Genomic DNA, 109268 nt, shown 5'->3' with positions numbered 1-109268 from the left:
GATGGGATCTCAGATGTGAATTGAACCGAAACCCGGGGGTATTCCTACAGCAGAGCCCAGCTGGTTCATAGACCTGGTGAGATGAAACTGCCTTGAAATGTGCTTTACAAATGCTCTTGAAATAGCAAGGAGAGCTACTTTCCCCTACTAGTCTTTCCTTAAAGGCAGGACCTCAAAGGGCCATCCCCTGAGGCTGCAACTGTGAAAAGTCCCCCTTCCACTGAGAAATTATGTCCTGATTCTGCTCTCATGAAACAATCACTTTCATCAGCTTTGCAACGTTGATACCAACAAATGCTAAATACCCATTTTCCTAGACTGGTTTTTCTGTCTCTGGCTGTACTGCTGGCCTTAAATATTACTATCTTGGAAACAGGTAGTATGTTATGGACTTCACTTGTGAAGCATCTGAGATTGGCAGTTGAAAAATGAGAAAAATGGGGAAGATTTGGCTACATAATACAACAGAAGATATTTTTTATTGCCATGGTTTTAATGGAATTGCAGTAGGATTTTTATATGAGTCTCTGAAAGTCTATGACTTCAAATAACTCTGAACCTACAGATTTGTACTCTTATCTTGTTCTTGTTTAAATAGATGTTACCGTCATCTGCTTGATATATTAGCTGTCCCAGCACACAGTCAGGAGGAATATACTTCCTTGGAGATCGTATGCGTTGCTAGAGCTCCTCAAAACATAAAATCACAGAATGGTTTGGGTTGGAAGGCACCTTAAAGATCCAACCCCCTACCACGGGCAGGGACACCTTCCACTAGAGCAGGTTGCTCCAAGCCCTGTCCAACCTGGCCTTGAACACTGCCAGGGATGGGGCAGCCACAGCTTCTCTGGGCACCCTGTGCCAGCGCCTCAGCACCCTCATAGTGAAGAACTTCTTCCTAATACCTAATCCAAATCCCCCCTCTGTCAGGTTAAAGCCATTCCCCCTTGTGCTGTCACTATGTGCCCTTGTGCCCTTTCTTATAGGCCCCCCTTAAGCACTGGAAGCTGCTCTAAGGTCCCTCCAGAGCCTTCTCTTCTCCAGGCTGAACAACCTCCTGTCTCATTACAGGACCGCTGCACAGAGCAGCCACGGGCTCCAGCAGGCCGGGGGTCCTACAGTGTCGCTGCTCACTGGTGTATCGGCAGTGCCAGTGGGGAAGAGTCCGGCATTTGCCCATTATCTGTGCCGGGCACAGGAGGCTATTCATCACACCGCCGAGCCCTGCCAATAAAGCTTTCTCTCAGCAGAGGGAGTTGTTTCTCAAGGTAATAAGATAGCATTATCTGATTGCATTTTTGTCAGGTATCTCCTATTTATTACCTTACCTGTAATCTAATTTATAATGTATTTCCCTGATATTTTCTGTATTTCTCCCCTGTATTTTTTAATAACTTCCACTGAAAACCTGATCTACAAAAAAAGACAAGGTTTTTAATCAGCTTTGAATGATAACACCTCCCCAGGTGCTGTTATCTGGAAAAGCTCTCCTAGCATGGAGAGAGGTCTGGTGGGAAAAGCTCAGCACCCTCTGCAAACGTGTCAGGGCAACACTGTGTTACACAGCTGAGGGTGCTTCATCCCAGCCAGGAAACATTTTCTGCTTGTGACAAGATGATCTGTTTGGCCAGAAATCCATTCCTGCTCCAAAAGGGTTGGAGGGAGGTACATGAGAGGCAGCAACCAGGCCATGCCAATAGCTGGGGTGGGCACCAGGTGAGAAGGGAGCTACAAGCCATGTGAAAAGCCACTGCTGATGTGCCTCAGCTGCTAAGGGTTGCTCAGATGCTTCTCCTTAGCTTTCAGCAGAAAGCATGAAGCAACAGTTTGGGGAAGAGACCAACACCTGCATCCAGCTACAGGTCACCCCTAGGCTGGGCAGAGATGTGTCATGGTGGCAGAGCTGAGCACGGTGGTCCTTCCACCCCGAGCACAGGGCTGAGGAGGGTTCATTGAGGTGACAAGTGATGCACATTGTGGGAAGAAGTGGCATTTTCAGGCTGGTGTGGGTTTCACATGCGATGTGGGGCTGATGGCTCACCAGGGCATGAGGGCTTTCCTTCCCCTTCCTACCCAGTGAGTTCTGCTCCTGCTTGGTTGTGCTGCTGCAGTTGTTGTAAAACAAAGTTCAACCTAAGCCTGCCTGCTGGACCTGGAATTCATCATTCTGGTAAAGGCATTTCAAAGTCAGATGCCCTTAAAACAGAAAGAAATGCCCCTTTTTGTGGATGCTAATGAAATTTTTATCTGGGCATCTTTGTGTGGATGTTGGGCCTGAGAGGCATGGATTATGTTAGGGGAGAAGGGCTTACTGAGCCCTGGAAATAAATCAGAGGAGGACAGAGGATGAAGATCGCAAGTGATAAATTAGCAAGTGACAGAAAACAACTACAGGAAATAATAAAACCAGGAGGAGTGTGTGGGAAATGCATAGGAGAGGTTGTTTACAACATGTGCATCGGACTTTCCAGCATTTGACATCTTATCTCCTTTTCATTCCATATGTTACTTTATGCATGGATTCCTGTTTTTATGGGGTTTGTTCTATACTTCTTGTGCTAACATGAATGACTCACATCTGCTCCAATACTTAATTTATTCTCTAATGTCTTCTGCAAGGGGTTGCTCAGCTTGTGCAATACTTGTCAGTAGCGGGATCGGAAGAACAGCGAGTGAGGCAGGTGAGTGGGGACAGCTCAGTGAGGCAGCTCTTTCCTGGAGTCTCACTCTTGGGTTTGTTTTATTTTCCTCTCATAGAAATGTCTGTAATTCCCGCTTGGGCTGCCCTGTGAGGACAGGCTCGCTGTGCCGGGGCTGTGTGCGGAGCCAGCAGGGATTACCTCACAGGACAGGGATGATGGCTGAGGGCTATTCCCACAGGACTACAGCCCGGCACCGAGCTGTTGCCAGCATACCAACAGCATGATGATTATGATTTTATTTTTTAAGTGCTCTTGATAGCTCCGGAGACTCACATCTTCTCTTCCAAATCCAGTAATTAAATTCCACCTACCTGAATTCCCCCTGCTGCTTCAATTGGATAAATTAATCTTCCCATCATGTCTAAGCCTCCTCTGTGTGTTGTTGAGCAGTGGCCTCCCCTCGCCCCGGGATGGGGCCGGGGACCGGGACCGACTTCGCAGCGGCGCGGGGGAGAAGTGGCCTGGACCCAGGCACGGTGTGGAGGGGGATGAAGAGACGGGTGTACGCGGTTAGCCCCCTGCACACCGAGGCGCTTCGTGTCCCCGGGCGGCTGCTTCCAGCGGGCAGGGCAGCGGCGCGGCCCCGCACCTCCGCCGGCGGGGGGCCGGCACTGCTCGGCTCCCTGCGCGCAGCACCTACCCTCGGCGAGCGGCTCCAGCCCCCCTCCTCCCGGCGCCTCCTTCTCCTCCTCCTCTTCCTCCTCCCCTCCCCTGCAGAGCATGCACAGCCCGGGACTCGCATCGCCGGCTCCGAGGCGGGCAGGCGAGACCCCGCTCCCAGCTTAGCCCCGCTCCTGGGAGACTCCCACCGCCCTTCATCCCCCTCCTTAACCGGACTTTTCCCCCCTGCTCCCGAGGATGATGAGGCGGCCGACGCGGCGGCTGGCGCTGTCTCTGCTGGGGGTGCTCTGGCTCGCCGCCCTCCTCCTCTTCTTCTTCGGGGCGAGGAGGAAGTTGGAGGCGGCGGGAGCCGAGGAGCGCACGCCGGAGGTAAGGAAGGGGCCGGGGCCATCCCGGTGGGATGCAGCCGCGGGCAGGACGCGCCGCAGCTGCCCGGGGAAGAAGTTGCCGGCGGTTTTCGGGACCCCCACCCCACCGCGCTCCCCTTAAAGTTTTGCACCGGCTCTGTGCCCGGGGGGGTCGGGCCCTTTTCTTACCCCGCTCCCGGTCGCGGTGCCCTCTCCTCCGCACAGCCTCGGGCAGCGACAACCCCATCCGCTCCCCTTCCTACCCCTCGGCCCCTGTTCACCGGGGGCCGCAGCCGTCGGAGCTCCCCGAGCAGCGGGGACCGGTCCTCTGCCCCGCCGGGAACTCTGAGCACCCCTCGCTTTGGGCCTTGGGTCCCTGGAGGGGGGGAGATCGGCGCGTGTTTTGTGTCCCCCATGGGGGACAGGCGAGTGCTTTCCCCCGTGGGTCACGCAGTGTTTCCGAGCCCTCCCCTACACAAGAAGGGCTCTATACTGTCCCCTGTCCCGGAGAGGGGAGCAGATGGAGAATGTTCGGGTGGCCCGTGGCAGAGCTTCAGGGCAGGAAGAGTGTTGCCCTGTGAGTCTCAGCCTAGGTGGAAGAAAGAGTGCGTTTGCCATCGCGTTGTTTGTGTGTCATGTTTGAGTCCCGGGAGTGCCAGCATGGGAGGGATGCGAAGAGCATCCCACTCGACACAGAGTGAAACGGAGGAGTTTCGCTGCCCAACCGCTGCGAAAAGCAGGGGAGCTGCAAGTAGCTTCTCCGGAACAAGGTCCCGTGTCCTCTCTAACGAGCTTAAACCGAGGGTTAACTTTCCAGAAGACAGGGTTAGATGCTGCTCTTAGTTAAGCTGTTGTAAATCTTGAAAAAGTTAATCGGGGTTAAAGGCCAGGTCATGAAAGTCTGCCGAGATTAAGGGTTAGATGATCTCCAGAGGTGTCTTCCAACCCTAATCATTCTGTGATTCAGTGTTATCGTAGCAGAGGTATTGCACTGTGAACCCTCAGCCCTTTTTTGCACCAGTGACACCCAGCTGAGCCTTTGGCCTGTGACATAAGGCAACAATATGTGTTGGTCAGGTCTTTGGAGAGCCTCCTATATGTGTCACCTCTGCAACTGAATTAATGGCCTGATTGGGGGGGGGTGGGGGGGGAAGGAGTCAGAGCTCATAAAGCTTGCTTTGATTTTTTCATCCTGAGGAATTATTGGTTTTCCATGTTTCTTAACTAAAAATGATGGAGGAGGTATTTCTCAGGCTTTCAGAAACCTTTCAATCCTAGCAGAGGGGAATGAATCTATGCAATTTCAGGCCCGAAAATAAATAATTATAGATGCATTTATTTATTTATTTAGTCAGGGGAAGGCAATAAGTCACTGGAAATGGGGTTGTTAAACAAGTGCTTTCTTAACCATAATGATGCTTCGGTGTTAGTAGGTTTCTGCCAGGACTGTGCCCTTAAAAATTGCAGAATAAGAGCTGCCCTGTTTGATGTGAGCTCCTGTGCTCTCCTTGAAATGAACCTTGCTTCTCCCTTCGCACCAGCTGCAGCTAAATTGCTGCCCATTTTAACTGCCCCCTTCTGTGTAAGGCTCCCCTGCTAGGGTCCGGGCTGGGCTCCCACAGCTTGCAAAGCAAACTTCTCCCATCATGCAGGCTCAGGCCCTCAAGTTTCAAAGCTGCAATTGCCAAGTTGCCATAACTCCAGCAATTTGACTGCAAAAATTGCCTCTCCTTCATTTCCTCTGAATTTTCCATCAAAACAGTTGTGTCCCCTTGAGATCCATAGAGTGCAGGCTCTTTTTCTTCTTCTTTTTAATGCATTACATTTTTTGGCTTTGGAAATTGCTTTTGAGCAGTGTGAGTTAAGGCCAGGTTGGACGGGGCTTTGAGCAACCTGGTCTAATGGAAAGTGTCCCTGCCTGTGGCAGGGGGTTGGAACTGAATGAGCTTTAAGGTCCATTCCAACCCAAACCATTCTATGATTCTATGAATTATAAGCTGGTTGTGAGTGTGGGGACGTGGTGTCGCTTCAGTTAACCCCTCTGGATGGGTGCAGAGCTGCTGTGGGTACCAGAGGCTGGGATGCTGCAGTCCAGAGAGGAGCCTGGCGATGCATCCCAGCAGGACTGGCTGCCAGAGGTGAAAACTTGAGCAGTTAGAGTTTGTCCTCCCAAATTCCTTGAGAAACAAGGGGAGGTAGTCGGTTGCTAGCAGCAGGGCAAACTTTGTAATGCAGCTACGGTGGAGAAATGGAACCAATCCACATCAACTTTCCTGGCAGTGTTTTCTGATGCGTTTCTTTCTACTGCATCCCCCCCCCCCCCCCTTTCTGCCTTCTCTCTGTCAAGCTTTATTTCTGCAGCCATATGCATACCATATATCATGCCTCATGTGGATTTAACCTTTAGACCCTCCTAGTTAGGCTCCAGCTGGTAATGCCTTCTCCTGCCCGCACTGTGGCCCGGCAGGGCTCACAGCACGTGTCCGATGCTGGAAAGCCACGGTACCCGAGCTCATGCTGGTGGCTTGCCAAGGGCTGGTGGCAGAGCTGCTGCACCCTTGGCTGTGCAGAGGGGTTGCCCATCCACCACTGTTATTTTGGCCTGTGCCTTCCCCCCCTCCCCTTGCCCTTTATCCCAAATTCTGTGCCAACTTTCCAAAGTAAGTTTTGGGATGCTTTTTCCTATAACTGGAGAAGTCTGTGTTGGGGTTGGCAAGGTCTCTGAAGAGCAGGTCCTTGGTGTGAGGGGTCCACTGTGGTCTTTGAGTCCTGCCTACCCCTGAAGCATGCTGTGGCTTGGTCTCTCATGCCCTGGCAGAGGTGGGTGTCTGGAGCAGGTCTGACAGCAGTAGCTGAGCTCTCCTAAGCTGCTCATGCACGCAGAGGTAGGCGCAGATGTCTGCTGTAATTAAACTGGCTTCACCTCCTTCCCCTTCTTTCATGTTTTTCCCCTCTAATCCATGTCTGTGGATCTCCCACTGCTACCCAGTGGCTGGCAGGCCCAGAGGACCCCCTTCTTGCCAGCCCTTGCTCCCGTCAATCCCTGTCTTCCCCTTTCCCTCCTCTTCCCCACCATCCCTGCTGCTGCCATATGTGCTGGGGCAGCCGGAGCAGGCTGAGGCTCAATTTTAGGGTGTGTAATTCCCTCCTGGCATGGGGTGTAGTAACCTTGCAGGGCTGGTAGGGCATGGAAGCAAATCATTGCTCCATTTAGCGCTGTGAGGTTGTTCCAGGGATAACTTCCCCAGTCCCTCCAGTGCTGTTATTGCTGCTGTCACTTGAGTTTGGCTGTCTTTATTTTCCCTTTTCCAAAGGGCAGATCAAGTCCTATTAGAGCAGAAACAAAACCTGCCCTTGCCCTTTCCCTGTCCTTTATAAAGTCCTATAAATTGGCAGAGAAGAGGAGCTGTAGCAGCGTGCCTGCCTCTGCCAGGGTGCATTGCCCTCATGGCTGGCTGGGTGCCTGGTTAGCAGCCATGGGCTCAGCCTGCAGGAAAGCCGGGTCTGATGGATGAGGGTGTAAGGTCCATGGGGCTAGTTGGGGCTACGGATCAGCTGGGGCTCATCCATGCCTCCTGCCCTCCCTGCCTTTTGGCGGAGGGTTTTGAGATACTTTGCAAGCTTTAATTATTTCCAGGCTGTCTCTCTGCCCTGCAGTTTTCCAGCTGGATAAACTGGGACCAGGAGAGGTTAATTGAACTTTGTATCCTTCAGTTTCTCCTTAACTCCAGAGGAATTGGAGTAACTCAACCCTCTTGGAAAATCAGGCTGTCAGTGACCCACCTGAAGTCACACAGAGAGGCGGCATTGGGGCTTAGCATGTGCTCCGGTAATCTGGGTTTATGGTATCACAATACCACCCGGCATCTCCCCTGCCTCCCTCTGATCCGTCCCTTTGCTTTGCTTTGACAAAGAGGGGGGAATGGGACATCTAAATTAATAACTTAATTGCATTAAGAAATAATGAGAGGAACTGATACGTGGGATTAATTACAAGCAAATTCCCAAATTGATTTGTGAGGAGTATGTGTGGCTGGCTCTACTGCGATGCTTTGCTTGTGTGCTGGCTCCCAGCTCATGCTGGAGTAGGTGACAGCCCCTTGGTCATCTCCTCTCCTCCACCTGGTGAACCCATGTCAGACCCAAGTGGGGAGCTGGCTCTACAGCAGTGAGGGGCTGGCAGGGGGTCTGGGCTCTGGTGCTTGGGGCCAGCAGTGCGTGCAGGAGGGGTAGGAAGATGTTTTCTGTTGGGTTTGGGGTTTTTATTTCTCTTCATTTCTATGACTGGCTGAACCCAGGACACTGAAGCACAGCTGACAGCCTCTGGAGGGAAAGCAGGACCATCGTGGGCTGGATTGCAGGAGAAAAGCTATGGAGGAAAAGTTCCTTTTATTAAAGGAAGTGACCCGATATGCTTGACTCGTATGAGTGTTTGCAATGCAACAGCTCCTTTCCGAGTGTGTTCAAACGCAGCTGGGGATGGCTCTTGGGAGATGATGGGAGGCTCAGCACCCTCACTGCCTGCTCAGAGTGCTCCGAGGTGCTCAGCATCCTGCAGGATTGGTCCTTGATGCAGAGGGACGCTTGCCAGCTTTGCACTTGTGTGCTTCGCACCAGCCTGCGCTTCCTTCTGCATCATTGCCAACTAGAAAGCCTCGGCACCTGGAGCTCAGCTGACAGTCTCCAGATATTAAATTTCTGACAGTTTTATAGCAGCAGAGCCACTTAACAGATTAAAATAACTGTGTATCCTGCACAAATTCATATCTTGACAATTAAGGGATTGAAGTGGCAAAGCTGTCAGGAACAAAAGGCAGAATGTTTAATTCTGAGAAGGCTCCTGTTGGCTGGGGGCTTGAGTAGGTCCAGGGAGGGAGAGAAGAGGAAACTTCTGTCATGCTCTGCTGGTGAAAGCCCATCCTGAAACCTCTAGGAGCTAACCCAGGCTTTCTAGGATGCCCAAAGCTTTGCTGATGCAGGAGGAGGGGGTGGAATCCAGTTGCTCTCTCCTGCTGGTGTATTTAGTGATGGACGTGGAAACAGAAAACCATGTCCAAGCCATCCTTCTCTATGTGACCAGACAGGACAGGTCTGCTGCATCAATTGGTGCCATTTCTCAAGCACTTGCATTCCTCCTCATGGGCTTGGGAAGAGGTTTACCCATGTCCTCTTGGAGCAGGAACGACGTGAGAAGCCCTGCCAAAGTCAGCACCTAGTCGCCTCGCTGCTAAACCAGCAGTGGCCGGTGAGCAGCCTGCCTTGTCCATCTTCTTTGATTAATCTACCCACTCTACATCAAGGTGATCTCTGAGATACCTGTTACAATAAACAGTCGATGAAAACCCTGTTAATTTTTCACTGGTAATTACAACGAACGAGTTTTGCTCCTGTTACATTCTGATAGAGCTCCGTGTTGCAGCTGTGACTGATGGGGGCATAAATATTGATTGAACAAGACCTGTTTGCTTTGCATTGGGATGTCCAGGTGCCTTTCCTAGCTTGGTGCTTTAAAAAAATTATCAGAGAAGGAGGTAGAGAATGCAGGGATTCTACTTCTTTGCTGGTAAGATGTTAAATAAGTTTCTATACAACTGGTATGTGTCTTGTTGACAAGAGGTGTCGAGCAACAGAAGAAGACAGATACTTTTTATTCTCCTCTGAAAGGATAGAAAGAGCTGATAGAGTCCTGCTGCTGTGCTCCAAAGAGGTGTTGAAGATGGTGATGCTTCTGGGATGAGCTGGGCTCAGGAGTGTTGTGGTCTCTCTTCTCCTGGCAAGATCCCTGTGCCCTGCGGGCAGGATCACCCTGGGCTGCAGCATCCCCTGCCCGCTGGTGTGGTGTGGCACTGTCCCCACAGTTGGTGTCAGGGGAGCCCTTATTCCTGCAGCTGAGTTTTTGGGAGCACTCAGCTCTGGCTTATGGCCCTGAGTCCTTGGTGACACTTAGGGGTGGGCTTGACAAGGAAAGTCCTGCTTTCGAGCTGGGAGGTCTCTGAAACCAACTCTTTGTCTGGATGCCGAGGTATAATAGACACAGCGTGTATGTTGTAAGCGCCTCCACACTTGCAAAAGATGTTGACTCTCAGGGAAGATGGTTTTTTCCTATTTATCCTTTTGCTACCTCAGATGTGCACAGAAGTGGATTATTTACTCAAAATAAGCAGTTTTCTCCTCGCTCTTCCTTTCTTTGGTAAGAGAACATCATCCTGATTTATTTTGATGTGCTCATGGCCCTGGGCCTGTCTTGGCTGTGTTTACTTCCTCTTGCTCTGCTGAGACATCTCTTGACCGTGGCTCTGCAGCATGATCCGTGCCTCTCCATGGGCAGGGGTGCTTGGCACACAGGATGGCTCCAGGGTAAGAGCTATAAATGGGAGTACTGTGTAGGTCTGTGGAGCATTTTATGGTAGTGGGACTGGAGTTTTTCTTTCTCTTCTGAAGCTGAGAGGTTGACCAGAAGTGCAGAGACCAGGGCAGGGCATGCAGGGCATGCTCTGCTGTGGTTTAGGAGGAACGAACTGGGCGAGCACAGGCACTGGAACAGCAGCACTGGGAGAGGCAGCCTTGCAAATAGCATCGTCTTATAAGCCCATGTAAGCGCTACTGTCCCTGAGTTTGAACCGAGATGCCGTGAGCCAAGTGTTGGGTCAGTGGATGTGTGTGTCCAATGCGTGCAGCCCATGGGGTGCCAGTTTGCTACTTCTGGGTGTGTTTGCCTGTGCTCTAGGCTCTTTGCCAGTGGAAAAAGCAAGCTTGGGAGAAGCTGTGGGAATGCAAAAGCAACCTACTGCGGGTGGGAAAGACAGACATGGTTATAACTGTTCTCTTCTGTGAGGGCAGCCCAGCATTTGGTGCAATAAAACCAATTACAGGGAGTGTATCTGCAGAGAAAGCAAAAGTAGAATCTGTTTAAGAAAGACGTTCGTGTGAAGGGGTAATTATGTGTAGCCTAACGACAAAGGGTGCAGCGGATTGACTATTAATTGGAGTAGTGTAAGCGGGAGATTGCTGGTGTTAGCTGTGTGTTTCTTGCTGGCTTCCTCCTGTTAAAGAAGGAAGGGGTGAGGAGCAGATGATATGGGGGGGTTTTGCTCTCAATCCACTTTCCCGTGCAATGAAAAAGCCATTTCCCCCCTCCTTTCTCTCACAGTGAATTGTTCAAATTTTGCCGGCGACACTTAAGCACAGTTGCTTACTAAGCTGCAATTAAATTGATTTCCCACCCTCTTTCCCCTTTCTGGTTCCAAAATCTCAGCAGGAGTCAGTGTTACAGGAAGAGTGAGCCAAGGAGGAAATCTTGGGCCCCATCTTCTGCTTGTCTTCATCAGTATTGTTCCATTCTTCCCATGTATTTCCATAGGAGCAGGGGAAGGTGGGCTGCCTAGATATAGGCTTTCCCATATAGCCACTGCTGTGCAGCCCGAAGTTGGGCTGGATTGGTCTATAGGGTACCAGGGAAGTCGCCTGCTGTGGGATGGGTGTTGGGTGTCCTGGGGGGGCAGTGGCACGGGGATGCTGGGAGGAGGATGAGGATGATGATTTCTTACTCTTAATGTATGCCTTCAGGAAAATGATCAGTAGTGAGAGGTTCAGCAAGAGTTCACCGCTTTGATTGTGGGGGCGGCATTAGTAGTACTAATAGTTTGCCTTCAATCCTGCTGTTTGGAAGCTCCTTACGAGCCTCAGTTAACCCTTACTGCAGCCCTGAGGGAGGGAAGGAGGGAGGTGAAGGGACAATGTGCTGATTTCACTTCTCTGGGGGGCACACGCTGTGTTGGGGACTCTCCCCAGCCAGAAGGGATGCAGAGGCCTTGGTGGTGGCATTGGTGGGGCAGGAGGGGGGCCTTATGGCCCCTGCCAAACCATGTCTTGCCCCATATAGGCAGAAATTAGCGATGATTTACTGCAAAGCAGCTCGAGCTCCGGCTTTGTGATATTCTTTAGAGGAGCAAGTGAGCTAATGATTGCATCTCGTCTCGGAAAGGACTGCAGGAAGTGCAGTGCCAGAAGAGAATTGATTTAGAAGCAAAACAGGTTCATTTTCCGATTGGGCTGAAAGACAAGGGAAAGATGGATTATTATTTTTCTTCTTTTTTTCTTTAATTTTATTTTTTCACCCTCCATCTCAAGTGTGACTGAGGGTTTTAGCCTTTCCCTCCTTGGTTTTCTACTGAAAGTGCCAACAATAAACCTGATTGGAAAGCGATACGAGGAGAACAGGGTTCGTGCGGTGCAAAACCAAACAAGCTATGAAATCACCTCCTATTCTCTAAACGTTATTCTCGAAGCCAAGGAAATTGAGACAGATTATTCTTTTTATTTTGAAGCCACTGAAGGAATAAGTCCAAAGGATGTAATTTGGCCCAAGCAAGGAGAGCAAGGCTGCTTTGTCCTGGTGTTTTAAATAGCTTTGCCTGCATTTAGACACACACCATTTCCTCCTCAAGGACCACTGTCGGCATCCGCCAGTTACAAGCACACCTCATAACACATTATGGAGGTACACAGCTTGCAAATAAGACATGAATATGTTCAGTGGTGAGGACCTTGGCTGCAGCCCCCCCCCCCCCCCACCCAGGCTGAGGGAAGTTGATGCACATCTTTCCTTTCTTATGCATTGAAATTTCAGTGGCTCGTTTCGGGGAAGATGGAGAAAAGATGGGAGGGAGGAGTTTCAGGTGTGAGCAGGCTCATTTTCAATTGCTTGGGTCAGTTCTTTTTGTTAAACATTGATTTTCATTGATTTATTTATTTTTAAAAAGCTTTTTTCCTCCGAGTGAGGCCAATCTGCTCTACCCAATGGGTTGATTTTGGGGTCCTTCAGGATGGAATAATAGCCTCTAATATATTTTGGCATCTGCCTCAGGGGATGTTTGGGATGCAGCCCCTTTACACTTTGATCTCTTCCATCTGAAATGTGAAACTTGGGGTCTGCTTGGGGAAGGTGGGTGGTTTTTCCCGTGGGAAGACATACTGGGACTACTGGAGCTGGTTTTGGGAGCTGGGAGGGAAGCTGTCATGTCACACGGTCCTGCCTTTTGGCAACAGCAGAGCTATATGGGGAGGGACTGGGGAAGAGCCGTGGCATTTATAATGCTCATTGCATTTTCCTGGCGTGATAATATGGTGTCATTTGGAGAGAGAGAGGCTCAAACGTGTTAACCAGCCATCTGCTCCTGCCACTGGGATCAAAACGGATGAATATCCGTATAATGCTCAGAGTTAAACTGTGTACAACACATAGGCTGCACATGGTGGGCTCCTTGTGGTATTGCAAGAGCCCCCTCATCCCGCAGGGAGATCTCTGGTTAGATCTCTTAAGAACAGAAAGGACCAACCACCGGTAAGCCCTTGGGGATGGGTGCTCATCCCCGCAGTGCCCCAGTGGTCTTGTCTGCTGACCATGGTGTGTGAGCAGCCAGTTTTTGGGGTGGAGGAGACAACAAATGTTGCCTGGGGACAGTCAGCACCAGCTCTCCCTGCTGCATTATCATGGCATGGAGCGAGGGAGGGAGGGAGGGATGGATGGATGGATGGCAAGCCAGCTTGCTGTGGTGGTGCGATGGTACATGTCTCAGGAAGCCTTTGGTGGTGTTTCTGCTGTGGGATTGAAATTTTGGGAAACAAGGAGGAAAATCAATTTGCCTTTTTTCTTTAAGTTTTGACTTTGTTTACCATGTAATTGACTACCCACAAAAATACTGTTCTGGGTGTTTGAAGACCAGGACTGAGATTTTGAAGTGGAGTGTGCTGCTGTACCCATCACCACTTTAGTTTAGTCCCTTGAAATGGGTGTAGTTTGAATCCTTACCAGTGTGGTGATGTACAGGAGCACCCACCCAGCATGTTGCATGGCCTCTGCTCCCTCTTAAAGCGACTATTTGTTTCATTCCTTACTGCTCCCTCCTGACCCCAGAGCCCATGGATGGAAGACAATGTTATGCATATACAGACATCTCTGTATCTGCATATACAGACATCTTGATGCTTGAGCAGACAAGGGCTTTTCACACAGTAATAATTGTATTTGCACAGCTCCTGGATAAATAAGGATGGAAGTACGTCCCCCTCGCAGAGGTGATGTGTGAAGAGTTTGGTCAGAGCTAGAAATGGTGAGAAGAGCAAGCCTGCAGACAGCCTGATATCTGCTGAGAATTCAGCTGCTGCAGTCTAAGGAAGCATTAGGTATTTGTGCAAAATTAGCTTTGCAAAGGCTTCTCGCTTTGCCTGGTTTGGTGGCATTCTTGGAGGTAAAAGCCCATTAGAGAGGCTATCATCTGCCCCATTTGCCAGTCCCAGACCTTAGAGAAGGAAGGATGTCTCAAAACAGAGGTCACCAGGAGATTTTTGAGTGAAATATCTGAAATTTTAAATCAGATTTGCAAGTGGTAAAACCAGAATTGGTGACATGGGTTAGTGGTGGACTTGGCAGTGCTGGGGTAACAGTTGGACTTTATGAACTTAAAGGTCTTTTCCAACCTAGTTGATTCTATGATGAGAAAAGCATTAAGTTGGCTGGTGATGTGGCCTGTGTTACTGTGCGCAGAAATGGATGTGTGCCCTCAACAGGGACCTCCTGGATGCATCTGTGTGCTTGAGAAACATGATGTTTCCAAAATCCAATATAAAATATAAACACAGTCTACCTTGCAAAGTGAGAGTGAGCTTCAGCAGGCACCTGAATGCCGGGGAGGGTCATTTATATGTTGTTGTTCACTTGAGGCACCGCAAAGCTTGGGGAAGTGTGAACGCCTTCCCTTCCGGAGGCAGTATCAATGAAGGAAAGGCACCTCCAATATGGTCTTTGCCAGCAGAAGCTCTGCTTGCATGCGTGGAGCAGGAGGAAAATGCATTGGCACTTGAGGGCACCTGCTGCTGCAAGATGAGGTGCCATCAACTTTCCCCAACAGGTACAAGTGATATTCTGTAAAACAGGATTTCTTTGCTCTCAGTGCTTTGGAGATCAGGTCCTGCTGCCAGTGTCATGGCCAAATCCTGGCTGTATAAATGGAATGCAGCCTAGAAATTAAGAACATCTCTGCTCTTTAACCAAATCCGTTCACCTCTGCAGTTTGACCAGTGTTGTACTTAGACCATGGTTGTAGAGCTGAGGCAGAAGCTGGTATAGAGGCACTTGCAGTAGGTGGAGTAGAGCAGTGGTTTGCCTGTGCTATAGCTGGAAACAAACTCATTAAATAAAGTGTAATTTGCACCTTTTAATCTCAGTGCTGCCTGCTGGCAGGCACCTGTATTTGGGATAAAAGCTTATTCTGCTTCAATTAATTTTATATCAATGTAAGCTGAATAATTGAAGGTGTGAATGAAAGGCCAGGTATGTTTTTCCCTTCTCTTTGTGCTGAGATAACCCGGGAGGTGGGAGCACCTGGCAATGCGGGTGTTAGTCCAGCTAAAACCTGCCTGCACCATCTCACAGTCAGAAAGTTCTGAGTTTCTAGATGTAAATATCAACTGGGATTAACTGGTGTTTGATGCATGTCTCCTGGTATTAACACTGGCTTGGGCATTAGCACCAGCTGTGCATATGACCTTGGGCAAACTGGCATCTCTCTTTCTGAATGCAGGCTTGATCTCAAGATGTTCTCCCCTTCTTCAGGCAAACTAGCAGCCATTACTGTACCCAAAAGATAAAGCAGACAAACTCCTGGTTTTTTAACTTATTTCCAAAACTGTGTTTCAAGTCCATAGGCCAGGAGTGTCTGTATTTCACAGGCATTTCATTACAGTAGGCTGCAATAGATAGCTGGCCATTTCTGCATCAAAATCACGGGGAACTTTTCAGAATGATATTAATCCAACAAAAAAGTGAAAACTTTTAAAGTGTAAAAGCTGGGGATCTTTTTCCTTTGAGAATGGACCAATGCTTGACCTAAAAAGTATGTTGCATCTCTAGTTCTTGGGCACAGCTAAACTTGTGCTGTGATCAGGATTTCTTTTCCTCCCCCAGTAATCCTTTCCCAGTGCATCCAGCACAGGTACTGGAGATTAATTTGCTGAAGGTCTTAATATTTGCTCCATGTTACAGGGACCCAAACTCCGCATGAGGCCAGCTTTCACGCAAGGAGGCTTTAAAGCCACCCAGTTCATCCCAGCACATGCTTAAGGGCTTTTGCCTTGTGGGATTTAGTTTTGAGAGAACACACTGGGAAGCCAGCACTCACTTTTCAGTAAGTGAGGCTTATTTCAGGTGCCGCAAGAAGCACAGTGAAGTTTGATAACCCAGCAGCGTGGTTTAGTGCCTTCCCTCATGCTGCCTGGCTGTGCTCTTGCAAGGAGCCACAGTGCGATTACAAGGGCTGTTAAATGCCCTTAATATTCACGCTGTTAGAGGGAGCATTACTCCTGCAGGCTCTGCTGTCTGCTGCTGTTTGCAATAGCATCGCACTGATGATTAAATCACCAGTGCCGCATTGAATAGCATGTGAAATCTCTCCAGCCAGGAGATGCAGAGTTAAATCCCTCCCTTCTGCCCGCTTCCTTTTTTTTGCTGTCTTAATGGCATTTTTTAAGCAAACAAAACACAGAGGGAATGGTTCAGAGCCATGAAATGGAATGGGAAAGGAGCCCCTTGCAGAGAGTTGGAGAGAACAGGGCACGGGCACTGTGAGGGAATGGGACTGGGGGGGGTCAGGGCAGGTATCATGTGTGTGATGCGGCTTCTCCTCATTCCTTTTTCAGGTGTGGGTGGGAAAAGCAGCAAACTGTGTAATATATGTATATAAACTGATACATACTTGATAGCGCAGCACATGGGGGAGTAGCAGGGGGTGCTATGGCAGTGGGGTGGGGGAGGCTTTTGGAGCTGAAGCCAGCAGCTGCTTATTGTGAGAGAGCCCCATTCCATCCTAATTTCTTCTGGGTGCTTGGGGGAAGCTGTTCCCTGTTGCTTTTTTAATCTATGGATCAGTCGGTGTTAGGAATGTCTTTGCCATTGTCCTGCCTCCCAGGTTTTCTTGGCTGGCACTGGGATGCAGACATTTCCCCATCAAAGCCTTGCCTCTCACGTGCATCCTTAGCCATTGAAGAGGGGGGCTTCAGCCTACCAGGTGTTTTAGGGAGAGGAAACAAAAGCAGTTTCTTCTTACCCTGCTTCACTCATTGGGCTGTTCCCCATCTCTCTCTGTCCCACAAGGCTGTGTCCTCTCATTCCTGCCTGCTTCCCCACCCAACTCCAGGTATCGCAAGTGGGTGGCTTGTCTCCGAGTTGTCCCACTGCTTCTCATTAGGCCCCAAAATGTGTGGTGCACACCTGGCCATGAAGACGTGGATTTAGCTCATGGGTCAGGGGCTTTGAAGGGCCCATAGGTATCTGGGAGAGGGGTTGCAGAGCCAAACATCCTCATCTGTGTGGAAATGCTGGGAGCTTTTCCAAGGCCAGTTCCCAGAGGCACCACAGCCCCTCTGTTCTGTGCCAGTATTGCCAGGGAGAAGGCTGGCATCTCCACATGACTCATTTCCATGGCTTGCTTTCACAGGGTCTTGGTAAGAGGAGTCCTGACGGGGTGGCCATTAACGAACCTGTTGTTTAATTGCTCCCCCGTCAGTTTCAGTTAGAGTGAGCAGCGCAGTGGGGACGCCTGGCTGAGCACCTGCGGGAGGCTTTGCTCAGGCTTCGCCAAGCCTCCATTGATTTGAGCTTGTCACGCTGCTCATTAGGAGCAGGAGAGTGTAGGTCCTTAGCAGAAATGCTCCGACTTGATCCTGGTGGAGCAGGTTTCTCCACTGCCTGGTCTTGGCCAAATCTCAGCCTCAAACCTCCATGAGCGCACAATAGGGCATCTGTCCGTCTGTCCTACTGCCCCATCCTCATGGATTTGCTGCAGTCAGAGAGAGTGAAAAGAATTGTGCTGGTGGTGCTCTTAGTTCGTGGGGTGATTTTCTGCCCTCTCTGTCCTTCCCTCTTCTCCTGCCAGTCCCTGTTGCGTGTTGGGCTGGATGCATCCCTTTTTCACGCAGTTCATGCCAGAGCTGCGCTGATCGAGGCAGTAAATCAGCTTGCCAGTGCTGTGGAGATAAATGATGGTTCTAATGTCATGAGACGGAGCAAATAAAAATGGGGGTTAAAAAAAAAGGGAAAACTGGGATTAAAATAGTGTACTCAACAACAGATAGGCTATGAAACGAAATATCTACCTTGACCAAGGCCCCTCAACACAACAGCATGGTCCTAGTGATGACTCAAGGTACTGCAGTGAGACCTGCTGGGAAAGAGAAAGAGGGTTCCCATGTGTGCAGAGCTGCACTGGCACCCCACCTTCCCCCCTTGCTGGCTGACAGCAGCTAATGGATGGTGGAGATAAGGATGAAAGCTGGTATCCGCAGCGTAGGCTGAATAGAGGGCACCAAATGGAGCTAAATCATAGGCCAATTTACAATTTTGCTGTCTACAGCTGCGGGGAAGGCTTGAGCTGAGGTACTATTGTTTGAATGTCTCTGCAGCTCTCAAGGTTGCAACCTCTCAATTTGCTACCTGCCTTAGCTGCATTTCCTTTTTTTTCCCCCAATTTTAAAGCGCTTTCCTTCTGATAGCCCCCAAGGCTTAAGTCTTCTACTGATTTCAGCAGGCAGCAGCAGTTTCTGGGTGCTTGGGCTGCCCAGACCCTGTCCCTCACCCCTGGCCCACGCTTTGGGGATGGATAAGGGTGTTAGGAGCTGAGTTGGTGGCATCTCCACCAGTAGGTAATTATCCACTTGGAGCCGAATAGAGCCTGACTGCTCCCAATGGGCTGAAAACCAGATGTCTGGTGGCAGTGATTTAAGCTGCTGTCATCTGGAGACAAACTGGTGATAATGATTCTCTTTTTATAGATGGGGACTTTTGAGACATGGGAAGATTTAATGGGGGATGCTTTGTAAATTTAGCAACTTAGCTAAGTTTAGCGAAATCTTAGCCAAATTAACTAAAAATGAGCTCGATTCAGCTAAATTACCAGAGAATTGTTATTCTTGTTGGTGAAAAAGCAGAAACCTGAGGGGAAAGTGAAGAGTTAGTTACACTGATGAAGTTGTAATAGTGGTCGGTAGTTCAGGAGTCTGCCCTCCCTTTGAGTCTGAGGCTGAGTTTTGGGTATCTATCTTGCTGGGATGGGTCCTGGGTTAGAAGAAATGCAGGTGGATGGTGGAAAGTTATCTGCAGGGTTTGATGGCTGGCAGCAGGAGGATTTGGCACCTGTGTGGCCGTCTCCAGCCTCAGAGGAGGAAAAAGAGAGGGCAAAAATACAGTCTTGTGACTCGGGATGGTGTCTTGCTGGCAAAAAATGGGGGAAGAGCATTACTTGTTCAGGGAGTTGTATGTAGTTAACCAGCATGGGGAGGTTTGCATCTACCTGGCTGGTGTTGGTGGTGAGGCGTCTGGTCACATGGATTGGGAATGATTTGTTTCCTGAGGCTAGGTATGGAGAAAAAACAATGCTGTTGTAGTCCTGTGCCCTTGGAAGTGAAATGTGAGGAAGGAGAGATGAAGAAAAACCTGTGTGGCTGAAGGAGGAGGTGAAAGAGGATAAGGTGAAATTCAATTCTGCAAGCCTGGCTGCTGGCCAGGAGGCTGTGGTGAACTTCTGCCGTGTGCCTCGGGATCTGTCATGACCAGGAGCACTTAGGAACTATTTTTCCTACAGCAGAACTACATCATTGTGGAGATGTTAAGCTACCAGAGACAAGATGGATCGTTGCAGATGTACAAAGGACTTGGATGTATATTTTTCCCTTTATCCCAATTTATGTTTGAGGTAGTTGTAAGCTCCATGGAAGATTATTCCTGGGAGAGGATCTGGTGATGTGCTAGTGGCTTTCTGCCTTTTGCCTTGGTCCCAGTGGACAAACCAAGGGGTGTCATTGTTACTGGCCAGCAGTGGTGAAGCCAGTCCATGGGGTCACCATCTTCCTCCTCTGCTGAGGAAAGCTAGGGAGCTGAATATCCCCTGTGGATCAGGAGTGACTGGAGATGTGGTTTTCTGGACCTGGCTCTTATCTGCCCATCTATTTTCAGCCCTCTGAATGTTGTATTTGAGTGGTACCAATGAAATCAGAGGCAGGCAGGCTGATGCCAGGCGAAGCCATGTGGCAACATCCCTGCCTGCAGCAGGGCGCTGGGGACCACAAAATGGGACTCAAGGCTAACCCCAGAGCCTGCACCCCTGGGAGGGGAGAAGGGGATGCGGAACTGGTTCAGTGAGCAATGCAAGGTTTGCCCAGCATCCCCACCTTGCTTCTGGGGCAGGAATCATTGTGGTGCTTTTAGGAAAATGGTCTTGTAAGAAATATCCTTGTGGAGGCAGAAATGGGAATAACCTCTCAGTTTGCAGGCTGTGCTGATAAACTTTTGTTTTCAGGAGTGAGAAACAGGTCATGCAGTCTTTTTGCTTTCTCCAAAAAACCCCAACAACCCCTAAACCTACCCCCTGCCTTTAATACAGTGGTTAGGGCAAGGAAGAAATATCCTGTTTGTTTGCTTGGTTTTCATTGCATTTATTAAGTGTTTTACTGAGAAACATTCACCTTGGCCTGCCCCAAAGCACTCAATTTTAGTTAATGAATTTACTTCTCTCTGCAAACCCTCCATGGACAGCAGTCCCCCTGCCTGCAGGGCAGACACCAGCACTGCAGCTTTCTCAGCGTCCCCAGGAATGAGCCCAGGCTGTGTTTTGCCATTAGGAGTGTTCTTTTGTGGGTGTAGCAGTCGCTTGAAGGGACAAGGATGCTGATGGACGATGGCATGTTGTTTCAGTTCAATAGCTCCTGTGTTGGGCATAGGGCTCAGTGTCATATCCTAACCTCAACCTTGTTTTTCCCACTCTCTGTGGCTTCATTGGGAACACAATACAGTTGGGGCATCTCTCAGGACGGAACATCACCCTTTTAGGTTTGGGGGTAATAACGAGCCACGGGGTGAAATAGCAGTTTCTTTTAAAGCTGCTTTCTCTACAAAAGTCCCCTTGAATTTAATGAAGACTTAGAAAGTTGTTCCTGAAATTTTTACACTGGCATATAGATATCCATAAAAGAGCCCTCCTGTAAACGGAATAGAAAGGAAACCATTCATTTTAGCGTCTGTGCCTTTATGGATTGATTTTTACAGAATCCTATTAGTTTCACTGCCAGTAAATGGCAGGAGGACTCTATTTCAAACCAGACAATGTCAAGGTATAGAGGTGGGCATTAAATATCGTCCTACCTGTTGCTGTTCAGCTTTTGTCTGAGCAGAATATAATTGCAGAGACCAGGAATGCCAAGTCGATCTCCTTCTAGCTCTTTGGTTAGTACAATCATTAGGAACCAGGGTAATGTAAGGGGCTGGCATTACACTGTTTCAACAGCCCATTAAATAGAATCTGATCATTCTTGTACAATCCTTTCTTACAAGCAAAGAAGTAATCTCTTGTAGCCATTCCTTGGTGCCTGCTTTTGAGAAAACCATGATTTGTAAACCTCTTCCCAAATAAACAAGTTGCATAGAATGAAAACCCCCTATAAACCACAGGGTGCTACTCTTCCGTATATTGCAGATGATTTCTGGATTTGTTTTGCCTCCCCCCTGCTAGGTGGAGGACGGAACATCCTCTCCCTGCCCAGGGAACTGCTGCCAGCCTGGCTCTACCTAAAGTTGACACTTTACCTTTGCATGGTGTTGGAGCGGCTGACAGCCAGATGGTTTCATAAACAGGCACGTCCCCTTGGGCCGAGGGTAGCTCACCTTCCAGTGTCATTACCAGTCTCTCAGATTATTACAGATGAAAACATGATATTAATGGAAATTCCACTTTTCCCCCTCCCTATTTAAGCTCCCTGCGTTGTGCCTCTCACTCAGTTTTGGCAGTGCAGTGCTTTGATTTTTGTTGGTAGGCGGTTTTACTTTTCGATATCAATTCCAGCTACATTTGGTTTGCAGAATGTGGGGACTTTGCAATTAAAACCAAAACCGAGCCACGCTCATTGAAGCAGGGCAAGGGAAGCAACACTTTCAGTATTTCTGGATGTTCTAAGGGTTGCTCTACAGCCTGGGGAAGAGTGGGTAAATGTGATGCTTCAGATTGGATGTGACTATTCTGGGAACCAAGGGGATGATTTAGGGGGCACCTGCAGTGACCAGAGTGTCTTGGGGTGCAGGGTGGCTTCACACCCCCCCTCCTGGAGGAGACCAACTGATGCCACATGGTATCACCTCCTCTTCCCCATGGTCCTGCTGCAAGTGTACATTACAGACATATTGAAACGGACATCAGCAGCCTTGGTGGCTGCGATAGGAATGCAGAGCCCATTGTGAGCAACAGGCATCGCTCATAAGCCTATTCATAAAACATTTGCAAACCACTAACCACAACCCTCTTACTAACTGCTTGTACTTGTCCCTTCCACCTGGGCTGTGCCTTTTGTGGCCTGGCAGCCCTAAGCATACACTTCTCTTTTCCATTCCCGTAAAGCCGATGCTGGGATAAGTGCAAAGATGATAGGCTGACAAAGATAAGGAATATATTGGATCTGTTTCAATTAGTTTGCCATGGCAAAGATTTAATCTTCCTCTCCATGACTTCCAGCAGCACAGGCAGAAAAGAGAAGGCACTTGGGACTCAAGACAGAGAGGAGTGTGACATGGTGAGTGGGGGACACTGCTTAGCTGTGGGCATGTCAGTTTCCTGCTTGGGAAAAGTGAATCTGTGGTGCTTTACTGGACTCTTTAGAAAAGGCAAAATAATACGAAAGTCATATATATATATGTCTGGATGTTCTTCTATATATAGTTTTTGTGTAGCTGAGAGGGAAGAGGTTGTTGCCAAGATCAGCAGTGTAGCCTCAGACACTGCATGTTATTTAGGGAGCTGATGCTGCTGGTTTTCAGCCTCCTGATCACAGACACAGATTTGCCTTAAAGCCATTTCTCCCGTTTCACCTCTGTGGGCCGCCCTGCGTTGAGGCTGACCTCATTGCAGTGGAAACTCTGAGGATGTCAGGCCAGAAAGGGAAAAGGACTTTTTTGAGAAGTGGGGTGGAGAGAAAAGGAGAGGGATGTTAATAAAAGAGCCTGGGTCTGAGCTTATCCTCTCCCTGGCTCTTATCCTATTGCTTGCATCCTTCGTCCACTGCATCCTGCAGGCTGTGGAAGGACAGAGCCATTGGTGTGGGCAGTGATGCCCAACCGATAGCCCTGCTGTTCCCCCAGCCATGGCAGGCACCTGCCAGCACAGCCTTGCAGTGAGAGTTTTCCTGCCTCAGTGTTCGGGAATAGTTTCTGTGATCATAGGAGCACATGGCTCTCTTATTCCTGGTCATCCTCAGGCTTTCCTGCTGGTCTGAGCAAGGAGCTCCCCTTTTCTTCCCAGTGACTGGTAAAAGCCTTGGTGAGCCAGATCAGTTCTGAGCTCCCAAAAGTAGTGCAGGAACTTTGAGCTTGCCCTTTTGCCGTGTGTGATTGATGAGGCTGAGAGCAGAGGCCAGGAGATGCATTTGGGATGGGTTGGTGCCAGGGCACCTTAAAATTGCAGTGCTTGGCTCCTGGCAGTAACAAGATCTGGCCGTAACATCTGTAACCTACATTTCAGCCTGTCCCAAGATTTTTAAGTCTATTTGGAACTGTGCTTTTTTTTAAGCTTGAATTGGACTGTGCCCAAAGAGCTGCCACATACACTTGCAGCTCTGGGTGGGCAAATGGCTTACAGCACATTCCCATCAGGTTTACATCCCATGGAGAGTTTCTGGGCAAAGCAGTCACTGTCTCTGCACTTCAGCTGCTCCATCAGGACATGGAGAAGGGATGAGGAGCCCTGAATGAAGCTGTGCTATGCCCTGGGGGCACAGGGCAGCAGCAGGGGGGAGCTCCCTGCACCAGCCCCACTGCTCTGTGCTTCCCTAGGGGGGGAAATACAGCTCAGGAGCATGGCAAAACCTCACTTTGACACCTGCTTCACCCACTCCAAGAGTTAAAAAGCAGCTTGGGAGCTCCCTATGTAATAAAAACTAAGCACAAAGCAGGACTAAAATCCCATTTCGTTTGCCCTTTAATTATTTAATTTATTTTCTATATTTAACGTGCTTGCTCCTCATGAGTCAACTGAGGTTTTCTGTAATATCTTTTTTGCTCAAATATTCATCTGTGTTGGCGGAGGGAATATTTTAAAATGAGCCTCGCAGAGCTTGCCCTAGGTGCCCTAGTGTTTCTTCTGGCTTCTCCTGCTACCGAGCCAGTTACTCGCTTCCCATTTCCCATGTGTTTTCCCTGCTGCTTCCAAATACAGATAAAATGTTAGATCAAAACACAAAGAAGAATTCTAATTTATTCCTCATGTTCACCATTTGTGTCTCAGAAAGTAACTGGCTTGTGGGCTTAGCCTGATGCTGGTGGAAGAGCCCTGCTCCAGTTAGTGCTGGCTGCCCATTCCCATTTGGAATTGCTGGTGCCAGAGTGAGGGATAAGTCTCAGTGAGCCTGCCAGGGCTCAGCTGTAACAGTGGAAAAAGGTCTTTTTAGCACTCTGGACTCGTCATACTTAAGTATAATGAGGTTTCTGCTGCTTGTTGTTCTGTAGTCACATCTTGTAGGTCAGTTGTGTTGCTGGTGAGCCGTGGGTGGTCAAGGGGTGAGGGTAAAAAGGGTGAATCCCCAGCAAATCCTGCCTGCTGGTTGCTCCCTGCCATCTTGGAGAGGTGGAAATGGTGCGGAGCAGGATGATCGAGGCTTTGGGGTGGCTTCTCTGCAAGAAGTAGGCTTGGGCTGCTTAGCCTGGGTAGGAGGAGCAGGGCTGTGTTGGAGGTCTGGAAGATCATTAATGGCAGAGAGAGGGTGGATAGGAAACACCTCCCATCTCTTCCTGGATAAAAGCTGGGATCATCAGAGGAAGCTGGCAGGGGCAGGTTCAGCGTGGATGGATACGAGGTGCTTGTGGTGCTGCCGACAACAGCATCTTCTGGGTGCTGAAAGCCTGTGTGGGTTCGGCAGTGACTGGACAGATACATAGAAAAGAGGTCTGTGCAGATGTTAAACAAGAAGATGGGAGTGTGGTGGCATCAGCAGGGTGCTCAGAAGAGGTGTTCCCCAGGTCTTTGCTGTCAAGACTCCCATCAAAGATAGAGTATTTAGACAGACGTGACCCCACACCACTGCCTTTCTGAGCAGCCCTTCTGTGCATGGCTGTCACCCTGCTCCCCAGGGGCCAGATCTCTTGCTCCATGCCCCCAGTGCATCCTTGGGGCAGCTCTTGCAGTTGGGCTTGGAGGCTCTTTGCAGTGTGTAAACGAGCAGGAAGGACATGGTGTGCATGCCTATATACACATATACACTGATATGTCTAATTTTCCACATCCCTGTAAGGAAACTGGGCTGTGGAAAAGTGGGGCTGGGTGTGGGAATGAGAAGCTCAGCAGGGAGGGAGCCGTGGGCACACTGATCATTTCCACCTAGGATGCAGAGGGAAGTATGCTGTGGGGCCAGATGAGGACTAAAACCCTCACCCCCTCTGCTGCTCTGCTGTGTTGCGCTGTGCTGGCCATCACTTGGGACATAGTAACCCTGGACAGGCTCTGCCATGCACTGTGCCTGCCCTGCCTGCACTGTGCCGTGCCTGGTGCTGCTTCCTGGGCAGAGAGCCCAGGAGCAGGTCAGAATTTGACAGAGAGGAGGAAGCCTTTTAAAATAACTTGTTTCCTTTAGCATCACTAGACATATATTTTTCTTCCCTTTCTTTCTCTCTGCTCCTCCGAACACCACATTGCTCAGCTCAGCAGCTTTAGGGCTGGGTGGTACAACAGGGTGCAACCACACTGGCTGTGCCTGGCTAGGATAGGACCCGCTGCTGATGCAGGGAGCTGGGCAGGCATTACTGGTGCCAATCCAAGGCAGGGAGCAGGGTGCATGGGTGCCACCAGTGCTGCCGTGCATCCTCCTCTGAAGCATTAAGTGGTGTTAGAGACAGCTTACAGGGACCGTAGCACAGTGCAGACCATTAGTCTTGCTGAGCGCGGCTGTGATCATACTTAGTGCTGCTTTCCTGTCTCTCGCTGCTGAACCTTAGAGCACTTCACAACGATTAGTTCAGCATGAGACTCTTAAGTGAGCATTATTGCCCCTGTTTTAGAGCAGACATAAAGGTCACTGGCAGTCCAAGAGCACAAACTCTGCCATACAGGCGTTCACCAGCCTCGCTGTTGCAAGCCACCGGTACCTCCTGCTGACTGCCTTTTGTCTCAGCACTTATTTAGGTCCATTTCATTGCCCTTGAGATGTCGTTCCTTCCAGAAAAGAGGGGGGATGCATTCAGACGCTCAGCTGTACCTGGTAGTTTGGGATTAAAACTCTTTGCCTGCGTAGGAGAAAGTCTCGGCTTGTGTAACCAGTTATTTCTGGTGCGTCTCTCCAAGCATCTGCGTCGATGTGGGCAGCAGCAGCATATGCTGCCGGCTGCAGAGGGACTGGTCCCGTTGCCATCTGTGTGCAGGCTTGCTGGGGCTGCAACAGGAATTGCAGCTTGGGCTCTGCATCCATGCCTATCCCAGGCCTGTGCATGAGGCAGTGGCAGGTCATCCAGCTCAGAACTGGGAGCCTGCGGTGGTGTGTCCGGAGCTCTTTGCATCTCATGGGAGTTTTTTTCTCCTTTGGGCTTCAGCAAAGGCAGGAAGAGTCTGAAAATGCTCAGCTTGTGCTCTGGAGGTACCTTTACAAGCAGTAAATCAAATATAAAAGCAATTGGCTGGGTTTTTTTAGAGCCATCAGGACCGGTGCTGGTTGAGATGCTCAAGCCTGCCTGCCCTGCTGCTGGTAGGACCTCTGCACTGCCTGCCGTGGTTTTGGGAATGTAATTGCTGCTCCTTGGCAGGTCTTCTCCATCCACAGGGTTTCTGCTCCCCAGCCTTCCTTCCATGAGGTATTGTGGCTTCTTCTTGCTCTAGTGTGCCTGTCAAAGCCTGAACATGCACCCAAGCCCTTTGTATCACCATCTTCTCCCCTTCATAGGCATGCTGTGGCTAGTGCCGAGAGCTCAGGGAGCAAGGGGAGGTAGAGGCATGTCTGTAGCTGAGAGGAGAGAGTTGCTGAGGGATGTAGGAGAAGGTGAGGATGGAAAAAGACCCAAGAGGAGAAATGAGCCAGTGAACACCCAACATTAAGGTAAACAGCATCGCCAACGTGGGGCTTGACTCATGCTTTCAGGACCATCCAAACAAAATGGGATTGTTTCATCCCCAGTTATGCAGACCCCTTCAGGGGTGGTGTGAGAGACTTCCCACCAGTGGTGGGGAGCTTCCCTGCTGCTTCCACTCTCCACTTTCCCTGGCTTCCAACAGGAAGCCTGGCTGGAGACATGGCTCCTCTGCAAGGTGTGTTCCTTTCCCCTGTAGCTGTGTGCCATCGAATGCTCTATGGGTAGAGAAACTACATTAGCCCGATCTCAGCCATGCCTCTCCTTTCCTCTCCTGCCTGGATGGAGTTTAACAGCATTTCATTTCCATCTGGCTGGGAAGACCAGCTCCTCATTTCTTTGCAGCTACTGTCAGCAGCAACCGTGACCTTGTTTGTATTATCCCGCACCTGATCCCACCTAATCCTTAATGCAGTGCTGCTGGTGACGGGAGCGTGTTGCTGCGGGAGCAAGGGGCATCAAAGTGTGGGACAAGCTGTGGCCCAGAGGGGTATGGGGCTGCCTAAAAACGGGCACAGCCTCTGCTCTCCTCTCCTTGTGCCATGTGGGGTACTTCCTCTCTCCCTCCATGGCTTTCTGAGAGCAGGGACCTTTCCCTTCAGTAGATCTTGCACAGCTTCTGGTGAAGCTAACGTGTCCACCCAGCACAATATGCTCTTCATTGAAGAGAGCATTGGGCTCTTTCAGTGCTGACTCTCTGGGTTTGGAGGTTCTTGAGCTATTGCCTATCAGCTTGTTTCTGGTGGATGGGTGGACAAGCCTCGTGTGGTGATGCCTTCATGATGCTATGGCCAAGAATGGAGCAAGTGTTGACTTGCCACACAACTGTGCTGTGAGAAGCTGTACCATGCCCATAGCTACCACCTCCCTCCAAGTCCGATGCTGCCAAACATCAAGAGCCAACAGGTTTTGGGGTGTGATGTGTTGAGGTACGTGGCAAGGCTTGCTGCCTCCAGACATGGGTTAGCCATGGTGTGTGGAGTCATGGTGGAGCTGAGTGGGAGCTTGCCAGGAGCTGCTAGCCTTGCTCATGGTGGAGGAAACTTCTTCCTGCATCAGCTAAGGGGTCCTGTCCAAGCAGGAGCTGCCCATCAAGACTTCCATGCTATGTTTTCCTGACTGATGACTCCAAAAGCGCTCTTTTGCTTATTGCAGTAGAACATGTGGGTATGTGTAAGAGAGAACCGGTGCCAAACGCAGATTTTATTTCTTCTTCCAATAACAACAACAAAGCTCAGTGCCTGGTGGCTGGTTTCCATCCAGATCGACATGCTTTTGGGAGGCGTTTTGAGTTTACTGCATCAGGTGGCTTAGCAGCGGGATTGTGTTTTATTTTGAGTGTGGGGGTGTTCTATGCTTTTGGTCTGGGGTTTTTTGGTTCTAGAGATGTATAGAAATATTGATCAGATGTTGTCAATGTGTCAGGGAAAGGGGGAAGGGAAGGTTGTCCTGTATCTCTGGGCTGCGACATAGCAGTGCTTTATGAGCCAGCATCCTCCTGGGTGTGAGAGCTCCAGCGATGGGCCCTTGGTGGTAATACTACTGTCCTCCGAATTACAGATGTTGTTTGCTACAAGCCCAATTACAGCTTTGCTTGCTTTTTGGTTGTGTTTTGTTCCTTCCCCTTCTGTTTTCATTTTGCATCTCTGATCTTAGCAGCAATGTGGGAAGCTGAGCTCCTGCCTTCACATGGGCACAGCTGGAGGGGTTGTGAGGTGTGTATCTCCATGCTCATTTGCCTGCTTTGCTTTTTGGGAAGCATAATGCTGCTTATGGCTGCCCCTCAAGGGAAGCAGGTGGCTCTGCAGTGGCAGAAGGGGGTCTTTGCTTCAGAAGAAGCTGTGATTCTTTCCCAGCACCATCTCTTCTCTCCCAGTGGGGATGACTTTGAGGGCAAATTTACCCTCAAATATTGCTCAGGCTTTGATATGAGCTTTGCCTCATGTCATCCTCAGGCTCACCCTAGTGCATGGACTGGGCATGTCTCATAGAATCGTAGAATGATTTGGGTTGGAAAGGACCTTAAGATCATCTAATTCCAACCCCCCTGCCATGGGCAAGGACAACACATGCTAAACCATGTCCCCCAAGACATGCCCTGGCTTCCATGCCCAGTCACAGCTCTGCTCAGGGTTTGCTCATGCAAGCAACAGTGCTGTGCTGCTGGAAGGCAACCAGACCCTGGAGACGTGCCAGGCCATACCAGCTATTCCCTGCCGCTGGTCTCCTCCATTCCCATCTCCAGCTATGCCTCCAGCATCGCAAAGCACAGCACTTTCTCAAGGCTCCCACAGCACCAGTGCTTGCAGGACCCACAGCCCTTCCTCAACAGGCTTGTTTATTTTCTAACTCACTGTGCTACCCTGCATTTCTCACTAGCCAGGGTTGGGTTTTTTATTCCTATTGTTGAGCTGAGATAGGAGAAGGTTGGGCTGACACATACACTCTAAATTATGCTGCTGTATCTTCGGTGCTGTCAGTCATGTTGCTCCCAGGCCCGGGAACTTGCAGACACTCCAGCAGCAGGTACCTAAGGATCAAAGGTTTAGATCAGTTTTTGCTGTCACAAATGTTTTATATCTAATTTCTCCTTGAGGAGAGTTGCTGGGGGAGGATGGGCTGGCAGCTGGGTAGGACATGCACCCTGGAGCATCGTTGCTGTGATCTGAGCTTCACCTCCCTCAGCCTGTGTGTTGAGGACCAGCTCTGGGTTACAGAAACGCCTGTCTCTCTGCAAGATGTGTGAGATGAGGAGGCAGGTCACCAGTGCTTGTTGATGGTGGTGCTGGCCCTGCAGTGCATCGCTGCATGGTGTGCATACACCAAGAAAGTTCTCCAAGAGGGCTTGGGGCATTTTGGTCAGCCACTAGCAAGGGTTTTCCTCTGCTCTTCCCATTCTGCGAAGAGTGAGAGTTGGGAAGAGAAAAAAAGCCCTTGTGCTGGAGCTGCTCAGTGCAAGTGGTGCTCCCTGGAAAGCCTTCCACCAAATGGGAGCCTTGTGAGTTGATTGTAGAAGCAGGAACACCAAGGCATGGCTGAGGCGTTTTCAGAGCTGGAAATTGAGTGCAGGGATAGGGAATTTTGACTGATGGCATTTCTTGTCCTTGCTGAACTCTGTCCTTGGAGCAGGTTGTGCCTAGGTATCCACTCGGTAAAGCTCTGCTCCTCAAAACCAGTTAGCTGACAGAAGGAAGGGGAAAGGCAGTCCGGTGGCTTCCCAAAACCAGCTAAAGTCATGCACATAACTGCCTTGTGTATTTGCAGTTATTTTATTTTGCTTGAATATCGATTTATTTAATCTCTGTTTTTTCCTCCCACCCTCCCATTAGAATAAACCAAGGTAAAATAAAGGCTGAGCTCCCTTGGAGGCACTTTTCCTTTCACATTAATATGCTGCTGTTATCCATTGCCCCTCGTTGCTGCTCGGTTTGGAAAGGTGGCTGCTCGGGGAAGGATAGTAGCATTAGTTTCTAAAGCTGTGTAAAGATTCCCATGGAAGCAATTACCAGATGGATTACCCCGGGCTTTGCTGCTGTGAGAAGGCTGTGTCAGGTCGAGGATGCTGAGTGTATTAACAGCAAGATCCCTTCCTTGCTTTGGAGGTGTGGTTCGGATTAGCTGCCTGTTTTATAAAGGGCTGGGTTCAGAGCAGGACCTTGACTGCTGGCTTCTTTACACTCCCCTCCTTGCTCTCCTTTCCCCGTGATACGCTCCATCCCGGGCAGTTTTTTGGCACATGGGACCTGCAGCTCCATAGGGAAGGGGGAGACCTTCCCTGACCGCTGAGATGCTCAATCTCTGTGGTTTAGTAGGAGTCTGGGCTTTTACTTTGGCTTCCTTTACAGAAGGACAAGTGAAGCTCAGCTGGAGACCAAGTGCAGCTATGGGCTTCTAAGTACTAAATCATCTGCTGCTTCTGCTGAAGCCCGGGAAGGCTGGTGTGACCTTCATGGCTGGGAAGCAGCTCATGTCTGTCCTGAAATGGCACAGAAGGAAAGCAAAACACACCGTCTGTCCATGCAGGAGCCCCCTTTTGCCATTCTATTTGCTGTCTATGAGTGTAGGCTGTACCAAATGTGTTTGACCTCTGGCGGTTCTGGATTAAGCGGAACCTGGCTGGTGTGGAGGGGACATGGGACCCCCTCCGGCAGGGGCAAAGGCACTTAGGGGCAATGGCATCAGCAAAGGACGGAGAGGGCCTGGGGGAGCTGCAGGTGTCCCACCACTGATGGGAGTGGTGGTGGGGACACTGGTGGGTACTGTTGCCATCAACCCAGAGGGCTCACTGTGGAGCAGAGCTGCTGCCAGACCAGATGTTTTCCACCTTTTTTGTGTTTTAAACCTGAAATCTTTCAAAAAAACCTATTTCAGTGGAAGCAGAGGCTATCTTATAGACCCTTAAACCCTATTTGATCTTGTTTGCTGCCCAGAACTGCCATTTGCAGACCCATTAGAAGAGTTCACAGATGCCAACAAGCTTGGGCTGGCTTTGCTCATCCTTTCTTGTGGGGCTGAGGGGAGGATGGAGACCTCAGACTTTTTTGATGGAGGCTTGGGAAGACCAATGCAGCCTGAAGTCCTCTCCATCCTCCTGCTTGGCACCCAGCACAGATAGAGCTGGTCTTCTCTTTTGTCCAGTCAGCAGCTTGGTTTGTGCTGACCTCCTAAATATTCAGCTCATTATATGGTGTAACGTATAAATAAAACAGAAGCAGGCAGCAGTATTCTCCAGGAGGGTATAATCGGCTTCCTTTCCTTTTTAATTGTACAGGATTTGTCTTCATGTGTCAGGCTACCCTACTGGCTAATTTATCATTTTAAAGAATTAAGTCTGTGTTCTTTACACAGCAAGGTGCTGCTGTACACACCTGCTTTTGGGGTCTAAGAAGCAAAAGCATCCTTCCAAGTGGGAACACAGGGAATTCTGTAGCTGGATGTTGTTTCTAGAGGTCAGTGACCTGGATCCTGCACTACTGTCCATCGTCACAGGGAGGCACAAGGTTCCTCAGCATGATGGAGATCACCATGGGAATTCCTTGGGATACAGCTGGGGTGTGCAATAATTTCCAGCAGCATTCATTGTCTCTTCCTCAATAGAGACAGGACAGTGGCCTGTGCTACAGGGGATAGGAGCATCATCCATGTGTGAAGCACAGGCCCAGGCTGCCTGTGGGAGGTGAGGGTATATTTTAACCTGGCACAGGAGCAGCAAGCACTCGCTGATAAGCATGGCGTGAACACCGAGCTGACTTGCTTTCTCCTAAGGGAAGCCCTGGAAACAACATTTGGCTTTTCATCAAAGCAATGAATCTGTCATCTTCTACTCCTTGCAACTTGGAGTCCCCTGCTCCTGATTTGCAAATAAATTCCCCATTTTGGTGGCTGTCCTGGCCATCTGTTTTGCAATTAAATCTTTGGTCCCTTTATTGGAAAAAGCATTAATAATTCTTTGGTGGCTTTTCATGCCGTTGTATTTAGCTGGAGATTTTTAGCAGATTTAAGCCTGTGGAGGGTGTTTCAGACTGTGTATATTGTCTACTGCAGATACAGACAAGAAGACACACAAAGAGCTGTGATGGACTTGACGATGGCCCAGCTGCCCTAGCCCTCGGTCAGCTCCTTGCACTGAATCAGTGGCCAACAGCCAGTGCTGGTGCTAGCTGAGTGTAGGAACAATATGAGGAAGACACTGAACAGCCTTCTCCAGAGCCTGGATGGGGATGTTTCCATCCAGGCAGTGTTTGCAGATGTAGTTCTTGAAGGTTGTCATCTTCTAGTTACTGAAGGCCAAGTCTTCTTCTATGGCCACTTTCCAGCCTTTATCAGTCCTACTACCTGATACAGTAGGTGTCTTGATTTCATAAACATGTGCATGCACCACAGGAGAAATCCAGACAATTCCCCCACAGGAGTGGGCATTAGAGATGGGGTTGGAGGGAGACAGGTAAAGGAAACTGGCAGTGGGCAGGAAGGGCAACAAAGGTGGTAATAGCATGACCTTGGCCTCAGGGACAAGGGAGAAAGTGGGAAGGACCTTATTCAGATGTCCTCAGGGACTTGAGTTCCCCATGAAGCTAGCAGAGGAGAAGGCAATGCTCCATACTTTGGAGATGGAACAGCATGCCTGTGATGTGCGTGAGCAGGGAAAGGTCAGTGCAGCAAAAAGCCTAATGGTGAATGCTCAGAGCTTCTCCAGGGACCTCGGGGCTTTGCTGGAGAAGTGCTTTGCTTTAATAAGGTATCCATATTAATATTTTATTTAGGGTTTTTTTGTGTTTATTTTTCCCTTTCTTCCCCCAGCAAGTGGGGTCAGAGCAGACTCAGATTTGCAGGTCTTCCTTGAGAGGCAGTAAATCACCTCTAAGCAGAGGGAGATGCCAGTCCTCCCTGGAGCAGGGTGGTATCTTGGCAGACATGGATCTGCTATGCTTCCTTGTGGGGTCCTGGAGGAGATGCCACAAAGGTGCACCTCAATGTTATGCCCAGGTACCAGTCAGGAGGGAGGGGAGTTTCACAGCCCTCAAATAAGAGAACTGGAACTGAAATCCCAATGGATCAGAAAATTAGTTAAGGGTGGATGATAGCCATGGCCCAAAGGTACCTCCATTTCCCATGTGTGGTTGGTATCAGCACAAAGCTGGAGAGGACTGCGCTGAGCCCAAGCAGCACTTAAGGAAGTACTTTACTTCGAGCATTTGAACAGGGATTTCTGTGGGTTCCTCTGAATGCCTGGAGTTGCTTAAGTTTGTATTTAAGTGCTTGATTGGCTTGGGGGCTATGCAGTTTGGAGAAGGGGGATAAGAGAAAGGACCCTTCCAGGGTCTGTGCTGGTTTGCTGCTGAGTGGTACCTGATGCACTGGAGGATGTGCTGCAGGATGAGCATGAAGCTTGTTCTCCAGAGGCCCGCAGCCTGATTTTGGCACCGTTGTATGCCTTTCAGACCGGGCAAAGAGCATGGCCATGGTGCTCTCTGTCTGTCTCTCCATTGTATCTTGGGGATGAGGCCTTTGGGATTAGCGGCAGTGTGCGCACAGGGCTAAGCCAAACTGCTAGGCTCTGGTGTTGGGAAAACTACGCCAAAGCTCAACTCCAGGATCTCATACCTCAGTGCTCCATCTGGGTTGTTCAGGGAGACAGGGAAGAGGACTGAGACAGCATGATGCTGCCCTGCTTCTTTCCTCTCTGGGACTGCTGGCCCTCTCAGTGCATGTGATGGCATCAGGGATGAGCCCAACCCTGTTTGAAGTATTATAATCCTTTCAGCTGGCATTAGTGCCTCGGCCGGTAACAGCTCTATAATTGAACCTCCTGCTTGCAGGGGCTCCGCGCTTCAGTGAGACATTTAAATCTCATTTGTATAATGCCTGGTTGCAATTCCTGCTGAAAGATTGCCCTCCGCCTCCAGTGCCCCAGAGCTGTGCTGAACACGCACACGTGCTCCAACCCTCGCAGGCAGAGGAGCGACCGAGCATGGCCCGGCAGCAACATGTTGCACAGCATCTGAGTTTCTAGAGTTTCTGCTTGTTTATTGGAGCTTTTGCTTGGCTGATGTATTTCTTTATTTCTCCCTCTCCTCCTTTTCTTAATGCCTAAATCCCAGGGAAGGCAGGATGGAGGCATTGGTCAGATTTGGCCATGTATTACATAGCGATGAGATTTTTCTTCTCAGTGCTGACCTGATTCACCTCTGTCTAATGGCAACACCCAGCATTCTCAAAAGGAAAATAGCTTTTATTTTAGCAAAGGCTTAAGTTTTCTATTTTGAAACAGTGCCATGAAAGAAGAAAGTGAATCAAAGCCTGCCTGTGGCCTGCGCCACCCGCTCCGTTTCTTCTTGGGCAGCTGGAGGCTGGCCCTGGGTACCAGTGTGACCTGCCCAGCGGGTACAGACAGGAGGGACAGAGCATCCCATGGTGACACTGTGGGCCCGCAGCAGCAGCCGGCTGGGTTGCTCATTCCTCCTTCCCGCTCCAGCGATCCCTGCTGTACTGTAATCACACAATTATTATGCCATTAAAATGTCATATTTGCAAAAATCCACATAAACAAGGCATTAGCAGTTGCCAGAAAATTGTAGTTTTACTGCTAATGACCCGCTTTCCCCCCGCAGCACCACTCCTTGGGTTTTTTTAATATTATTTTTTCCCTTTTTTTCTTGTTTCTGAGCTGTGATTTAAGAGGCAGATGATGAATTACATCTTTACACCGAGAGGCTTTCAATCTTTAATGTACAGTTGCAGTGAAAAGCTGCTTCCGTGCTTGCTTCAGGGGTTTGCTGTTTGCCCTTTGCCAGTGAGGTGGCAGGTAGTTTGTTGGGGTGCCTTTAGCAAGTGGTTTTAGTGAGCTGGTGGATAAGCTCTTGGCTATGTGCTGGCACGAGATGGAAAATCCTCTCCTCAATGAGTTTTGTCTATGTCTTTTTGCCTGGGGGATCTCTCCCGTTGACCCCCCCAGGGATTCCCTCAATGCAGGGTGGTGCTTGTTGGCCAAGGGTGGATGACTACCACTGGATATTATTTTCCACTCTTTCCTGCAGACTCATTGAGTCTCAAACTCTCTTAAGCATTGACTGCATTTCCCATAATTAATACGAGCCATTAAACTGCAATGTTGAAAGAGAAATTACCTAATTCCAAGGGAAAAAAAAAATGAAAATTTATTACTAGTACATGAGTGAAAATGAATATGAAACATGGAGAAAGGAGCCCTGTAGAAGATAAATAGGAAGGCAAGTGGAGTATTGACTTGATCCTTTTCTAGTGCAGGGTAATTTGGCTTCTAAAGTGAGTTAGATCATAATAAATTAAATTTAGATTTCTGCACATCAGTTAAATAACTCCCAAGACAGAATTCTGGTGTGAGGAAGAGGTGATAATACATGGTGGAAATATTATAATGAAGATTGTACCCAGTAACCCGCGACCTGTCTTGGGTGAGTGAAGGGGATTCCTCCTTACACTTTAACTGGTATTCCCTATCCCTGATCAGGCACCAAGAAACAGGGGAGTCCCTGTGTGCAGGTTGGTCTCCTGCCTCCCACCATTGGCATACGTGGGGAGCTTTTCATCTGAGGATGCTGCCTCACTTTCCCTCACTGTTTTCTGCAGTGAGGTTGGGGAGTGTATGTGTGAGCATCCTGCTCTGATTTCAGTTAGCCTTGTAAGGAAGTTTATATTGGAAAGCTGGAGAACGCCCAGAAGATTTAGGAGATGTGGATTGAAAGCAGATGACCAAACCCAGATATCTACTTCTGGCTGAGAAAGTTAACCCAATCTCTGAGCTTGTTTTGTGGCCAGATAGTGGTTAAAATAACTCTTTAATCTCCAATCTCTCAAGAGCATCTGTTCACTCTTGATACGTATTTAGCTACCTGATATTTAGGAACCATCCTACTGATAGCTTTCTCAACTCAAAAAGGTGAGCCTTAGTGAATCAAGGCAGGCTGACATCTTTCAGGTGGATGTTTCATAGGGGTATTAGTTATTCACTGCGGTATGAACCAAGAATGCAACCCTTGGATGCAAGGTATATCCAGGGCAGGATGAGAAGCAAATGCCATGGAATGAGGCACTGATAAATTCCATGTATCCAGTTACCACTGGGACCCCCCTGTAAGAGGATGATGGTAGTGGGATTAGATAGATGCTGGGGAAATGTTGTCCCAGCCCTTGAAGCATGTGGCAGGACCCTCCAATGTGCCAACCCCATGCTTCTGCTGGCCTGGCCAGAGCCTTGCTGCCCTTGCAGCATATGCAGAAGTTCCAGTTTTCCTGAAGCCATGACTGCCCATGGGAATCTGCCAGCCATCAGACACTTACCTGGCTCTAGCTGATCCAAGTCTATAGGGTTTAACTGACATTTAAAAAACCATAAAAACATATATACACATCCAACACCCCAAAGTGCCTTGTGGCCACTTTAAAAACCCGTTTCTCTCCTTATTAAGTTTGGTAAAACCAACTTTTCTGCACAGCATTAAAATTTAGGGACTGCAACTCCGTGGCGGTTGTTTTAACAGCGCCCGGCCTCCTGGGTCATCATGAAGACTTACAAATGCCAGGCTGCCGGTGCCTGGGTGATGCAACCGGCTCACTTTCCTCTCATCTTTTACTGCTGCAGTAAATCTCCTTTTGCAAGATGCCTTAGAAAAAGCATAAAGAATATTTATCACTCTGTGTACGTTGGTCCTCCTGAAAGCCCGCAGGCGGGTTACATCCATCCTCCTCGTAAACCTCTTACAGTGATCTTACTGGTTTCATAACTTTCTCCCAGCCTTGAATAACTTTCTCCCACTCCAAAATAACTTTCTCCAGGTACAGCTGGTGGCTTGGGGGTTTCTTCTGGTCTTCCCTGCACTGGGTTGAAGTGCTGGCATAGCTCCTGAGAAGACCATGGGGCCACAGCACGGGGGGATGAATACAACCCTGTATCTGGAAACCCCAGCATTACCGGGCTCTGTTGGATATTCGGGGGTGCTTGTGTTGCTGTGACCCAGGGCGGTGTGGGGTATCATGTGGCTGGAGGTGCCTGGCTTGGTCCTGCTGTGTTTCACTTGCAGGAGCTGGTCCTCCCTCCTCCCCTTCCTGTGACTAGAGAAAACATGCTGCCAGATGCGAGTAAAATCAATTACAGGATAAAAATCACCCATTTCAAAAGCTTCATTTTGCTATATTAGCAGGGAAAATCAGTTTTGAGATGGTGTGAACTGAGAGGGGGGGTAAAGAAAGAAAAGAAGAAGAAAAGATCAATTATTGGATAAGATCACAATTTTCTTTAGGGCTGAGATGTCTGTAAATGTTCGCATCTCTCTGTGTTACAGGTAGGCTGAGATCAAAGAGGTTGTGCTGCTGTAACGATGAGATCTTATCAGTGCTGCATTGTGCTTGCTGGCTGCCAAGGAATGCTTAAACCCCCTGACAACATCATGCTGCTGAGGGATGCTTAAACCTCCTGATGGCACCAAGCCGCCAAGGGATGCTTAAATCCCCTGACGGCTGTCGGAGCTGTTGGGTAACTCCAAATGCAGCTCCTCCATCGTTTTTGAGGTGGGGGACCACATGGGCACATGCTTGCCTGCTCTTCTCCCTGCAGTAGGGCTGAAGTCCTTGGTGGGAGACTTCTTGTAGCAAAGATCAACCAAAATTGGGCTGGGAGGATGATGGTCCCCTTCTTTCAAGGTCCCACTGCTGGAGCGAGCCCTAGGGCAGCGTATGGATGTGGAAACATGGGATTATGCTTGATGAAACTGCTCCTGTCTGATGCTCATTCCTGCCTGAATGGTTACAGGGGCGATGGGGGTGTAAAATACCTTTGTTTTGTGGCTGGAGAGAGATCAAAACCCTAACAAGGCCTTTGCGCTTTATATTTTTTGAGACTGTGCTGTTTCTCTGGATCCACCAGGGACCTGAATTTGGTTTCCAATTAGTCATTTTAAATTCAAACCGGCAGGCTCTCTTTGACGTGCTGTTTCAAGACCTAAGGAAAAATCAAACCCTGAAGACCTAATGAAGCTCCTTGTTAGCCTGCTGTTGTGATGCTTGCCCCTGCCGCAGGGCTGACAGACCTTCGTTGGGGCTTGGGAGGACCTCTGGAGCGGGGTCAAGTGTCCTCCGGTCTCTCCTCTCTCTAATGGGGCTGACTTTGTGCATGCAGGCCTCAGACGTGGACTGGGAGGACCTTTGGGATCAGTTTGAAGAGCGGAGGTACCTGAGCGCCCGGAGGTGGAAGGGCGGCGAGGACCCCTACCGGCTCCATGCCTTTAACCAGCGGGAAAGCGAGAGGATCCCCAGTGACCGTGCCGTCCGCGACACCCGCCATCACAGGTTCTGCCTCTCCCCTGCTTTCTCCTGATCTTCCTCATGAAACTTCATCGTATGGGTGCATAGATTCATTCATCTTCAGGGATGTGGTTTTGGGATGCTAGGTGGGCCCTTCACCCATGCCTAGTGAATGCACTTGGGATTGGTGCCGCCTGGGTTGTGTTTTTAGGATTGAATCTTTCACTGTGCTTGAATTCTTGGCATGTCTGGAAGCCCTAAACCTATTCATTAAAAACTGTATAAATTATTCCAGGACCACAGGAAAAGAAATGAAAAGCCTTTATTTGTTGTTCCTTCGTAAAAGTAATGGGTATGTGAGAACACATCTCCACAATAGGCAAAGTCTTAACTGGTGCTGCACACTCTTGCTCTGCAGATGATGCAACAGGACAGTGCAAGGAAGGTAAAATAACTGTTGAGCACTCGTTTTGCTTTGCAGAGAAAGGAGGTAATGTGGGAAATAAGGAATTATTGCTGATTGAGGGGGAGAGGAAGGTAAGAACTTGTTAGGTTACTAGCCACTCGAGCACCATCAGCATCAAAAATATCCTTTGGCACCCAAAGGAGCTCTTGGGAGAGGCCAAGAGGATTGAGCTAAGGGTTGCTTTAAGCACTCTCTTGCTGCTGTCAGCATGGGAAGGGGGCGGGTGGGAGTTGTGGTGCACCCTTGCTTGCTGTGAGTGCAAGTGTAGCCTCTCTTCGACCACCTCCCCAAACTCATTGGGGATGACAAAATCATCATGCCCTTTGCAGCTGCAGGTTGTTGATGGTCATTGGGGTTAATTGTTAGTTTGCTGGATAGAGTGATGCTGGAGTGTCCCGCTGGAAAATACTCCTAGGGTTCCCTTAATGCAGTTTTCCTCCTTGTTCTCCGAGGGTATAATGTATGCCTAACCCCCATTAGTGATCCCCAGCCCACAGCTGGTGCTTCCCAAGGAGCTGTGCCTGGCATTACATCCCAGCCTGCTGGCAGCAGATGTCCTCATGGGAGGACATGCCTCCTCATGGGAGCCCTTTGGGGGGACATCCTGCTCTGGTGGGAGCTCTGTGCCAGACCCAGCCATGGCACCTTGCTCCCAGGTCGGAGCAACTCAGCTCCCGGCATCTGACCTGACTCTGCATTTCCCTTATTGCAGTCCAAAAGCAGCACTTAGGCTGAAGTGCTGAAGCAGCACCAGATCTCCATCCCTATAGCAAGCCATGTGCTTATTTATTTATTTATTCTTTTAGCTCCTCTTCGTAGTAAGGACCAGATGCTCCTTTCTCCAGAGAGGAGCTGTCAGCCCTGATGGACGCCAGTTATAGCTGAGCAGAGTGCGAGTGTGCTATTCCTGGAGAGAATTAATGCCAGGGATATTAACCACCTGCCCTATTAAAAGGGAAGATTGACTCAGCTGCCCCCTCACTGTATCCCTTCTGAGAGGTGGCAGCAACCTTGTTCCTGGGCGGGCGGATGTGGCACAGAGTGCTCCTGCAAAAGAAAAGTTCTCATTAAGGAGGAAGCAAGGGCACAGCATGAGGGAGGGGCTGGGGCTAATTGCATTTGCTCCCAACTTCCTTAACCCGGTAATTGGATTCTGATTTATTGAATATGTCTGAAGAATGCTGCGGATGGCGCACCATTAGCCGAGCATTAGAGTGGCCACAGAGGAAATGGGGCTGTTGGGAGATCTGAGGGAGGCAGGCGCTGATGGGGAGGATGAAGCAGGGAGAAGGGTCTGGAAACAGTGGTCACAGGGGAGAGGAAGGTGCAGAGCTAAGCCCTCTCTTGAAAGATAATGCTTGCTCAGGGCAGAGGTGTCCCAGGAGGTGCTGCAGATGATGCTCAGGCATTACCGTGCAACCTGGGAGCTGGATGGGAAAGCAGGAATGGGCATGGCCTGCTCGTGGAGCAGGGAGAAATTGCTGATGGCTGTGCAAGAACATGTGAAGACAGTCCAGCATGGGGCTGACTAGGAGAGATCCCTCCTGTGAAGGGAGAGCAGAGTACTGTGGACCAGGCTATCATGAGAGATATGGGAAACCCCAGAGCTGCATGACCTGCTGGAGAGTGTGCTTAGAGACTTGGGTTCAATGGCAAACCTGGCTCGTCTGCTTTGTGTGAGCCAGGCTGGAAGTGGTCAGGCTTGCTTGTTTGAGAGTTAACCCACAGAGCAGGACCTCAGTTCTGCTCCAGATGACCCTGGGGGAATGTACATCCTAGCACAGTCCCCACACCAAGGGGCACCACCGTGCCAGAAGCCGTACTGATGGGCACCACCGTGCTGAGGTGCTCATGCCCAGCTCACATGAGGGGTTAGGAGACTTTGGAGGGGGTCTCACCTAACTCTTCAGTTACCATGGGCAAGCAGGTTCTCCTTCAGCCTCCCAGCCAGATGTTGTTGCTTGAAGCAGCTTGCTCAGTGTGTTTGCTCTCCATCTTTTATCCCCCCTGTATGACATGTGGCAGCACCAAGACTCACAGACCTGCAGACGATGATAATGCCCCGAAACCAGCAACTCATAATCTTGACCCAGGGGCTGGGATGTGGGAATGCTGCTCCTTACAGCTTCTCTGTGAGATGTTTTTCACCAGGATGGTTGCAGAAGATTTCCTGGAGTTTTCTTTGCTAATCAAGCCGAGCATCTGGACTTGCCAACCATATCTGAATATACAAAATCTGGCAAGGGCTGAGCAGCAAGCTCCTTGCCAGAAGGCCATGGAGAGGGCAAATACTTTCAGTGAGGTGGGATGTGGCACTGACAGCCAGTTGCTTAGCAATGTTTGCTGGATTCATTTTGGTTTTAGATTGCAGCCAGCAGAATAGTTTCAGATAGAGAGGAATTGCAGTGCTCTAAGGAATCTGAGCTGGAGAAACCGTGGTGGTTCTCTTTGCCTGCCTCTGGCCAGCGCAGGGCTGCAAGCTTGTACTTGGTTTGTGGATGATTTCAGCCACGGAAACGTCATGGCTTCTGCGGACTACATAGTGTTCCTTGTCCTGGGAGAGCTCACAGCTCATGGTGATCTGCCTGCGTTTCACTGGCATTAACTGCATTCGTGGGTGCACGTTGACTAAGCCCCTGGACCATTCAAAGGAATGCCTTTTCTCCTTGTATGGTTATGTGGTGGAATATCGTATCCCCACCAAGAGTCAAGGTTAACAAATCTAGGTGACACACCCACATCACATGCCGCCAGCTGATGCTGCTGGAGTGGATGGCTGGTCCCTCTCCTCCATGGTAGCCACATGCCTTTGGGATTACCTCATCACCACATCCCAACTACTGCAACTCCCACCAGCAAACCGCAGGACCAAAGCGTCAGGGTGAGTCAGTGCCAGGCATGCTCACAGCGGGACAGGAGCTGAGGTTTCCAGTACTGCTCAGTGGCTTGGAAACCCGACAGGGAGGATGCGTCGCCCCCAGCCAGGAGGTTTTGTCATGATGGCTCCTGGGCTTTTTCCATCTGTGGCAGACAGCTCCCGCGGAGCTCCGGTATTCGCCATCAGTTGCTCCATATGCTGCCTACTCTGACCTCCGCCTCCCAAATGGGTATAATAGATATGCAGATGCTAACGAGGCTGCCAGGTTAGGCTGGGACCATGAGTTGTGGCCAGCACCAACCTGAGCTGGGTTTTGTGCTCACTGATGGGGCAAAGCAGAGATGTGAAATTGGGGACAAGGAGAGTAGATGAGAGGGTAGTTGCTGGAGGAGAGGTAAGAGCTGTGAGCAGACCCCACTAGCTATTGCAAAGCATGTCAGCTAGCCTCAAGCATCCCCACTGCCTGTTTTCCTCTATTCATCTTGCTTTTTTTCTCCGCAGTACCAACACGAGTTTAGTAGTGCTCTCTCAAGAGCTAGTAGAGCAATAAGGCCAGGGATGGAGCCCTCTCAAATTCTGGCATAAGGCAATAATCATCTGAATTTCTGAAGCTTCCTCCCTCCCCGAGTCTCAAGTGCTTTACAAGAGGCCCTACCTACCCAGTTAAGCTTGAATTTTACAGCTGCTTGAGGGGTATGTGTCTAAGAGACAGAAAACAGCTGCTAAAATCCAATTATGATTGAAATGTGAGGCTGGCAGGGATACTGGCAGGTATGAATATCAGGCATTGCACTGTCTGCTGAAGATGAGCATCCTGGCAGTCCAGGACCTGGATCACACTAACTTGTGCCCTCCAGAAAAGCTCTGCCCTTATAATCTGTCCTATTCCCTTTGTGGGGAACAACACACACTTTAAGATTTCTTCAGGTTTCTTCACTTAAACCCCTATACAGTGCCAGCTGGAGTGTGTCTGTTGTAGAGGAGAGCTGTCCAGGGCTGGTTGCTCTGCTCATAGGGACTGTTCGTGGTGGGATGGGAAGACGTGATGCTTGTGATGTTCCTCTAGGACAGAGAGCTGCTGTCTTGCATTCTCAAGGTTCATACATGTCAGGATTTCAGTCTTGGAGCAGAACCACTACAGGCTGCAGTGTTATTTTGACCCATTAATTGCAGCGTGCATCCCAAGGATGAAGAGGCTGCACCTTCAGCTTTATGTTGGAGCACCTCTAGTTGGGGTGTTCAAAAATACCTGGCTGTGCTGTGCATGGGGATGACCGGGAGGAACGTCTGCCAGGTGTGGTACCTGTATATGGCCACAGACATGTGAGGCTGACTGCTCACCTCTGCCTCTACGCACCTTCCCTGTGTCCCATGCAAATGCGTTTGGTGTGCAGCACGTGTAAGTGTGTGTAGTTATCCATGTGCGGATTGCTTGAGGGCAGCTGTATTGCAGGCAGGTTTTGAAGTGGCTCTGTTTTTGGCTGAGTTGATGATTGCATCCCAGGAGTGGCAAGCAGTCAAGTGCGCTGAGGATATCGTAATATCTTCTTGGAAGTGAAGAGTTGAAGGGGAGAAAAGTAGATTTTGACAGCATTGCCTTTGGCTTAGCATGTTTACGATCCCCTTGGACTTTTCTCACTGCCTTGTCTTCCATCAACTTTCTTGCCCACTAGACCAAAACCACTTTGAGATGAATTGAGGTGAACACTGGGTCTCAGCAGCTAGAAATGCATTTTGTACCCCACATAGGGATTTAGGCATCTTATCTTTCTTGCCTGGTTTCTTGAGCCCCCAAAGGAGGAACTTAATGGAGGACATGTGTGGAAAAGCCCATCTTATTCCACAGACAGGACAAAGGTGGGGCTCTGCTCTGCCATCCTTGGCGGTACCTGAAAATTAGACCTGCAAAAGCAAGTAGGTACCTAGCACAGGTGGCCAAACACACCTCGAATTTGAGGGAAGGTTTGCTGGAATGTTACCCAGATGGACCTTGAACAGCTGAGAGCAGAAACAAATCTAGAGGTGTTCCTGGTTTATGGTTGCCTTTTCCTTTGCTGCCTCCGTCCGTTTCTCACTGTGGCCTCTGGGTTGTAGCTGAGCTACTCCAGTTCCTTGCATAATGCAGACTAAGTCCTGAGGGATTCAGCTATTTTTAAAATTTGCTTATTCAGGCTGTGTCTTGTGAGTTGCTGACTTGTAGACTAGAGCAAGAAATGGTGTGGGTATGGGTGTGTGTGCACATGGTGCCCCTGTGCCTGATGCTACTGGTTGCATCTTCTTGGGGCAGAGGGGTGGTGGGACAGCAGGGAGCAGGGAATGTCTGAGCAGAGGTATCTTGAGTGCAGTGGGGTGGGTGGACCTCTGTCCATGAGAATGAATGGAGCGATACAGTCTAAGATGTAAAGGAGGGAGCCAGTTGAGGAGGATGGGGCAGAGAGAAGGCTCAAATGCTCCCACATCTCTGGACTCAGCATTGGTGAAAGCTGGAGATGTCCTCATGCACCCACATGTGCGTGCGGCTGGCTTTGCTCTGTCCTGCACCCTCTTGTGTTGGCTAGGATTCCCTATGTGGGTGCTTACGTCTAAGAAGTGCATGACGCCCTAGCGAGATCAGGCTGGCAGCACCTTGTGTTGGTTGGAGGTGGCTGGATACAATGGGCTACTGGTCTCTTCTTGCTTTTGGGGTTTGTTGTTAGCTGCTCTGTGACTGCCAGCAATACCCCAAAGAGTTTTTCTGTCCCTTGATCTGTTATTCCAGCTGTTGCCACTGTTCTCCGGGCAGAGCCAGGGCATTTGTGATTTCATTACAAAGTAAGATTTATCACATTTGGGCAAAGTCCTGTATGTGTGAAGGCTGTCCCTGGCTCTCTTGCCCGCAGAACATATGCTGAGGCTGAATTAGCTGGGTAAGGGAAGATCTGGGATCCCCATGCCTCTCGTCTTGGTTTCCTTATTTCTAGAGACCGGCAAGAGCACAGCATGACCCTGCAGGAGAGCAGCTAATGGTGGAAAACACATTTGAGATGAAAGTAGGAAATTAGGAAATGGCATGATTGCTTTTGTCTCTTGGACACCAGACCCCATGAGGTTAACGCTCTACATTGTGTTTTTCCATCACTTCCTTAGGCTGAGATCTCTGGATGAAGATATGAGAACTGTCCATCAAGTAGAGCAGGGGCTGTGTGTCTTGGGGATAAACTAGGACTGCCTGTATTGACCAAGGTTTTGTTTCTGCCTTTGATTAGCTGGCTTTTGTGGCCTGTGAAACTTTCACAGGCTGGGCAATGTTTAAAGAGAGAGAATAGCTCATGCCTCTGCTGTGCAACCTGGTAACCCTTTGACAGTGATAGAAATAGCTAGCACAGGTTGGTGATGTGAAGGAAAGTATCTTATGTTCTGTTTCTTCTATTAATGCAGTTGGGCAGCTGAAAGTCAGCAAGAGACACAGCTTTGGGCAGCCAGCTTGCTCTCCACACTATTGACAACCACTGATCAACTACTTAAGATCCAGCCATACCATCTATATAAAAGGGGATTGTCATGTGATGCTAGGATTTATTTTCTTTCTCTAGGGAACTGTCATTATTATTTCTTCTCATCATAGTTATCCCGTTTCCAAGCTCTCCAGCCTTCCAGGAATTCAGACCTTTCTTATACAGGTTGGTTACCAGTACAGTCAGTTCCCTTAGCTGGGAAAATTTGCTGTCTGCTAACAAAAGACCTAGTATGGAGCTCCCCTTATCAAAACCCAGTATCTATTGTTTGTGCTGGAGTTTATACCTGCTGTCACTCACAGTTTGGGCTTACGTGTTGCTGCAGAGCTGAGGCTTTTGAATGAACTGAAGCATGAAGCCCAAAGCACAATTTGGAGAATGTAAACTGGGAAGGTCCCATCTGGCCAAGGACTTAAAAGGGTGAGGTGTAGTTTGAGTAAGGGTGTGCACTGTGTCCCCCAGACTACTACACACTGGTTATTTTGGCCTCCCAGCCCCTGTCAGGCAGCTGTACCAGCACCTCATGGTTCTGATGCCCAGTCCGTTGCCCATTGCTGCTGGGCCAACACTGGCTTTTGTGTGCCTGTTGGGTAAACCTGACCCACCTGTGACTACAGGAGGGCCAAAATCTGAGTCTTTCACTCAAAAGAGCTCAGTTCTGTTCTTTGTAGATTCAGCCCATCTGGAGTGCTCACTACACACAGTAGCATTTTGCACTTGGTCCTCTGAGTGAGTTTGAATTTGAAATGCCAAGGAGGTTTAAGCAACAGGTATGTGATCAAAACCCAGAGAGATTGTTTTCAGGTAGCACAGAGAACAAGGAGTATTGAGATCTGCAGTTGTTGGCAGCTAAGCAAGGAAAGCAAGACAGCTATTAATCAGAAATAGGCACTTCATAGAATCATAGAATAATTCAAGTTGGAAGAGACCACAGGAGGTCTCTGATTCAGCTTCCTGCTTGAAACAGGGTCAGCTATGATATCAGCCCAGGTTTCTCTCACTGCAGAAACCATTGAGCCCTCTGGGGCTCCTGCCTCTCAGGTTTGGCCCTGCATTTTGTAAGAGCTGACATAATTTACAAACCTTGATTGCAGCGCACGTAGTTCATAGCTCTTCTCCCCCAGCTGCCTGTGTTTGTGTAACAAGCTTTGAAGTTGCTCTAGTCTTGTGTTACCCATCTCTCTTATCTTGCAGACACTATGGGCCTAATTGTGCACTCACTTATAGCGAGTGCATCTAAATGAGAGCAGGGGTTAGTGCACATCGAAGCATGCTTGCTAAAGCCTCCCATCCCTGCCACTTGCCATCTTTTCCAGGACTGATTGTTATGTCAGTAGTAGATCTGTGTATTGCTGTGTGGTCACCCTGATGGAAGACTGCTGAGGTGACTGGAGATCTTCATCCATGTGCTTCACAAGCAAGGATCTGTGCTGCTATTTGGGTGATGCTGATGTGTTTGGTTATCTCAGGTCATAGGGTGATGGCCAGACCATCACACTGAGATCCGCTTGTCCTGAAGAGCCTGTTCTTCCCTCCTCAGATGGACAGGTCTTCTGTCACAGTCCATGTTGGCTCTGCAGGTGCTTGTCCTGGGATTTAGCGTGTTCCCTGGGCCTCCCTGGGGAGGAGAGAGACTTCCAAGTGCCAAGATCCCAACCCAACCCCCAATTTTGCTCTAATGTCTGAGGCAGCCTGTGATGCTGCTCTGCCCTCTAAGCCCTGCTTAATCACTCCCTGGAGCTGGCGGTGGTGGGTCAGGTCAGTCAACATCGCCTCCTTTGCGGAGACAGAGATTGTTACCACCAGGGTAACTGCAACAAAGTCAAAGGACTGCCACACTGTTGGATTTGGAGGTCCTATGTCTTCCCCACCCTGGCAGCAGAGTGGCTCTGCTCAGCTTTTTACTCCAGAGCTCAACTGATCCTGGGTTGCAAATTGTGCCCTGGAGTCACAGGCTCTGGATGCTCATGGTCACCGAGGGGACAGCATCTGAAGAGCCATGTGTCACTGCAGTTTTGTATCTCGAGGGGCTGCCCAGAGAAAAGGCAGCATGAGGGGGTTTAATTAGAAATGGTACTGAAGTGATACTGAGGCAGGCAGAGGTGGGTGTTTCTTCAGGAGCAGGGTTGGTTGTGTGGGTGATGTAGGGAATGGCAAATGTGAGAGTGCTTATTCTGCAGCAGTGGATTTTTGGTGCTATTCCTCCTCCCTGCTTTTCTTGAGTGATGAGGGTGAAGGCAACTCTTGGGAAGGAGTTGAGGAGTGAGCTAGACCACATGAGGAGCTGATGGAAATGTACAGGCGGGTGATTTGAATGCAGAAGGATGTGTCACTTAAGTGGCTGTGTTACTCATTTCTTTCCTGGAGGGCAAAGCTAGTTATATCTAAAAGAGCTGTGCGAGGAGTGTGAGTTATGGCATCTGTCTGCACAGCGAGCAGAAACCATTCCTGAGCTCTGCTCTCGGCTTAAAGGTGTCTGCAGGGTAAAAGGGATTGGCAGCGTGGGTACCTGAGGAGCTCATAGGACCTTGATGTCTCAAAGCCTGGCTCCCGGTGACTTTGGACTGTTCCAGCAAACAACATGGTATGATATTAAATGTCCTCCTGCTGTGTTCTGTTTCTCCAATTTGTCTCTTGTCCCAGTGCCTTGCTGGGTAGGAAGCGCATCTGCACGGGACAGGCATCCTCTCGAGAAGAGTCTGAGGAGTTCACTCCGGAGAAGACACAGCTTCCATCCCAGCTGTCTCTTCCCTGGAGAACACCTTTATTTCAGTTGGACTAATGTTTTGTTTGCCAAAAATTGCTATTTCAGAGAGGAAAAAAAAAAGCTGAAAATGTTTCTCCCCCCTCTCAAAATGATAGATTTCTTCACTAAGTTATTTTGGTTTTGTTTCACTGTGAGACAGTTTTTATTTCATTTTGGAAATTCCCCACCCAACTGTATATTGCATTTCACCAAGAAAAATATAGGCACAAAATAGTTTTGGGTCAATCTTAAATGACCTTTCCCTTGCCCTTTTCCAATTCATCAATTTGCATTCAACCCTACTCTTGGTAGCCTTGTGGAGTGTTGTGGTTATACCCCACGATGAGGACTGCTGTGCAAGCACTGGAGGGGCCTTCTTTGCAGTCCCTATGGGAATTTGCTTCAGCAGTTAGTTACCCTCATGGTAACAGGTTTGTGGCTGGGATGGAAGAGTTAGGAGAGCCTTTGGGATTTCCCTCTTGTGTAGGGCATTGGTGCAACAAGGGAAGAGACCACCTTAGAGCTGGCACCAGCAGTGGTGCCTGGGGAGAAGGGATTTGGACTAGTGCTCCAGTGCCAGACTTGTGAAGCTCTTGGCTGAGCCAGTGCCTTGGTTTAAAGCATCCCCTGTACGTGAGGGCATAGAACAGGACAAGCAGAACATGCACAGGCTTTGGAGCAGGGCTTTGCCTTCGTTACTATTCTGCAGAAGGTTAGTTTGTGTTGAGAAGTAACCACTGGTTAGATGTACTGCTAGCCCAGAGTTGAGATGCTATCTATCCATCAGTACCACGTGTCTCTCTCCAGCCTCCAGTCTCCTGCTCAGTCCCTTGGGAAAGAGCAGAGCTAGTACTGCCAGGGCTAATTATTCCTCAAGACAGAAGACGTGATAAAATATTAACCTTTTTCAAAACCAGAGCCCCAGTTAATTAGCTACACTTTCGCGCCACGTTCACCCGAAGATAAAAGCTCATTCCCCAGATATCTGTCTGTGGCGCAGTGATCTTTTTGCATGTCCCTGTCATGATGGGTGTCGGGGAGGAGGGAGGGCTGGGAATTTAATACAAGGCAGTGGCCTGCCAGTTTCTGTGCCCTGAGAATGAACCGCTCCATTTCAAGGTGAGTGATGTCTGGGTACCGGCACTGCTGCTTTTGTTCGAGAGGCTGAAGCTGGAAACACCCTGGGTTACATCCCTGTTGTCAGTGTCACGTCTCTGGACCCTGAATCTGGGGTCTGTGTGGGTGGACAGGGCTCAATAGAGCTGAGTGAATGGCTGTGTTTCCGTTCTTTGGTAATTTAAGAAAAAGAAGAGCCAGGAGGTAACAATTTCAGGATAAACCGAAAGCAAAGCTCTCAGTGAATCTAAAAGTAAAAATACAGGAAAAATGAAGGTCAAAAGGATCTGTTATTCTCATCCTGAAAAGGAAAAAAATTCGTTTAAATCTCAAATGTTTTTGCTGCTTGTAGTCATCTAAAGATGACAGGCTGTATTTAAAAGCAAGTGATTTTGAGTATCAGATGAAAAGTACACATTGGGCTCCTCTGGAACAAACGATGTGCTGGAGTGGAAGTGATGCTGCACCGTGCGTTGGCGGCTGCAGGAACCATCAGTGAGAGGATGTGGGCAGTTACCGAGCTTCTTCCTGCTGGAGGGAGGGATGCGGGTCTCTGATAGAGATTGGCCACATTGGCCAATTGTGGATTGACCACAGTCCCAGCTGTGGCCCTCAGGGTGGGCAAACACTGGTCAATCCATGGAAGCATGGGGTCTTCTCTTTAAACTCCATATGCCTCCTTCCCTGCAATGCACAGGGAGGTTCCTGGGGTTTTTATAGGGAAGAGAAAGCTTGCTTGTCTCGGTGTCCTTCATAGGGAGCAATGCCTTGCCCACCTGAACCATTCTGGGGCCCGCTGATGACTTCATCACCAAGTGCCTCAGCATTCGCAGTGTGCCATTGATCACTCTCTGCTAGAGCCATCCTCTGCCTTTGACCACTGTAATGTATTGACCACTTGTCTCGTGGTTATTACGTGCCATCGATTACTCTGATAAGTTGCCCTAAGTAATTCTGACAGAATGAAGTTGTTTGTTTAACTTTCATGCTTCTCTCGGTATTTCTATCGACCCAATATGTTTGTGTAGGCTGAATTCAAAGTCAAGCATTACTAAGTGATGGAACTAATTCTCCAAGGCTCTCTACTATTGATAATTAAGGCCATGCAATTGTTTTTTCCATCAAACTATTATTTGTTTTTTCAGCTACCCAGTGCCTTAGACTCCTACTCCATCAACTGTAGCAAAAGGGTGATCACAGAAAATGTTTCTTTTGGTCTCTTTCTTTCTTTACCCTGCAAGATTGATATCTAAAAAATTATTCAAAGAGCTAAATTTGAAGAAAGGGGGCCATTTGGGTGGATTTTTGCTGTAAGGGCTGCATGCCTTAGGTGTTTTGAGCTGTCACAGCGTGGGGTTGAGTTTGTGCTTCTCCACTTATGACTAAGGAGGTGTTGTGGTGATGGGGACTTTGTCTGCTTTGTTTTGCCACGTGGTGCCAGGAAGCTCTGGTCAGAAAGCATCCTCCCTAATGAATCTTTACATCTGTGGTTCTGACCCTCTAAAACATAGTTTTAGGTTGTCCTGGTTTCTAAAGACCTTTAATAAAGGATTGGTGGCTTTCCAGGAAGGTGCAAGGTGCCAGATTTTGCTTTTACTTTCACCACGTGAAAACTTTTGCTGCCAGCTCTGGTTGCAGTGAAATTGGCATCAGAAATTTGGCCACATTTTAAAATTCTACTGAAGACAAGGAAAGTTCTGGTTTTTTATTATTTGTTGTCTTTTTATTTTTTATTTTTCTTAGCTGCTTTTTTCTTTTTGCCTCAGTTCTGAGGAAGGAAGGGGGGGGGGAGTCAAGAAGCAAGACAGACCCTGAGTCTGTGTTGAGAGCCCTAGAAGACTGAATTATTCATGAGCTGCTTTGAAAATCAAGACACACAATCTGGTTTAACTTGTTTTTAAATGCAGCCGTGCTATTCTCTCCTTCCTTTTTAGTAGGTTCATTTTCTTCCTCTCCTCCCCTTTTTCAAAGACAAAACTCCAACGAATCTTTAATGAATTATAAATGCATCATCATGCCAGTTTTGAGGTTCGCAGGGAGCAGCACGTCAGGTTATTTTTGCCGTCTTGCTTTTCCCCCTTTCTTCAAATTTAGCTGTTTGATTAATTTTTTAGATATCTATCTTGCAGGGAAAAGAAAGAAAGAGACCGAAAGAAGCAGTGAGTTAGAGGAAATACTAATTGTGCACTAGCCAAATATAGCACTGTTTCAATTTCCAGAAGCTTTCAGGCAAGCACTTGCTGTGACCGTCACATTTATGGTAGCATATTGATGATGGAAGAACGTGGAGGCTGAGAAGACTTCTTTCATCAACAGCTGCATCTTCTCCTACCCTTGGGAGGGCTTTTCTCTTTTGCCTGTTTTCTGGTATTTTTGTGGTAGCATGTGCTGGGGAGGAGAGAGGTGGGGACTTGGACAGGTTCCTCTTGGAGTCTGATCTGCAGCCAGAACTGGTTCAGTGCCCTGGCAGTGTTTTCCTGATGGTATTCTTACAGTTTTATCCAATTACATCTAGTTAAAGCCTGCTAAATAATTCCTTGTTAGCTCTGATGCTAACCACCACTGAGTATTTGTTGCAGATGTGCCTCTTCGCCCTCGCTCCAATCCTTGCACACCCTCAGATCATCTGCTCAACAGGGGATTCCTCTTTTGATCGCCTCCATTCTCCCAGCCTCAGCAGGCACTGTGGCTGTTGCATGTCACCCTCAGGGTTTTCCAATCCCTTTTTGGGAATGCCAACCCAAGGCACATGCCAGACCAGCACAGAGAAATGCTACTGGCCTTTCTCAAGGGTAAGTTTTCACTTTTGGCAAGGCAAACCTGAGCTGGCATCCCGTGAAATCATGTGGCATCGCCTGCTGACATATGATTCCTTGTCCCTTTTTGCTTCCTTTTGGCATAGCTGCTTTCAGGAGTCCTCCACCTTCCAGCTGGTTTTTCAGCTTCTCTTTGCTCTAGGCCTTTTGGTAGCACCAGCCTGCCTGTGGTCATAGCCAGCAGAGGTGGACCTGCAGGACCTGGATAGACGCAAGAGGGTCTATAGCTGGTGGCAATCTCTGCAGCCACTGCTCTTCCTATCATGCTACGAAGGTCATGTACGTGCTCTGAGCAGCAACGTTCACACTCAGATTGTGATGCATCCTGGTGGAGTGGTCAGCATTGAAGCTCTTGGTGTTACAGAGGAAACCCCAGAGCTTTCTCAGTAGGTCTTTGTTCCAACCCCAAGTGCAGGATGTGCAAGCAGCCTATTTGCTGCTAACATCTGGCCCCGGCATGGCCCTGGGTGCCAGCCAGTGCATGTGTTGCATGGTGGTACTGGAAATGTTCACAAAGGCAGACCGTGATCAACCCTCCGTTTTGCAGCCTCATCCTGATTGATTGAGGAGGGGCAAAGCATACCCAAAGAAGGAGGGAGAGATGCTGGCCACTGGGAAGCTTGGAAAGACAAAGCAGGATTTTGAAGGCCTCTGAAAGCTGAATGACATGAGGTAACATGCAGGAAGGATGGCTTGGGGAAGAACTTGGCTAAGAAGAACTGAGGGTGGTGATGGGAGGTGAATGTCATGAACAAGATCACTGACCCCTCTTCCGTGCTCTGGTCATGCAAATACTGAACTGTCGTATCCCATTTATACTGCCGTACGAGACTGATGCATTGACTGTAATGTGAGCAGTGCTTCTTGGGTTTTCCATCCCTGGAGGGCATGAAGTAATGACTTTTTGAAAGGTACTCTGCACTCAGACAGAAGTCATTGGGCTTAATGCATGGATAACTGTGAAATGCTGGGATAAATGCCAGAGACTGTAACCCAGAGGTCAGGTGAGACAGTGCACAGTCCTGTCCAGCAGTAAGCTCTATAAATGCGTTTCCGTACAAGTTGGCACATACATTGCTCTATAGATCTGAATTGCAACATGCCTAGAGTCCCTATTTTTAGAGTATTTTCATGGAAGTCACCTGTAATTTTACTTCAGCTCAAAGATAGTGTTAAGGCATAATGGTTCTCACTGGCTGGGGGCTATGTCACCCTGAGAGGTTGTCCTGAGAGGTATGACCAAGGCATCTGCATATCCTGCCATCCCTGCAGGCATGCAGAGCCCAGCACATTCTCTACCAGCTGGGGCAATGCAGCTGGAGCTCTTATAGAATCACAGAATGGTTTGGGTTGGAAAGGCCCTTAAGATCATCTAGTTTCAACCCCCTGCCATGGTCAGGGACACCTTCTACTAGACCAGGTTACTCCAAGCCCCATCCACATTCACAGCTTCCTTGAGCAACCTGTTCCAGTGCCTCACCACCCTCACAGTAGAGAACTTCTCCCTTATATCTAACCTGAACTTCCCCTGTTTAAGTTTGAACACATTATCCCTGGTTTTCATTGTAAGAATGAAAAATGATAAAAGAAAGTTCTCCTTGTTTTTCTTTCCTGGACTGCCACCCATCCCAGAAGTGGACTAGCTTACCCTTTGGTAAGGTACAGTCATGTTTTCAGCATGTCTGGTCTTTTTCCTCTGCTTTCCCTGCCATTCTGTCTCTCTGGCTGGGTGTGGGGTGACAGCATGGTCCCTGGGAGGTAGTCCTTGACTGGATGGTGTGTAGAGCAGAGCTGTAGAGGTTTCTCCCAGGCATGGATGACTTGGACCGGCCCAAAGCCAGGCTGGAGCAGAGGCTTGCTCCAGTCCTGACTGGCTGAGTCCTTTCAGAGGTGTGCACCAGGCTGGTAAGATCTCTTCTTCCAGCATGGGTGCCAGCTGAAAGCTTTCATGTCAGTATTAACTCCTCCTTAAAGTTGCGGTGGAGATTTGCGTAATTTAGCTCATTTTTCCTGTAAGCTAAAAGGACTTCTTGTCTTTTTCCCCTTTCTCCACCTAGTTCGTCTCTGCTTCTGGTATAGCATCCATGGTTGTAACATGCAGCTCATGGTAGTTGCAGTGCTGTGACATGACTCTTGCATGTGTCTTCACTCAAGAGAGCCATCAAGCTTGGAGAGCTAGTCAAACTTGAGGAATGTCATCAGAAACCCAAAGTGCTTGTAGGTTTGCCCATCAGTATGAACCCATACTGTTTGTGATGGCAGGTCTCTGTCCTTTGGGCTGATGTGAGAGGGAGAGCCCCGTGGGTGCGCAGCGTGCAGACCAACCCAAACAGTCTTGGTTTAGATGTGTGGTGACAAGACTGGTCTCCCACATATTTCCACGGAGAAGGGAGAAGCCAGGAGGGAGTGAAAGATGCTGTAGCTCTATCTGATGAGGCTGGCTGTTCAAACTAAATATGCAGAGAGCGCTTTGGAAGTGGTGAGCTGTGTTGAGGGAGAGTTTGGACTTCATGGAAAATGTTAAAAATTCAAAGCAGAGCTGCTGGCAAGTGGTGGCCACTGAAGCAGAGAAAAGGAATGAGCTGAAGCTTGGCAGGGGGAGCTGGGGGAGTGGGATGGGGATAATCATCTCTTGGAGGAAGTTAATGAGGTACAGGAGAGGGTGAGTGTGAGAGGTGGGTTTCAGGAGAAACAGTGCAGCTCTGTGGGCATGTGATAGTGTCAAGGAGAAAACATACTCTGGATGAGCCCAGGGGTGGACCAGGAGAGACTGAGGAGTGGTGTCCATCTCTGTTCACACTGTTGGTCTTTACCATTGTGCTGTGTGGCAGTGTTTCTTTGCTTTGGTGAGGGGCACTATAAGTTAAGTCTATCATTTTAAATGTAAAACAGGTTGAAACCCCCTGGAAATGGGTATGCTCCATGAGGAGGACCTCTAGGGATGCAAGGATGGCTGTATGCAAAGTCCAGCCAGGGTGGGATACCCCATCGCTGAACAGGAACACAAGGGTCGAAGCAACCCAAGAAAAAAGAGTGATGCACTTTGGAGGCCACTGGAATGTCCAAGGGTTGGGACTTTACGGGAGGGCTTTGTGATTCTTGTGATGAGTGCAGGGCTCTGGCCATCTGTTCCTTGTCTCCACAAATGGGTGTGCAGTAATTTATTCCTGCATATTGGGAACACGGAGATGAGATGTGCTGCTCCTTCCACCCTAGTACAGCAAGTGGCCAGTTCAGGATGGGATTTTCCAAGGGTGATTCTGAAGATGTCTGCAGTCAGAACATCCCTTTCACAACTTTCTGATTCTGAAACGATTTCAAATTTGAATGGGGAATAACCTTAAAATAGAAAAGTGAAACTTCCCATCTGATGGAAGTTTGACTTCTGGGTTTGCAGGACAGAACAATTGTCTCTCTGGCTGGATGCTCTCTCTGGGGTTTTAGAGCAGGCCATCCAAGCTTCTGTCTTCTTTTGCCCTCCCCAGATGCTGTGAGCACAGCATTCCTGCTAGCACTTGCTGTGCTAAGCTTGCTCCCCTGTCCTGCTGCAAGGTTTCAAAGCATGGTACTTTAAATGGCTTTAGCCAGTGAGTTTCAACACACTGCAAATATGCAGTTATTCCTTTTTTTAACTTTTGGGTTTTTTTGAACAATCTAAAAAAAACCCCCCATGATTTCATTGGTTTCCTGAAAATGTTGTGGGTGTTGTTTTTGTTGTTTTTCTCGTTGCAATTGGGTGACCTATGAAATCCCATAACCAGCACAAAATGTTTATCCAGTGACAGCCTGAGGTAGCACAGGCAGCTCTTAGAGGGTTTATTTTCATTATTACAGCAATTTTAGGGCTGCATGCTGCAATTTTCACTTGCAGTGAGGTATTAAATTGAAATTACCCCAGATGTAATTGTCACACAAAATAATTCTGGACATGCTGGATTTAATGCTTTTCCAAGCTGTGGGTTTTATTACCCAAGCAAGAGCCAAAAAAACACTTGTAGTCAACAACTTACACTGAAATCTGCCTTCTGGGAGGATGTTTAGCTGCAGTTACACTGGGAGAGGAAGAAAAAAAATCAGGACCCAACTGGAGGAAACTTTGGGATAGCTTTGAAAAGAAGGGCCCAGGCATAAAATCCTGCTCAAGGGCAGAGCCAGAGCCACATAGGGACCCTGGAGGAGTCCTGGCAGATGCAGCAGCTCAGCCTAACCCATTTTGGGCTGTTTTTTGGAGAGGTGAGTCCCACCAGCGGTGCAGAGGTGAATAAGGCTTGGGGTGCTGCCATGTCCCTGCCTGCGCTGTAGCAGCAGTGCAGTCATCGGTCCCATCTTTGGGCTGCAAGAGAAGTCAGGGGTGAGTCGCAGAGCCAGTGATCAAGCTCTGGAGGTGCTTGTATATGACAGTTCAGTGTTTCCCACATGTACATTGCCTGGGTAGGCTGAGCTGGTGCATAGAAATCTAGACTTTCAAAAGCACACGAGGAGCCTTCATTGCACCGCTGGCAGCCAGCATGCAGTATCCCCAGCACTCGTTCTGGTGGGTGATACAGCACACATCCACTGCAGCTTTAATTATTAGCTCCTTAACTATTGTAATAGCATAAGTAAAGTATTGATAACTTTATATTTTCCACCCTCTTTCATTCTTTTCCAGAAATAGCTTCCCTTGTTTGCTCCACAGACACCCCTTCTGATGCTGCACTGGAAGTGGGTGGAAGAATGCGCATCTGGGAACAGTTAGGAGATAATGGTGTATAAATAGCACAGGGAGAGCAATTGTCGTAGTCTGTCCCTGCAGCTCTACAAAGCAAGCGAGATCTGAGCCTGAGCGTGGCAAAAAAGGCACCGAGCAGCAGCAGCAGCTTCTTTCTCATCATATTGTGCTGGGAAAGCTCAGTTGAAGTTGGTTATTAGATGATGCAAGGGACCACAGTGACCCAGATGAGCAGCTCAGGGCATGACCCGATGCTGCTTAGTAATTCTGAAACCCTCTACTTTTAGCATCCCTGATGTAACTTTGATGAATGAGGGTGTTGACGCACAGGGCAGTGTTACTGAATTTCCTCCTGCATGTGGAGTAGCTGTGCAACTTTGGTGTCCTTTGAGGATGCACCTAGAATTAGAATTGGTTCAGTGATGAATTTCTAGGGTTGGTAACTATGCTGAAAGGACAAGGTAGTAATGAGACGTCTGCTTTGTCAAGTTGAGGCAGGATTTGGGAAAGGTTTTGAGCGAAACAGAGAGAGAAAGCAGCAACAGATTCAGCTTGCAAATATTTTGTCCCACCCAAAATGTCATTTTGTTCTTATCTTTGGCATTATTTCACCTGTTGCACACTCTTTTTTCTTTTCATTAAGTTCACTTTGTAAATAGTCAGAAATGCAGTTTCAACATGAAAAGATTAAAAATTCTTGTTAAACAGAATACCTCAAGCATTTTGGCATTTCTGAGGTGCAACGTGCCATGCTGCTAGCATAAACCAGCAATATCTAGCTGCTCTTACTTGCTCTCTCCTCTCCGTCCCCAGCTTAATCTTTCCATCTGTTTTCACCTCGCCTTGCAGATACTGTGGTCCAGAGCTTTGGGGGAGAAAAGTGATGGTTTCTTGAAAGATTGGTTGCTCAGTCCTCTTCCCTGCTTCACTTGAGGATGGTAGTGGTAGCATCTGGGCAGCGACACAAGAGCAGGCAAGTGGCACACGGATGGGAAGGGACCTGATGGCTGGGATGTGGAGCTCCTCAGGCTGGTACCCTCCTGCCACTGGTGTGTCGTCTTAAGACCATCACAGGGACCGACAGGGACCTGGAAAGAGCAGCACAGATGTAAAAGGTGTATCTGGATTTCCTGAGCTAGGAGTATGCTGGCATCAGCCTGTAAAAGCCACAAATTTCATCATCTAAAGGTCAAAGTAATTACAGAGTCTACGTTTCCTCTTGGAAAGAAGACAGCAGGGGCTGTGGTTGCACTTGTGGTTTTTACCTTCTGCAGGCTGGCTTGGAAAGTGTTAAATGCCAATCTTCCCTGTAGTCAGGTTGTGCTATTAAGGCAGAATGAATAAGGAAACAATCAATCTAGGAGCAGGACTTGGCTTACATTGCAGCCGGCTGGTGGAAGTTGCTGCCTCAGGAGGTGGAAGTGTGGTGGCTTGGAGCTGGAGCTGCAATGATGCTCTTGCCTCCACTGGTGGCACCAGCTGTGTGGGTGCTTGGGTGCTTGGGCCTCTGCCTCAGTTTAAGCAGCAAAACCTCATCACAATAAACCAGTACCTCTGTGGTGACACCAAAAGACCCAGGAAGCTCATAAAACAAACCAAGGCAGCATAAGACTTGCAGCTAGCCTTTTGCGAGTGCCTTAGCCGTGCCTGCCTTTGGCATGAAGGACCCCTTTCTGATCCCATCGTGCTAACATCAGTGGGGAGTATCTTTGCTGAAGGTGGTGTTGCCCTCGCTAATATGAAAAAGGAGGACCTTTATCTTCCCACTACCTGTTGTGGGGTGGCTGGTGGCACCAGGAGGGTGCACTAGCTGGCAAACAATGTTAAAGGGCTGCAAGCTGGGTGCCTCCTTTCTCATCCCTTCCTGTTAATGACAGTTAAGTTCTTTGCTGCTTTAATCCTCAGTGATTTACCTGGCAGGTTCTGGACTCCTTCAGAAAGGATTCATGCAGCCTTTCCTCTTTGTCTCTCCTCAGGTGTACAACTTTGCACTATCGCCAGGACCTTCCATCAACCAGCGTCATCATCACCTTCCACAATGAGGCCAGGTCAACCCTGCTAAGGACGATTCGGAGGTAAGAGCTCCTAGTTTGCTCTTAAAGAAGGGTGAAGTGGGCTAGAGGCTTTTGTGAATAAAGGCAGAACCTGTCTGCACTCACAGCAGCAATGGGATCAGACTTATCAGCTATGGTCTCAAATGATTACTGGGAGAAATCAGCGTGAAAGCTGGTCTCTGAGAAGCAGGTTTTACAGTGGGATGCTCAGGAAAGTAAGTAGTTGTGCTCCCTTTGCAGGAAGTAGCATGGGACACTCTTGAGGGAGCAGCAGAAGATTAGACATTGTCTGGGATAAGAGGTTTTATAGCCAGCTGGGTATCAGTGCTCAGCTGTACTTGTTCCCAGTCCTTTAGGGACAGCTATTATTCTGCAGATGTCTGCTCTGGTAGTACTGTTTGAGCTCCTCCAGTGACCCATTGAGTGCCAGAAAGGTTTGCTAATTGAGAAGCCCTAACAGTGCACATGCAGACTAGATTTTCAAGGACGTTTTCTGTACTCCTCTGGATACATGGTGGAGTGCTCTGGGCATGTGGCCATTTCTTCATCTGTTGTTTTGTTCTTGGCTGTGTTTTGCTGTAGTGGATAGACTAAAGACTTCATTTTCACCACAGGTTTTTGAAATCAGTGTTTAATCTCAGTGTGTGCCTTGAATCAAGTTCTCTTGTGGGAAGATTTAGTGAAGTGTCCACTACACATCCGAGGGTCTATTTCCAGGTCTCTGCTGGTGGGTTCCTCTATAGCGAGCTTGGGTGTGCTCTGCTCTGTGCCTGTTTTGGTGGTGTTTTGGAGGTGTGTCTCATGCCCACATAGGGAAGGTTTGTGCTCTGCTGCAAGCCTTATCAGTTAAACCTTGGCAGCCCCAGGGACCCTTTGCCATTGTTGGTACTGGTCAGACTGGGGTTGCTGGCTGTGGGGAGGCCTCAGCTGTGCCTTCTTCACCATCATGTCCTCGCTGGGCTCTTTTCTGGAAACAGCATCGTTCCTCAGATGAGCGCACCCAGTGCCACAAGTGAGTTTGACAGTCCTGAAATTGAATTCCTGCTTTGCTTTATGGTTTCATGCCCAATCCCATCTCCTTCACTTCACGCTTACTAATCTGTCACCACTTTCTCTCTCTAGGGTGTGCAGATTTTGGGTGTGCACAGCACTGACACTTGGTACTGTGTACCACCTCCTTGATCCTGGACCTTCTTTTTTATCTTTACAGTGCCTTGCATAGGTTTACCATTGTATCAGAGGTGGCAAGGCAAAGCCAAACACTCTGCTCCTGAAATATAGGATGCTTATAACATGTAAAGCGGAGGGATGGACTTTAGTCTCATTTCTCTCCATAACTTAGCACTTGACTGTCCTGGCAGGTACAATTATGAGTGTCACATGAGAGATGTTAGACCTGTGATATGGCTTTTATGCCTGGATCCCTGATACCTGGCTTCATTAAAGAACTGTTCACGAAAATGATGGCAAAGCTAGAAATATAATCAAAGTTAGTTTGAATATTTCCTTCTTCCTCGAGGATATTGTCCTCTGAAGTGTGTGATTTCCAGCTATAAAAAGACTTTCTTCATTGTTCCTCTTCTTTTCTTTGTTTGACTTCATTAGTTGGCCCTGCTGCCTTCCTTACCTGGTTGCATGTGATTTCCACCACAGCTTTGCCCCCATGCACTGTTCCTTCCCATTCACCTGCTCCAGCAACTCCAGCAATCATGTTTTATCTGTGGGGAGGTTTTCCCCAGCTCTGTGGCCCCTTCTGAGCCATCTTTCCTGTAGGCTGATCTCCAGAAGGTGACAGAGCCTTGCAGAGCATCCCACTGAGGTGCACCACAGAGGCAAGCCCAGGCAGTGAGGAACTGAGATGACAACCTAGTGTCCCCATGTCCCCTACCTCTCCCTGGGCTAAGATCCTGAGCTGACCCTACTTTTTCTGGTCCTCATGGTTTGGAGGTGGCTTGTTGGCATCAAGTTTCACTGTTTTCCCCCTGGGTGTAGTACTTGCAGGCTTGCTTTGATCCAACCAGCCATACGGATACCAGCCCTTTAAGGCAAGTTGTGCTGGTGACATGGCCCCTGCTCTGCTCCTCTCTGGCCATGATTGTGCACATATTGCCACCTCCCTGCCTGTTTTTGGACCCAGATGAGGGCTCATCTGCCTCTTCAGCCTCTGTAGGTTAATTGGCTGTGCCTTCTGACTGCTCTGTTTTTTCCCCCTCCTTGCTCAGCAAAATGCTTAGTTTAATTAGATCTTCCAGATCACTCCATCCCAAGGTGGCTGTAACAACATGGATCATTTTCCATGGCCACTGAAAAAAAACTCTGTCCTCCTGACACCGTTTTGTGTCTTTTGGAGCAGTCTGTGGCCAAGTGTCTCTAAGCACTTTTGGCATGGCAGTGAGTGAAATGGTTTTCTCTTCTACCCTGTTCTTCTCAGTACATCTCCACATCATGCCATTGTCCCAGGTGACAGATGGTCAGACTGAGGAACAGAGAGGTAATTTGTCTGTGGCTGGTGCAAGATGCACCATCCCTGGAGATACTCAAGGCCAGGCTGGGTGTGGTTCTGGGCAACCTGATCTAGTTGAAGATGTCCCTGCTCATTGCAGGGGGTTGGACTGGATGAGCTTTGAAGGTTCCTTCCGACCCAAACTATTCTGATTCTGTAAGATCTTGGGTTGCAAACCTGGTTTCCGGAGTTCCAGTAAGTTGGGTTTTCCAGCCTCGTTGCAAAATGGATATTGTCATTCAGGAGCAAGAAACAGGGCAAAGGGACATTGCTTGGTCTTACAGGAGACCGTGGATGAGCGGCACAGGGAAATGGTGGTGAACGCACCCTCTAGCAGGGGGAGAGATCAACTCTTGCAGAAGGGACCACGTACATGAGGAGCAGGAGGGATTTTGCTGTTCCTACTGTTTTCCTAGGTGCTTGAGAGCTTTAACGCTCACTGAGTGCCAAGGCTGAGCTGTATTACAAGCACAGTATGTTGCATGTGGCTCTTGGTGAGGATGTGAGTGCTCTGACCCATGAAGCAGAGGCATCAACACGTGGCCTCCACAGCACCCCTTACACAAGTCACGTTAAGAGCATTTGGGATGATTCATTTATGAACAATTTGCACTATCAGAGCTATTGAGAAAAGCTAGTGGGCTGTGTTGAATAATGAATTAATCTAAGTTTCATGATCTTTTCTGTGACCATTTGCCAGCTGGAAGAAAAAGATGGGGGAGAGAAAGCTAAATTAATTGAATGCCCAAATCTCTACAAATGATGTAGTCATCATTTATAAATTTGGATGTAACTAACTATGCTTGTGAATACATACAATAGTGCAGGTAATAGGGGATGGGTGTCATGAAAGATGGAAACAGAAAATGAAAGAAGAGGCCAGAAAAGTGAATAGCAAAGTAGCTCTTGAGATTGTATTTATTTATCTTGTTATGCAGACAGTGAAGAAACTACCATTGGTTTGTTGTTGCAGCCACTCCCTTTTTGAATTACCCTGGGCAAGTTCCTTACCCCTCTGTGGTTTGATTTCACATATTTCAAGCTCCAAGGCTCAGTGCATTAAAGACAGTGAGAGTCTTCAACAGTATAGGGATGGGACCACGTGAGTAAACCCAAGGAGGGAAGGCAGGACAAGGGAGAGAATAAGCAATACAATTTCCTCTTTCGTCTTCTTCCAGCTTGTGTTAGCATGGATTTAGGAAGGGAATCCAGCTCATTGCCCAGGTCTGGCTTCCCAGTTCCTCCAGAGGGAGAACTTAAGGATGTCCCCAAGGCCACAGCAGTCACTGGAAGAGGAGGAGCAGTGTGGTTGGGAAAGATGCACTCCTCAATACCTTGGCTGGGCTGGGTGCTGGGACAGTGATGGTTAATAGGGCCTTCCCATCTCGTAACCTGTGTGGTAGGGGGATCTACTCCATAGCTTGCTTATGAGAATATGATCCCCTTTCCTTTGCTGTCCCTTTTCTGCAGGCATCAACATGCTCACATGCTGAGATGTGGTCAATGCTGGGTGACCAGTTGTGCTTTCCGGGCTGGATGTGGTGGGTTGTCCACTGCTGAGGTCTGCAGGGAGCAAGGCTGGGTGTTTGCCACATCCCTGGGAGCAGCAGGGATTAAAACACTGCATGCCCTGGAGGCAGGGCTGGGAACGCAGAACTGCAGGCAGGCAGGGATGACGCTCTGCTCCTGGACCATCAGTGACTGCCATGCTGCGGCTTTCTCCAGCTTGGTGGTGTTGGGAGCTTGGCAGCCTGTCAGCACTGGCATAGGCTGGGCAGGAGAAGAGTGTAGTAGGCTGAGTGTGAGACAGTCCCTTTTACTCTGCTCTGTGGTCTTTGTTTATTTAGTTTTCAAACTTGCAGCTGGGGATCACAGAAGAGGAATAAGGAAAGTTAATTATCTACCTCTCGCTGACAAACCAAAACACATCCTTTGGCAAAAGTCTTGATGCGAGTGCTGTGAATGCCACATCAAATATTTAGAACATTAATTAGCAGAGAGAGAGTATCATGCTTTTCATTTTCTGGTGCTTATAAGTAAGAGAAGTGACGTCCTAGACAGCCAGCACCTCACACCTTCCCCTCATCTGCAGATGTCTGCATCTACACGCATCTGAGAGAGGCGAATGACAAAGCCGTGCGCCTCCTTCCTTAGGCAGCAGCGGTACCATATAGAGTTTGTGCCACAACTGAAACGAGCCTGATTAAAGAAGCAAAAACAAGCCAGGTGTTGTGCAGAAACTGTATAATTAGCACTTTGTGCTGACTTTTTTTTTATTTCTTTCTTTTTGCTTAAACCCTGGACTTTTTTTTCTCTTAATTTGCTAATCATCTCTCGTGGTGGCTGAGTACAGAGCCCTCCATGCGCTTTTACCTTTTGATGTTAACATAAGAGAACTCTTGAATTTCAAAGAGCTTGGTGGGTATTTGAAAGAATAAAATGCGAAAGCTGCAGTGTAATCAAAGCTCATTATGGTTATTCTTGGTGTGATGCCTCTCTTCCTACATAATTAGCCATTTTGGGTTGTTCAAGCAGTTCATTTTGGCGGGCATTTTCTCTCTGTGCGCTTGGTCTGATTTCGATAGCTGTGACCTTTGTCCCTTTTGGTAGTTTATTATACTCCCAAAGATGTTTTTCTATCCCTAACAAGTCCCAGTATGTTGCAATAGAGAGAATTAACGGGTTCACGAGTTCCTGAGGACCCATGTCCACAGTCATCTCTACAAAGCAACCAGTATTCTGGGTGATGACCAAAAACATACCAACCGTCGGTCAGAAGGTGACTTTTGCACTGGTCTAGAGATTTCATTAATAAGCATCATTCATGCTCACTATTGTTTATCTTGCTTGGGAGAAAAGGGAACCCGACCTGTACATAAAGAGAGTGGGCTTTATGGGATGTACGTAAGTTATGTGTACACGTGTGCCATATAATAGTGTGTTACACGTAATAGCAGTGATTATCTGTCATAGTAGAATTAATTACTTGGCTTTAATTAGAGGTTCTGACACTTCAGATGCTGATTTTTTTTTTTGACGGGATGGTTGGATGGGGCTTGGAGCAACCTGGAGTAGTGAAAGGCGTCCCTGCCTATGGCAGGGGCTTGGAACTGGATGAGCTTTAAGGTCCCTTCCAACCCGAACCATTCTATGATTCTATGATTTATTCAGAGTGGAAATTGTTGGATCCAGTGCTTATCTCTGGGTAGGTGGAAAAGGATCCCAACAAACTGTTGAGTAGGACAGAAGGACCTTACAATGAAATTCTCCATGGCTACATCTTCATAACATCTGCTAAATCCATTGAAACACAGAAAATTTCAGCATTAACTTTTCAAGATAATTCAGCAGTGAATATGGTCTTAACGGGTTGAGTAAGCGTAAGCACTTTCTGTACTAGAGGCATGAGTTTTCATTTTGATGGTAGCAGGTCTTTTGGCAATTTAAAGGAGAAAGCGTTGTGATCTCTGGCTTAACAGAACTTAAAAGCTGGTTTGATTCGTTAAAATATGCCCATCACTGCAGTATATCTACCTATGTTTGATTTCAGGGGAAGAAAATCTATAAATAACAGAAGGACTTCAAAGCACTATTCATATTGTCTTCTGATTTTACCCATATAATGGGAAAAAAAAGCCATGTACACACATATGAAAGAAAAGAAAGTATAATAAGAAAATCAAAGCTGAGCAAAGGCACAAGTAATAGAAAAGCTGCCTTTGAATTGTTAAAAGTGCTTTTATAGTCTATCTGGAAAAAAAAAAAGGAAAAATCCCTGTAATGTCAAAGACTTGCAGGATTTGGTACCTCTGTTTCCCATCCTCTCTGAGGAGTGTTGCAGGAGGGGTATTGATAATCTCCGGTGTTTCCAGTGGCATGGGTGCGTTATAGTGTGATTAATAGAGCTCAGGTACAAAATGCATTGGAGGTGAGTTTGGCTTTGCTGAAAAGCTGGCACACTTGCTCTTGGGGCGTTGGGAAGTTGGCTGTGGTCACACCATTGCAGCCTTTGCTGTGGATCTCTCTGTACCTGCATCAAGTGGCCCAGAGCTTTGTGGCAATTTTGGGGCTTGCAGGTGTCTGTGCACATACTTGCAAGGGCTATAATGAACTCAAAGCCCGCTGAAATCAGTGGACATCAGGTCCCTTAGACCTACGGTAGACCCAGCCTTTGGACCACTCTCACCAGGGCTGCCGTGGTACAGGGGGAGGCTGCTCACAGTGCCAGGGGATGCTGTGTCACCCATGGTGGCGTCCATCTTTAACCCCATGGAAAGATGATGGTTCATGGAGCCAGAGCAGTCCGTGGAGACATCCTTTGCTTGTCAGACAGCGTGCTGACTTTTTCCCCCTCGCTCTGGTCAACGCTCTGCATCCCACCAATGACCATCACTGGCATTCAAGGGACATCATCCCTGATTTACGGGGTAGCAAGCAGAGGCACAGAGTTGGCAACAAACTGCTTGACCTGGGAACAGTGGTAGCCTGCAGCTGAGCTGAGGCTGAGTTGCACATCTCCCCAGCCCAGCGCCTTGAAAACTATCCATGCCGGAGTTTCTTCCATATGAGATGCCCTGAGAGGAATTCCTCCAAGGCACCGAGAACCGCTTACAGCCCAGTGCAGTGGCTTTAGTTGAGTTATTCTTGCTGGTACCAGCAAAAGCAGAATCAGCCCCTTTGTAACCACCTTTCGTGTAGAGTTAAGCCCTGCACTGCACTTCTGGCAGCTGAATCTATAGGAGAGACTAGGCAGAGGCAGGTTTTGAATATTCAAGCTGCCCGCTGCCTCCCTGCTCCTGCTCTCAGTGGGTTATTTATTTATTTTGCTGGCTCTTTTACAAGCCTGCTTCTTTCCTGCAGGTTTCACCAAGCTGGGTTTCCAGGCAATCAGCGCTTGTTAAATATTCCACTGAGCATGATATTGCTCTCCTGTCTCTCTGTACTGACGCTCAGCTGCAGTAATTTGCTGAACTCAGCTCTCACATACGGGGATTTTCTTTAAAAATAACAAACCTATTAATAATAATAATTAAAAACCACTTGACAGGTATGAACAGCACATCTAAATCGTTCTGTGTGCCCCAGCGGGAGCAGGGGGGTGCAGCTGTTTTTCTTAATACTTAGTGCAGGCTGCGGGTGTTGGTGAGGCAGCGTTGTCTAACTCTGCCTTAGTGATGCTGGGGTGGCCACAGCAGCTCTGGTGTGTAGGGCTCCCACCATGACTGTTGCTTAGGGGACAGCAGCTTGCTCTTCCTCCCCACCCCAACCTTAACATGCAAGGTACCTGAAGCAGGGGAAAACCATGGCTTTTGCCAAGATCCTGAAACTGGAGGAGGCAGGGATTGTGTTTCCAGGCAAAGTGATTCTTGGAAGCGATTTTTGAGGAACTCCGCAAGGCAGTTGCCAGCCTTACCCACTCTGGCCTGAGATAAAATCCCCTTTTATTCAGGGTCTCTGCTGGGAATTAAAAACAAGCAAACAAAGAAAAAAATACCTTGGAGAGAGGATCCATATCAACCATGGGATGTCCTGTTCTCCTTCTAGCTCAACTCTTTTTCTCTGGAGGGTTGTAATTCCAGCACTGGTGTGGTGGAGGTACACCAGCACAGGCAGCAGGCACCTGGCAATAGGCACTGATACTCCAGGGGTGGGGTGGGCTTGTGGTTTGCCATCAAGAAGGCTTCATCAGAGTTCTGCAGCCCTTCAGCCGAATGGCCTCAGATATCTGGGGGTGATGCCATGAGACCCCTCTGGGTTCCTCCTGCCAGCTGAGCCGGTGGCTCCTGAGCACCCAGGTCCTCTGGAAATGATGCCCTTTGGAGCCCCCTTGGCTGAGGTCTAGGCCAGTGATGTGGTTTTTCTAGACTTTCAGGCTTTTTGCTGGAGCTTTGGGAGCCTGAGAAGCCAGGGAAACCTGTCCATAAGGATCTGGAGGTATCAGAGGCTTCAAGGTCAGTCTGTGGGGTGTCTGCCCTGTCATGCCAGTGGCAGGTTTGAAGGTTTTTTCTAACCTAGACCAGAAGGCAGACTTGTGTGTGAAATTTGGCGGGGGATTTTAAATCCTGTGTGAAAAAGGAACCGCTTTCAGGATGAAGGCAAAGAAGTTTAAATGCTGGAAAAGCTTGTACAACCCAACAGGCATTACCAAAGACCAAGTCAAGCATTTAGGAGATTTTGGGGCTGCGCTGAGGTTTCTGTTCCAAGAAGTCAGCCTTGACCCTTTGCTGGGGCAGGATTTTAAGCACATGTAATTCTGGTGACCTCTGCGCCATGCAAGAAAGGGGGAGAACAGCTCTAGATTTTTTAATAATGATAACAATGAAAAACCTACCCTTGGTGGCATAATTAAAGGAAGATTGCAGCTTGCAGCCGTGTTTCACAGTGTCTGTCCATCTGGAGGGAGCTGTGATCCACATCCTCTCTTTCATTAAATAGGTGGCCTCCAACCCTGCTCTTATTCTCTTGGCAGTGTCTGAAATGCAATCAGCTCACACATAAAAACAGGAGTTGTCCAGCCACAGCTGTGAGCTCTGTAAAGATAGGTTTGAGCTGGGTAATTTTCTCTGTGTTGGCCCTGCTGTTGGCAGACACCATATCATTAGCTGCAGGAGAGGTGGCGGGGTGACGGCAGCTTTACTGTAAGCCCCGTTAGGAAACTTGGTGTGATGTGCATGCTGCTGAAAAGCTGGTGTCTTCTGGCTTTACGTGGTGCTCTGCTTTTGCTCACAAAGGCAGTAAGGGGAATCTCAGCTATTACTGGGCGCTTGGCTCTGAGGTCAGTCTGTAGGGAGCTGGTAGTTGGGCACTGTAGGTTACTGGGAGGTGGTAGAGGGTGGTTTCTGGGTCTTATCTAGTATATCCTTTCTGGAAATCCAAGCCTGGTCTTCTGTGCTTTGGTAGGGATCAGTTCCTAGGCTTTTCCAGCCCGTTTGCTGGGTTGTTGAGTTGGTCAAGCACTGTCATGGATTTTTTCTCTTCATTCTTTAGCGTGTTGAACCGCACCCCAGTGCACCTCGTCCATGAAATCATACTAGTGGATGACTTCAGTGATGATCGTAAGTGACCCTTTCTATCTTAAAAGCGAGGGGGCAAACTAAAAGAGCCTGTGAGAACTGGGTTTTACGCAGGGAGAGGGGAGAGTTTGTTGAAGTGGAAGGAAATGGAAAGCTCTGTAGGTGTAGAGAGCAAGGTTTGCATTGCCATGTGGAGAATTCAAATTCCAAATGATCAAACCTCTTCTCATGAAAGTAACACAAGAAAAGCACATGGCAAATGATTTTTCTGCCCAGTAGACATGATCTAATCCTGACCTGGTTGTATCCTACCACAGCCATAGTGTGCTTGTCCTGACTTTCAGCTGCAGCCAGGAGCAATACTGGGTTGACCGCACTGGAATTGCACAGGATAATGGTAGTCTGACCCTCTTGATGTATGTACATGTTCTGCATATGTTTACGTAGGTGGCCAGCAACTCTTGATTTTTTTTCTTCACCCTCTTTTCACCTATGTAAAGAGGATTTCCTGCGTGGGTTGCCAACTTCTGCGATAACATTACATAAATAGCACTGTACACCACAGACAGCCCACGTCCTCCTGCCATTCTCTCCTGGTTAATAGCGTCACTCAACTGAAATCAATAGGTCTGATCTCCAGCAGAAGTTGGTATCTGAAGCCTCAGGGAACCACCCCAGCTAAAGACCTTGCCTGGTGATGCGGGCAAGTGGAAGATCCAGGTGCTGAGAGTAAGTGTTCAAAAAACCTCTCACGTATAAAAAGGATGATAAAATACACCTAGGCTGAGCAGTCCACGGCACTTCCATTTCAAGAACCTGCAAAATGTAGTCATTTACCAGGAAACGTGGAAACAAAGCCAGAGAGGTGTAAAAGGGAAAAAAAAAAAGAGCTACGTTTTGCTTTTGGATGTTACAAATAGCACTGGCTTGGAGAGCATTAGGGACACGTTTCACAAGAGACCCACTTCTCAGCATCGACACCTCCCTGGGAAGGTGCTGAAGCCAGGGGAAGGGGCTGCAGTTATTATGGTGAGCTTTGGAGTGACTCCAGCACATGTGGTCCAGGCTAGGCAAGTCTGGGAAGGGGCAGAATCGTAGAATAGTTAGGGTTGGAAAGCAGAAAAGGAAGAGGTGCAGGCACTTGAGCTGCCCTGGTGTACAGTAGAGCAGGCTTTTTGAAGGGCGGAAGAAGTAAATGCTGGGTATTTGGCTAAATATACCAAGGATTTGCCTTCCTGAAAGGAGAAAGGTTTGTAGAAATGCAGCTCCCCCCATTACAGCGTGCTCGGTGGCATGAGCTGGGGAAGGAGCAGGGCTGGGTTTAAGCTCATCCCAGTGCACCAGGGGGAACCTGTTTCCCATGTAACTTAGAGCAGCCCCTCGGCTATCGAAATCAGTGCTTCTCAGCTGTCTTACATCTTCTTTCCTGTGATAGCCAGAGTCTGCTGGCATCTATTCTGCATGCATTTGCATAAAACACAGGTATTTGCATAATATGCTGTACACACACGGTCAGTTTTTATCCTGCAACACAAGCAATCAGTGCTTTTATACTGTACCCAGTTGTGTCTCGTTTCTCATCTCTCTCTGGCTGCTGACCTTTTATTTGCTGGGATGCAGATGTTCTGCATGCAGGTTCCCACTATTCCCAGCAAATTTCCATCATAGGTCTGTAGCCAGCCCCTGCCACTTCTGCTCCTTTGGTGTGCACAGAGCAAGGCAGGTCTGTACCTGAGTTGTTAGGGATATAGGTACACTGGTGTCTCTTATCCACAAAGATTGCTGGAGGGGATTGCATGGAGGTGTGTGTGGGCACAGGGGGTGCGCAGAGGGGACAGGACACCTGTGTGTGTTTGTGATGCTGAGGAAGAAGAGGCAGAGTGGTGGGAGGCACAATGGGGATGTAGAGGTAACAGCTTGGGTGTGTGGAGGTAGAGGAGGCTCTGGTGGATGCATCTGCCTGCAGACCCTGCTCTGGCATCCTCCACCTTGCTGGGAGAAATTGGGGTGAGAAAGGATGCGGGGGCTGTAGGAAGTGCCAGGGCAAGAGCAGTGGCAGCAACTGCGTGTGGGATTGCAGGACCAAGCTCGGGTGTGAGTGGTTATTGGGCCTTTCTGCCCCATGGAGCTGCTGCCCAGGGCATGAGGAACCCCCAGCCCATCCACAGGGCTCTCTTTGACCATCTCTTTCTCCTCACTGAGGGCTCGCAGGCCATGTCAAGAAGTTACTGTCCAGCCAATGCATCAAACAGCTTGTGCATTGCTTTGCAGCTACTAAAAATAATGATTTGCATTAATGTGCAAAAAGTCAGATTCTGACCCCAACCAAAGTGCTTCTGCAACGATTTTACAGAGTAATTTAGTAAATCTGCTGGGTTTACACTAGTTTAATGAAAACTGCTGCTCTGCCAGTGCGCATTTACATGGCATGAGCTGAAGGGTAAGGCTGTTGTGCCCCAGCAGTGCCATTGCCCTAATAAACCATCAGTGTGGGATGGGGTCCTCTCCCTGCTCCCAATCTCCCCTGGGACCATTTCTGCTGGCAGAGCCACCGCGAGGGCTGAGGGTGACATGTCCTCCCTTTGTGTTTCCCAAGCTGATGACTGCCACTTGTTGGGCAAGCTCCCCAAGGTGAAGTGCTTGAGGAATGGACGGCGAGAAGGTAAGAGCTCTCTGCCCACCACCCAGCTGGGAAACACAGATTTCGGGAGGTGGGAGGGTGATGGAGCCATGGGGGACCTCCATGGAATGGGCAACAAAGGTGGTTAGTGGCTCCTGGGAGAGGGGGAGCCTGATAAAAGAAGATGTGATAAAGGGCTGGGATTTGAAATGGATCCCCCCCTTTCCCTGGGAAAGATGGGATATTAAGATATGCAGTGGGGCTCAGCTGTAGCTTATTAGCCAGAAAATTAGAACAGGCAAAACAAAGCCCCGGGTCTTATGTTTAAAGATGTTTGCTCTAATGAAGGAGAGGAGAGATCTGCTCCTGCTGCTTCTGTGGCTTTTCTTGTTGGGGTTTGGTTTTTGGGTTTTGTTTTCTTTTTTAATAACTAATTATGTTTGAAAGATTAAGAAGGGCTTCTATGGAGAATGCATGTGTGTCCTGCTGTGCTGCTGCTGGCAACTTTGTGAGACATTCTCCAGCTGCCAATAGTCTGAATGGGTGTTTTCAAGTCCTGCTTTGAAGCATTAGGAAAACAAAACAAAACAAAACAAAAGTCAAAGAAGTTTTTTCATGCTGAAAGCCAAAGGTGTAAGCCCAGGTGTATGTTGGGTTGGAGAGATTGAGGAGTGGGAAGGATTTGGGGAGTGGGAAGGAAGTTTGTCTGTAGATTGTCCCTGCAGAAGGTTTCAGCTCTGCAGGTCTGGTATCAGGGTGGCATCACCCTCAATGTAAGAGGCATACCTGCTTTGGCAGGAGGGTAAGAGAAGTCTCCATAGACCTGCACCTCCTTCTCACCTTTCTCTCCCATGTTTTGGGGATACATATATGCTTGCCCCCAGCACTGGACAGACCTGCAAGTGTTGGTCCTCTATAAAGTAGATGGGATTTGGTAACCCAGCCTGGAGGGCTTACCTCACTCAAAACATCACTGAAGCTGTACCCCTCTGTACAGGATTTGGGGAGGGCTGGAGTGGGTGCAGAAGACCATGCCTACTCACAGGATCTTAGAAGTTGCAGAGGGATATATGGGACAGCCAGGCTTTGTTCTCCTGTCCCTCTCCCTCCTGCTCAGGGGCTGTTCCTTGACCCCTTTCCTCTAGGGAATTTGAACATGAAAGTCAGTGACCTCATTCTGCATGGACCTGAAGTATGGCTGCTCCCTGAAACTCTTCTGTCTTTCTGCATCTTTCCCCATCTCCCCTTGCATTACCACTGTTTGTGCTTCATCAAGAAGCTCTGCTCCCCTTTCTTACGTTGCAATCCACTTGAGCATTGGCAGCAGGCAGAAGGAGTGTTGGAAAGCCAGTTGATTCCTGTATAAATAGGAACACAGCACTTTTAAGAGCAGTGATCTTGCTGAAGAGTCTCATGTGAAACCCATGCATACAGCTGTTTTCTATGGCCTCCTTCATTGTTCATTTCTCTCTCCACAAACACACACAGCAATCCAGCTCCAGCTCCGGAGGACTCTAAATTCACTGTCAGGGCCCTGAAGAGCCAAGCAGGCTCTTAGCACCTTGAGAGCCAACCCTCTTTACTTGGTACTTCCCAAAATGTGTTCTCATTGAGCTCTATGTACATCATCGGCGCCCCCAGGGTGGAAGAGAGATCTGGGGGTCACTGGGACACAGAGAGGTGTGCAGTAGGGAAAAGTCTGCAGTATAAGAAAAGCCCGCCCTTGGCTCCCCTGGCTCATTCCCCGCTGACTTACATCTATGTTAGATTTATTATCTGCAGGGGGTTATGAAAGCATTTTGGGTCATGTTTTGCCCCACACAGTGACAGCAGAAATAATTGTGCAAATTAAGGATTGGCATAAATGCCATAAATCATTAATCTTGGTGGAGCCTTTTGTTTGCTTTGGTGACTTTGGGAAATGCCTTTCAGCAGCAGGAAGGAGGCAATGAACCTAAGCCATGTTTTATCTGAATGGAATTTAGATGGGTCAAAACCCAGGAGATGCGTGAGTGCAGGAGACCATGCTGAAGGAGCCCAGGGATGTCGCCCAGCCATCTGGGTGGCAGCTGACATAGTGTGTTCCTGAACAGGTCTCATCCGGTCCCGAATCCGAGGGGCAGATGTGGCACAAGCAGGAGTCCTGACCTTCCTCGACAGTCACTGTGAGGTGAACAAGGACTGGCTGCTCCCTCTGCTGCAGAGGATCAAAGAGGTGAGCGCCCCTGAGAGACCAGGGCCACCCTCAGGGGATGCGTTGCTGATGTCCACCTCCTCTTCCCCCTTAATGGGCGTGACCACCCAACTGTAAACCAACTGCATGCTGGCATCTGAGAAAGGAAGTGATGAGCTTTTGGGGTGCAAAGTGGCCTTTGCTGGTCTTCCTACACCCAGCATCCAGGTGGGACCATCTCCACAACAGGAAGAGTTGGTGGGACAAGGTGCAGTGGGGCTCTAACTGGCAGGCACATGTTGAGTGGTGAAAGGGGAATACATGGCCAGTGCTCCAGCAGCGTTTTTAATTAGGCTCATGTAAGATGCTCAGTGCTGATGATTTAAGGGAGTGACGGCTCCTTGAATAGGGGCTGAATTTAATTTCATGCAAATTAAGCACTAATAAATTGATTTAATAGGATTTAAATTCTGCTGATTTCAGAGCAGACAATGACATTCGCCTTTTGCCGCCGGCGACTCTCTCCCCAGATCTGTGCATGGAGGCTCTGGGTGCCTTGTCACTTGAGTCAGAGGGAGCTCTGAGCTGGTGACCTGGTGGCATGGTGCTGGGGATGAAGTCTTTAGGTCTGGCATGGACACATGCTCCTTTGCCTTTGCTGTGCCTTGTTCCTCCATCCTTGCTACTCCTCTGGCTCCTGATTGCTAGTATTCATTACTCAGTAATTCTGAAACTACTGAATTATGATGATATAAGGTCAGCTGAGGAGCAAGGGGAAGCCAAGGCAGTGGGTTATGGAGAAACCTGCTCAGCTAATGTTCATGGTGCCCTTCACCCAAGGTGTCCTGCTTTTCACACCTCCATATGTGATATATGTGATAACTGTGCTGGCTGGGCTGTGCATCCCCTGTGTGCAGCTGCAATGAGGCAGGTGGAATAGGGACACAGCACTAAATCAAGTCCCTCTGCAGTGGTTGAGAGCAGTTGGTACTGCTGGTGCTCGTGATGCAGTCAGCACTGGAGAGGTCCCAACTTCAGTTTGCAGGCTGGGCCACAGTGCTGCTGATAGATGGTGATATAATGAAAATGGCCCTTTCACATTATCGATTGCAGCTCCAGTGGCACTATGAGAACATGTGCTATGATACCTCACTCGAGCCCTGTAGCTGGCCTGCCCCAGGGTGGGATGCACCACTAAACTTCACTGCATCAGTTGTTCCTTTCTAAGGCAGGCTTCCTTCGTTCTCTGTCGAAGCCCTGCTGCATGACGGTGAGGAATATCCAGAGCAATTGCCTCTTTCCCAGGCAGAGCTTTTGATGTGTTTTGGCAGAAGGGCAGCAGCGGCAGCAGGAAGAGGGCAGGCAGACCTGCTTTCATGCGCAACTCTGGGACTATGCCCCACATTCAGTGCCTGTGGGGTAGGTGAATGTAGATGCCATGTGCAAAATCACCATAGGAATTTCACTGCATCGTGGTCAGAATAGCATCCAATGCATGCATCACCTCCATGAACAAATTCTTATTCGCTCCTCTGGGTTAAATCTTTCTCTGGCTGGAAGCAAGGCAGTCTAGTCTGTAAGCTTGCACTGCTGCTCATCCCAAGCTCACCCTGCCCAGTGTCTTGCAGCCTCAGGCAACTACGAAGAGTGTTGAGGGACTTGCAAAGCAAGTGGGATCCTGCTAGCTTGCTTTTTAACTGCTTGCAAAAGCTGCAGGATAAGGGCAGAGTCCTCCGTTTCCTTCTTCCCAGGCCCACTATACCCATCTCTTCTATCAGGGTTAAAATATTGATCAATGAAGTGTATGAAATGTTATTGCTGCCACCTTCAGGCTGTGCTAAAGAGATGGCTTCCCTATCCGACTGCTGTGGTAAGAATCAGCTGTCTAGAAAGAACATTTTCTTACTGTGTTACTCCTGGGAACAGTTTGCTTTGTGTGATTAAAATTTCAAGCAAATGTGATTTAAGTTTCAAGCAAAGTGCCTCGAAGCTCACTTTCACCACCACCATGAGCACCACTTCTCTTTTATTTGCACAGCCAGAGCAGCTATTCCTGCAGCTTTCCACGGTGCGAAACATCAGGGCCTGTGTGTGCCACCATGCACCCATGTAAAGGTGCCCCTTCAGCCCCACGTTGAGCTTTCCCACCAGCCCATGTCATCTGCCCCAGGCTGACCCTCGCTTTCAGGTGTAGGCAGCACATGCCAAGCTAATGGTTTTGGAAACAAGCCGGACTAGAAAGTGTAAGACAAGTGATGGCATGTGGGGGAAGAGAGAGCATCAGACCCATGTCTTGAAGGGCGCGTGTTCCAGGGAGCAGCAGTAACAGTGGGTGTTTTGCACCAGCATGTTTGCAAGTGTATGATTGCGAGCATGTAGGCATAGGCTCTTGTTTTTACTTAAGGAACAAATAAAGCCATTAACAGTGCATTTCCACTGAATAACTCTTCAGAAAATGTAATTATCCAGCCCAAGGCGTTTTTGCAGTATGACTCAACAAGCTCACCCCAAATTGGGATTTGCAAAAGGCAATAGGATGAACCAATGGATGGTGTTCCCGCACTTCGAGTTTGGTGCTCTCCTGGGGCAAGTGAGAGGCAGCCTGACCCTCTCACTTTACCTAATGCTGCTGTAGGGTCAGAGGAACAACCCTGGCCCTTTCTGTTGACCATTACAAGGTCATGATATAGAGGTTGGGAAACAAACTGGAGTCAAGATTCTTTTCCAAGGCTGAAATGTATCCGTTGTCTTCAGGATCACTTTCAGAGTTTTATCCTGTTCATTTAGTTTCATAATTTGATTTGTTTGAGAAGCGTATTGGAAAAGTGAATTCTCAGGTTTCTGAGAATTTCATGTAAAAGAAGATTGAAGATTAGGGTGTTGTTAATATTAACATGCTCTGGCATGGCAGGGTATTAAAAACCCCAGAAGGGTGAAGCTGCCTATAATAAGCTCTGGTGCTCAACCCAAAATAAATCATAACAACAACGTTGTGTGCTTGAGCATGCTGGGCTTTTCTTTAGAGCGTCAGCGAGACCTTCATGAAAGCTGAGTAAACATAAATGTGCTCAGGAAGTGGCAGGGAAAGTGAGGCAGGGGAAGGTTGCACTGCTGAAGGCTATCATTTTGCAGTAATGCTTTCAGCTAACATGTAAAGGGGATTTTCTTTCATGAAGGTGTGCCATGCAATGAGTAGGAATGGAAGATGCTTGAGGGACAAGTTTTAAACGAGTAGATGTGATCCTTTCCCTGCAATGTTCAGCACGCAAAGCAGATGGTTTGCTTAAAACCTTTCCCCTTCCCTCAGGCAACTGAAGGATGCTTGGCTATACGGGGGAAGGGGGCACTGTGCAGCAGCTATGGTGGGTTTGAAAGGCTCGTTGCGCTTGGACATGACTTGAGTTTCCCCATGCAGTATGCAGGTACAGCAGAGCTTGCCCTTTCAGTAAGATGTTTGATTTGCAGAAAGTCATGTTAAGACCCCCGACATGAGGTTGTTACGGAAATACCAACTATCTGTCATTCTTATTTGGAAAACCTGAGCTCTAGTCCAGCTCCCAGCTCATGGCCTTTAGTTGCTTCTTCCTACAGTTGCAGCTGAACACTTCTTTATTGGAGTAATTTCTAAAACAAAGTGTTTTCTAAGCGAGAGAGCAAGCCCATGGTGCTCAGATGCTTTCCTTTGCATGGCTGTGAAAAACAATTCAATCTGGCGAGGGTGAAAGCTTGAAGTATGAGCTATAATTGGAGTTCTGGATTTTTAAAAGGAAAAAGGGAGATAAGAGACCAGTGAAGGCTGTCAGAGTCTCTTCCTCCTGTAGATCTTTTTGTTCATAACTGTTTGTATAATCTCTTTACCCATAACAAGATGTTCATTAAAACACCACAAAATATGTTAAATAATTCAGGTCTTTTTTTTTTTTTAACCCTTTCCCACCATTGGCAAAACTCTAACTGTATCCCCATAGTTTGTACATTTAAAAAATACCTCTATTTAAGCTGCTTGCCTACTTGCCTATGGTTTTCCTCTGTTGGTTCCACTGCCTGTTTGTCACCTGACTTCTGAAATCCAATAAAATGTATTTAAGGGAGGCAAAAGGGGAATACATTGCTGAATTTGCAGAAGGCAGATGGAGCTTTGCCTCCAACTGAGCTGGGCTCCAAGTACCTGCACAGCCTGCAGGGAGAGGCTGTGGGTGAAGCCGAAGCCAGAGAGAGATGCTAGCTCAGCAGCCCAGCAGCACGCAGTCCTCTTTCCCAGGAGGGATAGTGCCTGCCTTCCCAACCTCTCTTGCTAGCATACCCCTGATTCCCAGCAATGGATTTGATGGCTGAGGAAGAGGAGTCAGTGATGGGCACGTGGCCCTGACAAACCTGAATAACACCAACATTTCCAGCCCCCTGGTGTCCCCAGGAGTTTAGAGCAGCCCTGGACCAATATGAGTGGCCTGATCTGAAGTCATGGGTCGTCTTCTGCTTTCCAGGATCCCACCCGAGTGGTCAGCCCCGTTATTGACATCATCAACTTGGACACTTTTGCCTATGTGGCGGCTTCCTCGGACCTCAGAGGAGGTAAGTCCAAGCCACGCGCATGCCCCATGGGTATCCATCCCGTGGTGTGAACATGCACTGGCCTGAGGAGCTGGTGGCTCTGCGCCACACAGCTGCCTCCTGCTATCTAGCAAAAAGCACATTAGCACTCCTCAGTGCTCCCCGCTGGCTGTTTTCAGGCTATTTTAGAGACAGGTAAGGAATGGTGTTTGCTATAGTGGGTAAGGCAGTCAAGCAGGAAACAAGGGTCATCTTGAAGTCACCCTTGGCAGCACTGAAAGCTGGGCTGCTGACAAGAGGAGATGGGCGATGTCTAGGCAACAAATGGAGGATGCAACTTTAGTGCTTATTAGTATGCCTGTGCTATTTGTAGCACACAATACCCATCAGAGCGTGTATCTGTGTGCACAAGGGAACAAAGTGAGGTTTCAGCAGCAGCTTTAATTCTGACTTTTCCTGCCTTTGGAGTGCTGGCCTTTGCAATTGTAATGCAATATGTTGTTTTTGGTTCATATGCAGTAGTAAAATATGTTAGTCATTGGACTCTTCTCCCAAGAGCTGCAACTCCATGGCTTAAGTATTTTGAAAGTGGGGAAAATACTCCATCAAACATGGCTTCTGCAGCCTGCATTGCTTCCTAATTCATACCCATTTCTAATTTCCCTATGGTACTTCTTTACTGTGGTTTTAGGTTTTGACTGGAGTCTGCATTTCAAATGGGAGCAGCTTTCCCCAGAGCAGAAAGCCAAACGACTTGATCCCACCGAACCCATTAAGTAAGTCAAGAGGGTGAAACAGGCACCTGAGGAGCATGGGACAGGACAGGCATCCCATCTGACACCTTACGTGTGTCACCATGCACCAGAGCAGAGTGATATTCCTTCCAGGACAGCTCTGAACTTCTAACACCTGGGTTAGCTTGGCTTGGGTTTTGCAGTACAGCTTCACCTCCCAAAACTAGAGGGTGCTACAAAGGAGGAAGGAGTCTATTTATGGTTTGCTGAATATGATTAGGGAAAAAGCTCAGTGTTCCACACTCCTGCTTCTCTCAGCTCAACAATCACTTAAAAATAAGGCAGTGTCCTCACCCCACTTGATACAAATGTGAATGTCTAGTCCAGCACTGCTTCTTCTTAGGATGCTGCCGTTAGCAGGAGCTGTCACTGGCTTCCCAAAGGCTCACCTTGCGTTCCTGGTTATCCTGCCATGTAGAGCACTGTGGAGACTAGCCTGGGTGTAGCAGTCAACCCAGGCCCTCCCAAACCTATACTAGGGCATCCACACTGTACACCAGCATGGAGGGACTTGTGCTGAATGGCAAGTCTCAAGCTATCTTCTAGGTCTGCCCTCCCCTCCTCCACGGACCGTTTCTGTGCAGTTTTCTTAGCTAATCCAAAGAATGAAAAATAACCCTGTTTTGAAATAAAGATCACGCAGCTAGTGATGGCTTTTAAAAAGCCCTTCTGAATTGGCTCTGCCTTCCCCTCCCCAGTGGAATGGTGTTCTTAATAGGCTGGCTTCAGGCAAAAAAGCCCGTTTGAGTGAGTAACCCCCCGAGCGCTAAGTGCATTTTTGATGCTGAAGCCTACAATCAGGGCTGTGAACTTGGGGCTTGTAGGAGTTGTGCTGACGGGTGCATTAGCCAGTCATTAAGTGCCAGGCAATTTATGATTGACGGCAAAATGCCAAGGCAGCTGAAAAAAAGGCTCAGATGCTTTTCGAGGGGTGTTGTCCTTGTTTGGTGAGAAGGAGATACCTACGTAATGTCCTGATGATGGAAGAGGCAAAGGGAAGGGCTGCTTCTGTGCATCCAGGCGCTACAGCAGTGTTTGAGAGCGTGTCCTCTCTTCCATTACCTATTCTGCAGGACTCCCATCATTGCTGGAGGGCTGTTTGTAATTGACAAAGCCTGGTTCAACCACCTGGGGAAGTACGACAGTGCCATGGACATCTGGGGTGGGGAGAACTTCGGTGAGTCACTCTTCTTCCTCCTATGCCTTGCTGCGTTGGCTTCTCTTCCTGAGTCATACCGGCTGGATACAAGGTCATTTTGGACTTTGCTTTGAACGCTCTGCATGGTTTCCCTCACTTACATTCATAGGTTACCGTATCAGGAGAGTAAGGGACCCAACAACCATGAATGATAGGGAATGAGCAATTGTTTGTACTCCTACTTTCCACACTACTTTGGTTTTTCTATGCATAAATCACAGTTTTTTCAGCTTTGGTATTACCAACAGATGAGAACACCAAATGTACCCTCCTATTCCTTCCTGACCTTTTCTCGTTAATAAAGCAAAGATGCATTTTATTCCATTGTCTGACGACAGCATTTCAAAACTATGAACTGAGACGTCATTACCTCCCTGAATTCGCAGAGTGCCTGCAACAGGAGCTCCATTGGCACGCTGCAAGCAAAGCGACATGGCTACTTTTCCATTCCTGTATCACTAGGTGGCTGAGCATTGCCAGGCTCTTCTTCACACTACCACTTTCCTGCATGAAAACAAAAAGTTTAAGAGCTGACCTAAATTCAGTCACCTCTGCCCATTATCACAGGGCAAGATGGGCATTAAGAAATCTCCTGCATGCAAACTTGAGAGGGCACATGAAGAAGGTAACAAGCCTGTCGCTTGTCCCCCATGTCAAGCAGAGCTGGATCAGGCTGGGCTGTTCTCTCTTTGAAGCCATAGCGATGCTGCAGGTCAGAGCAATAGACTGTATCCATGAAAGAAGGGGGAGGCACTTGATGTCAGAGAGACAGATCAGAACCTGGTTTTAATAGCTCACACCTCTGGGGAGTATGGCTAGCAAGGAAGGAAGGATCTTGTGTCTTAACACATACAGCAATGCTGTCAGTCATCCAAGGGAACAGATGCTGCCACCTTGCAGTAACCCATCCACTGCCTGGCACTGTTGTTTCCTTCACATGCGTTTTCCCTCTAGCATATTTTATTTATTTATATCTTGTTATGCAGTAGGATCTTGCTCCTTCGTGCTTTCTCTCTGTGGGTGGGTGTCTTGCCACCGTGCTGACTCAAAGCATCTGCTCCTCTGAGTGGGGTGGCTCAGAGCAAAAGTAGGAGTGGAGCGCTGGATCAGTGGCCCAAACAAAGCGCTCAAGAAGGGAACTAGGTAGGAGGAGAGCGACTGCTGCACAGTGCCTGACCTGCTGCCCATGTCTGCTCATCATTCACCTCTGACAGCAGCCAGCCTGAGCTGCTCCTTGGAGATGAACAGTGACAGGGCAGCCTGCCCTCCAAGGAAGCTCCATCCAGACAGCTTGTCTAGTGCCCTGTATCAGCAGGAGTTGTGCTCCTTGCTTGTGGTTATAGCCCATCCTATGCAGCATGATGTTTGCCTTACTGGTGCTATGCCCCAGAAGGTTGGTCCTGACTGAACATGTACTGGCTGTGCTGCAGGGTGTAACGCTGCCTCAGGACAGTGTGACAAAGGGAAGCTAGGCAGGTTAACTGCAACAGAAAAGTGCAGGTCTGTGTAGCAGCAGGGCAGATCCCATCCTGCCCATCGTCCTGAGAGCAAAAGTGTAGCCGGTTCAAAGCTGATGCCCATCAAGGGCAACGTGTTCCACCTCTCCTTAGCACACAGGCAAGGATAGCTGGGACCCTGCTGGCCCTGGCCAGTCCTGGGTGGGTGACAGAGAGCAGGAGATGACCTTCAGCTGCTTGTTTTGGGCACTTATAGTGAACCCTGCTTTTTCTGTTAGCTTAGTCTTGAGAGGATGCAGGACTCCAGTCCTGGGGAGCATCGCTGCTGCCATTGGTGTTATTGACTGGGCAGCTAAAGGGGGCTGGAGACTTCAGGCAAAACAAAAGCAAGTGTGTCTGGGTTAGGAGGAGGACACTGGAGGTGTTTTGCTGCTTAAATTTACTTAAGCCCCTGTAGACAAATTGATGAGTAATGGCAGAAGGACTTGCAGAGCAGCAAGAAGTGCTAAAGGTATTTTGCCAAGCTAAGGCCAAGCCTAGTGCACTCCAGTGCGTACTGCTCTCATCTCTCCTGGCGGTTGCTTGGAGGTGCCACCCACATTGGAGACAGCTCTCGAGGGTCAGGTGAAGCACACTTGGTTCCTGCTCCCCTGGCTTCTCTAAGCTGACCCCATGCCATGCCTTCAGTGATGCCTCGGTTTACCTCCTCTGAAGGCATTTAGCTCTTGGCTGGCTGGCTGAAGACCTTGCTTTCTAGCTGCCACAGGTGGCTCCATGGGTCATTCCTACCTGCCAAAACCTGTGCTTTAATTGCTTCTGCTGTAACTGGAACAGAGTCTGCAGGGTGCAACATGTCTGAAGCAGAGAGCTCAGACTCCTCACCATCTCCTGCCTCCCCAACGCTGTGTTCTCATTCCAGTTCGCAGACATCATGTCAGTCCACCTCTTCATTAGGCTTTAAATTCAGAGCAGGCAAGGACTGAATGGTACAAGTCTTTCCCTTGTAGCGCTTCAGGCTGAGGAGAAGGACCAGAGGAGGGGAAAGAACATCTCAGCAGCCACTTTGTGCTTCACAGCTGCTCTGCTCATTGCCCCCTTTTATCAGGCACCCTTCTGATTTACAGAGCAGTGCTGGTGGTGTGGACAGTGCTGTGACACACTGGCGAATGACAGCAACAGCCACGTGCAAGGGGATCCAAGCACAGCAGCTTAGAGCAGCTGCCTCCTGCTGTAATCTCATTTCCTTGCAGCTGTGATTAAGGTTGCTCCCAATATAGCACCAGGACATGGCACAAGGGCACATTTTATTGGCCTGTTAATAGCCAGCACTGGGGAAAGTGGTGAGGCTCCAGTTGCTGCGGCAGCTCTTGCCTGTAAGCACAGCAGTGAAGGGGAAGAAATACTCCTCCCTGCTGTGCTTTCCTATCCCAGCCTTTGCTGGACCCTTCTGCCAGAGCCAGCTGTTGGGGATGGGCTCAAGCCTTGAATTTGGGACCTGGGTATCAAAGCAAGAGGGCTTCGTGGCCATGCCAGCCTCCTGTTCCCATCAGCTCAGGAGCAGGCGGGCATGCTGGGAGAAGGGATAGAAGTGATGTGAATCTGGCTCCCACTCTGAGCCATGTGTGCTGAGGAGGCTCTGGAGGTCCAGGCTACAACTTTCCTTTGCTCCCTGAAGCTGTGAGTTGGTTTTGGAGGGATGGCAGCTTTGAGGGCCGGCAGTGCCTGTGCTGGAGGAGCAGAAGTGCTGTCTGCCCTGCACAAATGGCGTTCCCGCCACAGGCGTTTGTCTTGCCAGCATCCGACCTGGAAGCACACCCTTGTGCTGGCATATGTGAGGGGACTGCTGAGAGCACAAGCTGACAAAGACAAGGGGTGTCCTCCTGTCTGACTGTGCGGGGATTGAAAAAGTATTTGTAGCTTTGGAGTAGGTACATGCTACATACAGCTTTATACTGTCAACGGATGATAAAGCAGGATGCAAAGGTCTGCAGAAGCCTTTTTAACTTCATTTCTTTACTATGCTGGCTCTGCCTAAGCATGACTGTCTGGCAATATAGCTGCGGATTCATAGCTTCACAGGCGTTAGGACCAGATGGACCCATTAGATCAGCCACTCTGCTCACCCGTCCTACCTCGCCAGCTAGGATTTCATCCAGCTCCCTGCCAGGAGCCCTATAACTTCTGGTGTCAATTGTGCCACAGGCTTATTTTCCTTGAGAAGTTCCCATGGAATAGCTGGAGAGTGGCTTGGGGCAACTAAGAGACATTGCCTGTACTGACAGCTTATCCAGATTTTTGGGATAATCCCTCCCACCATCAACCTTTGTTAAGGTGTGTGCCTTGTTGGACCACAACATTATTACTCATGGTCATGCTGGGCAGGGTAAGCTCCTGTTCATTTTGGAACAGGTGATGGATGCATAGCTCTCTATTCATTTTGCAGAATCAATGGTAGATTCATAAAGATAATGACTACTGTAGTCTTTAATAAACAGAATTCATGGCCTCTCCTGGTGAACTTGACAGCACTTTGGAGGGAAGTCACTCTGAAATAAGCAGTGCAGAAGTAATTAGGAGAGCACAAAACTGGCAAGATGATGCTGCTATGTAAGTGGGCTGCAAGAAAAGGGATCTATTTACTATCTCCCTCTTGCTATTGTGATGGCATCTGTGTGCTACAGGCAGGTTTCAAGTGCATTGACTTCAAACAGCTCGCAAGAAGCTTTGAAATGCACTTTTAAGGCAGTTGTGCCTAGGAAAGCCCCTCTGGTGATTGATTTACCCCAGTTTAGTGTGGCAGAGGATGAAGTGAGAGGTAACACCAGGCTCCAACCTGCTCTAGGACAGAAAGACAAGATGCTGAAGCTGCTTCTTTTGTAGAAATCTCCTTCCGTGTGTGGATGTGTGGAGGGAGCCTGGAAATCATTCCCTGCAGCCGCGTCGGGCACGTCTTCCGGAAGAAACATCCATACGTCTTTCCAGAGGGAAATGCCAATACATACATTAAGTAAGTGATTTGTGCTTGCTTTGGTTTTTGGGGGAAACAGAATAAGGTGCTGCCTTCTGGGGGGTGGGGAGCAGGCAAGACGGAGGAAAATTTGCTTGGAAAACTTTGCAATATCCCTGGGCAGGAATCTCCTGAGCCGAAGGAAATGCAAGTCAGTACGACTCACCCTTGGGATTTCTACAGTGTTGAGAACATGACAGAAATAGGACACTGATGTGGTACCTTTAATCAGCACAGAGATGGAGAGATGGCCCCAGCATATCTCTGAGCGCTAGCTAACATAAAAACAAGTAGATTAGACCCTTAGGTCACCAGAACACATTGGGCTGCACCTCTCTGGCAGGGACACCAAAGGAACTGCCAGGGCATCCCAACTGCCTGGCATCCCTGTCCAGGGCTTACACACAGGAACACAGACTGAGCCAGTACTGAAACAGCTAGCTGAAATGGGCTAAGATCCTGGAAACAGCACGCAAGGAAGGAGTCAGCTCAGAAGTGGGAACAGGCATGGGAAAGGTGATGGGAGCAGCTAGTGAAGTCAGGATGGATTTCCTCCTTTTTTAGAGCATGAGGCTGAAGGTTGTCCATTAAGTAAATGGCAAACAACAGGGCACTTAATGCAGGGTTGTCTTTCAGCTAAACTGCATTTGTGTGTGTTTGCACACCAGGCATTCCTTTTAGTGTGGGGTTCCAACAGTATTTGTGAAGACCCAGCCACCTACAGCAGGGTTAACACTGACCTGGTGTTGGCAGCTTTGCATGAGACAATGAACTGGGGGAGTGCAAATTACACCTCTCAGTACACCTAATACGTGATTTCCAGCCATGCAGTGTGTGGGGCAGGAAGGGAACCTTGTCACCTTGCTTCAAAAGGATGGGAATGAGGGGCATAAGGCATTGCTGGCACCAAGGAGGAGGGCACAGATTTAAGAGTCAAGAGAGGAAGGCTCTTGCTTTTAGTAGCAAAATAACACTCCTACAGAAGAGGCTGGGATGTGGCAAAACCTCCAGTGATGGAATTGCTGCAAACCAGAGTGAAAAAGTAGTGTCTGCGTTGCATCACCTGCAGGAGGAGCAAGGGGAGCTCGAATGGGTACAGCTCTTCTGGCTGCACCTCAGGCACAGGCGTCTGGAACTTTGGGGACATCTGAATCAATGGCTGGGTGTCAGCCTCAGCATTTATCCCTATGTTTCTTATAAACCCAGATGACATCAGGAAGCCAGACAAAAACACCCTGCAGTTTGGGGAAGGTTAGGTACAGATGCAGACACCGTGATTTAGGCATCTTTTGAGCAAGAGCACTTAAGACTATTGCAGTGGCCTTAGAGAGAGAGGAAGAAGCACGGGACTGAAAATGAATGAATGAATCAGCAAGGGACTGAAAAGCGGTCTGGAGAAACATATCTGTAAACATTAGGAGCTGGGATTTCATTAACCTTATGGTATCTATCAACTTTAAACTTAATCTTATAGTGTATAGACTGGGAGGAGAAGCAGCTTCTGGTAATCTGGTGTTATGTGGTACCTCTGTTTAAACAGAGATGTTAGCAAAAACTGTCTTTCTGCCAGATACCAGTTTTTTTCCACACAGCGTCAGTGCGAGAGATGGCTCAGGCTCCAGTGATGTACTGGCTTCATATGCAGACTATCTCCTTATCTTGCCACATGGGACTTGGTTGGATACAGAGCCTGCCCCGTGGCACCTGCAGCTTAGTGGTGTGGTACCAACAGCTTGGAGGCTGGCTTGCCCTGGAGCAGGAGCTTGGAGGACTCCTCTGACCCAGGCAGAGATAGGCAGATAGGTATGGAGCAACAAAGCCATTTGCAAGGAGAGCTGGAGCCATCTGAAGTCAACAGAAGATTTCCTGAGGTTCATAAACCTTCTGCAGAAGCCTGGCTGATGTGGAAGACTGACATTTATGCTACAGCACTTATGGCAAGGATGGTATCTCTTATTTAAATGCTGAGATTTGCCTCAGTGAAATCCAGGAGTGCAAAGCAGGAGAGTCCATTCAGGATTGATGCAAAGGAAATACTTGCCTTCAGTCTTTGGCAAGTTTTGCACCACTTTTCAGAGCTCCATCCCAACTACTAAATAAAACCTCAGGCACACCTGCCTGGGAGATGATGCTTAAGAGAAGCTTCAATTCTGAGTCTGGTAGCTGCAAAGCATCCAGCTGAGTTTGAAATGGTGAATTCTTCTTCCATGTTTTGGCCTGTTGTGTTTGGTCCCTGGAGTAATGGGGAAGAGGGAATACTTTCTCTACTTCTGAGGGGTGGGGTGGCCCAAAGGTGGCCTGAGTGAAGCCAGTGACCGGGTTGAGGATGGGACAAGAGCGGGATGGGTGAGTCGATCCATCACCCTGAAGGCTTCCTTGGTTTCATTTGCCCTTTGTTGCCTCCTTCAGGAACACAAAGCGCACCGCGGAGGTGTGGATGGATGAATTCAAGCAGTATTACTATGCTGCTCGTCCTGCAGCCCAAGGGAGGCCTTATGGAAAGTAAGTGTCTTTAGTGCCCGTCCCTGCCTGTGCCCTGCCTGCTGCAGTATGTGTTCCCAGTGACGTTGCCCTGCTGTGGAAACCCGCCTGTGTTGTTTCTGTAGTAACGCTCAATTAAATGCTAATGGTAGGCAGATGCTATGAGCACAGCAATGAAACACATAAAGAGATAGTTTGTATGCTGGGCTAGTTTATCTCAGTGAGTGAATCCAATCGAGGTGGGGGAAATCCCCCTCTGCTCATATCCTGCCCTTGGCATTAGGTACAAGTACCTCTGAGAAGTACTCAGAGAAGAGTTTGGTGGAGAGAGTCCAGAGGTCTTGCTGGCAGCCAAGGGGCACGAAAATCATAACATTTTGGACCCACTAAGTCTTTGTTGGAAAGGAGCAAGTGCTTTGTATGCAGGGAGTTTGCCATTCGTTCTGTGAACAGTCAGAAACACCTCCCTGTCAGGAGGACTGAAAGGATTTGTGTTAATTTCTCATTTTCATATGCTCTTCTTTTCCTTAGAAAGTTTCCTTTAGACCACAGGGGGTTCCAAATCCAACCTCAAATTCCTTGTGGCTACTCTTCAATCTCCAGGATAAATAAATTGATGTCCTGGTGACTAACTTATTTCCACTAAATCCATATCCTCTTCCCATCTGACAGCACTGGATGAAGTAACAGCTCTGTCCTGCTAAATGTATGAGGGTGTAGAGAAAATAGCCTATGCAAAGGGAAGATACTGGAGGCTTCCTACTGCTCTGTAAATGCCAGCTCAGAACAGCTCCACAGGTAGATGCTGGCCCAGGGAGGAGCTGGAGTTTGGAAAATGTCACTATACAGGAACCCTCAGTAAAAGTTTTGCCCTGCTTAATGAAAAAAAGAAGTATTTCACCATGAGATTAGCTTCTGCTGACTTAAAGGTGTGTTTAGGTGCTCTTGGAAATCAAGACCTCCTGTAGTCCTATAAACTTAAAACAGAATATATTAATCTCCTAGTGCATTAATATATTAAATTAAAGCTCATTGCATACAGTAGATAGCATACTTTTTTTTACTAATCATTTTTAAACTGCTGTACTTTTCCTTTCACCAAACTCCAGACTCCTTGTTAAAATGGCAGTGTGTCATCATGCCATTTTACCAAGTGAGGCCTCCAAAGAGACTGAGATCAAAAGGACCACCCAAGCTCATGCAGAAGAGAGAATAAAGTAGAGCTGCTGATGCTCCTGTGTTTGCTGTCTGAGCAATATCTGTTGGGTATCTCTCAGCCTCTCTTTTTGCTGCATTGGGTCTCACCTTCATGATTCCCATTGTACCTCTATGATATTTTCTTCTCACAGCATCCAGAGCAGAGTGGAGCTGCGGAAGAAGCTGAAATGCCACAGCTTCAAGTGGTACCTGGAAAACGTTTATCCTGAACTCCGGTATGGATGCGCGATCTCCACCAGTCTCTAGCAGGCCAGTGGGATGCCCCATCCCTCCTGCCCCACAGTGCTTTCCTCTGCACCTCCAGTGCCCTGCCCCAGACACAGTCTCCTCCTCCCTTGGGCTTCACAGAAGGGCATAGTGAATTTTGCACTGGCTTTAAAGACAGCTTGTTCACAGTGTGACATGGTTCGTTCGTGATCTTGCTTTCTCTAAGCAGTGTTACAGACTCCTTGTCTCTTTGCCGTAAGGCTGGTGAGGGGCAAAGCACCAGTTGTTTCTCTTAGCTCTTGGGGCTTCCTCAGGTATCCTCCTGCCCATGCTGCAGGACAGGTAGCATAGGGAAGTAGCCAGTTTTCCTTACAAAAGTATCCCAAGGTGAAAAATCCACCATAGCCTCTGGTGGGTTGTTTCAGTATATAATCATAGAATGGTTTGGGCTGGAAGGGACCTTAAAGCTCATCTAGTTCCAAGCCCCGCCACAGGCAGGGACACTTTGCACTTGCTCCAAGCCCTGTTCAACCTGGCCTTGAACACTGCCAGGGATGGGGCAGCCACAGCTTCTCTGGGCAACCTGTGCCAGGGCCTCACCACCCTCACAGGAAAGGTCCTTGCTTACAAAACAAGCACCTAATTTCCAGTCCTTTCAAACTGTTCTGTGATACTCAAGACTATTCTGTTGTGAAAAGGATTTTTTTATGACCTGTATTCAGGTGGCTTTGCCTTACACCTAGCCTACTGCTCTGCTTAATGTGCACTTCCACAGTTGCTTTTGCACAGGTCTCTTTTAGTCACCAAAATTACTCCAGAAACCATTGCATCCATTCCCCCAGCCTCCATCAGGAGGGGTGCAGTAGTTTTGGAGATACCTTCAGGGACCTGCTGGTGCAATGGCTGAGTGCAGAATCGCAGCATGAAAATGTTATACAGCTGTTTACTTGCTTTTTTGCCACGCATGGCATTGCACAGCAGCATTCACAGGGAATGCCAGGGTTCTGCGGCAGTTTGTTATAAAGTTCTCCACTTCTCTAAGCTGAAGGCTGACCTTCAGCCTGCTCACAATCTATTCCTTGCTCCTCTGTTTGCCTTGTGCAGTGTTATTTATTTCTGCCTCTTATAAAGGCCAGCCATCCATCTCCGAGTGCTGCTTCTGCAGTGTCCCTGTCCACGTACTGCTCTCAGTAGTTCAGAACTGTAATAGAATTTGCCACTCTCATTTCCTGAAGGTGAAACGGTGCCACTGCACCCTCCTTACCCCACTCAGCCTCACTTTCAGTACCCATGTGCCTGGGTGAGTAGGGATGTTGTTCTCATGCTGTTCCCGCAGGATTCCCGAGGAGTCACTCTATCAGACTGGGATGATCAGGCAAAGGCAGAGCTGCCTGGAATCGCACAAGTCTGAAGCCCAAGAGTTTCCCATCCTGAGCTTAAATCCTTGTATCAGCAGCAAAGGCACAGCAGCAACAGCACAGGTAAGATGTGTTGCACATCCTCATGCTGCTGGCTGGAGAAAAGGCTCTGGGGCAGCTTCAAGATGGTTTCCTAAGTTCACTAAAGCTCTCTTGGAGGATTAGCTGTTCTGCCAGCTCCTTTCCTAAGGTACCATGTAGTTAAATTATGGTAAGACCTCCTTACCTCAATGGAGGCCCTGGGCAGGGACTGGTGCAGGACCCACAGTACAGGATGGACCACTTATGTTTATGCTGTCCTGTGCTGAGCACTTACTGCTGCTCAGGAATGCCACGTGCCGTTCATCTGCATTGATCAGAGAAAGACAAAGACAACTATAATTTCCTCTCATCTTTCAGGCTTATTTCTTTCAAAATGCTCTGAATTGCAATGGTATTTAGAACTTCATCGTCTGCGTTCTCTCAATATTAGATTGCCCATTAAGCTAGTGGAAATTTAATGAGGAGGATGTCTTTTTTTCCAGTCTCACTGAGATGAGGAAAAGCCATATGAATCAGTGTTCTCAAAAGCATATTCTTGGAAATGTTAGAGCCAGGAGCAGGCACATGTGCCTTGCAGTGGAGTTGCTGAAGCAAGACCCTGAAGACACAGCCTCAAAACCTGCTTTTGCTTCAGACTCCCTTTGTGATTTTGGGCATGTCAGTAAGTTCTCTCACATTTCCATCTATAAAACAGGGAGGATAACAATCACTCACTTCTTCAGGGGTGCTGTGAAATAATTTAATAGGCAACAGTGTGCTTGCTTCCACTTGACTGTACATCTTTAACCCTCATGGTTACACATTCAAACCAGGTAGCTACACATATAAAAGGCCCAGTCTGGAGATGCTGCTGAAAATGCCCCTAATTTGTATGTGCAAATGAAGCATGTCATTATGCGCATCTCTTTTGCATGCAGTTGGATGCCTGTCTTTAGTCAGGAAAATGATATCTGCTTCACAGTGTGGTAAAATCAACAATAACTACTTGAATCTTAGTTCAGATAATAGAATCACAGAACAGTTTGGGTTGGAAGGGACCTTCAAAGCTCATCTAGTCCAACCCCCTGCAGTGCGCAGGGACATCTTCAACTAGATCAGGTTGCCCAGAAATGTATCCAGCCTGGCCTTGAATGTCTCCAGGGACGGAATATCCACCACCTCTCTGGGCCACCTGTGTCAGTATTTTACCACCCTCATTTATACGTAACTATGCAGTACTTGCAGTTATATTCACTATGTGGTGAACATAACTGCAAGTACTGCATAGTTTCAGTTATAGAATCATAGAATAGTTAGGGTTGGTTTCCACATTTTAGAATTCTTTTTCTTTCTTCCACTGCTACATGGACTTTTTACACAGTAAAATAGCAAGAGAAGTGAGCTGATGAGAGCAGATCATCATGTTTTGCAGGGCCAACTCTCCTGAGGGAAAAAAAAAGGATGTTTTAGTGACAATTGCAACTTCCAATTAATTGGCTGTTTACAAAAACAAATCTGGGAAAAGCAGAATGGAAAATGCTGCTGCAAGGTAGCGTTTTGAAATGAAATGTATTGGTCTTTCTAAAACATCAATTTGATGTTATACTTTAAAATGAGCAATGTCACAACCAACAAGTTGGATTGCTTCATTCCCACCAAACCCATTTTGTTTTGACATTTCTGTACAGTAAATTTTTTTTAGTCTCTCATGCCACGAAATTTTCATCTTCCTGTTCTGGTTCCACAGCAGTTTCCAATAGGTCAACATTTCAGCTGGATGGCAACTCCATTCCTTGTGCACATCCAGGACTAACTCTGCAGGGGAACAGAAAAATGCACTACAAACAGATTGCTGAATAGCTACAATACACAGCTGAATTGCTCAATGCACAGGCAGGAATAGAGAAAAACCTTTTCCCTTTATCTTTCTCTGTCTTTCTAGGGTAGTTCTCTGTTATTTGCACCCATGGAGAATATTTCAGATGGAAGCACGATAATTAAATTTTCATCGTGAATAGAAACTTATATTTTAGTTACACAGTTCTTACAAGACCACCTGAACTTGCGGATGACATGGTGGGTAGAGTTACCAGGCTGTGTAGGACAGGTTATGCAGCAATAATGAATGTCACTTAGTTCCATATTTGGTATACTGGAATAGAGCAATAATCTTCACTTTTAACATACTGAAGTGACATCTTTTTTACCCTAAGCCCCATTATTTGAAAAATAGATTAGCTAAATCAAAGCTGTGCTTTCCTGGCATACAATAAGCACTGTGGAAATATCCTGGGCATCCATATCCTTTATTATCAGTGTTAGTAGCATTGATTTGGTTGCCTGATTGCCCTTCTGTAGCTGTCTCCATATTAGGCTCCCCAAGCCCTTTACCAACGTGACATGCATGAAGGCTGAGACTGGGTGTGAGAAGATCTAAGGTGCCATACATCACCATGGCTTGAGGAGAGAGGAAGAGGACCTGTTAGATGGCAATCAATTTCTCTTTGTTTTAGTGTTTTCTTATCCGTAGGGCAGGGGAAAGGTGCTGTGAGCCCTGTGGCCACATCCATACTTTGGGTAAATTGAGAAGAGTTCATTGCAGTGAAATCATATTTACGCCCTTAGCAGATCTCACAAACCCTCTGTGCTGGTGCCTGGTGTTAGCCCTAAATTACTAAAAGGGGCACTGAGGCACAAGAAGACCCTTCATCTTTGTGTAGGAGAGCTCTGTCTTCTCATTCCTGGGATCCACTTGTCTCTTTCTTCTCCAGAGGTCTGGTAGCAGTCAGGGCAGGCTCTGTCCGGCAAGGTGGCTCTCAGGGGGACCTGCTCTTGAGGTAGTGGCTGGCAGAGATATTTGTGCAGTGTTGCCCATCCCCAGGGCACAGTGGGCTCTGCCTGTGCCCCTGCCCACAGGAGCCTTGGTACTTTATGTCTCATTTGCTAAATGAACTGACTGATGTAGTTTTTTACAGGAGAAATTGCATCTGAGGGAAAATAACTGATCATAATTTTGTCCTGGTCTATCTGATGAAAATGTGTGTGGTTGGGTTTTTTCCAAACTAAGTGTCAGTTGATATCAGTCCATAGGTCTTTGGAATAGACACCTGACTCTGGGACTTATTTAAATCATTAGCAGTTTCGGGGAACCTGACATACTTCAGGTAAAAAAGACACTTTGGCCTGGATACTCACACACATGTTAGCAGTAGCCACAAGATAAGTGTAAAGTTTAGTCATCTCCTAGGCAAGCGAGGGAACAGTGGGAAGGTTGCAGCATCCATTTCCTAAGCCTGCACCCCAAAATATCTGAGCCTTTGAGCTGAGTGACTGCCATTGCATTTTGGTGACATGTCCTTGACTCTTATTGTGAAGGAAATGCAATGTCATAATCTGCCTGATGTGGCATTGAAGCTTACCCCAGTTGGCTTGAGTTGCTCAGTGGGCTGACTGGATCTGTACTTTCTTTAGCATCTATCCCAACTAACCTGACAGGTCCCTCCTAAGACATCTCAACCATAAACATTCTCTTCTGACCTTCCTCCCCCAAAAAAATCTTTGTTCTTCTGCCCCACAGACACATCCTACCCTAGCTGTAGGATGGCTGGAACTGCGGGAGCCAGGCTGAGCCAGCAGAGCAGAGGGGCTGGCTGGCAGCGGTGTCACCTCTGCATCCGGCCTGCCATGGGCACTGTTTGTACTTGGCTTTCCCTCTCCTGAGATGTGTCTAAGTGCTAGTTCCATCCTGGGTCCCTTTGATGAGTGAAGCACTCTGGTATCCTTAGGTGACCCGTGCATTCGTATGCCTTGGGAAATCCTTCCCTGTGATTTTACAGAGAGAATTGAGTGCTGAGGTTGTTTCTGGCTTCTTCCTCTAGCTGCTACCCCAGCTTTAGGGTACAGCTGACCTCTTGCACAGCAGCAGAGCGTGTATGGTGCTGTCACGTAACACTGGGCTCCCATGGGGCTGCTCCTTGCTAGGCTGAGGGGCTCCTTTCTTCTTCTGCCAGCCAGGCTATGCCAAGCTGGAGGTCACATTTTAAAATTATTTCCTCAATTCGCAGTGATGCTGAGTAACAGTGACAGATGCCTGCCCAAATGATGCTAAAGCCTTGAAAAACAGTCACAAGCCTCAGATGGGGCTTAGTGTTATCCAAGGCTTTGGAGAACAGGGGTTGCTGGTTATGGTGTGTAGCTGTCTACACACTTCCTCCTTGCTCCACCAGCACGTCTTTGAAAAGGCAGGAAATATTGGTTGCAGTTTCACCTCATATATGTGGTTTCCTTGGTGCTCTAAAGCCCATTGGCATCTCTTTAGGCCAGCCTGCAGCCCTGAAGCCATGTTAGCTATTTGAAGATCTCTGCTCTTAGGAGTACCTTGGGCTGCCTGGCTCGCTACAACCTCTGGGGTGCAAAGTTCTGCTGTTGTTACTTCCCTGCTGGCCACGTGAGTGATCCCTGTGCCAGGGTTTAGAAGATTAGGTAGTTTCTCATGGGAAAAAACAGCAGGAATTGTCATCCCAACTGATACAAATAAGGGAAGAGATGGGTTAAGATAAACATTTGCATGGCTGTTTGCCTGGTTTTTAACTCAAAGCTTTTCATGGGTTCTGTGGTGTTCCAGGGACTTCTTCCCACCCCCCTCAATTTTCTTCATTTTCTGCATCATTTTCTCTGGCTTTCATCTAGGGCTGAAGAGAGACAAGGCATGATTAGAACCGGATAAAACATTTTCAACAGGACTGGCTTCCATAAAAAGCCATTCTGTCAAAATAGAACTGTGTGAAAATCTGTCGGTTTAGATAAAGACAGTAGCAGGACAGCCTTGGGGCCAGAGGGGAGGATCCAATGTCAGCTATCAAACTGATGCATATATCTAGCTCTGAAGGCTTCACTTCTTAGGATGAACACAACAGCTTAGGAGAGATGGTTACCAACACCCTGTGTATCCTGTGGCCCTTTGCTGAATGAGAGGATGGTCTTGCCTTGAGAAGATATGGATATTAGGAAGGCTTAAATAGAGCCTGGTCTGATTTAGTTGGAGGATTCAACATATACATGAGTTACAGGATTAACTTGCTGCTGCTGAGGCACCCCATGGGTATAGTTCCAGCCCTGTCCTCTGCTAAAATGATGAACAATTGGTTAAAAATGTAAAGCAGGTTTTCAAAGCAGCTTGTAGCAGCACGGGCGCCAAGAACAGATGTTGTAGCTTGCCCTGTAGGGCTTGGTTCTTCACAGATGCAGGACTAATTTGGCACCTGATTTCCCAGGCTGGTGGTTTACACAGCAGCTGACAGTGTGCGTGGTTGGGATGACTGGAACATGTTCACTGTAGGATCAGGTAAACCCTGCTCCATCTGACAAAGAAGTAGTTGCCAGAAGGCCCTTTGGGTGCAGACTGTGACTTTGAAAATGGATGCTTGTTACATGCTGAAATCCTGGGCAGGCTGTTCGGAAAACCAGGTTTGATTTCCATTAGCTGGTAGAGAGCAGTATGCTAAGAAGGGCAGGGTGTGAGGATCACAGTGTGAAGTCCTTGTGGATCTGGGTCTGCTGTGCAAAAGTGTGTTTTCCCTTCTAGGAGCCTAAGAGCTTGAATGAAATGGGATTTATATTCCTAGGAATTCAATGCCTGCAGCTGTCTGTTTTGAAGTCAGAGAGAGGAGTTAGAGCTGCTGACGGTGACAAATACCAAAGGGGTGGAAGTGTTTCCCTGCTCTAATAACTCATGCTAATGCAACCCAAAGCCTCCACCACTCAAAGTCAGTGGAGCTGCAGGCGTCCCAGCTCTGAGATCAGGGCAGCCATTCTTCACTTCCCCCTCTGGCACTCAGAAGAGGTTGCAGTGTCTGAGGAACATCTTTTACCCTTCACTTTTCCAGACCCAGACTAACTGCTGCCTTTCCCTCCATTGCCAACATCCCTGCTCACTTCACTCCTGTACACACACAAATACCAGGGAGATAACCCCTGCCTGGGCACTCCGAGATCCTCAGGAGGTGCTTTTGGGTAATATGAACACAGGGGAATAATAGAAAACATACAGCTGGAATAAACATTGGAGTAAACATCTGGGAAATACTCCTGGGCCAAACAGTGTTATCTGTACATGGGTGATGCTTTGTCCAGCACATATGGAAATCCTGGTCAATCTATCAGCTACTTCTCTTTTTCTCCAGAGTAAAACATCCATGGGTGAAAAAGAGGATAATTGCAGACAGCCCCTGTTGTATGGTAAGCTTTACACAGGAAAAAGAGTCTCTGCTCCTCCAAAGTTCATTTTTTGGGGTGAGGAGCTGATAGAGAAAGTGACCATGAAAAGCATGAGAAATAAAAGCCTCCAAGACAGCCCAGTGGTCATAGCAAACCAGTATAGTAAATGTTTAGAGTTTGGTCACATTCCTTTGATATAAAGCAGAGTTTTACCCCTGATTCTTGTGATATTTGGGAGCAGACTCCCAGGAGTTGTAAATGTTTGCTATATACCACCTCCTCTCTCCTGCTGCCAGCTATGAAGCATTTCTGCTGCTCTTACTTGGAAAAAGAGGATAGCATATTGTGTGGTTAGTAGCATTGCTGTCCCTCTTTTCCTGTTTTTCCATCCGCTTGTTCCCCAACCACAGCCCAGTTCTGGCTATGAAAACCTTTGCCTCATGAACCATTTTCTTCCAGCAGCTTTTGAATACATTTTCTTTAGTACATGCAGTTCCCCAGTGACTGGCTTGAAACATCCTATTGGCCTGTGTGGGTGCCTCTTGAAGTCAGTGAGGTTTGTACTTGGTTTCAGAGGGGACAGCATCCAACAAGCCTAAGTGTTTGCTTTCCAGGTAAAAGAATACCAAGAATGAACCTTAATCTCTCACCTTCTTTCTTTTCCTTCCTCTTTGCAGGAATGGACATACACATACAACCACCATGTCCGCCAGCAGCAGCTGTGCCTGTCTGTGTACACCCTCTTTCCTGGTTCCCAAGTGCTGCTGTCACCTTGCAAAGAAGGTGACAACAAGCAGGTGAGACATTTCATTCATCCCCCATTTTCTTTGAAGTTCCCTTTCTTTCAGCATAGTATTACTGCACATCAAATGGCCTGTGTGCTCCAACTTCATCTGGGAGGCACAGTCGATCTGGGAGTACAGGCTCTGGCCTGTTCAACCCTTTGCCTTTTAAATGAGTGTGTTGATAAGGATGTCTATTAGTGCGGGTGGTGATCTGGATACTTATCTGCAGAAGTCAAACCAAAACTGGCAATTTAGTTCACACAGGCTGCCAGTCAACCAGCAGATGCTAACATTTCTCTGCAATTAATCATTGAGCTGGCATTTGAACCAGCGACCTGGGGAAAAAGCTGTTAGTAATGTATTCTCTTCCTGAAGCCAAGCAAAGGCTGAGCTTAAATGAGTGTGCTTCTGATGGGAGAAATGCTGAGCGTGTGCTCTGCTCAGTTTGGGACTGGGGACCCTGTACTTCCCAGCATCAGGCCACAAAAGCTTAGTGATGACTGTCCTCTTGATGGTGGAACAGCATAGTAAAAGCATAATGAGGAGGAAGCTTGTTCACCCCTGTTTCTCATTTTGTGTGTGTCTCTCCTCAGCGATGGGGCAAAGTTGGGTCACACATTGAACACATAGCTTCACGCTTCTGTTTGGACACTGAGACGATTGGGGACACGAATGAGAGTATCAAAGAGCTTGTCATCAACCCTTGTGAGAGCACAGCCATGAGTCAGCGCTGGGACATGGTGATGTCTTGACCTGCCGGAGGACTTACACAGCGGGGATGGGCACTGAGGCATTGCTACAGGCAGCCAAGATGCACCAGATGGAGTTCAAGTGCAAAACCACTGGGTGTCCTTGTGTACTATGGGACAGGAGAAGGATCATTCAAATAAAAATAAGGACATGATGCTCCAGGTTGAACAACAAATGTTGCCTGCAAGACATGCAGCCAGTATTGGCCTGTTGGGGGCCATACATTCAAACAGAAGGGATGGCAAAAAACCAAACTTGGAATGTTTTAGAGGGATATCGGAGCTCCTGAGATGGGCCCTGCAGAACTTCAGTGTGCACAGTACTGATTAATCTCTCTGGAAACACAAGTAGAAGAGCCTTGGAGACCAAAAGGAGGCTTGGACTCAGCAAAACAAGCATCTCAATAGCTTTTGGGGGGTGAGGCTGATATGCCAGGAGGGATGTGCCAAGGGGTGCTAAAAAACTTCACCTGGGATCAAGTGGCAAACACTGATTTATCTTTGCACTTTCTATTGCTGTGGATGAGTTTGTCTTCTGCAGACAGCATGGGTGGAGCCGTGTTGCACGTTTCAATCTGTATCTGATCCACGTACATGTTGTGTATACAGAGGCAGGGCGGTCATTTATGGCTGTGGCCAGGATCAAACTAGCAAGTAGCAGGGGAATCCTGCTCTGTGCTGACTGCACATGGGGGTTTTTGAATCTCCAAAGCCCAAGCAAACAGAGTATTCAGTGTGTGAGATTAAAGGATATAAACTGCTGTGAAGCTGGGAGGAAAGGCACTAACATGATTATTTCTCCTCTCTGAAGGCCATGGGTGAGCCTCAATTGCTGAAAACTCCGCTATAATCTCACCCTGTGTCTCTCACTGCTTCAGATCTGGACTAAGTCAAATTTTCACTTTTCTTCCATAAAAGTTATAGTTTTGGTAATTGGAGGTAATTGTGTCATATTTCTGTTTCCCAATTTCCCAACTGCAGAAGGCGGCACTCCCATGAAGTGCTGCTACCAAAGGAACAGAGAAGGTAATTAAAACTAGAGACTGCTTTTAGAATGAAAAGGGATATTACCTGGTATTTCTTCCCAGGTATCTTGTAGCCCAAGATGTGAAGTACTGAAGAAAAGGTTTGGGATTGCCCCAGTCACACTTGTGAGCAGGGAACCCTGGGTCACAAAGTACCCCTCTCTCAAAGTCATTTAGCATAGGCAGACCTGGCAGAAATTATATCATCAGTTTTTTGAGATACTTCATTAACCAGCGGTCATGCCCAGTGCTATCACTATATGGGAGTGAGGTGACTGCCAAAGGAGAATAGGACAGAAGACCTCAGAAGAGGTCTTAGGTATGGTCCTAGGACTGGAAGTTCCTTTCCAGCCTCTTTCAGAGCAGCTCCCACTACAGCAACAAGTAACAGGTAGTGAATCACCAAGAGGTGTGCACACAGTTCTTGTGTAGTAACAACTCTTGAAAAGAACTTGCACAGGGCTGTCAGTGTGACTTGGCAAAAAATACAGTTTGTGTTTCTAAAAATGCTAGGGTTTAATGAAAATCCTATCCTCTGTTTCATGTGCTGCAAACTACAGGTAAAATAGCATAAGCTTTGAGCCTTTGAGTGCTCTCAGCATCCCTTCTTGAATAAATTGCTGGCTTTCAGGATTTTACTGCCTCAGTTTCTCCTCCCTCAGTGCTGGGAGAAAGCCGTGTGTGTAAATCTCCTGCTTTAGAGGCAGAAGCAGTATAACTCTTTATGTACAAAAGGTCGCAGGGTATAAATGCTTTCTGCGTGCTGCAGTGATTACTAACCTCATCAAGCTCCCTTAATGCAAACCTCAAGGACTTCGGTTATGAAAAGGCTGGAGCAAGCTGTCATTTCATGGCAGGAGATGGCATTGTTTCCATGTCACCACTCTGCACAGGAAACAAAGGGGAGCACTTAAAATGGAATGGACCCATTTTACAAAGAAAGGGTAGTGACCTTGGGCTCCTTCTATTTAATTGAACCAGGGAAATATCACACGTACTTTTCACACTGGTGATGACAGGCGAGTGGTAGTAATTCCCTGTCCAGTGCTCACAAGGGAAATCAGCGCCCAACAGCTTGAAACTTAACATGTTCACAGCTGTACTGTGCCTACAGCCCGGGACTGCCCAGTTGCTGGTGCTTTGATTCTGAGAATTCAAAGAGATGAACAACTTGGCATCAGTTTTGAAGTCCAGCACCTGGCAGGTGCATTCTGAGCAGCACCTCAGACCTTCCTAGCTTTATTAGTTTCCACCAAAGCTGAAAATACCAGTTCTGCTAACAGCCAAAGCTCTCCAAACAGGTACTTCTTTGCCTTAGCAGAAACAGCTACCTCTCTACACGTGTGTGTGGGACCTGCAGGGTTGTGTTCCAGGAAAAAGTTGTTTGACCAGCTTTTCAGCTCTCTTTTGTGAAACCCAAATGCTATACCAAACCCCTCCTATTCCAAACTGCAGGCTAAGGTGATCACTGTGAACTTGTTTGGGCGGTGGAATGTAGGCAGTGGGGAAAGTGACATCAGGCATGGTGTCTCCTACCAGAAAGCAGCAGCATTCACCTAAGTCCCTAGCAGGCACAAAAGCCACTAAGTACGTAACAGACCTGCTGAGCAATGGCCACTCAGCAAGCTGGTGATAGTGTCTCACGCATCAGCTGTAACCCTTAGACTGCAGCTTATTTCATGGTCCAAGAAATTAGATTAACCCTCAGTGTTTTTGGAGAAGCCTGAGAATATCAGCCTGACTCCTGGGAAGCTTTATATAAGCAGGCAATGGACCTGCAGTCTCCAGAGTTAGCCCCGGTATGGCATTTAGCAAATCTTCTGCTTAGCATCCCTGGAAAGAGACCTTGCATCATGTCAGGGGGAAGGTTAACTGCTGCTGAAAGCCAACTCATACCTTTATTTCACTTACTAAAATACACTGGAGACAGATGAACCTTTTTTGCTTTGTATTTGTTACTTGCCTAGACATCTATTACCATGCTGTGCAGATATACCTGACATTGATAGGTGTATCTAGATGGGCTCCTGTGCCTATACCTCTTAAGCCCTAGTGTCATTTGGTAGTAATGCTTTTTGGTAATATTTGCACTGACTTGAAGGAAAAAGATAGTAGAAAATACGGTTCTAATCCTGGCTGTTGAGCTTTGTGACAGCCTTTATGATTTCCAGGTAAGTCACTTCTTGTGCCTTGGGAAAATTGGATTCAGAACAGGAAACTCAGGGCTAGAACTTTTAAAAAGCCAACCAAGGCTATGCAAAAAACCCCAAACAACCAAAATGCACCTTAGCCTTCCCCTTCCCTCCCAAAGGAGATCCATGTTCCAATGAGAACAAATCTGTCTGGTTTTAATTGGGCTGGGGAAGGCTACCTTGCTGCTTATGTGATTTCCAGGTATTTTATGCTCAGCTTCTTCCTGTAAGAGCACAGAACTATAAGATAGCAACACAAAGCATCATAAGAGCACAGTACTATAAGATAGCAACACAAAGCATCAGTGATTGGAACCTCAGCTTACAACATGTCAATGTTAGTAATTTTGTAGTAAAGAGATGGAAACTGAATTAAAAGATCTTTGATTATCCATTGATGCAAGAGGAAAATGGGGCTGGAGGGACTATGGTTCAAGTCAAACACTAGTCCCGAGTGCTAATCCCTTCTTCTGCTTCAAGGAGCAACTTGGGATAGCTTACTTCATTTCCCTGCCTCAGTTTCCCAGACTTTTAGTGAAGACTGAATGTTTTGAACAGAGAGAAAGCCAAGAGTTAGTTTTTGTTGCATGCAATACCAGCAGTACTGGACTGGTAATGGGCTAGCAGTCTCTGGAGTTAGCTCCATGGACCCTTATTATCTGTCTGTGCAGGATCTGGTTCAGATGGAGTTAATTTTCTTCATAGCAGCCTGTATGATGCTGTGTTTTAGACTGGTGACCAAAACAGTCTTGATAACACACAATGTCTTAGTTACTGCTCTGCTTGCACAGTGTCAAGGCCTTCTCCGTCTCTCACTCTGCTGCCCCAGAGAGTAAGCTAGGGCTGGGTTGTTTGGGTTTTTTCTTTCCTTTTCCTTCATTTATTAGGCTGTCTTTATGTTTTTCTCACTTTTGCCCTTCTGATTCTTTCCCCCATCCCGTTTGGCAGGGAGTGGGTAGGGGCTTAGCTGCCTAAGCCCACCAGGGTCCGTAGTGTAACAGGCAGGTATTCTTCATGGCTTGGATGCTGATCACAACTGTGCAGTAAGATCTGTGCTGCTGAAATTTCTAATCTTAAAAGCTTCAATGAAAAGCTATGGGCTAGAATTTTTTGTAGAAGTGGTAAAGGAAGCCAAATCAAGCAGATTACACACAAACAGCAGAAGAAACTGTAGCTCATTTATGTTCTGGCTAAATTAATTTTGAATGATCAGTCCAGCTCCAGTTTTAATCTTACACAGCTGCTTTAGGTGGCTGAAGAGTTTAAGGAAAGCCTTGTATGGGTGTCCAGCTTACACTGAGACATAAGGGCTGAAATCCAGTGGAATTATCCCAGATTTATGGATGTTTTCCATATGTCCACTGTTCTGTTACTCACTGGAAGTGCCTTCAGAACCCTGTAAGAATAAAAACCTATTACAAGCTACTACTTCTCCAACTGAGTCTAATTAAGTTTCAAGTTGAGCTGCATCTTAGCTTAGAGCTGACGAAAAGCAACATATAAATTTGCAGGTAAGAATGCTGCTTTTGTGGTGTAGGGGGCTGTTTTGTTTTCTCTATTATTAATTGGGCACTGAGGAAATCCAAGCTACTTGCTTGTGATGTACAAAAGAAAACATGACTTTGTTTCAAGGCTGGGTTTTGTCCAAGTGCTGGTCTAGCAATTATCTATCGACTGTCCACCACGAGTGATGTCTCTCATTTTCCTGTGATTTATGTGAAAGAAGGGTGAACTAGCAGCGTGACCTGGCCATAGGCTGAAGGAGCTCTGCTTTGCCCAAGCGAGCAGCACTTTCAGCCCCAGTGTCTCAGAGCTACACCATAGGGTCAGGTTTGTAACACAGCACCAGAGCAAAGTTCACCTGATCCTCAGTTTTCTTACTGAAAAGAGCATGCTGTCCCAGATGGAATGACACACCTCATTTGTAAGACAGAAGTAGCAATATGTTTATTGATATAAAACTGTGATCTAACAAAGTTTGTTAGTAAATGCAACAGTGATTTAGCAAGATTTGATGGCAAGGTACACTGAGTATTTACTGCATAGAGGACAGGATCAGACAAAACTGTCAGGGAGACACTCCCGTTGAGTCATGAGGTTCAGAAAGGCCCCCCTTGTGTTCTAAATTCCTCAAAGAGGAGTCTTGGTGTGGTTAGATCCAGACTTAGTCTCAGATTTGGTCAACAGTTTATGCCTAAAGGATTACATATGCACAGTCAGTCCTTTATATCACTTAGCTAAGATTTCAAAGCTTAGCAGGCTGTTAATCACTTACCAAGGATCTGTTGCAGCAAGGAATCTCTCAACCTCGAGGAGTAACCTTGAGAGGTGTCCCTGCTCAAGGGGAGATCCTCGTGTGCAGCCCACTGCTGTGCAGGAGAGCTTGATGGTCCCTGGGCTGTCCACTATTTATGGAGTAAGATAAGTGACTTATAGTCACATTTGCATATTGACTACAGAAATTAGGGTTTTCTCCAAACTTGGTTTGAGTTGGACCTTTACCAGGACTGTGGTTATGGTGGGGTGCATGTTGCTCACATTAGTCCTTGACTATTGTGGTGTTATCTGTCTCCCCGAATTCACTTTGAGTCTCATGCAGCCATCACAGCCCAAGCATCCATTACCACCACCACTGATGGTTATCACTTCAGCAGAGTTACAGGAAACAAAGGTCAGGGGTGGGGGGGACCACACCAACACGTGCCTCTGCAGTGCTCCTGTGGTCCTTCAGAGCACTCCTGCTTGTATCAGGTATTAAACATGCACTACACTAACTCTGACCATGGAGGTACAAAAAGATCTACATGTCTGTTCCATAGAGGATCATATAATGGTTTGGGTTGGAAGGGACATTAAAGATCATCTAGGTCCAAGCCCCTGCCACGGGCAGGGACACCTTCCACTAGAGCAGGTTGCTCCAAGCCCCGTCCAACCTGGCCTTGAACACTGCCAGGGATGGGGCAGCCACAGCTTCTCTGGGCAACCTGTGCCAGCCGCTCACCACCCTCACAGGGAAGAATTTTTTCCTAATATCTGATCTAAATCTCCCCTCTGCCAGTTGAAAGCCATTCCTCCCTGTCCTATCAGTACATACCCTTGTAAAAAGTCCTCTCCAGATTTCTTGTAGCACCCCCTTTAGGTACTGGAAGCTGCTCGAAGGTCTTCTTGAAGCCTTCTCTTCTCCAGGCTGAACAAGTCCAAGTCTCTCACCCTGTCTTCATGTTTCTGTCTCTGCAGCAGTCAGATGCAGTACCATGCCTCTTTTTCCCAGCATTAGAGAAGTTGCCTGAGCCTATTTTGATGGAGGTCAGCATCCTGGTACTGTAACACTGTTCTGGCATTTGAAATATTTTAGATTAATCAGTGTTACAAGCACTTAGAGCAGTTTTCATGAATTCTGATCCTGCTCACAATTTCTGGATCACCCCATAGATATCCAGCCTCTTTTCTCTAGCAGAGATGATTGTTTTCTCTAAATGCAGTCAGACTCAAAGTCTACATGCAGTCACAACCTGATCCAAGGGTATTATCAACATTAGCTCTGATCCTCTTGGGCTGAGCCAACACTATTTAGAGTTTTACCGGACTTTAGCTGCCCCAGGCCACTGACAACAAGGACACACAGCAATGATCCTTTCACAAGAAGCAAAAGAGAATGCAGTGTTGGGAGAGAGTGCTTCTAATTCTCATCCTGAGGCTGCTTTCCCCTCCTTACTAATCCTTGGGGGGTTGGTCTGGGGAGGGTTTTGCACAAACTAAGGTGAAGGGGACTTTTCCTGGAAGTCTGGCAGTGGCGGGAAGTGGTGGGAAGAACAGTCTTGACACGTGAGCTGATGGAAGGCATTGCCCATGGGTTCACAAAATGCACAATAGGCTATGGAGGTATGATGCTGCTGCTGCTGCAGCAGCAGGTCAGGTGAGACCAGGGAGTAACCAAGGATGGTACAAATCGTCTGAGCATCAAAACGCCTGCTCCCAGGGTGCAGAGAGCCTCTGTGGATCTCAGGTCAGCACCCTGCACTGTCAGGGTTTATTCTGGCTTATAACTGATCCATTGACTCTGAGTGTCTGCCCCAGAATGTTGTAAAGCTTAAAAGAAACCTGCTTATCTGCTCACAGCGTATTTTTGCTTCTGTTAATGAAACTGTTGTTAGAGTGACAATGGATTATTCAGTGCCTTGAAAATGAAACCTCGATCTGGACACAGCACATATATTCATAATGGGCATTACTTGTCCTGTCTCTGCAGCTTTGCATTGCCAAACACTTTGTATGTTTGCAATGGATCCTTAACTTGAAAGATCACAGCCATGGCATCTTAAAATTGATTTTCTTCTGCAGAGAGATGTTTGAAACAAAACCCAATTTGGTTTGTATAAACTACATTAGATAGAAGAAGATATCCCTCAGAGTGCATGGGATCACCTTTGAAGCCATTTTCACCCTACTGTGAATAACAAGTTGCAGAATAAAAGGAATTTCTTACAGCTGATCTGATCTCTACCCATCTGTGAGTTGGCTCTGCAATGAGATTAAACCTATCTACTCTAATTCAGGACAGGTGTACTGTATTTCCCAATCATATTAAAGAAACTCATGAGGACTAGTGGTGGAACCCAAAGATAATACCAGGGCAGGCAAGGCAGCTTTATCTGCTTTGAGGGACTTGCCTTGCAAAGAAGATGCCAGGCTGCTCCTGCTGCCTTCAGAAGGCAGCTAGCTGGTCTACGAGGTTCAATCTGGGCTGCCAGTTGGTAAGTGGTAGCTCTGGAGGGTCACGCATGCAGCTTGCTTTTCTCTCTGGATAGATTTAGTATCTTGTATTTTCCTTCTCCCTTCCTCTGGCTGATGCTCCTCTTTCAATGTGGTCCTCAGCTGGTGTCTGTTTAGGTACCCTGGCAGGCAACCTACAGAAAACAACAAAACAGAGAGTACGCTTTAAAGGGAAAAGCAGTGGCGGGGGGGGGGAGGGAAAGCACAACACAATAAAATCATCACCTTTTCTTCTTTCCCTTCTTCCTTCCTCTCCCTGTCCTCCCATCTCTCTTGATCTTCTGTATTGGTTTTTCCTGATGTGTGCTAATACCTGATTTTTAGGATATCTAAGAGGCATCAGGGTTTAGGACACTAATTTTGTACTGGAGATACAGGTGCATTTTCAGTCCTGTCTGCAGTCATCCCCTCTCTTCTGTCAGCACAAGGCTGCCAGCTCCACTTGTGCCAAGACTGAGTTTGCTTTGTGGGTCCTGCGTTGCTGTTTTCCCCTGGCAGGACTGTTACCCACAAACAGGAGCAGATGGACTCCTAGCAGTAGATACCAACTCAGCTTGTCCCTGAGACAATGGGAAAAAGACTGTGGCTGACCAGGGACGGGGACAAAGTGACATTCATAGCTGAGCTTGTTGTTTATGTCAGAAAGCAAATCTTCCATTGGTTTGCCTGTATGCAGCTGTGGAAATGAAAGGTCCCATATTCATGTATCAGAATAATTGATGGTAGTTGTCAAAAGGTGCCAGAGAGCATAAGCATCCAGAAGGGAAAGGAAAAATTCGTGGTGCATCAACTGGATTTTGTAAGAAGTAACTGGATTGGGGGAAGAAAAAGAACATGTCCTTAACCTGACTTCAACTTTTTGTGTCAAATAATAACAGTAGGAACTGCAGGTGGGTGGATGGATGGATGAATGTGAAGGGACTACACATTATCCAGTCTGTGTTTTAAAAGGTCAGCCCTGATCTGTTTTAATCTGAGGCAATGGAGAGTTTCTAAATCCTGTGTGCGCAAGTGTGCAGGGCTCTACTGGGGCCTGGGGAGCTCTATCTCCAGAGGCTTACAGTGATAGCTTCTGGAGGATCATTGATGGTGAGCTGTTCATGCACTGGGTATTCCTGGCATGATGCGCCTGCTCCTGGGGACTAATGCCAACCTCAGTGGTGCCAATGGGAGCCCATTTACCTCCGGTGGGACCCCGATGGAGTGAGAAGCCAGGTCTGTTCAGGCAGTTGGAAGTTGTTCCTTGGAGGCTGCTCTTTCTAGGGCACTTGGCTGGCTGGTGCATCCTGCAGCCTACTTGTTGGCATATTATCAGCTAATTTAAATTACTCAAATAAGCCCTTATGAGTGCATGAGACCAAAGGGTGTTAGTGGGCATGATGACAAGGAAGGCTTTTATGAGCAATTTCATAAAGCCAAATCCTCAGGAACTACTAATGCCATAATTAGATTTCAAGATAATACAATTCTTTTGTTTTCTCCCTCTTTTTGCTCCCTCTTTCTTTCTTTCTGGTATCAGGTCAAGGAAAAAATTGGAGCACTCAGTTCATTCTTCTGAAGCCAAGAGTGTGGCTGCAGGCTCTTTACTCAGTAGCACAAAGGGATTACAACTTCATACCAAGTAGCCTGGGAGAAGTGTGAGCATGAATGTAGAGTGGTCTTTTCCTGTAACCATGTGGATCCCTTGTATGTGTGCCTTGAAACAGCCTCCCAAGCATTAGGAGGGATTAATAATGAAATCAACTAATAATAAGATCTGCAACACAAAGAGGAAACTAGCCAGTATTTTGTTATGGGCAGAAAATGAGCAGACCAGCAGGGGATATGCTGATCGTGTCTGATTCATGTTGTCTCTGTAATCGCAGCTAAAGTTTTAACAGCCCAGGAAGATGAATTACCCACTCTAACCAGCACACGAGTCAGCATGGGGTTTATTAGAAGCCGGCTATCATTTAACAATGTCAAGAGTGTATTTATTATTAAACAGTAGATTCCACAGTCTAAATGGAAAACCATTACTCCTCCTTAGACACCAAACAGGGTATCTTCATAAAGCCAAATGTCCAATATATTGTATGCTTGCATGAACACAAATACTGTGTCCACTTTACTAGACCTCAGGGCTTTCAATGTTTAGCTAGAGGCAGATAAACTGAAATGTTTTAAGCTACTGGAGGACAAAGCTGTACACATGCTAGTTATGACTTTCAGAACTCCCTATTGACTTCACCCCAGTGATGTGGTGAGAAACCAGGGAGGATTCTGGGTTCCCCACAGAGGTGTTGGTTAAAAGTGATTACATGTGGACCATGGTACAAAAAAAATATACAAGAAAACTGTGTGCTAGCAGCTAGACTGCTTTCTAATATGCACTGTGTATTTTCAGCCTAGAGATTGCTTAGAGTCCTTCCCTTTTCCTTGAGACCAATGTCCTTGTCCGTAGGAAGACCAATCAGTAAAATGTATGGTAATACACAGCAAACACTCTGGTTTTATTTATCGCTACATTAAGCTACCCAATATGGAGCATAAATAATATAGTTCCTGTAAACTACCACTTAATGTAGTAATATCTCAAGCTGGATTTGTGGGAAAGGCTTGGTGCTGGCCATGTTTTCAGTCCAACTTTGCAAATCCAAAGCATTTCTGTAGGACCAACAAAGACACAATGCTCTCAACCTATAGCACAGCCAAACAAATCTGAGCATTTCACAGTTCTGCTATTGCTACACAATCAAATGGCAATCACAGCAATAGTCTTTGGTCTAACTGTGGGAAGGAGTCACAGCCACCTGACTGATGTGACTGCTGACATTTGTGGACTGCCACAACTGGCTTTGAACATGCAAAGCAAATCTTTCCTTTGCAATTTATGAGGCCTTCTCAGCTATGTTTTTAACATGTCATCCTAATGGTTCTGATGGGAGATTCTTTGAAATACAGCAAAGTAGATTTTCAGAATTCAGAAGCTGAAGTGCAGAATGAGCTGAGAGGTGGGGCAGGCATGGAGGAAATGGAACAGACTGACTGCTATTAACTTTCACCCTTTTTTAACAACTATCTGGGAATACCCAATTTCTGAAGTTTAAGCAATATTATACAAACTTCTTAAAAGTTCATGGTGTCACTTTCAATTAATTACCTTCATTTCTCAAATTAGGGACTTGTGAATATACTAGACTGGAACTGAGACATGTAGCTATACAGACTTAATGCTGGTCTTTAAACCCACTCTTCACCAAAGGTTGCTTTGTGAAAAGTAAAGTGAACCAGTTGACTTTTCTGGTGCTGTTTCTTGTCATGCATTCGGAAGGGGACATACCAAATGTCTATTTGAATGTATTGGGAACTGAAGCCAGACTTTGCCTCTGTCTATATGGGGCATAGTACCTGCTGTTGATCTAGGGCATGGATCTGAACAGTCTTGCTATAGCAAGACTTTCAGATAGCTTCTCCTTCAGCGTTCAATGTGCCCAGTCAAATGTAAAGTCCTTTTGTGTTTCATTACTATTACCATCAGCTACTTCTTCTGCAGAACAGTCTGTCACCGTTCCCTGAATTACCTGTAACCATTATCCACCATCAAGTCATAAAGCGGATTTGGTATCATCTCAACAGGAATGATTTTCATCTAGGCATGATGAATACCTCTTGCACTCCAATAGCTTGGATTTGAGCCATGCATAATTTTTGCATTAATTATATCATTACAGTTTAATTGCTGCAATTAGCAGCATCTCTTTCCCTGAGCCATCATTGTCATTAGATGGCCTCCACATTAGAACAGGCTCTCTCTTCTGCAGGCTCCCACCTGTTGGGGCAACCAACAGGATGTATAGGATGTCCACACAGAAAATTATTACATGATCCTCAAATGACAAGTCTGATTGTCTTCTGCAGTATAACTGTAAGCAGGAAGAGTTTCTTCTGAGGATATTGAAAACCTGTGTTCAGTTGACCAAAGAGAGTACCTGAGCTGCTACCTCTTCTTTGTGAAG

The 109268-nt window shown here is 47.9% G+C and overlaps 1 protein-coding gene across 2 annotated transcripts; it reads left to right on the top strand.

Annotated features, from left to right (window-relative positions):
• The first annotated feature begins 3417 nt into the window (after positions 1-3417).
• GALNT14 (polypeptide N-acetylgalactosaminyltransferase 14) lies at positions 3418-101922 on the top strand. 2 transcript variants are annotated; one of them, XM_030498964.1, is made up of 15 exons: positions 3418-3692; positions 38464-38633; positions 58792-58890; positions 68360-68427; positions 70982-71047; positions 73099-73220; positions 77663-77750; positions 78421-78505; positions 79597-79700; positions 84059-84185; positions 86595-86687; positions 88016-88099; positions 89428-89572; positions 96424-96543; positions 97125-101922. In XM_030498964.1, exons 1-15 carry the CDS (start codon positions 3561-3563, stop codon positions 97281-97283), a joined length of 1662 nt encoding a protein of 553 aa, XP_030354824.1. In that variant the 5' UTR covers positions 3418-3560; the 3' UTR covers positions 97284-101922. The 2 variants fall into 2 exon arrangements, with proteins under 2 accessions (XP_030354824.1, XP_030354825.1); XM_030498965.1 differs by lacking the exon at positions 3418-3692 and having other exon boundaries at positions 38472-38688.
• Positions 101923-109268: the final 7346 nt, after the last annotated feature.

Source organism: Strigops habroptila, chromosome 10 (genome assembly GCF_004027225.2).
Source record: "Strigops habroptila isolate Jane chromosome 10, bStrHab1.2.pri, whole genome shotgun sequence".
Lineage (NCBI taxonomy): Eukaryota > Metazoa > Chordata > Aves > Psittaciformes > Psittacidae > Strigops > Strigops habroptila.
The sequence above is the reverse complement of the archived record's forward strand: the minus strand, read 5'-3'. Positions and strand labels throughout refer to the sequence as shown.

Bases quoted from the DNA above. Each gene is read 5' to 3' on its own strand.
- GALNT14 (XM_030498964.1), top strand. From the start codon at position 3,561: ATGATGAGGCGGCCGACGCGGCGGCTGGCGCTGTCTCTGCTGGGGGTG. The intron at 78,506-79,596 runs GTAAGTCAAGAG...CCTATTCTGCAG, and splicing joins GATCCCACCGAACCCATTAA to GACTCCCATCATTGCTGGAG. The intron at 84,186-86,594 runs GTAAGTGATTTG...TGCCTCCTTCAG, and splicing joins AATGCCAATACATACATTAA to GAACACAAAGCGCACCGCGG.